At 42.3% G+C, this 144,179-nt stretch overlaps 1 protein-coding gene across 2 annotated transcripts; it reads right to left on the bottom strand.

The window, feature by feature from the left end:
- Positions 1-35,309: 35,309 nt before the first annotated feature.
- PRKD1 (protein kinase D1) lies at positions 35,310-139,033 on the bottom strand. 2 transcript variants are annotated; one of them, XM_081208107.1, is made up of 20 exons: positions 138,869-139,033; positions 137,015-137,200; positions 84,469-84,607; positions 70,664-70,795; positions 69,648-69,808; positions 66,151-66,174; positions 63,334-63,541; positions 61,356-61,433; positions 59,645-59,846; positions 58,910-59,033; positions 56,660-56,737; positions 54,070-54,349; positions 49,597-49,649; positions 48,557-48,629; positions 46,467-46,573; positions 44,799-44,960; positions 43,347-43,445; positions 40,331-40,598; positions 37,224-37,309; positions 35,310-36,371 (listed from the first exon to the last, which is right to left on the bottom strand). In XM_081208107.1, the coding sequence occupies exons 1-20, from the start codon at positions 138,884-138,886 to the stop codon at positions 36,153-36,155; spliced, it is 2,697 nt and encodes an 898-aa protein (XP_081064233.1). In that variant the 5' UTR covers positions 138,887-139,033; the 3' UTR covers positions 35,310-36,152. The 2 variants fall into 2 exon arrangements, with proteins under 2 accessions (XP_081064233.1, XP_081064234.1); XM_081208108.1 differs by lacking the exons at positions 84,469-84,607; positions 137,015-137,200; positions 138,869-139,033 and adding an exon at positions 69,974-70,150 and having other exon boundaries at positions 70,664-70,796.
- Positions 139,034-144,179: the final 5,146 nt, after the last annotated feature.

The following is a 144,179-nucleotide window of genomic DNA, read 5'->3' as shown; positions in this document are numbered from 1 at the left end:
ATTTGCAGGGTTGAAGACGTACAGGTAAATCCTGCTTTTTCAAAACACAGGGAAATAAGAGTCTATGTTTGTGTGGTTCTGTTTCCCCTAGGGATGCCAGTAGGCAAACCACAGCAAACCTAAAATTGCAGATTTAAGTACTTCATCAGTAGGAAGCCACTCCCCTTCACAACTATTTGCATGTTTGTAATGGATGCACAACTAACATAATATACAGAGCATGACCTTTACCTCAGACTGAAGTTTTAACAAGTTTAGAAGGTTCTGCCGAAGGAATGATGTGTAACATATTGAAATGTTTCTATACCTGCAGACTAGCTTCCATTTCCAGTAGAACTAATTCAAGACAAGATGGATTTTATTAAAAATGAATACACCACCCAAAAGGCTCATCTTCCACTTATACTTCTTCCACTTATACTTCCAGGTTAGATTACTGCAATTTGCCAAACTTGAGTCTCCCTTTGAATATAGTTCAGAAACTGCAGCTAGCGCAGAAGTCAGAACTAATTCAAGACAAGAATGATTAATTTATTTAAAATGAACACATCACCGAATAGGCTCAGGACAACTTCCACTTATACTTCTAGGTTAGATTACAGTGGTACCTCGGGTTACAGATGCTTCAGGTTACAGACTCCGCTAACCCAGAAATAGTACCTCGGGTTAAGAACGCTGCTTCAGGATGAGAACAGAAATCGCGCCGCTGCAGCTCGAGCAGGAGGCCCCATTGTCTAAAGTGGTACCTCAGGTTAAGAAGACTTTCAGGTTAAGAACGGACCTCCAGAACGAATTAAGTTCTTAACCCGAGGTACCACTGTACTGCAATGTGCCAAACTTGGGTCTGCCTTTGAAGGTAGTTCAGAAACTGCAGCTAGCACAGAATTCAGGAGCCAGATTGTTGTATGGAAGTAGGTTTGATCTTATAACACCGATCCTGTCCCAACTTGTTTCTGGGCACTCAGTTCAAAGTGCTAGTTTTCACCTATAAAGCTTGGGGATCCAATACCTTAGGGATTGCTTCTCTCCATGTGAACCTACTCAGACCCTGCATTCATCATCTGAGGTTGTTCTTCACGTGCCCCTTCCAAGGGAGGCATGGAAGGTGGCAACACTAGACCAGGCCTTTCTCAGTGGTGTTTCCCCAAGAGTGGAATGCTCTCCCCTGGGGAGATGCACCTTGTACCATCATTATCAGCCTTTAGGAGCCTGGTAAATATGTTATTTAGTCAGATATCCCACTCTTATTTGGTTTTCATCTTTTAGTTGGGTGGGGTAGGATGAGCACTTCTGGTCAATAATGCTTTTAATATTTTGATGTCTTTCAATTTGATATTGTACGCCTGGGATTTTAAATGTATGTCACTTTCAAGCAAACAAAAAATATAGTAAGTACCAAATAAGTGCAATTAACCCACAACAGCTATGATATTGGCTCCTACCGACTGTGAAACTGCATATGAGGCAATGTTTGTGTATGGGCCGGAATATTAAGAGAAAGGGTGGATATGAGGCAAATATGAGAATAAACCTAGTGAAGGGGTAAATATTAGATAAGTGTAGGAGGGTTGTGAAGAGCAGCTGTGGGACTCTATAACAGGCCTGGACTGGACTGGACAAAGATGGCAGAAGATACAGGAGAGGTAAATGACTATTCTGAATAGGAAGTGAGTTGCCATCTTGACCAACTTTTTCCATGGACAGTGGCTAGACAGAAATGCTTAAAAAACAAAAACAAAGTAAAGCTCTGTTCACTGTTTATGGACTCACCTATCTCTAGGCAACGCTTTTATATACATTCTGACCATTTTGTGGAGAAGTTGCTAATAATACAACATTTAAAAGCTTGGTAGGTTGAGAAATGGTTAGCTTTAAGTTCAGCTTTTCTTAAATTTAACTTGGAAATTTTGAATTTAGCTTAAAGGAGGAGGCATTATTTCTTCATCTTCAATCTGTTTTTCTACTTGTCACATAGCCTCCACCACATTTTCCTCAAACTCTTAAGAGATTTCTACAACCAGGAGTTTAAAGCAAGAGCATTAAGTGTATTGACTCAACCTGTGTCCCTGAATCCAGTTAGCATGCAGTGACAATATCCTAATGGCAGTTTGGAAGCCAGAACTCAGCAAGTCGCCAAGTGCTAAATGTGCCTAAAATGGAGCTCCCCTAAGTCAAAAGATAAGAGCTATTTACACCCAAGTGTGCATGTGTTCACATTTACAGTTATAGCCACATAAACACGGTAACAGATAGCCATGGGAAGACATCTGTTCTTTTTGTGGAAGGAAATTGCCACCCAAAAGAGGAAAGTTCAGAGGGAAAGGCTGGTGCAGCCATTTGTCTGTTAACAACATTAGTATAGCTGCAGTACAAAGGGCTTTTTTTCAGCCGGAACTTGCCGGAACTTAGTTCCAGCACCTCTCAGGTGGGCACCATTGCCATTCTAAGAGCATGAGGGAGATGTTCATTGTGAATTTTGGTACCTCTTTTTCTAGAAAAATATCACTGGTAGTATGAAAAATACACCTTACATTAGTTGAACTACATTTGTGTTCTGAGGCCTCACATATGCAGTCATTTTGAACCGCAGTATGCTGTAGAACAAGGATAGTCAATGTGGTGTCCTCCATATGTTGTTGGACCACAACGCGTATCAGCCCCAGCCAGCATGATAATGTTGGGGATGATGGGAGTTGGAGTCCAACAACATGTGCTGAACACTATGCTGGCTACTGTAGGAGTAAAGAATATGCAGCCATCAGGGGTGCCAACTTGAATAAAATATTGGAGGGGGCAAGTAAGCTCCACCCCGCAAAATCGATCACATGATGTGGTGCTCGCACTCCATTTGAATGGCAATGCCCTAAATTGATGGGTGGGCTGAAGAGACCTTGGTCCCTATGAGTTGGCTCCTATGGCAGCCATTTTGAACTGTAATTTTGTATTTGCCATGCTACTTGATAATCCCTGTGGGTGTTTGGCTTTGTGTTGGCAACCAAGAAAGAGGATGACTATCAGGGATAGATACAGCCCCCGAGGAATGTAGGAGAGTGGTAAGGAAGTGATGCTATACGCAGAACAAATCAGCACTGGTACTTTAATTTCCATTACAGTGGTACCTCGGGTTACATACGCTTCAGGTTACATACGCTTCAGTTACAGACTCCGCTAACCCAGAAATATTACCTCAGGTTAAGAACTTTGCTTCAGGATGAGAACAGAAATCACGGGGCAGTGGGGCGGCAGCAGCAGGAGGCCCCATTAGCTAAAGTGGTGCTTCAGGTTAAGAACAGTTTCAGGTTAAGAATGGACCTCCGGAACAAATTAAGTACTTAACCCGAGGTACAACTGTAGTGAAACTGGACACACAGCTTTGTCTTTTGTTATTGGGTCTACCAGCTCTTGCAGTATTACTAACTGGGCTTCAAATGGATAGATGTATGTGGAGAAAAATCTAACTTCCTAAATACCTACTGGGAACAAATATGTGCCTTGCAATGAGGTTAGCTTCATTTTTAAAACATTTTTTAAATGAAATTTTTGCATCGCCATTCTTCACGGCCAGGTGAATCAGTGGTGGGACTAGGCCATGTGAGGGTTCTAACCATGCCAATACTTTTTTACATTTGTTCTAATCCTATTGCTTTGGCCCTCCAATCCAGAAGCATGATGGGCCCTACACATGTATGTTTACTTTATATAAGACGGCCCAAACAAATCCTGCTTATACGGCATGAATTTTGTGTTCACTGGGGGCTCATCCACACTTCCGTTTGTCCTAGGCATGGGTTTGAGAGGTTTTTTGTTTGTCTTGTCACTTTCCCAAGCGAAACCTGCTGTTTACTGATAAATCAAAACAAACGTCAGTCAGGTTTTCTGCAGATTGTCATTCCTGGAAATCAAAGGACTTAAGAAAAAATCGTGGAATAAACGGAAGTGCAGATGAGCTCTAAGATTCACAAGAAAGCACTGTAAATCTTCAAATGCTAATTTGAAATTTCTTTTTGTGATTCTCCTTTATCAATCAGGTGTTGGTTAGGTGTTTAAAGGGCTCTCTCTCTCTCTCTCTCTCTGTGTGTGTGTGTGTGTGTGTGTGTGTGTGTGTGTGTAACTGGTGGCCAGTCTTTAAGTCTACCTCTGTTCCTTGACATTGGAAAATACGTTTCCATTAGATTTCCAAATTATGAAATAGAAACCAGCATTAAATATATTTGATAAGTTTCAGACTCTAAAAGACAAAAGTGCATTCTAGCACAACCTAAAAGGTCATCTAGGCCAGGTTTATGATAGGCAGCAGGGCGATCTCATCAAAGATCAATCAGCCTAATGTAGGCCACACTGTATCAAAGAGCACACATCAAAAATCCTTGCATGGCTTGAACACCAGAAACTGTAAACCTAAAAACATCAAGTATCTTAAGAATCTGATGCAAATTATATTTAATGCTCCTAAAGCTTTGCTGGGCTGCACAGGGGTTCCACAAGCACAGTGCAGGATTTGTAAAAGAGACTAATTATTTCGTGATATATGCACGGCAATAAATTTGCCTAATGATGTTCCTGATTCAAACGAGATAATTAAAATGTGTATCTATATGACCCCCAGCTTCTGTCAGTTTCCTAGAGCTGGTAAGCTGACAGAATTCCCTGTTTGTTTAGGCACAAGGAGTTAGTGTTCCGTAACAATAAAATAAGCATTTTGAGGGAGAAGTTTGGCTTTTAAATGTGAAGAAGCTGCAATGGTGGTGCAATTACACTCAATTTCATATAGTGCAGGGCCCTGCAGGAGTGCTGGCTGTTATTTGTGTGTGGGTTTTCTTCTCTCCCCCCAGCCCAATCCGTACAATGTGTTTTTTCCCCCTGGTGTGAAGCATAAACCCTTCTCTAGCATCATGTAAATCTAAGCTGCTTCTTTCAACACCGAGAAAATTAATTAGAAAGGAAAGGAAGCCAGCATGCTTATCATTTGATCAGGTCGTTGACACAAGTGGTTCGCGCTTTAAAAAAATGGAAAAAATGTCCAAGGCTTTTCATGTACACCTGCTCTGAAGGCCTCATCAATTTTATCTGAGTGGAGGTAGTAAGTTCCTCTAAGCTTGCCCACTAAAGAGGTGTCAATTGTGATGGAGGAAGGGGGGGTGGAGAAAGAAATGCTGCGAGGCCTTTATCTCTATCTGGCTGTTTGTTTTTGCCCTCACGTCTGTAATGAAACAAAGAGGATTTTAATCTTGTCAAACAAAAGCCTCTTGGTACCCAGAGGGATCTCATTTACTGTGCTCCAAGTCTTCTCGGTTCAGGTTGCAACATCTTCCTCTTTCGCTGATCCACTAGAATGCCTTTCTTACCTGGGGCTTAAAATTGCGAGGTGTGAAGCTCTTCTTTTGTTTTGACAGGTGCTCTTTGCTAAACATCCAGCTTGCATTGGTGGTGCTAATACACAGGGAGAGAAGGGGGGCGGGGGGGGGGAGAAACACAACTTTGGATATGCTAATGACCACAGTTAGCAAACCTCTGACTTTAATGAGTTTTTATTAGCTCGCTTCACTTTTAGTTCTTAGGGTAAAGTGGGGAAACAATTTGTGCTGATAGGAAGAGTGTGAAACTTGGGCTCCTTGTTAGGAGATGCATGAACATCTTCTATTTTCCCCACACACACACACACACACACACACACACACACACACGTACAACCAGATTATCTTAATGGGAAATAATGGTAGTGGAGAGATTGGAGCAACTCACAGATCTGAACCCCTTGCATAGTACAGCTTGACAATGGCAGTACTTTCTGCAGGAAATCTGTGACATGTTACCACAGTTTGAATTGGCTTAGCTCATCCAATTTATTTTTAATGGATCATTTGGTACTGGTATCGCTCTGTAATATCAGTGGAAACGGAAATGAATAGAGCAATCTGGTGAAGAGAGGGAGGCAAGAGGACTATAGTGGCAATAGATTTCTGGCCCAGTCTACTGCTCAATATACTGAAGCTTTTAGAGATTTAAGACATAATTTGGATTGGCATGTGGGCATAATAAACTTCTCTTTGAACCCTGCATTTTAAAACACCAATAAATCAAAAACTCAGTGAGTCAGAAATGACAAACCAGTGACTCAAGAACTCCCCACACACAGAAAGGAATTTATATACACTTATGTTTCCACATAAGTAAGTAAGTAACTCACACTATTTTAAGAAAGTAGAACTTGCTTCCAAGCAAACATGGCTAGCATTGGACTGCAAGTTTCCCCCCAGTTGTGCTTTTAGCCATTTATTTTCCTCTACCATTCATCCACTTGTACAATCCATTACTCCCTTCATTTGGCTATCTTATTTCCACCTTATTTGCTTGGGCATTCTTTCAGACCATCTCCTCTTAGGGATCTCTAGATATGCAAATAATAATAATAATAATAATATATATATATATATATATATATATATATATATATATATATATATATATCCTGCCCATCTGGCTGGGTTTCCCCAGTCACTCTGGGCAGCTCCCAATCAAATATTAAAAACACAATACAGCATTAAACATTAAAAACTTCCCTAAACAGGGCTGCCTTCAGATGTCTTTTAAAAGTAGGATAGTTGCTTATTTCCTTGACATATGATGGGAGGGTGTTCCATAGGGCAGGCTCCACCACTGAGAAGGCCCTCTGTCTGGTTCCCTGTAACCTCACTTCTCACAGTGAAGGAACCGCCAGAAGGCCCTCGGCGCTGGACCTCAGTGTCTGGGCTGAACAATGGGGATGGAGACGCTCCTTCAGGTATACAGGACCAAGAAAGCATGTCTTTCAATCCAGAGAAGATAAATTCCTCTGAGAGATGCCATGTAAATCATTGGGACTTAAGCTCTTTGAGGATCACAGCTTAACAGCCTGATTCAGAACAAATCTATTCAGGAGTAACCCTGCATAGTCCAGTGGGACTTACTGCCAAGTAAATTGTGGAAGTCTCAGTTCTGTTTATTTCTGATATACTAAAATGTATCCTGCAATATTCCTCATCTCATTAATAGCACTACTTCTGCCCCCATTAGATGAAAGTTTACATGATGCAATAGGGATCAACAGAAGCTCATTGTATGGCTCATGGTTTTGTTGGCTTCTGTTGCCATGCGTTCTCCCCCGCTGTAGGGGGCAGGCATACAGCACTGGGTCCAGTTTTGGAGTGGAGGGGGCTCAAAAATATGCCTTCTGGTGTGCAAATCACAGCTCTCCTCACAGGTGTTCACACATATAATGCTACTCTTCCTTCCTGTTTGGTCTATTCCTTTTGAATAGCTTATACCCCAGAATTATACCAATCATGTTATAGTTATAGTTATAGTTATAGTTATAGTTATAGTTATAGTTATAGTTATAGTTATAGTTATAGTTATAGTTGCTATAGTTATAGTTATAGTTATATAGTTATATACCACTGTATCATAAAAATTCATCACAGCAGTTTCCACAATACCTAAACATAAAACAAAACAATCGCATCATAAACAGTTAAAAACAAGTTAAAAACAGTTAAAAACAAGCAAAAGATATTTGAATGAATGGTGGTATATAAGTATAGATGAAGGGTGGTAAATAAATAAAAGGAAATTAAAAATAAATATCAATCATCCATTGTGGGTGTTGTACTGTTAATTGCCTGCTTGGGGCTGGGGGAATAGAAGAGTTTTTAGGCATTTAAAAGTTGGCACTGAAGGCATCTGCTGAATCTCTGTCAGCAGGGTGTTCCACAGCAGTGGTGTAGGGTGGGGGGGCCGGGGGGCCGGCCGCACCGGGCGCAACATCTGGGGGTTAGGGGGCGCAAATCCATGGGTTAGGGGGCGCAAATTACTTGCCTTGCCCCGGGTGCTGACAACCCACGCTACGCCACTGTTCCACAGGACTGGGCCGATGACACTAAAGGTGACTGGAGCATAACTAGCTTTTTAAGAAAAGGTTATGGAAATGGGTGTGGTTGCACAGCTACCTGGACAACCATTATGTCACAAAACTCTCTCCAATTTCCCCAGGTATAAAATGTAGCATGTGAAGCAGAGGTCCAGTGTTTGAAGTTTATTTTATACAGTTTATTTCATACAATTTGTACACCACTTGATTGTGTAAAAAAAAACCAGTAATAAAACAATAAAAACAGTTTGAAACAATTATTCAAAACAATCAACATAGTAAGCTGACATCTAAAACCATGTAGCCTTGATAGGTGGCCCACTGAATGCCAGGGGTGGGGAATTCCCCCCTCCCATGGGCCATATTCCTTCATTGGCAACTTTGGGGAGGCCACATTCCAGGGATGTGCTGGGCCAGAAGCAAAAATGGACAGAGGAATGGATGCAAATTTTACCTTGTTCAGTAGGTTGTATTCTTTCTTTTAGAAAGTGGTTTTGCAAAGAATAAACTGAGCTATGCCTATCAGCGCATAGACAAAATCGTCATACATTAAAATGCCTAATCAGTAAAAGATAGCTTATAGTTAGATTACTGGACTCACTCCCACAAAAGGCCGTGATGGCCCCCAACTTGGAGGGCTTTAAAAGAAAATTGGACAGATTCGTGGAAATAATGCTATCAATGGTTACTGGCCATGATAATAATAATAATAATAATAATAATAATAATAATAATAATAATTTATTATTTGTACCCCGCCCATCTGGCTGGGTTTCCCCAGCCACTCTGGGCGGCTTCCACAGAAACCAAAAAACACTAAAATATCATACATTAAAAGCTTCCCTGAATAGGGCCGCCTTAAGATGTCTTCTGAATGTCAGGTAGTTGTCCATCACCTTGACATCCGATGGGAGGGCATTCCACAGGGCGGGCGCCACCACCGAAAAGGCCCTCTGTCTGGTTCCCTGTAGCTTCGCTTCTCGCAATGAGGGAACTGCCAGAAGGCCCTCGGCGCTGGACCTCAGTGTCCGGGCAGAACGATGGGGGTGGAGACGCTCCTTCAGGTATACTGGGCCGAAGCCGTTTAGGGCTTTAAAGGTCAACACCAGCACTTTGAATTGTGCTCGGAAACATACTGGGAGCCAATGTGGGTCTTTCAAGACCGGTGTTATGTGGTCTCGGCGGCCGCCCCCAGTCACCAGTCTAGCTGCCGCATTCTGGATTAGCTGTAGTTTCCGAGTCACCTTCAAAGGTAGCCCCACGTAGAGCGCATTGCAGTAGTCCAAGCGGGAGATAACTAGAGCATGCACCACTCTGGCCAGACAGTCCGCGGGCAGGTAGGGTCTCAGCCTGCGTACCAGGTGGAGTTGGTAGACAGCTGCCCTGGATACAGAATTGACCTGCGCCTCCATGGACAGCTGTGAGTCCAAAATGACTCCCAGGCTACGCACCTGGTCCTTCAGGGGCACAGTTACCCTATTCAGGACCAGGGAGTCCTCCACACCAGCCCGCCCCCTGTCCCCCAAAAACAGTACTTCTGTCTTGTCAGGATTCAACTTCAATCCATTAGCCGCCATGATGACTATGCTCTGCCTCCACAGTCAGAGGCAGCAATGTTTTTGAAGCTTGCTCTTTCTTAATCCTCTTATTAGTTACTTCCAGTTTCCCTTTACTTCCTGCATCCCTGACAGAGACTGCTGGGAAGGGTCATAGCTCTGTGATAGAATACCTAGTTTGCATGTAGAAAGGCCCAATTCAATGCCTGGCATCTCCAGATAGGGCTTGAGGACACTCCTGAAACGCTGGAGAACCAGTGGTATGACTCAATATAAGTCAGCTTCCTGTGAATTGTGGCCTGGAAAGAATATCTAGAGTATTCTAGAACTTATATGAGCCAAACTGAAATATCACGTCCTGTGTGAAAGCAGTTTTGGGCAGCCCACAGACCTTCGCCATATTGGTATTTTTGGCCGATTGCTATCTTGAGGAAAGGAAGCTATTTAAAGAGAGAGAATGGCAGCCAGTATTTGCACTTAGAGATGACAAGCTGATTGTTGCAAGGATCATTTGCAAGGAGATGGGGGACATGACATAGGCATATAAAGTCATATGTTGGGTGGAGAAAGCAGTTCCTCCCCCTCTTTCATAATGCTAGAACCAGGGATCATTGAATGCTGAGAGATTCCTGACAGAGAACAGGAAGTACTTCTCCCAGCACATAGTTAAGCAATGGATCTGCTATCACAAGATGTGCTGATGGCCACCAACTCGGACAGCTTCAAAAGTGAATTAGACAAATTCACATACTGTCAATGACTACTAGTCAGTTCTTACAGTACTGGAGGCAGTAAAAAGGTAAAGGTAAAGGGACCCCTGACCGTTAGGTCCAGTCGTGGATGACTCTGGGGTTGCGGTGCTCATCTCACTCTATAGGCCGAGGGAGTTGGCGTTTGTCCGCAGACAGTTTCCGGGTCATGTGGCCAGCATGACTAAGCCACTTCTGGCGAACCAGAGCAGCGCACGGAAACACCGTTTACCTTCCCGCCGGAGTGGTACCTATTTATCTACTTGCACTTTGATATGCTTTTGAACTGCTAGGTTGGAGGGAGCAGGGACCGAGCAACGGGAGCTCACCCCGTTGCGGGGATTCGAACCGCCGACCTTCTGATTGGCAACTCCTAGGCTCTGTGGTTTAACCCACAGCGCCACCCGTAGTAGGTCTCTGTATTTCAGTTGCTGGGCATCTTGCGCTCATGTCCTTCTTGTGGGTATCTAGCTGGCCACTGTGAGAACAGAATGCTGGACTAGATAGGCTTTTGGACTGATCCAGCAGGTCTCTTTTATATTTTTATTACTGCTGCTAATAATTCTATGCCTATCGCTGTTCAGCGTACAAAATCTTTTACCATTTCTATATGATTTAGGATACTAGAGTTGATACATCACATATTTAAAGTTGAAGACCTAGACAGTAACACAAGTGGTCCATCTTGTCCAGCTCTTAAGAACCCTTTACTTGTCTCCCTCCTCATATGCAGTGGTCTATGTATACCCAGTATGAAACATATGAAAACCTGGGCCTGAATATGTCAAATTATCCACAGGAGGCTGTTTCCTGAATTTGAATGTCTTGCAAACAGTCGACTGAGGTTTCTGAAAAATCCAGTTTCTTTAGCTTTGTATCTGGTTACACTGGCACTGGATGAAAGATTCAGTTGTGTGGGTGAATGAACAATGGCAATCAACCAGAAGTTAGTTTGTTTTCTGACTCTGTGTGTGTGCTTGAGGAAGAGGGGATGCACCTGATTCACAAAATCATTTGATTTAATTATTTTATCTTTTAAAACTATGCATTCTGGGCTCAGGATAAGTTATCTAGTTAAACTGACATGTGCTAAATGCAGAGAAATTTAAAACTGGGTCAACAAATGAAAATACCTTGTTACATCTAAAAAATGTTCACGTTTGGTATTGAGTAGCATAACATAAGAAGAACCTGCTGGATTATGACAATGGCCCATATAATCCTATTCTCAAAGTGGCCAGATAGATGCCTCTAGGAAGCCTGAGTTCTCCTCCCACTTGTGATTTCTAGCAACTGGCATTCAGAGAAATACTGATTCTGGCAGTGGGGGGTAGAACATAGATATCATGGTTAGTTGCCACTGATGACCTTATCCCCCATGAATTTGCCTTATATTTTAAAAGCCATCCAAGATGTTGGTCCTCACTACCTCTTGTGGGTGTTCAGGAAGATGGTGGCAGGACAGCTTCAGGAATGCTTGAATAGAACTGGCTATCTAGACCCATTTCAGTCTAGCTTAAGATGTGGTTTTGGGATTGGGTGTCCTGAGTGATGACCTCTGTCCTTGACCTTTCATCAGCTTTTGATACTATTGACCCTGGTACCCCCTTCTTGGACTGCCTAAGGGATCTGGGCGTTGGGGGTGCTGCTTAGCACTCATTCCACTTGTATTTCCAAGGTCATTTCCAGATAATAGCATTGGGTGATTTCCGCTCACCCCCCTGGAAATTAGCTTGCAGAGTCCCACAGGGTTCACTCTTATGACCCATGCTGTTAAACATCTTTATGAAGCTATTGGAAGCAGTCATCAGGGGAGTTGGAGCAAAGTGTCTTCAATAGGCTTCTGATATCTATTTATATGTTTCATCAGTATCTCAGCACCAGAAATGGCCATGCAGGTCTTTAATCTGTGTCTGGAGGTGGTAATGGGTTAGATGTGGGCCAATAATTTGAAGCGGTATCCAAAGCAGATAGAGTTGCTGTAGATGGGTTGTTCCTGGGTCAGAGAGTTGGCAGAGCATCCTGTTCCTGATGGTGTTTGGGGGGAAGGGTCTCCTTGTCAGGCTCACATGGTCTTGGTGGCTAGGAATACCTATGCCAGGCATATATATATATATATATATATATATATATATATATATATATATATATATACACACACACACATACATATACATATCCCCGCATTCTCACGTACCAACCTGCCCATGCCTTAAGGTTAGGGATGATGCTCAACTGGTGGTCTTTGTGCAGGATGGTGTGTGTATTCCTGTGGGTTATGAAAGGGCCTTCTTGGTGGAGGCTCGATATCTGCTGAATGCTTTTCCCATGGAGGGGTGCCTAGAGGCATCCCTGTATTCTTTCAAGAAAGAGAAGGTGATGCACTTCTTCCAACAACCTTCCAGATGAGGGGGATTGCCATGGAATGAATTAATGAACTGTTCCTTTTATTATGAACTGTACTGAGATAATTGCTATTAAGTTTTAAAGGCTTTTGAGCTTTACAGCTGTGTTACACTGTTTTTTGTGTTGTATACCACCCCATGGCCTGCTAGCAAAGGATGGCATCTGCATTTCTACATAAACAACTAATAAATAAATAACCCTACTGATTGCTTCATACTGTTTTTGTGAACTTGTGACCGTTGTGTGTATTCTGTTGTGTTTGTGTTCCAGTTTTATAAACTGCTGTTGGGGATATGATTGAAAAGAGCTATAGGAAATGCCTATCACAAAACAAATACGTAAAAAGAGAAAAATTATAAACACCTGATGTTCAAAACCTTCTGAGCTTCAGTTGGCACTTTTAAAGCCAATTCGGAGAACGGAGGGGAAAAGCAGAAGTCACTTGTGGAAGCTGCTTCTTTCACTGCTTCTGAAATGAAACTGAGGACTTGCAATCTAAGGTCCTCCAGAAAGATGGCTGAGGGACCACAGGAAGCAGCATTAGTACCATTTTGCCAGGATATAGGATGGATGTACACAGGTGTCATGATTCACTGCAGAAAGTCCCTACTTACATGCTAGCTTCACTAGCTTAGATATTCCACCAGCCAGTTAAGGGAAGGTGGAAAGTATCAAGATAGGGTACAGCAGTGGCAGGTGTCAGAAGCCACTTTGGTAAAGGTAAAGGATGCCTAGACAGTTAAGTCCAGTCAAAGTTGACTATGGGGTTGTAGTGTTCATCTCACTTTCAGGTCGAGGAAGCCGGTGTTTCTCCACAGACAGCTTTCTGGGTCATGTGGCCAGCATGACTAAACAGCTTGTGGTGCAATGAAAAACCATGACAGAAGCCAGAGCGTGTGGAAATGCTGTTTACCTTCCCGCTGGAGCGGTACCTATATATCTACTTTCACTGGCGTGCTTTCAAACTGCTAGGTTGGCAGGAGCTGGGACAGAGCAAAGGGAGCTCACCCCATTGTGTGGATTCGAACCGCCAACCTTCCAATAGGCAAGCCCAAGAGGCTAAGTGGTTTAGACCAGTGTTTCCCAACCTTTTTTGGGCAAAGGCACACTTGTTTGATGAAAAAAATCTCGAGGCACACCACCATTACAGCCCCGTGACGTCAGCGCGCAGCGTCACGCCGGGAGGGACGCACGAAAGTGTAAGTTTCAATTTTTCCCCTCCCCCTTGCCGGGGAACCTCCAAGCTTTGGGGGTGGGGGGGGAGGAGGCAGCAAAGCAAGGCAGGAAGGAGAGCGCGGCTTGGCTGGGTGAGCTTTGGCAGGGGCAGGGAATGAGAGCCACGAGGCGGGCGCTCCGGACGGAGGCGCTGCCCGCCGAGCTCGCAGGCAGCCAGGCAGGCAGACTGCGAGAGCCCCGCGCTGGGCAGCCTCTCCTCGCCGTCGCCGCCCCGCCTCTCGCTGCCCGACTCGCCCGCCTCCCTCCAGGCAACATCTCGCGGCACACTAGTGTGCCGCGGAACAGTGGTTGGGAAACACTGGTTTAGACCACAGCGCCACCTGGTCCATCTAGCTTAGTTTGGCCTGCACCATACCTGGCAATGCTGCAGGTTGACCCTGACACCTTCTGCATGCAAAGCCTGTGGTCTAACACTGAGCTGCAACCCATCATGTCCCTGACACACGCACAGAAATGATACAACTCTATGTCAGCTTTGGTGTTGAGTCAATTAATTCCTTCCCATCAGAGCCAATGGGAAGGAGGAAGAAGGAGCCGCTCCTACCTCCCACCATGTCCAAAGCAAAATGACAGGGCACTTTATGTGGCAGCTACAGATCTGCCTACACAGAGAAACTTGGTGAGCTTGTTTCATTAGGCTGCAATCCTACACTTAACGTAATTGAGAGTGAGTCCCAGTGAACCTAACAGAAATGGCATTCGAGTAGACACGGGTGGAGCTGTGGTCTAAACCACAGAGCCTAGGGCTTGCTGATCAGAAGGTTGGTGGTTTGAATCCCTGCAATGGGGCGAGCTCCCATTGTTCAGTTCCAGCTCCTGCCCACATAGCAGTTTGAAAGCACGTCAAGTGCATGTAGATAAATAGGTACTGCACTGGCGGGAAGGTAACTGGCATTTCTGTGCACTGCTCTGTTTACCTTCCCACTGGAAGTAGCTTAGTCATGCTGGCCACATGACCCGGAAGCTGTCTGCGGACAAACGCCGGCTCCCTCGGCCTATAGAGTGAGATGAGCGCGCAACCCCAGAGTCGGTCATGACTGGACCTAATGGTCAGGGGTACCTTTACCTTTACCTTTAGACGCACATTGGGTTGTGCTGTGACAGATCTTACACAGATTGAGGTTTGTGAACCCCTGAAGTAATCTGAAGCTCACAGTCCCACTTGATAAAATACAGGAAAGATTCCTGAAGAAACTTTCATTTCTGCTTTTCAGCCTGTCTTTGTAAGGTTTTGTGTTCCCTTCATCTGATGGCTTTCCAAATAACACTAAGGAGGAGGTAGGGCAGCAATACAGATACATTACTTTCATTAAAGGAACTGGAACAGAGCAGATCTAAATTAGGAATCTGCAACTTATTTGACATTAAGCACTTACTGCAAGCCAGCCATAGCGCGCATATATATATATATATATATATATATATATATATATATATATATATATGCAGGTTTTGGTGTCTTCGGGTGTCTTCCCGTGTAAGAGTTGGGGTGTCTAGGCGACGTTTCGACGAGGTCTCACTCGTCATCTTCAGGCTGGTGCTTTCGGCTTCTTGTTACTAGAACAGAGCAGGATCTCAGTGTTTGAGTTCCTATAAATACTGTTGAGGGGGTGTGGTGTATAGCCTCCAACGTTCTGGGCAGAGAGGAAGTTCCCAGGTTAATGTGCCTTTTCTTCTTTTGTTCATTAATTACTTGAGGGATATCTTGAGTGATTACTTAAGTGATATTCTGAGTACCACTTAGGAGGGTCATTAGGTGTGGATTAGTTGCTAAAGCTTTCGTGTCTTGACCTCTTGAGCTTGTGAAGAGTTTTTCTGAGAAGATGGCTGTACTGCACTTAGTTGTGCTCTGGCTTGGCTTCGTGTATAGGGGCGAGCTGTGGTTTTGTGCCCTGTGCCAGCCAGATCTGTGTAGGGATTGCAGGGGGGTGCAGCATCCGGAGGTGCCACTATGGTTTGGCTACTGGATGGTGTCTGTAATTTATCTGTGGAGAGGGTCTGGGTTTGGGTCTGGTGTGGTTGATTGGAGATGGCGTTCTGTGTGCCTCTGGTTCTGGTGTCGGTTTTTGTGGGGAGGGCTAATTTCCAGATGTCTGGCAGGCGGGACGTGTCGTCACGCTTGTTCATGTTGTGAGGGTGTTTCTCTATCTCGATGGCTTCCATGATTATTCTCTTGTGGTGATGTTCCATGTTAAAGAGCAATTTGGAATCTGCAAAATTAATTTCGTGTCCTGTTTCTTTCATGTGTTGGTAAAGAGAGGAAGTTTTTTCTTCTTTTTTGACGGCATTCTTGTGTTCTGCGATGCGTGCATTTATTCGTCTGTTTGTTTGTCCAATGTACGTGGCTGGGCAGACTTTGCAGGGTATTTCATAGACCCCTTGGTTTTCTAACTGGATTTTATCTTTTGGGTTTCTGAGGATATTGGCTATTTTTTGGTTGGTGTAAAAGGCTGTTTTGATATTGTGTTTATGGAGGATTTTGCTAATTTTATCTGTAGTGCCCTTGATATAAGGAAGGAGGGCCATGCCATTGTTTTCTTCTGTGTCTTGGTTTTTGGGGGGTGTTTCTTTTTGGATTAGCTTCGTAACCCTGTTTTGCTGGTATCCGTTGGCGATTAACACATTTGAGAGATTCTGTAACTCAGTTGTCAAGTGGTCTTTGTCAGCCAGGCGTTTGGTTCTGGAGATGAGAGTCTTGGCTACGGAGTTTATTTGTGCAGGGTGGTGGTGTGATTGTGCATGTAAGTAGCGGTTGGTGTGTGTTTTTTTCCGGTAGATAGTGTGTCCTAGGGAGCCATCAGGTTTTTTGTAGATTAGGACGTCAAGGAAGGGAAGTTGGTTGTTGGCTTCTATTTCCATAGTGAATTGTATTTTGGGGTGTAGTGAATTGTATTTTGGGGTGTGGCACAGGGCACAAAACCACAGCTCGCCCCTATACACGAAGCCAAGCCAGAGCACAACTAAGTGCAGTACAGCCATCTTCTCAGAAAAACTCTTCACAAGCTCAAGAGGTCAAGACACGAAAGCTTTAGCAACTAATCCACACCTAATGACCCTCCTAAGTGGTACTCAGAATATCACTTAAGTAATCACTCAAGATATCCCTCAAGTAATTAATGAACAAAAGAAGAAAAGGCACATTAACCTGGGAACTTCCTCTCTGCCCAGAACGTTGGAGGCTATACACCACACCCCCTCAACAGTATTTATAGGAACTCAAACACTGAGATCCTGCTCTGTTCTAGTAACAAGAAGCCGAAAGCACCAGCCTGAAGATGACGAGTGAGACCTCGTCGAAACGTCGCCTAGACACCCCAACTCTTACACGGGAAGACACCCGAAGACACCAAAACCTGCATTCCTGTACCCGTGAAAATCTACGAAAGCATATATATATATATATATATATATATATATATATATATATACCGTATTTTTCGCTCTATAACACGCACCAGACCATAACACGCACGTAGTTTTTAGAGGAGAAAAACAAGGGAAAAAAATATTCTAAACGATATAGTGGATATATGATTTTTGTGGTTCATGCTGTGGCCACAGACATGTGATCTGACAGTGAGTTTGGAGTAGCCCAATGCAAAAATCCTGAGGATCCATGTGGATCCATGCTTTGTAACCACGGAGGAGGAAAGGAAGGGGAACCATGGATTCTCTGCTCACGACTGCTGCAGATCCCCCCCCCCGCCACCCGCAGGCATTCGCTCCATAACACGCACAGACATTTCCCCTTACTTTCTAGGAGGAAAAAAGTGAGTGTTATGGTGCAAAAAATACGGTATATATGAATATATATATGATTTACTTATTAATTTATTAGATGTCTAGCCCAGCGTTCATTGATCAGTAATCCCAGCTATGCATAATGAACATTTTGTGGATCAATCCGAAGCTATTGTTGATGGTTTGTTGCATTTTCCCCTGAAATCGACCCCTTGTTGAGGGCGGTCCGTTATTACGAGCAGTTTTTCAACTAATATTGACAAATTCCAGTGTATTTCGCATGTTAAACTAGTCCAATGCGGCTGGATTGTGACCCAGTTCTTCCAGCTGGGTCAGTCTATTTATGGAACTTTCCCCAAGAACCACTGAGTCATCATTTGGATTCAGGTCACATGATTCAGACAATGAGTTAAAGGCAACACAATCACTGAAAAAAGGTTATATACACTGGTTTTGTATATTTAAAGAAAATGGGTTGCATGAATTGGTCTAGAGAGAAGCGTCTAATTTCCCCTTGACATATTGATATTTGTTTGTGTAACATTTGTTGTATCATGTTAGTCACCTGCCTTTTGTTCTGTCGTTTGTGTGGCATTTCATTAAGAATACTTGGATCCTGGGAAGGCTGATGAGTTCTCCTCTCATTAGATGAGTCCTCCGCCAACAGGGGTGTTTTAGAGCCCCAATATAGCTAAATCTCATTGTCGAGAAGTCATGAGTCAGCTCCTCAAACTTAGAAGGCTTTAAAACCTAAGAAGCGTGGGAACCTTTTGTATGGCTTTCTGAGGCTTTGGTACATCTAAAGAATACCTAGACTGCACACAAATCATGCTCATAGTTTTAGGATCTCCCATCACTGAACTAGCTCAGTAACACTGTTCCAAAAAGCATCACCCCCATTGTGGGGGAAATCACTAACTCCAATCATATGGTTTGCTGAATTTGTTGTTAATGGGGGGTTCTTATCCCAAAATGAAATGTGGATACTTAATACCCTAGCAATACAATCCTGCTCCGCCCTTAAGATCTTCTGGGGAAGCTCTTCTTAGCATCCCACCTTTAAGAACTATACATTTTGTGGTAAAGCGGAAGAGGATATTCATCATAGTGGCATCTTGACTCTAGTAGTAGTAGTAGTAGTAGTAGTAGTAGTAGTAGTAGTAGCAGTACCTGCCCTTCAGCCCCAGGCCCCAGGATGGGTTACAACAATTTAATATTCAGCAATGAAAACAGTTACAACAAATTACAGTCAGAGGAATAGGGTGGGTCCTCAAAACACAGGTCTCAGGTGTCAAGAGGTGTGCGTTGAATCCAGTCTAGAGACTTGTGATCCACCTGGCACCTCTATTAATGGAAGTGGAAGGAAGACCATTGTTGCCCATTTCCCCTCCACCTGCACCCTCACAGAGCTACAGTTCTCATAGTTGCCTCTGAAGATGAATTGATTGCTAAACCACTCTGGGAATTGTACCTCTGGGGAGGAGAACAGGGTTCTCCTAACAACTCTCAGCACATTTAACACAATGCAGCTCTCGTCATTCTTTGGGAGAAGTCATGACTGTTTAAAGTGTTACGGTAAGTGCTTAAAATGCACAAGTGTGAATGTGCCGCAAGTGTGTTTAATACACATATGGTGGTAGTGGTGTGACAGAGTCCATGGTGGACCTTGGTGCCTCAAATTTCAGTGGCACGCTGTGTGATGCTAAAATCCAGTGCCCCCTCACCTCTCACCTTCTGTTGGATGTCATAATTGTGGCACCTGCTATGGTCACTCTCCGCTAGATCCGCCTTTGATAGAGTTTATCTTGAAATCTAATAATTTTATTCACTTAACAACTTTCTGGGTGTCACAGAAGGTTGACACCACTATAAGGCATAAGCTGGGATTTCTTTCAACTGAAAAAAAAATGAACTCCATTCGAACCTATGCAGAAGTATCACCTCTTGTGTTGCATAAAGCGGACAAAGATTCATTAATGACTTGTGACCCTTCAGGATGTCTGGAATTCAGTTCATTTCACACATAAGTTCATATGGATTCATATATCTTTATAAGACATTTCGACTGCGTTCATTTGGGTTTATTGCCCGGAAAGTGTTAAAAAGATTGCAAATTGAGAAACAGATAGACAACAGATTCAGTTTCCCAAGAAAGGAAGCTCTTTTCCCCTCCCCCAGAAGCTTTTTCACTTCAAAAGTTGCTACCAAAATGAGCCAAGTCTGCTTTTACCTGCTCATACAATCAGCAAGCCATAGCTTCCACAAGAGTGCAGTCAATTTTAGTGAGACACTCATAATGGAAGGCCTGCTTGCCTGAATACTAATTGACAGGATTGGGCCCATGGTGAACACCTGGGGCTGTCAATATATTCAGATAAACAGATGGCTGTGAAGAGTTTGTTTGTGGCTCTCAAAATTATTTTGTCAATGGTGCCATCTCCTGGTAGATAATTGCTAAGAATAGCTCCCCCACAAAAAAAAGGAAAAAAGAAGCTTTTGCCCCTGAAACCTTGCTAGATGTTTACTCAGTTTATGCTAAAATTACAAAAAGCATTAACATGAAGGGATAAAACTACTTTAATGTGGCTGGGTTGACATCCTTATTTTCTTCCACACAGTTTCAAAAGGCCCTGTGGTTTTTCCCCCCTTTGGTAATTACTTAAAGATCATTCAGAAGCACAGTTCAGAAGATCTTTGGATAATTAGCCGGTTTTCAGGGAAAGTATGTCTCAGCAAATGTGCTTATATTTTATTACATTTTAATAGCTTTAACTGAAAAAATCCATGCTTTTATATTCATAATAAATATTTTAGGTAAATTGTAGAGCAAGGGGAAAAGAGAAACAGCCCCAGAACCTATTTAGCTTTGGCGCATCGTATGATTGACCAATTTAATAGCAATTTCTCCAATCATTGTTATATCATATCTTTACTTACAGTGACTCAGATGTGATTAATTGAAACTCAGTATCATAATAGAGGTTAAATTCTATAACTGTGTTAAGTTCTTCCACTCTGCCTCCTTCCTCTCTCTAGTCTTTCCTTCACATATGTCTGAAGAAACCCCACGTCAAGCCTAACCTTCTCTATTTCACTCTTTACCATTACAAGGTCATCAAAAACACCCTCATACCAACCCAAACCAGTTATTTCAGCGCAATCGGTCTTTTAAAAGGGGCCTGAGGAAAGGCTGTGACTTGATGGACAGTTGCATGCCATAGGCACCCAAAAGATTATAAGCCGCCTGCCTAGACTTGCAGACTTCACTTGTCCCCTTCAGAACCTTCTGGAAAGCATGACATTGAAATTCTCTTTGAGCAGAGGGAGGGCTAACTATGGCCTGTTTAAACAAATTCAGCCTGTAGGGAATCATATTCCTCCAGTTGTAGAGCCAGGATTCATAGAAAAGGCATCTTAGCTCTTCTTTCCTAGAGACTGTTCCCAGGTGATGTTCCTCTCACTAAATTATGAGCGGAGCCAAATGCAGCAGCAGTGCAGCTACAATGGTTGGTGGCTCCTCTGCTCTGGCACTCAACCTTCTCCTCCTGCCTCTGCCACCAGCCCAGAGCTGCTTCTCCCACCCTCCTTCCCCTATGTGGCAGGAGGAGCCTCCAGACACAGAAGCCACACCATGCTCTTCTTGGCTTGACACTAGGCCTCCTCTGCCCCTGATTGTTTTTAATACTGGAGGGGCAGCCCCCCAAATATTTTAGGGGGGCTGAAGGGACCTTGGCCCCTTAGAGTTGGCATCTATGGTACCTAAGATTCCAGGAACAAGGTCACCTTTTCTGCTGCTACCACAATTACAACATCTGCCACCAGGTCAGATAAGCGAAAGGATTGCCCAATTCCTTACCACGTCATCAGAAATGCAACAGCGTTCCTGCATTTGGAACTGCACTCAGAAAACCTGAGATCTTTTTTTCAAAATTCTGTAGGGAAACAAATCAGTTTATCAAGCCCAAGAAGAGGTTTCACAGATATTTAACACTGGTTAGTAGAAATAATTAAATTGTGGGGCCCAGAATTCTCCTCAATAATGTAAACATCTTCAGAAGCCTTCTGTGTCAAGCACCAGGAAATGTTGGCAGTGCCCTCAGCTATCCTTGCTCCTCCTCTCCATTTGCAGTATAGTTTAGTAGATGAGGAGAGCAGAGAAAATGGCAGCTGGCACCAAACTATAACAAGCTGAGCTCTAGCATCCAGACAGGGTGGAGGAGTTAGGATCACAAGAACCCTGGCTTGGGGATTTCTAAACCGGAGGAGTTCAGTTCCTACATCTTTCATTTCCACAGCTTGCTGATATAACTCATAGGTACATATGGGCATAATCTATAAAATGAGAAACTGAGAGAAACCAATCTAAAGTTCAGTTTGATCCATTTCTGTATGATTTTGAACTTTTTTTAAAAAAAAATGGCTGCATGAAAATTTGTATACATTTTTCTGGACTTTTCTCCGAATACAGGCAGTTCTGCAAACACTTCGATATAATGCATTTTTGTCACCATGAAGATCTTTGTGCACACGTCCTCCTGACGTATTCTTTTTTGCACGACTCTTTTGGTTGGAGAACTGCCTCACAAACCCCTAGCAGTAGCTGCATTTCAGCACCTTTATTTGTTTGCAAAGTGTGAATTAAGCAGGTTCACGCTATGTGAGGGGGAGAACTTGCCCCATTCTTAATCACAGGAATACTTAAAACCAGGCATAGGCAAACTCGGCCCTCCAGATGTTTTGAGACTACAATTCCCATCATCCCTGACCACTGGTCCTGTTAGCTAGGGATGATGGGAGTTGTAGTCCCAAAACAGCTAGAGGGTCAAGTTTGCCTATGCCTGCTTTAAATAGATTTCATCCTTCTGAGGTTACCTTCTGTTTGGTAGGAGGTTCTTTGCACTGCTGAATATAGGATCCCCCAGGAAGCAAGTAGTGTGCTGAATAAAGTTTTGGACAAAATTCTTCCCTAATGACAGTGCCATCCGTGCAGACCCAGCAGTTTTTACAGTTTGCCATGTGGACTAATGGAGAGCATTCTAGGAAAGGTATGTAGAACCCTTTTCAACTCCACGAGGCCCACATTCTTCCTGAGGCCACATTCCAGCAGTGGGTGGGGCCAGAAGGAAAAGTGGGCGGAGCAATGGACAGGACTTACCTTTTTGCGGTAGGCTGCATTTCAGCCACACAAAAGTCAGAAGGTTCTATATCCACACACAGACACGTACCTCTTCATCTTCCATCCAGGCAAGAAAGACACATCCCAGTTTTTCGAGCTAGGTAAAAGCAACATAGGAGAGTGTTGGTGTGGGTTGTGTTATGGGAGAGAAGGAGGGGGCTGGGAAGAGTCCCAAAGGCTTTGGAGCACACTTTGAAGGGAAACATTTGGCCCCCGGGCCTGAGGTTCCCCACACCAGGCTAGGAACTGGCACAGCTGATGCAGTGCATTCTAGACTTAGTCCCATGCAGAAGCATCTACCCCCCACCCTCCCCGAAAGCTCTCTGGCTGTTGCTTCTAACTCAAGAGGCTGTGATTGCATCAAACTCCTCCAAATTAGACAATACCTAGGAATCAAGCACCTATTAATGAAAAGCCAAATGTCTATTTGCGCTTCTCTTTATGCCACAAATATGAATGCAGCATAAATAGCTATAAAGCAAAATCAGCATTTACAAGGCTTGCAAAACAAGGCTGGCAGATTACGCATTTCCATGAAGTACAGCTGAAACATGCTCTGCGGAGTCCATTTGTGCATACTGTTAAGTAGCTGTTAGCAGATTCATGTAAATATCGCAAACTGCCACAAGGTGGCAAGGTACACAAATACACCAAAGCAGAGAGAGAGAGAGAGAGAGAGAGAGAGAGAGAGAGAGAGAGAGAGAGAGAGAGATTGAGAGAGAGAGAGAGAGAGTCTTCTGAGAACAGGTAAATTCCACACATATATGTATGAGGCAGCTTGAGTTGTCTAACAATAACTGTACTCCAAGGTCTCTTTCTTGAACAGATTCGTCTTTTTTAGTTTTTGTTGACATCCATCTTTTCTTGGGAGACAATGTAAGAGTGTGCCTTTGGGGGTAAAGTCAACCATTGGAGAGTTATGTTGCCTGCTATGGTTGTAGAGACCAAATAGGAGAGACATGTATTATTGCAGGTGGGGCAGATGGAGGTGTCTGCTTGTGCTGCGGCAGATGCGCTGTGGCTTTTCTTCTCTCTGTGCTCCCCCAGTGGTCATTCCTCCTCTGGTCATTGCTATGGTAAGGGTAAAGGTAAACGACCCCTGGACGGTTAAGTCCAGTCAAAGGCAACTATGAGGTTGTGGCGCTCATCTCGCTTTCAGGCCAAGGGAGCAGGCATTTGTACACAGACAGCTTTCTGGGTCATGTGGCCAGCATGGCTAAACAGCTTCTGGTGCAACGGGACACTGTGACAGAAGCCAGAGCGCACGGAAATGCCATTTACCTTCCCGCCGCAGCAATACCTATTTATCTACTTGCACTGGCGTGCTTTCAAACTTCTAGGTTGGCAGGAGCTGGGACAGAGCAACGGGAGCTCACCCCATTGCATGGATTTGAACTGCCAACCTTCTGATCGGCAAGCCCAAGAGGCTCAGTGGTTTAGACCACAGCGCCACCCGCATCCCTTTTCATTGCTATGGATACATGACCTGACTGTCTCCAGGCACTTCAGTCGTCTGTCAGAGATTCCCATACAGTGGGATTAATGTGTTATCCTTCATGTCATGTTTGCAGACATCTTTCTAACACAGAGTTCAGTTACTCTATGAATATCATTTGTTGAATTTATGAATTGATATTTAAAATATTCTTTGGCTATATGGCTGCTGCTGCTATTATTTTTGTTTTTACCTACTGTGTTTAGAGCTACTGAAGCAAAATATTCAAACATTGTCCTTCTTTCAGCATGTAGGTACATCACAGGCATGATTCTTCATAAAGTAGATGAATGAATTATCAGATTAATTCAGAAATTCACCATCCATCCTTTATAAGTTCTTTCCAAATGATCATCTCAGCTATCAACATGTACAGCAGAAGCAATACAGTGGTACCTCTGATTGCAAATGGGATCCATTCCAGAGGCCCGTTCGCAACCTGAAAAGCCCGCAACCTGAAGCGCCATATCTGTGCAGGTGTGCGGCGCAATTTGGCACTTGTGCACATGCGCAAAGTGCAATTTAGCGCTTCTGTGCATGCGCGAGCAGCGAAACCTGGAAGTAACCCTTTCCAGTATTTCCGGGTTGCGCGGGACGCAACCTGAAAAGTCAAAACATGAAGCAAACGTAACATGAGGCATGACTGTATATATGTGAATGAAAGCAATCCATAGTAGAAAGGAAGGAAACAGGTGTGTCTAAAACTACAAGGCAAGAAAATATATATATATTAAAAAATCAGAAAAAAATAGTTGCATGGGTCTATTAAGAACATCATTGTAGGTGATGCCCAAGAGCCTCAACATGCCCACCATACTTTACTTTTCTCCCTTTGAGTGCCAGACCAATGTGCAATATCAGATGATCTGAAAGCCCCATGACTTTCCAGCATAGCCCACTATGAAGCATGGTAGGCTGCTGTTTGGGAAACATAGGTGCAAAGCCCCTTTGAGCATTTAGGATTAATTGTGTGGTTCCTTGTATCCAGGAATGAGGGGAAGGGAGGGAGCAGCACTGAATGATTTTCGGAGCAATAAGTGACAATCTTTTGAAGATGAATTTCTCCTTACAATTAGATTTGATTGATTGATAACTGACTGTAAAGGAGGAGAAAAAAATAGACTCCATTTGCACTTAAAGGATAAACTCCCTAATATTCACTTTCCAAAACAATACAAGAACTGAAGCACAGTTGTTAGTCAAAATTCACACTTTCCTGAATTTTGCAATGCAGTTCTCCAGCCAGGTTGTGTGTACAAAAATGAACATTCTGTGGTAAAATGTGCATAAAAATCCATATTTTGGTGAAAGTGACATGCAAAAGTGAATTGAATTAGGGGAGACTGCTTTGCAAAAATATGTGTATTAGGCAAAATTGCGCACACATATGAATATTAGGGAAAAATTGAAATGCTGATGAATTTTCAAGGAAATACCCCCCCCCCCCCGTTCTTTTTAAACAGCAAACCGATGTGGAAATGTGGAGGCCTGGACTTGATACTGAGAAAATGAACAATTGAGAGATGCTGAAACTGACAGATTGTCCCATTTCCACCGCCCCCACAGAAAGAGAGAGAGAATATTTAGTCAGCTTGTATGGGCTCCTTTTGTTTTCTTTTGATGGAAATATGCTGCCATGTCCAAATCCTTCTTCCATGTTCTGAATGCCCTTGTCCAAGAGCAGGTTTTGTTTCTCTGCTCAAGAAACAGCCACAGATTTAACACTCAGACTTATGGATCACAGTGCACTTTCTTCACGTGAGGAACTTTTTTCAGACTCAAGACTGTATTTCATTATGTGCTGCATGCTGGTGATGAGTTGAACCACATCTGGCTCCTGTTCCTGAGGGTCTTCACCCCTGATGTAGGCCTTTGGGATTCTGTTGTCAGATTGAGCAATTAGGTTTTATCGTCACTAGCATATCACATGTCACGTTCAGAGTATGACATAAATATATGAAGTTTGCTACTGGGGCAATGTCATATTAGCATATAAAGCCCTTAACAACTTGGGACCAGTTTTCCTATGAGATCATCTGACCCCCCATGTGCCCACACAACCTCTTCGATCGTCGGAACTGGTGCCACAAAATACCCATTCCAGATTTGTAAGAACTCAGTCATTCAGTCTTGCAGCACCTACACTTTGAAACTCCCTGCCTATTGAGATCAAACAGGTGCCCTCACTGTACAGTAAGTCCACAACTTACACAGGTGTTACAATCCTGGGATTGCACCCGAAGTGAAAATCACATATATTCAAAAGACATTGGGTGCAATGGCGGGTGGGATTGCCAAAGTCTTTTTTCCCAGACGCTTGCCCTCTTTCCACTTCCTTTTTAATTTCTTTTCATTGCCAAGTTCATAAGTTAAATGCATATAGGTTGTGGGCTTACTGTATTTTTTTCAGTGCCTGCTAAAAACATTCTTGTTTAGACAAGTCTACCCAGATCCTTAGACAGTTGAGGTAGTTTTAAACTGCTTTAGTATTTTAACCTTTGTCTGTTTTAAAGTATGGTTGTGAATTCTTCTCAATTTTTATGTTTTATCCTTTTGTAAACTAAGGTTGTTGGGTTTTTTTTGCTATTTTTACAATCAAGTGGTGTATAAGTTTAATAGAATTTTTTAAAAATAGGGTCTTATTACTGCAGTGCCTATCATAGCTATGAGGAGCAGGAGACATAATTTTTGGTTGACCAGATAGTGTGTTTGTTCCTTGTGGGATCCAGACCCCACTGTAATAAATCAGGAGAATTTGTACTAGTCGTAACCCACTGCCACCAGTGTGTTTTCTAACAAGTCAGAGTACATAAACCATTTCTTAATCAGCCTTCGAGGAAAACAAGAATGTTGAGAAAGTTTGGGTTATAGCCAACTAGGTCGTACTCAGAGTAGCAGACCTATTGAAATTGCTATACCTAAATTAGCCATGTGGGTCTTCTTTGAACAGGGCTAACACCAGATACTTCTCAAATGCCACTCAAAGGCTTTTTGTCCTGCTTGGAGAAGAAACCATTTAGAATCCCTCAGATATTGTCCAACAAATGTACGATGACTTACTGCAACCGTTGTTAAGCCACTTCATTCAAATAACTCAGCAAATTGCAAAGCAGTCCATGGATGATATTCTGTTGTGTATTTATACTTGCATAAAATTCTAAATTCTGGAATTATGGGGCAGGTTTTCCACATGATCTCATCAGTCATTTTATGACCCAGCTGCTGAGTGTGAAGGTATCTATCTGATGCTCTTCAAAGCTTTCCACTACGAATGTTCAGTATAATCTGCACTGATGGTACCAGTGTTGCCCTTACCTCCATTTCATTTCTTAATAAAGCAATGGTCTTTATAATAAAGTCCACAGTATTGGCGGTTAGGCATTGGTGGGGGTACTGCTCTATTGTTATGCAGATGAAGGGGGGAAGGAGCACCATCACCTTCCCCAAAACAAAAGGGTAGTCCGGCAGCGGCGTAGCGTGAGTTGTCATCACCCGGGACAACGCAAGTAATTTGTGCCCCCTAACCCGGGGCAAGGCACGTAATTTGCGCCCCCCCTAACCCCTAACCTGCGAGTTGCCGCTGGCGCTGCCGCCCAAACGACGCCACTTGCCCGGAGGAGGAGGGGGCAGAGAGGCGAGGAAAATGCAACGGCCCAGCAGCTGCAGCAGCAGCGGCGGAGGCGGGGCTGTGAGGAGGGGCTGCCTGGCGCGTCCTCCGCGGCGAGCGCTGAGAGCCGCTGCCTGCCGGGCGCCTTCAGCCCGGACGCGCGCACAGCTCGTCGGTTCCACGAGACATGCGGCTCTGCTACAGCCTGCGCCCGAGGCTCTTCGGCGACTCCGGAGGCAGCAAGGCGCCCCCCCCAGATGTTGCGCCCGGTGCGGCCTGCCCCCCTTGCACCCCCACACTACGCCACTGTAATCCGGTAAAGGATTCCGGGGGGCTTGGCCTTGTCCTAAGCCTATGGAGGTGTGGGCCCACGGCACGCCCCCACGCGGTGACCCCGGGGGGAGGTCCTAGTTGACGTGCCTCAGCAGGACTCCTCCCACTGGTGGTTAACCCTCACCGGCCTTCAAGCATGCAGGCTGAAGCTGGTTAGTTTTAGGACCAATGCCTAAGGCCAATACCACTCAATTCCTGTTATCAATAAAGTTGTGGCCTAATTTGACCCATTAACTCAAATTCTTGTGTCCTGTGTCTTTATTTCTTGGGGGGAGGTGGGAACTTGCCACGCAAAGCATTTCACACATCTGGTTATCTAGAAAACGGTAAGCAAGCAAGCAAACAAACAAACAAACAGCATAAGGTAAATCTGCAGGTAAGGGGTCATGTTAGGGTGAGACCATATTATTGTCTCTTCATTTCAGTAAACAAGTTGCAATGTTCTTTTTCTAGTGATTTTGGCAAGCATTCGGTTATCTTAAGAATTCATGAGAGTGTCTGCCTGATTGATTTGCAAACAGTTCTGATTTCACAGCATAAGCTTTTTTTGGACAGCAGTGGGGGGAAATGCAATTTATTCTGTTGATTAATAATGACACATTCTAGTATAAAAACCAACAAATATTTGTACAAGAAGTTCTCTAATATGTTTGGCATGCTCGGTAGCTTGAGTGAGGAGGCTTGAGGACGGGGGCGGGGTGGTGGTGGTGGCGAGAATTCACTGCTTGCACACTGGAACAAAAGCTGATTGCGATCATAGTTCAATGAGCCTCAAATAAAATATCTGCTAAAAAAAAGTGTAAAGCCATTATTCAGCTCTCTTTCTCATTTATATGTGAGAAATTATATGCTTTAAATCTATCTATGGTACTTCAGCAAATTAATTACTAGAACCCCTTAACAGTAACTGGGCTGGTAGTATTTGTAATTATTAAGCAGTGTTTGCCACATTTTGAGAAGAATTTGGTCAAACTGGAAATTATTGAAAGCAAGAGTGGATATTTTGAGTTCAGAGGGTGTGTAAGTTTTTATTTTTTTATTTTACTTTAAAGTATTTCTAGCTTGCCTTTCTGCCTGACAACAGACATCCAAGTAAATATATCACAATCATTCCTTTTTAAAGGTAATTACTTTTGAAGGCTTGTGGGATAGGGAGAAGATAGAAATATTGAAAAGGGTCCCTAGGCCTTTGACCAGGCCTGGAAAACCTGTGGTCCACCAGATGTTGAACTACAACTCCCATAATTCCTGATCATTGATCATGTTAGCTGGGGCTGATGGGAGATGCAGTCCAAGAACATCTGAAGGGGCACAGATTCTCTATCTTCATTTTATTATTAATATTTATGAATTTATATACCAATTATGGGCCCACATGGCTTCTAAGCAAGTTGCAAAACAAACAAAACACAGCAGCAAAGAAAGACCCACACAGAGTGCATTGCAATAGTTCAGCCACGAGGATACCAACGCATGTGATAGATTGGCCAAGTTATCCCTCTCCAGGAAACAGTGTAGTTGACACACCAGCCAAAGCTGATGATAGCTACTTTTCACCACAGACGTTGCCTGGGCCTTCATGGACAAAGGTGGCTCCTAGAGAACCCATAAACTACCTGCCCATTCATCCAGAGGGAGTGCAATCCTGTCTGGCAGACTCCCAATTCTGAGATCTGGGAACCACTTACCAACAGTGCCTTCCTTACCACTGCTGAAGCTCTTAGACTGCTGGTCTTTGAAGATTTAAGGATAACTAAAGGTACAAATAGACCCTGTCAGGGCCAGCTCAAGACATTTTACTGCCTGAGGCAAAGGACAATATAGCACACACAGAAGCCAATTGGACTGGTAGTTGAATCTTACTCCAATACTGGTGAAAGGACAATGTCTTCCACTGCACTTGAGGTTAGCAGGCCACATGACACTCCCTTCCTTAGTAGCTACCGCCTAAGGCAGCTGCTTCACTCTGTCTAATCATAGGGCCCACCCTGGTCTCTGTTCTCCAAGTGTGCTAACAACAGTGAGGACCAAGTAGCAACAATTTTCTATAGGATGTCCATCATCTGCTGCCAGATGTTAAGCCTTCTATCATGCTAAACCATGGTTACTCCTACAAAACATTGGGAACAGTGTAGTAAAAGCAAAGGACTGTAGAAAGCTGTTGTGAGTAGAGTCAAACCACCGACACATCTAACTCAATATTGTCTACAACAATGGGCTGGAGCTCTTCAGGATTTCAGACAGGCAATTTTATGGCCCTTGTGGCATGAGCTTCTATGCTGTATTTCTGCAGCAATGAATTTGGCTGAAGTGTGATTGTAACATCATTTATATCTTCGATAGTGCAATCCTGTGCATTCTGCACACTTTCTAAGAGTGCGTCAACTAAGAAGCAAGTCTTATTGGGCAGGATTCAGTTAATGAGGACTTCTGCAGGCTTCGCCCCTCTCCTTCTCCTCCTGCAGACCAAATTGGCTTGTGGGGGCATGGGGGAAACCCCTGGAACAGGGTGCAGGGAGAGAAGAGGGCAGATAGTTCAACCAGGCAACCAGAAATGCTTCTGCTGATAGATTGCTATGTTGGATTCCTCCCACTGATTACAGTGAGATTCGTGTATCCAGTGAGTATAGGATTATTACAGCATCAGGGGCTTGCACACACACTCTTTCAATGCCAGCTCCATGAGGGAAATGAAAGGTCATTTTGCCCGAGCCCATGAAAAAGAAGAGCTACAGATTGCAGTCAGTCAGGACGAGACAGAAGATGTGGTGCTAGACAGGGAGGGCGGGAGGGCAACTGTCAGGAAATGGAGCTGGAGGCAAGGTGACGGAATAGGGCAGGGGAAGCCTTGAGAATATAAGAAGACTTGGTGCCTGTGAAATGATCAAACAAGGAGCAAAGAGCAAGCTTAGGACACCAAACATTTGTTGGTCTTTAACCCCCTTAAAGTTTCAGGGGAAGACTAATAGTGGTAGTGGGAAGGGCCAGAGCTCAGAGACAGAGCATCTGTGCTGCAGGTTCAATCCATGGCATTTTCAGCTAGAGCTGGCAATATAAAACCCCATCTGATACCCTGAAGAACTACTGCCAGTTGGTGTAGACAGTGCTGAGGTAGACAGACCAACGGTCTTATCCAGTTTAAGGCAGCTTCCTAAATTCTTAAAGCCAGAAGCATAGGAAGAGAATTAGTTTAGATTTGAATCAGCCACCCAAATCTTGAGTTTCTAGCTTTATTTGTAGGTTATTTGGTTTCACCTTGCCTCCTTATGTCCCCATGAAGAGGCGGGGTATATAAATTCAAATCTATAAAAACAAACACATTACATTTTGGCACAGACCTCTCCTTTCTTCCTTTCCCCTCGCCAGAGCTCGTTCCCCTTGCACTTCCATGAGAGTAATTCAAAGCAGGCCTCAGAAATGTGATCCAGTTGGAGTTGGAAGGCAAACAACTCATTCAAATTGCCTCCTTTTGAAAGATTATACTAATTTGCAGCCTCCTTTGTATTGGTTTTAATCTCTAGGTATAACTCCCAACAATAAACAGGTTTTGTAAGTTTCAGAACACAATAAAAGTTAACATACTTTGCAGATTTTATGTATCCCATTCACGTCAGAGCAAATTTAACTTAATTATAATAATTGTGCAAAATTAGCCATACAAAAGCCACAGTTGTGTTGTTTCCTTGCATGAGCCTCCAATCTTGACAAGTTTTCAAAAACAAATCCCCCTGCAGACCATTATAAGGGGATGAATGATTCAGTTGGTGTTCAATGGTTAAAGCGTTTTTTAAACGAAAACAAATACAATAACAGTTAATGAGACAATTTGTGCTGCAGCGGAGAAAGAAGTTGGTTTTCACGTGGCTGTGTATGCTTTCTTTATCTGCCACATCATTTAGAAACTGTAAAGAATAGCCTCTTTGTTTTGAAAATATTTGCAAAGATATCGTCTATGAAGCATTCACTAGACCCGACTTTGCCCAACTGCTTTGTGCGATGTAAAATCAAGCTACCTTGCAGGTGCTTTGGAGATAACCACACAAAGTTGAAAGAGCAGTGATTTTGAGCAGTGGCTCTTCTTATAGCCTTCCCCACCTTTTTGGCCATTTTTGTGAAGCAAAACTCTTGAGTTGGAGGAATCATGTCATGGGTGTGCCAGCCCAACATGGACAATTGCCAGGGTTGGTCTGCAGACAATTCATTTTGTAGAGGATATTGGGTGGCTCCTGAACAATGTAGGATAAAGCATTAAAAAAAAATTGTTTGCCACATTGATATCCTAGCTTTTGCTCCAAGGAACTCAAAATGACACATAAAGTTCTCCTCTTCTTCATTTAATCCCAACAACAACCCTATGAGGTATGCTAGGCCGAGAGGCAATGATTGGCCCAATATCACCCCATGAGCTGACTGGCCAAGCGAGGTTTTGAATCCTGCTCTCCCAATCTCCTAATCCGACACTCCAACCACTCTTCCACCCACTTTGTGATGTGTCTGTGGGGGGGGGGGGGAATCCATTATCTTCCTTATCATAGGACCTAAGCCCGAACTGAAGTTCATAGAATCGTAGAGGGTCATCCAGCAGCTGCCCCCATTTTTAAGAATGGCTTTCTAGGGTGGTACAAGTGGCAGCAGGGGTGAGGAACATGTAACTTTCATTTCCTAAACTTCCTTCAGTTAACTTAATTTAGGATCCAGGCCTATGCATTTTAACCTATTTTTGAATGAGTCGAACTAAACAAGGTTGCTGCTTTTCACTAGGTGCTCATCAATCTACATTGGCATTGTACGGAGTTGGAATTCAACATCTTCCAGTCATTCCATCTGCATAAACATTGTAGCTTGCCAGATGGAATGATCTCCCATCTCTTTCCACCATGTGCTGTCATGAGGTTTCTCCCAATCCCCCGAGTCAGTTTTAGGGGGCATGTAGGGTGGGGTGGGGTGGAAGCTCCACTGTGCAAGTGGAAGCCATCGCTTGGGGTTTTCACTGACAGGGCCAGTTAGGTGAGTCCTGTCTGGAAGAATCACCTATATTGACCACTGTCACAATATGCATTCATAGGCACACCATCAATTGTACACGATCCATCAAGGACTCTCTCAAAAGGCATACATATGAATCACAACATGATTGCTCCTAAGGATTTCTAATGTAAAATAAATTGTTTCACTGATGTGCAAAGTACTTGAGCGTAACTGGGTGACTTCATGAAAATACAATTTTATTCCTATGTACTGTAAGGTTGCATCTCCTTTTGGTTACACCTAGCACTTCTTTGTAAATATTCCATTTGTCAATGGCCATCTGCCACTGATTCTTCTTCCCTTTACATGCAGATTTTCAAACCTGAAAGCAAATTAATTTAAAAAGGGTAGATGAATTTCTTCCCAAAAAAGTAGTTGCTAAAAATGACTGTTATTGGTCTCTGTAAGTTCACACATTAAGCTGAGACAAACCCAGGTATACAACTGAGTGTACAATCAGCTGAAGCCAATCCTGGCCCCTTGCCATGTAAGTTTGATGCAGGTATTTGCAAGCAAAAAAAACACCTATTTGTTGCAAAAAAACCACCTATTTGTTGCAGTCAACACATTTTAGGTGTAAGCTTAAAACTTACCAAGTGGGAATCAACTAAGTTTTACTCAGGGTAGCCGCACTGAAATCAATGGCTCTGACTTAAGTCACAGCAATAAATTTCAGTGGATCTACTCTATTTGAATACCACCTTTTAGATAAGACACCTAAAACTATTGTGGGTGAAACTGCCTTCAGCATATTGGTTTGACATTCTATAACTTAATGTACTCACTTATGTTCATAGTTTTAGGTACCGCTATGCTGAGGACTCATATTTCTTTTCCATTCCTGACCACTTACCCTTATCCAGTCCCATCTCTCTGTTTTGCCAGCATTTCCTGGATATCTCATCCATCAGCACATTGGAGACATAGGTTTTTCAACCCAACCCTGCTCCTTCCAGCACGTCTAAGCCAAACATTAACTCCCTCTCTTCCAGAGCATCACATGTAATTTTGCATATCACATTCAATACTCTCCTCTTGTGTCCCTGACATACGGCTGATTGTCATGCCGAGCCACCCATAACTGTGTCTACCCTTTTAAAACCTTTGCTGTATAAGGCACACCTGTCATTTAGACTCCAGCTACTTCCCCCTTGCTAGTTTTCCATCTGATCCTTCTCCTAATCACCTGTATGTTCACAGCAACTGTGTTCATATTATCTTTCTCTCCTTACTTATTAAGTCTTTGCAAGGATTCTCTGGCTGCTTTTCATATTTCATATTTCAGTCACCATCACTATCACCTGCTAATAGGGGTAAGGAAAGAGACAGCCCTCACCACACCTGTGCACAACATTATAGGATAAGCATGAAGTGCCAGGTAAACCCAGACCTCAATTTCTGTATGTACACTACCCTAGGATGAGGGTAGCTATGTCTTTAAATGGCTATAAATAGAGGGTGGCTGTCCTCATGTTCCGATTGTGGGCCTCCCCAAGCATCTCGTTGGAACAGAATGCTGGACTTTGAAGGCTTTTGGTCTGACCCAGAAGGCCTCTTCTTATTGTACTTTTCTTCTTCATTCCACTGAAGTTTCAGAGCTATATAGTGAACATTTCAATGGATTCAACAATGGCATGTGGTGCGGCAATAAAACTGCTAGCACACTTGCAATGGGGACCACGGGTTGAGATTCCTGCATTGCCCTTTTTGGCACCTGCTTAAAACATTTTTGTTTCAGCAAGCCTACTCGGAAATGTATTATAATCTCTTTTGCTTACTGTCGATTTTAATTATCTTTGAAACGATTTTAATTCTAACTGTTGTTTTTTATGCATAATGTGTTGGTTCTGCAAACCGCTTAGAGGTTTCATTACAATCATGTGTTATATAAATTTTGTGAAATAAAATAAATAAATATGCTGCCTTGAGCTCCTTGGAAGAAAGGTAGAATATGAAATTAAGGAAATAAACGAATAACTATTTTGGGGGAGTGAAACACCTTTACAATCACAGTAACATAATGCTTGGAAAAGGATTACTTATTCTTATTTGACAGAACCTCAAGCTTGACAAGTCTTTGGACTGGTAAAGTAATTTAATATTTTTTTTTTAAAAAAAAGTATTTTTCAGCAGAATTTTATTCAAAACATACACAAAGGCAACATATTGTCCAGCTTCTAAATGTATATGTTACAGCAGCATGCCATAAGAACAAGCAGGGGCTGCAATTTACATTACTAAGGCATTTAGGCTTAAAGAGAGGTTGCACCATGACTGGTTGGGGGCATCCATATAAATGTCCAAAATGCTAGGACATCTCATCTGCAAATTTACAATGCTGTGTGCTGCTTTTACATTAAAAAAAAATGCTTCCTTGCATCAGTATCTCAACATATTGTTCCACAGCAAAAAGCAAAAAGCAAAAAGCAAAAACCAGAAACAGAAATCCCCAACCCCATCGAAAACGTTAAAAGTTGTTCACAGAACAGCAGTAGTAATCTACTCTTCAAGAGTTTGCAAACAAGTACAATACTAATTTCATGATGCACACAAAACCAGCGATCCACCTGCAAATGCTTCATGGTACCCCACAAAGTTATGAGTAAGAGGAGACACTTGTCTGAGAAGGCACAGTGGAGACAGGTTTGAATGCTCCGAGTACAACAGGAATCATCCACAACAAGTTGAGTGTTTCTGGGAACTTTTTGTTAATATAACACAGTTGCTCACACAAAATGGGGGGGGGGGGTGCTTCTGTTGATTTGTCTTGGCAACTCCCATACATCAATGGTGGTAACAGAGTAACAGCTTTGTTCCCATCTGACAGAAAATAATGGCAGTTCTGCAAAGCAAATGTTAAACATGACCGTATGTATTTATTAGTTCCACAGTGTTTTGACAGATTACAAGGGCTGCAATTTAAAGGATGCTGACACGCTCACTGAGGGCTTTCATCTCTGCTTCTTCTGGCTCAGGGTTTTCATTGTGGTTAGCACTTGGGCTGATAAGGTGTGTTGGATACTGCAAGCCATTTTCTCCGGCATACTGTTCCCACCGTGAATCATCACTCTCATGGGTGATATAACGCTCGCCTATTTTAGATTCGAGCTCACGCAAGTCTAGCCAGGTTTGGTAATCCTGTAGGGAGAAAAACAACATGCTTAAATTAATATCTGAAAAGCAGTCTTACAGATAATACTATAGATGCCTGTTTCTCCATAATTCTGTTAAAATTTAAGTGATGCAGCACGTGTTACTTTCATAGCATCTTTTGTGAAAACGTTGGATATGAGAACACATCTATGTGTCTAGGTTCACTGGAAAGTATTTCTGAAAAGCTACGTTCCAGAACCAGGCCCAGAGTTTCATGGGGTTTTTTCCTCAAAATTTTGCATGTATATGTAAGTATGTTCACCACACCTTTCTGCCTTCAAGACAATGAAACGACAATAAATCAATATAGACAAAAATAATTCAACAGCGTGAGAACAAAAAGCAAGAGCAGCACCAAGCAACAACAGGAATTTTTAAAATAGTATTTATTTGGGTGACCAAGGCAAACTTAGCCAACTGTTTCCTCCTCTTATGCTTCAAGATTAGCAGAGGAAAACTCTGATGATTGAGCATGTGGTCAACCATTCAGCTATGACCCTGGCCAGCATAAAGATGCTGTATACTAATGATAGGAAACGTAGCCAGGGATGATGGGAGTTGTAGTCAGTCAGCATCTAGAGGGCTATTAGGCTCCAGATCCCTACTGTATGCAAAATACCTGTGGAGGGAAAACATTCTAATGTTACAGCCTGGCTCCCAGGGCCTCGCCTAGCAAAGTGGGCACACTTTCCCACAGTCTCCGGATGGGATTGTAATATTTAGCCTTCATCGAGGTAACTGTGCTGAAGTTTTGGAGTGGCTGTGGTAAACTTTTTGTCTGCGTTTGGTCTATCTTCACTACAAACATGGTGAAAGGCATGAAATTTACAGCATTACCTGTAGCCATGGGTGGCTTAACGTCTTGTCCACACTATAGCGCTTTCTCATTTTCACTTGCAGCAAATTATTTATGAGATCAATAGCTGGAGAAAAAACATAATTTCAGAAGACATCACTCTCAAATACCTCTTGAAATCGCATACGGTTCAGAGGCAGTGACAGAACTAATACATTGCGAGACAGAACTTATAAATCTGTTTATGACAGCCATGCAGGTTGATTTAGCTTGATTTTTTAAAATGAATAAATAAAAACAACTTTTTTCCAAGTTACTACCTCACACAACTATAATGTTCACAACTCCCAAACTTGCTAATCAAGCGTCCATCACTGAAAATAGTAAACACCTTTGTACTGAGTTAAAACATTAGTCAGTGTAGCCTAGCAATCATACATTTTGTTCTCTGCCTTATAACAAATAATATAGCCATGCATTTGGAGAGATGAAATTGAAGATATTGCGAGGAAATGCAAGGCAGCAATAAAGTGAATAGATCTCCATTCCAATTTTCGAAAGCTTTCTCTACAAGAATAATGCATTATTACTTCAAAAGCCCTAGATAACTTTGGACCTGGTTACCTGAAAGACTGTCTTATCCATTATGAATCTGTCTGTGTATTAAGATCTCTAGGAGAGGTTCTCCTTGCCAATATAATGTGACTGGCAGGGACATGGGAGAGTTCTTTTTAGCGGCTGCATTCATGCTCAGGAACTCTCTTATCAGAGAGGCTGAGTCAAACTGCAGAGACCTTCACTTCTGTTCTGTTCCTCTGCTGCAATATTCTCTAGTTTTTAGCTTACACCTGGCTGGGTTTAAATACACACTTTTGCAATTGTACATACTTGACCCTTACAATATTTCTCAGAGGCCCTTCTCTAAGGGCTCGATCATATAAAGTAAGGTGGGTAAGGGACAGGGCCATTTAAGTAACTGGACCCTGATTATGAAACAGCCGAGCAAGTTCGTTCACCTTTTCAGTCAGACCATTTAAACAGACCTGTTTAACGGTTTGGGCCTCTCAGATTACCGTAAATTTCGCTCCATAACACGCAGATTTTTCCTCCTAGAAAGTAAGGGGAAATGTCTGTGCGTGTTATGGAGCGAATGCCTACAGATGGCGGGGGAATCTGCTGCAGTCGTGAGCAGTCCGTGGCTCGCTTTGAAACAGCAAAGCGGGTGTAAGCGGCTCCTGTCAGCTAGCGGAGCCGGGAAGGAGGGAGAGAAGCAGAGCGGGAGTTGGCTGCTTTAAAACAACCCCGTGCTCTCTGTCCCTGCCTGCAGTTTTTTGCTGTCCGATTTTGGATTAGGCACTGTAGGGGCTGTGTGTGTGTGTGTGTGTGTGTGTGTGTGTGTGTGTGTGTGTGCTTGAGCTATCGTTCTCCTCCTCCTGCTTCCCCTTCACTCTCCCTCCGACGTTAGAATCGACACTCTGTGTGTCTGTGTGTGCGTGAGGGCTGCTTCTCCTCCTGCTTCCCCTTCACTCTCCCCACGTTAGAATCGACACTCTGTGTGTCTGTGTGTGCGTGAGGGCTGCTTCTCCTCCTGCTTCCCCTTCACTCTCCCCACGTTAGAATCCACACTCTGTGTGTCTGTGTGTGCGTGAGGGCTGCTTCTCCTCCTGCTTCCCCTTCACTCTCCCTCCGACGTTAGAATCCACACTCTGTGTGTCTGTGTGTGCGTGAGGGCTGCTTCTCCTCCTGCTTCCCCTTCACTCTCCCTCCGACGTTAGAATCCACACTCTGTGTGTCTGTGTGTGCGTGAGGGCTGCTTCTCCTCCTGCTTCCCCTTCACTCTCCCCACGTTAGAATCGACACTCTGTGTGTCTGTGTGTGCGTGAGGGCTGCTTCTCCTCCTGCTTCCCCTTCACTCTCCCCACGTTAGAATCCACACTCTGTGTGTCTCTCTGTGTGTGATTTGCTTCCCATTCACTCTTCCTGCGACTTTAGAATCCACTCTGTGTGTCTCTCTGTGTGTGAGGGCTCCTTTTCCTCTTGCTTTCCATTCACTCCCCCAGCGCCCCTGCGACTTTAGAATTGACACTCTGTGTGTCTGTGTGTGTGTGTGTGAGGGATCCTTCTCCTTCTCTTGCTTCCCATTCACTCCCCCAGCGCCTCTGCGACTTCCAGCGCCCTGCAACTTTAGGGCCAGTTCTCTCTCTCTCTCTCTCTCTCTCTCTGTGTGTGTGTGTGTGTTGACCTCACTGTGCTTGTTGGGGGAGAGTGTTGGTCGCACTTTTTCTTGATTTGTCTCAGAGTGGTTACTATCGTGGTTTCCTTGCTGGGGAGGAGGGAGAGATGCAGAGCCTGCTTGTTCTAAAGGAGCAAAGCCGGAGAGGAGCCTCTCCTGCATTATTAGCAGCACCCTTCTCCTCCCCCCCCACGTGTGCTCCTTGTCCCTTGAGTGCTTTCCTTCCCTCCCCACTTAAAACGTGGTTACAAAGCATGGACCCACATGGATCCTCAGGATTTTTGCATTGGGCTACCCCAAACTCACCGTCAGATCACATGTCTGTGGCCACAGCATGAACCACAAAAATCATACATCCACTGTTTTGTTTAGAATATTTTTTTCTTGTTTTCCTCCTCTAAAAACTACGTGCGTGTTATGGTCAGGTGCGTGTTATAGAGCGAAAAATACGGTAATTTTTAGTTTCAATTTTCTAATTTTCATGGTTTTTCTTGTTTCACAATGTATTTTATTGGTATTTGTTTATTTGTTTATTTATTTATTGCTTTAAGAGCTACCCAGAGAACTCCTGTTATTGAGCATCTATATAAACACAGTAAAGAAATGAGCAGATGAGTTTTAGAAAGTGATTTTATTGGGTGGTATTCAGTTTTAGTCATACTCAGAATGTCTTACTCAGACCTGACCCCTTGAGGTTAATGGACATGATTCACTAAGGTTCTTTTCTTTCAACTGGTCTACCTTGAGGAGGAATTAATTGAATATTTTTATTGTATTTATGATCATTTTTAAAAATGGTGGTTAGCTGCTTTGGGAAGCTAGAGTGAAAAGATGAAATCTATATTTTCTATAAAAAATAAGTAAATATTTTGATTCTTCTCAAATATGTATGTACTAGAATTTAAAAAAAAATACCTTCATGTGAGATTTCCTTCCAGGGGTTCGGTGGGTACATAAAAGCAGCATTCTGGATTTGATCATGAATGTCCTCATCTTCATTGAATGGAAACGTGCCACTAAGGCTGACATAGATAATAACCCCCACAGACCACATATCTAATGATCTATTGTACCCTTTGTTTCTCAGGACTTCGGGAGCGAGATAGGCTGGCGTACCCACAACTGAACGTCTGAATGATTTCTCTCCAATGATCCGTGCAAAACCAAAGTCGCAAAGTTTCACCTGTTTAGTATAAAGCCATTATAATAAAATTTGTATTTTTTGTTTTATTCCGATGTTTTTCAAAGAAACAATGTGCAAGTCAACACGGTGCTTGTGCTATCTATAAGTCAATTTAGCATGTGCTAAAGCTGTTTCTTCCCCACATAACTGAGCAAAGAATGTTTCAAGCAGACAACAGTCTTTCCAAAAGGCCTATCGTTATTATAAAGTAAAACCATATGTAGTCCATAGTGCCTAGCAGTGTATTCAAAAAAGACAGAACCAGTCCCTACAGTTTGGGGATACAATAGAGAAGGGGTAAGGAAAGTGTGTTAGCCAATGTATGGGCCTCAACATTCACCTTGTAACTGCATTAAAAAAAAATCCAATCTCTTTCTATGCCGCCCTGTGCTCCTTCAGTTTCAGTTTATGTTTTGGGTTCTGTGTCGCTTTGTGTAAACTGAAGCTGCGTTCTTCACTGCAAAACTAAAAGCAGCTATAACTTTTCACCACTTTGAGCCAACTGGATTACATTTACAAGCATGGGAACACCCCCCAAAATGTAGACAAATAGGTTCAGGGGGTTTTTATGGGGGGAAATGAAAGGGATTGACTTTCCTCCATAATCCATAGTAGTTTCACATTTCTGAAAGGCTTTCTCTTTCTTACTTACTTTAAACAATTAGAGGTTGAAACTTTTAACTTAAAAATAAATAAATCCCCCCACAACTTTGAGCTCTTCAGTGATCCACAGGCAATACTTTGGACAGCCTCAATACTTGCAAAGCACACAGACCAAGAGAAACTTACAGGAAAACATAAAGGAACAAGATATAGTGAAGTACAGAAACAGAGTGACAGAGGAACACAGGGCTTCGTGAGAGCCCTTATTTCACACAGTGGCAGTGTTATTGACACCATCTTTCAAACTGCTAGAGGGGGAGAGACCTCAAAATCACCCTCATTTGCTTTGTTATCTGGCTCAACACAAACCCATTACACACCCCTAGTAAATGCAGAGTCACGTAGGTGTACTAAATGTCCACAAACCCAAGAGTTATATCATGTTTCCCCAGCAAGATGAGCCCAGCTTCCTGCTGCATTTGAAATATCAATGACAGATGCAACGATGTGCAGTTGATTGTCTTTCCCCTTCCTCTGTGCTTCATGCAAACTGCCTGTTTATACAATGTTTTAAAGCACAGGATAATACCTCCGATTACTTGTATGTTTGTTGCTTGACTTTAAAAACAAAAACAGCCTTCAATATTTTTTCCCCCAACTTGAAAAACTGCTCCAGAGGAAGTGACCACATCATTATGTCAAAGGAAGCCATCCATTCGCAACTTTGATAGCAGGCTTTGGCTATACACAGTAAGAACATATTTTAGCTTTTTTGGGCAAATGCACTTCCACAGCAGGTTCATTGTTGAAATTACGCACATCTGGGTGCACTCAAAAACTTCTTGGCACTTGCAGATATAGTGTGTGTGTGGGGGGGGGGGAGATATCTCTGCTACTCTTCTTCACATTTTAAAAAACAACCAATTGGGATAGATTAGAGACTTGTGGGGGGACATGGGTGGTGCTGTGGGTTAAACCACAGAGCCTAGGACTTGCCAATCAGAAGGTCGGTGGTTCAGACGGGGTGAGCTCCCATTGCTCGGTCCCTGCTCCTGCCCACATAGCAGTTTGAAAGCACGTCAAAGTGCAAATAGATAAATAGGTACCGCTCGGGTGGGAAGGTAAATGGCATTTCTGTGCGCTGCTCTGGTTCGCCAGAAGTGGCTTAAGTCATGCTGGCCACATGACACGGAAGCTGTATGCTGGCTCCCTCAGCCAATAAAGTGAGATGAGCGCCGCAACCCCAGAGTTGGTCACGACTGGACCCAATAGTCAGGGGTCCCTTTACCTTTACCTTTAGAGACTTGGGGAGGCTGCTGAAAATAAGGACACACCTGTTTCCTACTTTCCTCTTGACTACAGCAGATTTGTGTACCAGTGTACCAAGTGGAAGCAAGTGGTATCTTCATGTGGTCTGGTCTGTGTATATACAGCTCAGACTGCAGGGTAGAGTCATTAATTTGCATATGCAGAGGTAAAAGGGACTTGTTAGGTATTAGGTGAGTGCTTGACTAAATCAAGCCATTTCACCTATTTATCAAACTGAAAAAGAACAAAGCACAAATCTCTTAGTAATAATAGTGTTGTGAGTTTGAGGGGGTTTTGCCTGGGTCCCTTCTAATTCCTGGTTCCAACAAGGATCCAACTGCTGCAATAGCCAGACAAGTTTCTTGGAAATGGTCCCTAAGCATGGGTTGCTAAGGTAACAAAGGAAGTGGCTCTGTGCCAGACAACAATGGGTGCCCCCCCTCCCTCAACTGTCTGATAATTAGAAAGAAAAATCCAGAGTTGAGGGGTGTGAGCTAGAAGCTAGCAGCAGGATGGGCAGCTGACAGACAGAGCCATGCCTGCTCTTGGCTGGAATCCAAGGCTATGGCTGTGGGAGAAGCAAGATTCTTTTGGGGTGTTAACGCTGTGAGTCCCTCCATTGTAGGCTCAGCTTGTACACATGTGTAAATAAACCATATTTCCTAAAGGCACCACTGTCTCTGCTGTCCCTCATTCCAAGGGAACCAAACCCCAGGTAAATATCTAGACCCCTGGAGTCTCTTACCACGTAGAGATTGGTGTGGCATTCAACAATCATTTGGCTTTATCTAAAGGAACTGTATGTTACCTGTACAATGTGAATTTATTTCTACTTGCCTGTGGGAAAGGATCAGCAGATGCCAGCAATACATTTTCAGGTTTGAGATCACAATGAACAATGTTTTTAAAATGAAGATGTCTCAAAGCAACCAGGATCTATAAAGAAACAAACCAGCCCTCTTGTAACATAGTTTGCACAATATTTACTTCTGTTTCAATGTTTTTCCCAGAGACGAGATGAAAAGTAGCAAGCGCAAGCAAGCTCATGCACAACAGCTTAATTCATGCGATTTTATGCTCTTATTCCAAGCTGTGTAAACAAACAGGAATATAAAGCACAAGGGACTTAATTTTAAAGGCATCCTCAAGTAGCAATACTTCCTACTATTATTACAAAGCATTCTTTTAGCCGCACGTACAGCTGTGCTCTTATTCGTTAGAGGAAGTTCTCCAACTTTAGTGATCAGCAGTTGGGGTACAGACAACTCCAGAAATTTAAAGGCTGGTACTATCTATTATAATGGGAGCAAAGTTTTGATCTGGAAAATGGGGGAGTGGGGAAAAAATTAGGAGGCATTCACAACCTCTCAGAGTCATCCCATGGTTGGGGGAGGAGAGAATGCTGCCTATAATGTGAGCTATAAGCTTAATTCTAAGAGGTCTTTGCCACTATCTAAATCAGAACTAGGGGCTGAATGCCATATATATATATATATATATATATATATATATATATATATATATATATCAATCACACCAAACCATACTAGCTTGCATATAGCTGCAAACCAGGTGAGAATATTTATGGATTATAAAGAACAAACTGAGGCAATGTAGCCATCAGTCATATCTGGCACTTATTGGGCACCCAAGTTCTGAGCACTAGCACAGCTTCTTTGAACCCATAGGAATGGTCTCCCAAATGTTTTGCTGGCTAACTTGGTTAAGCACCCCTGCCTGTGTCAGAGATGGAGAGGAGATGGGTCCATCAGAGACATGCAGGCTACATGCTAGCCCCAACATGCAAGAAGGATTTGGTGTAGACTTCCAAGTACCACACCTGAGAGATGCACTGTAGGTCATGATTTGTGGTTACCATCGTACATTAAGCTCAGAACAATACAGTCAAGCACGCGACAACTAGTCTTTATCAGAGAGAAGATACAGAGAAAGGCACAGCACCCAGTCAACTTGATAAAGCCATACTAGCAATGCAAAAGGAAGTTACCCTAATTAGACTTTACCCACTCTGGACAGCTCTCACTCTTTAAACCTTCACCCACATTGTGACCTGCTATCCATTTCAAGGGTATAAAATCATAGAGATGTAGTGTTGGAAGACCCCAGAAGGGTCATCTAGTCCAACCCCCTGCAGTGCAGGAATCTTTTGCCCAACATGGAGCTCAAACTCACAGCCCTGAGATTAAGAGTCTCATGCTGTGCTGTCTGAGCTATGATGTGAATATCATAGAAAAAGAAAACATTTGACACTGCTTAATGGGCCCTTACCTGCGTAATTAAAAACTTGGTGATTCGCTCTGGCAACCTCCCTTTTTCACTTGACAAGATCATCTCCAGCATGTCTCCATGGAGCTTCTCCATAACAACAAACACTCTTTCTGGTGTCTCGAACATGCATTCCAAATTTACAACCCCCAGGTGATGCAGATTCTATGAACAAAGAAAAACACTATTTGAATGAGCCCGATTTGTTTAGGTCCAATGACAAGGCTCAGGAAACATTAGGTAATGACATAGCCATTCATTTTTCAAGCCCTTTGGCACCAGTATAAAAGTATAAACAGCCAGAATTATGCCACCAATGATTTGCTATGCAAAGTTTAACAGGACAGCCCAAATGTGCTTAGAAACTATCAAAAATATGCTTTGTCATTGATAACGTTTTAAACTTCTATATGGAAATGAGACCTTGTCCAAATCGATTTCTTTCAGAGTATCAGAATTGAGCCATGTTATCCTCAGGTTGTTTCCAGTACTCTGCTCTTGGATCTTAAAAGCAATCCCATACCTTGCATATCAACCTTGCATCAACTTTGCATCATCAACAGTCCATGCCCACCAAGTGTGATCAGTCCTTGTTAAGTGATTTTGGGAGGTTTCTCTATTAGGTTTTTGTTTGGAAGACATCCCAACCTGCTGATATCCCCCCCCCCTTGTGTTATATATGGATTGGCGCTCAGAGAATGAGTTCCCTATTGGTATACAGTAAAAAGGGACGCGGGTGGCGCTGTGGGTTAAAGGACTTGCCGATCAGAAGGTCGGCGGTTCGAATCCCCGCGACGGGGTGAGCTCCCGTTGCTCGGTCCCTGCTCCTGCCAACCTAGCAGTTCAAAAGCACGTCAAAGTACTTCCCGGCGGGAAGGTAAACAGCATTTCTGTGCGCTGCTCTGGTTTGCCGGAAGCGACTTAGTCATGCTGGCCACATGACCCGGAAGCTGTACACCGGCTCACTCGGCCAATAAAGTGAGATGAGCGCTGCAACCCCAGAGTCGGTCACCACTGGACCTAATGGTCTGGGGTCCCTTTACCTTTATACAGTAAGTCCTCAACTTACGTGGGGGTTATGTTCCAGGGATAGAGCTTAAAGGCAAAATCGTGTATAGTCAAAATACAATGGGTTCAATGGTGGGTGGGAGGCCAAAGTCATTTCCCCCAGAATCTCACCCGCTTTCCACCCACTTTTGAATTTCTTAAAAGATTTTTGCCACATGTGTAAACCTGAACACACACAAGTTAAATGTGCATAAGTTGTAGGCTTACGGTATACGAAGCAAAACTTAGGAATGCAGCCCTAACTCAACTCATAGCACAAGAAATTGGGCTGACAATGCTTTATTTTTGTTACCACATGTGCAGAGACACACAACAGGATCTCGTAACAGCCACTGGGTAATTGTGCTAGATTATCTCAAAAGCAAATTTATTTCTGACTATGCAGATTAGCAAACTGCTGAAATTTTTGGTGCAAAGTTCCTATATTTAATGCAGATTAGACATTATTTCAGAAAGAGACATCACTTGAAAACTTTATCTGTAGTTCCAATGCTTAATGAGGTACATAGATTCCTACTGCTGAAACCTGTTCTCAAAGAGTTTTATTGCCCTGCTCTAAATTAAATACATACAGGATATAATTGGTAATTAAATAAAAGATACCTGTAAAATTGCAACCTCATTACGAAGTTGGCTTTCTTGCTTAGTTGGAAATCTCAGTTTGTCAATGATTTTAATTGCTACATCTCTTCCTGTTTTGCGATGTTTTCCTGTTTGATGAAAAATATGCCAATTAACATGATCAGCTCTGAGAAGCGTCACCTTTCCAGAACTCAAGTATTTTTTGTGTGTTTTATACAAAACCTAACTGTCAAGGTATCCTCTGAGACAAGAATGCTCTAAACCATTCAGACTTCTTTCTTTAATTTCATGAAATTGTTAAGACAGATTTCGAGGCAAAAAAGGACCAGTATATTTCCTTTTATAGGTAAAAATCAGGAAGGTCAATTTTAGAAGAAGAAAAATGTGCAAGGGGAAAGGGTGAAAAGCCCATTATCCCTCCCCTACCCCACCCTAGTCTTCTGCATTAGTATGCATCCTGAGTCCTGCCTTTAATAAAAAGGAATATGAAAAGCTTGTGTGACATTCACATCTAGTTTGGCCCATAAATTTGGTATGTAATCCAACACCACTAAATAAATAGGCATTGTTTATAGTACAAAGAAACCTGTATCCACAGGACTCCCATCATGTCATAGGAGGGAAAGGTCTGGAACATGGGTAGGCAACCTAAGGCCCGGAGGCCAGATCTGACCCAATCACCTTCTCAATCCGGCCTGCGGATGGTCCAGGAATCAGCATGTTTTTACATGAGTAGAATGTGTCCTTTTATTTAAAATGCATCTCTGGGTTATTTGTGGGGCCTGCCTGGTGTTTTTACATGAACAGAATGTGTCCTTTTATTTAAAATGCATCGCTTGGTTATTTGTGGGGCACAGGAATTTGTTCATTTCCCCCCAAAAAATATAGTCCGGCCCCCCACAAGATCTGAGGGATATTGGACCGGCCCCCTGCTGAAAAAGTTTGCTGACCCCTGGTCTGGAAGAATACAGGACACCTTTCCCAGCAATCCATCTGTGTACATAGTGTGTTTAATATTTCAACTTTCTATATTCCCAAAAAGAGGGGTGCTGAAATGTTGCCACATGACTTGGGAACTCAAAATATATTCTGGTTAAATTAATATAATTTAGTTTTACATGGCAAATGATGACATAAAATATTCACTTTTTACATTGTTGTGGAATTTCCAATAATTTTAAACTTGTCTTTTTTAAAAAAATGTGTATAAAATTGCATAAAATCATTAAAAATGATTGCCAAGTACTTGTAATTATATGGTGCATTAATATTATTTTTATTATTTATATATTATACATATTTTGTATTAAATTGTATGTTACAATTACACACACACATATATATAATTCACTAATGTTGTGTTGTAACTGTATTTGCTTCTTTCAGAGGTTGAGGAATTTTATCAGTGTGTTAAAAATTACTTTTCCATCAGTGCTGCTACTACTATCCTAACCAGTGGGAGTTGACCTACAATGGCTTCTAAACAAGAGAATAGGACTGGGGACGTGCAGGCATATGAGCAACCTAATTGGAACTGGCAGAGACTTGTTGCCAGTTCCTCACTGAAGAACTTAGTCGTGGCCCTGCTGTTTACATGGGCAATGCATTGGCAGGAGTGCCAGACTGGCTCTGCAGCCCTCTCGCCACCACCTTGGTCAACCTCTTGCAAAGCTAATAATAATAATAATAATAATAATAATAATAATAATAATAATAATAATAATTTATTTATACCCTGCCCATCTGGCTGAGTTTCCCCAGCACTCTGGGCGGCTTCCAATCAAGTGTTAAAAACAATACAGCATTAAATATTAAAAACTTCCCTAAACAGGGCTGCCTTCAGATGTCTTTTAAAGAGAAGATAGTTGCTTATTTCCTTCACATCTGAAGGGAGGGCGTTCCACAGGGCGGGCACCATCTTAATTACAATGATCTGGAAAACTTTAATGAAGATGCAGAGCTTGTGTAGAATTTCAGACACACCTGAGTAGTCATCCTAACCATATTCCATGGGTCTTACTCCCAGGTTAGTGGGAGTAGGATTGGAGCCTACTTTGTCCAATGATTTCAGGCAATCTTCTCCGAGTATGACAGTGGGATGCCAGTCTTACCTCCATAAACAATTCCAAACTGTCCTGATCCCAGCACCTCATCTGGAAATATTTGGTATACTGTACTGATATCCTGTTAGTACAAAGATGTTGCATGTTAAACATGATGAGTATGGAAATAAAGTCAATTCAGAAAACGATTGGACAGAAATGCTGCTGAATTCCATTCAAAATGCAGTTCGGTGGCAGAAGTCATGTTCTGGTAAGGCAACGCATCAGAACCTATCTGGAGTCTGGCTTCATTTTGGAATTATGTGCAATCACTTTGGTCCTTCCTGAAGTGTATAAATGGACCCTGAATGTTTGTGCAGACGCGCAGTACATTCAAAGTTACTAGGCATCAACAGAAGTGAAGGAGCTACCAAATACCCACCACATGTTCAGTAGCATTTAATAACTCTGCATAGTTTCTTCCCTACTCTGAAGAAACTTTGGGTTTGTGAGTCTGTGAGGTGTGGAGAGGCAACTCTTCTAAAGGGCTCTAAACTCCATCACATTCCAATGATGGAATGTAGTGTAGGCCCTAGGTTATTTGGAAGGTTCCCTGTATCAACTGAATTCCAAAAAGGAAGGTCGGATTTCAACAAGTCCAAGTAAATGGACTTGTGCAGTTAACATAAGAGCCCACTGGATCAGGCCAACCAGAGCATCTTGTTCTCGTAAAGGCCAACCAGAAGCCTGAAAGCAGGAGTGAAACACAACAGCACTCTCCCCACTTGTGATTGTGCAACTGGAATTCAGTGGAAAATATAATACAACCGTTTCATATGGTTCTAATCTCAGACCACTTACATTGGTGTAATCTTACTGTGGTGCTACAAAAGAGGGATATAAATTGACCCCCAAGATTTTGGCCTTTTTCTAAAAACTGGAAACCAAAAATCAAAGCTGCTGTGAAAATCATTTCTTCAATGGCTACTTTTTTTGTCCTTCTCTAAAGAAAATGCCCAATTAGACATCGTCTCAAAGTTTTCCAAACAGATCAATGACTTTGCAAGCTGAGTTCTATCACATCTGTCACAAACACTGAGAAAACTTACCACATTTTCTTGGACCTGGCAATTTGACACCGAGATACTGATGGATATATTTCCTAGAAAGAAAATGTATGGAATAATAATAATAATAATAATTTATTATTTGTACCCCGCCCATCTGGCTGGGTTTCCCCAGCCACTCTGGGCGGCTTCCACAGAAACCAAAAAACACTAAAATATCATACATTAAAAGCTTCCCTGAATAGGGCCGCCTTAAGATGTTTTCTGAATGTCAGGTAGTTGTCCATCACCTTGACATCCGATGGGAGGGCATTCCACAGGGCGGGCGCCACCACCGAAAAGGCCCTCTGCCTGGTTCCCTGTAGCTTCGCTTCTCGCAATGAGGGAACCGCCAGAAGGCCCTCGGCGCTGGACCTCAGTGTCCGGGCAGAACGATGGGGGTGGAGACGCTCCTTCAGGTACACTGGGCCGAAGCCGTTTAGGGCTTTAAAGGTCAACACCAACACTTTGAATTGTGCTCGGAAACGTACTGGGAGCCAATGTAGGTCTTTCAAGACCGGTGTTATGTGGTCTCGGCGGCCGCCCCCAGTCACCAGTCTAGCTGCCGCATTCTGGATTAGTTGTAGTTTCCGAGTCACCTTCAAAGGTAGCCCCACGTAGAGCGCATTGCAGTAGTCCAAGCGGGAGATAACTAGAGCATGCACCACTCTGGCCAGACAGTCAGCGGGCAGGTAGGGTCTCAGCCTGCGTACCAGGTGGAGTTGGTAGACAGCTGCCTTGGATACAGAATTGACCTGCGCCTCCATGGACAGCTGTGAGTCCAAAATGACTCCCAGGCTACGCACCTGGTCCTTCAGGGGCACAGTTACCCCATTCAGGACCAGGGAGTTCTCCACACCAGCCCGCCCCCTGTCCCCCAAAAACAGTACTTCTGTCTTGTCAGGATTCAACTTCAATCCATTAGCCGCCATCCATCCTCCAACCGCCTCCAGGCACTCACACAGGACCTTCACCGCCTTCACTGGTTCTGATTTGAAAGAAAGGTAGAGCTGGGTATCATCTGCATATTGATGGACACCCAGTCCAAACCCCCTGATGATCTCTCCCAGCGGCTTCATATAGATGTTAAAAAGCATGGGGGAGAGGACGGAACCCTGAGGCACCCCACAAGTGAGGGCCCAAGGGTCTGAACACTCATCCCCCACCACCACTTTCTGAACACGGCCCAGGAGAAAGGAGCGAAACCACTGTATAACAGTGCCCCCAGCTCCCAACCCCTCTAGACAGTCCAGAAGGATGTTATGGTCGATTGTATCAAAGGCCGCTGAGAGATCCAGCAGAACTAGGAAACAACTCTCACCTTTGTCCCTAGCTCGCCGGAGATCATCAACCAGTGCGACCAAGGCAGTTTCAGTCCCATGATGAGGCCTGAACCCTGATTGGAAGGGATCCAAATGGTCCGCATCCTCCAGGCGTGCCTGGAGTTGTTCAGCAACCACACGCTCAATCACCTTGCCCAAGAATGGAAGATTTGAGACTGGGCGATAGTTGGCCATACTGGCCGGGTCTAAAGATGGTTTTTTAAGAAGTGGTTTAATGACCGCCTCTTTCAGCGGATCTGGGAATGTTCCCTCACAGAGGGAAGCATTCACCACCCCGCAGAGCCCATCGCCCAGCCCTTCCCGGCTAGCTTTTATAAGCCAGGATGGGCAAGGATCAAGGAGACAGGTGGTTGGTTTCACTCGTCCAAGCAGCCTGTCCACATCCTCGGGGGTAACGGATTGAAATTGATTCCATGCAACTTGACCAGACAGGGCTCTAGCACTCTCCCGCCCCAGCCCTGCTCCCACGGTGGTGTCTAGCTCCTTCCGAATATGAGTGATTTTATCTGCAAAAAACTTTGCAAAATCGTTGCAGGAGATCTTGGGGTCTTTACAAGGCCCCGATGGTAAAGGTGGTTCCGTTAAATTGCGGACCACCTGAAAGAGTCTCCTGCTACTATTTTCTGCAGATGCAATAGAGGCGGCGAAGAAAGTCTTCTTTGCCGTCGCTATCGCCACTTGGTAGGCTCGACGTTGAGCTCTAACCTGTGTCCGGTCAGATTCGGAGTGAGTTTTCTGCCACCGACGCTCTAGCCGTCTCAGCGATTGTTTCATCGCCCTCAGCTCCGAAGAAAACCACGGGGCTGTCCGGGCTCCATGCAATCGGAGAGGGCGCTTCGGAGCCAGACAGTCGATAGCCCTGGTTAACTCCGCATTCCAGCGGGCCACCAGGGAATCAGCTGAAAGGCCATCAACACGGGATAAAGCATCCCCTACCACTCTCTGGAAACCATTTGGATCCATTAAGTGGCGGGGGCGGACCATCCGAATTGGTCCCACCTCCCTGCAGAGGGGAAGGGTCGCAGAGAAGTCCAGTTGCACCAGGAAGTGATCTGACCATGGCACTTCTTTGGTTTCATTTTTACTTAGTGTCAGATCACCCACGTCGCTAGAGGTGAATACCAGGTCTAAGGCATGTCCATGACTATGAGTTGGGCCCAACTTATTCAGGGACAGCCCCATGGAGGCCATGCTTTCCACGAAGTCCCGAGCGGCCCCTTGTAAGGTCGTGTCGGCGTGGATGTTAAAATCCCCTAGGACAACCAAACTAGGTGTCTCCAGGAGAACATCCGCCACGACCTGAAGCAGCTCGGACAGGGAATCCTTGGTGCAGCGGGGAGGTCGGTACACCAAAAGGAATCCTGTACTGCCCCTATTGCCCAACTTCCAGAACATGCACTCAGAAAACTGGGTCTTCCCAGTAGGACGCCTGGTGCAGACTAATGACTTCCTAAAAATCACTGCAACCCCCCCTCCCCGCCCACATGACCTGGGTTGCTGTGCGTAAGAGAAACCTGGTGGGCAAGCGGCAGCAAGGACAGGCCCATCTGTCTCATTCAACCAGGTCTCTGTCACACAAGCCAGGTCAAATCCTCCATCCACAATCAGGTCGTGGATGGCAGTGGTTTTATTCACTATTGACCTGGCATTACACAGCAACACCTTCAGGTTATGTGGGTTTCCCCTGTTGATTCCAGTATCCATCTGGTCAAGGCCAGACCCGGAGGCAGGGATAGTCTTCAAACAACGACTAAACCTGCCTCCTCGGTAATGACATGGTCTGGTCTTAGCGTAACTCCGCCTCCTGCCCATGATCACCGAGATCGGATGTCCCAGTGCTTCCCCCCCTGTGGAACTTGTCCCAGCCATCGTGTTGGCTGGGGCCTCACTCCCAGGCAGCCCTGATCCCACCCCTTAAAAACAAAACACAAACTATACAGAAGCAATAAAACAACAGAAAACAAAAACAGAACAATTACACTAAAATTAATCCCCAACCAAATATCCATTACACCCACCCACCCCCAGCAAGAGAAAAAAGGAAAAAAAGAAATACAAATTTAAATTGCCACCGACTGCTTGAGGACATTTTAAAACACATTGGAACAGGGAAGCAATTGCAGAACACTTCCCAGCTTCCCCAAAAGTTTGTTCCAAATAAGGGCCTGGGCCACGCCCCCTGGGCCAGTTGGAGAAGGCCCTGGAAGGGAGCAGGCCCTGCAGTCCTCACCCAGCCGATGGTCCGAGGCTTCCCTGCAGCAGGAGTCCCTTTATAGCCGGGAGAAAGGGCCTGGGCCACGCCCCCTGGGCCAGTTGGAGAAGGCCCTGGAAGGGAGCAGGCCCTGCAGTCCTCACCCAGCCGATGGTCCGAGGCTTCCCTGCAGCAGGAGTCCCTTTATAGCCGGGAGAAAGGGCCTGGGCCACGCCCCCTGGGCCAGTTGGAGAAGGCCCTGGAAGGGAGCAGGCCCTGCAGTCCTCACCCAGAAATTACTTCTGCTGTGAATGCACAGAATGATATGAATCCACTACTTAAGCGTGGTAGAGGAAAGCCCCACTGCCATAATACCGTGATCCTCACAGTATTATGGCAGTGGTGGGCTCAGGGATGAGGTGTGTTGGAGGAAGGTACCTCTTCTTCTAGAATGAGCCTCCCCTTCTGGATAATGATGTATGTGATATACAGTTATTATTAAATTGATGCTGTTATATAGCAGAGGTATAACATTCCCAAACCTAACCACACCATCCATTAGGAAATATTTTTGGTTCTGAAGTAATACTGCCTGATCTGTGATTCCACAGCAATATGTCCACAGCCTTTCACAGCTCCTGCAACGGTCTGGGGACTGAGGGATGGGATTCACCCCTACACTGATCTTGTGCAAAATTAATCTGTATAACCATCATGATATCCAGACATCAGAGTACGTGTTAAACCTCCTTGGAAACCACATGCTGGATAATAACAGCATAAGTGAAAGGTTGATGTCCCTAGCTGCTTACCTTAGAATAATGTATACACCAAAGTGTCCGAGTAAAATTGCACAACGTAATTATACTACAAACAAAGAGGGTCTAGTCCACATGGTTTCATCCAGTGGCTTATTTTAAAGTAGAAAATTAATTAGCTTACGGTGTAGACTTGGTCCTGAACCAGTGGGTGCCCCTTGGGGAATAACAGGCATGAGGGCATGCTGGATTGCCATCTCCCACATCCTTGCAACATCTAGGCCACAACCACTTGGGAGAACATGGTTATTAGCTGGAGGGCTTGGCAGGTTTTCCACATTTTCCCCGACGTAGTATACGACATTTGCTGTGGTTATTTCAAAGCAATGGGGGTTAGCTTCCTGTGGCATTAAATTGAAGTTTTTTGCAGGTTCCAGAGATAAAATCTCAGACAATGGAATTTCCTGTGAAAAATGATAATGGCGATTAATTTTGAAAACACTTTCTCATGAACAAAGACTACTTCAAACACCTACTTGATTACAGTTTCTGAGACTCATCGCCAGCTTTTGGGATTCATGCTTTTCTGATGGCTCCCTGGGCTGACAATTACAAGATGTTGACAGAGAAGGAGAAAGTGAAAGGAGGAAATCTGCTGACCCCACAGCTGCTTGACAGGGAAGGGAAGGGAAAGGTGTTTCAGGAGGCAGAGGTGGCAAGGAGTGATTTTGTGGGCAAAACTGCAACATTTTCAGAACATGGTCCAAGGCAGGATTGGAATCTGATCCAAGACAGACAAGAATCTGCAGGTTTTAAAACCCATAATTTATGTATTTGAGCCTGGCGTGGGTGAACTTTGTTAGTATTTTTAGTTTGCAAGTAACAGCAGTCCTGTCCCATCTCCACTTTTCTTCCTACCACTTTCACAAACCCCATGAATCCTGTGGATCCTGCTAGTACTTAGGCATTGATCAGATTCCTGGCACAAATATTAGAATGGATTTCCTGGCTGCTGGGATAACAGCTGAATAGAGAAGCTAAGGAGTCTCTTTTGTCATTTCCCTTAATAAACACCAATGAAATAAATCAGAGGTGGTTTAGGTTTAGAGCCTGAAACAGCTACACTCAGGGAAGTCCATTTTGACATTACAGTGGTACCTCTGGATGCAAACGGGATCTGTTCCAGAGTCCCGTTCGGATCCTGAAGCGAACGCAACCCACATCTGTGGGTCGCGATTTACTGCTTCCACACATGCGCATGACGTCATTTTGAGTCATGTTCCGTTACTTCCAGGTCGCTGCAGAGAGTAACCTGAAAATGCTCAACCTGAAGCTACTTCAACCCGAGGTATGACTGTACTATGATTCACAGTTAAATAATAACTATTAGCTTAACAATGTAGCTAAGTATTAGAGATGCCTAAGAAACTTTGGGGATCACGTAATGCTCGTTGAAAGAAAAGAAAAAGCTTTAAAATCCATTCTGGAAAATAATTCCCCTCTAAAAGGCTGAAACTCCCCAACCTGCTAAGGGGAATGGGGTGAGGACAGAAGTCCACTCTAATTGAGAACTCTTAGGAGAAGCTTAGTGAGCTGTGAGCCCCCATCCATGGTTTTCAGTCCTGTAGCCTCTCTTCTCTCTTTCTACAGTGGTACCTCAGGTTACAGACGCTTCAGGTTACAGACGCTTCAGGTTACAGACTCTGCTAACCCAGAAATAGTACCTCAGGTTAAGAACTTTGCTTCAGGATCAGAACAGAAATTGTGCGGTGGCAGTGGGAGGCCCCATTAGCTAAAGTGGTGCTTCAGGTTAAGAACAGTTTCAGGTGAGGAACGGACCTCCAGAATGAATTAAGTTCTTAACCAGAGGTACCACTGTATAGCTCTTTTCACTAGCCAGGGAAATGAGCTTTAAATAAAGTGTGTGTGTGTGTGTGTGTGTGTGTGTGTGTGCATGTGATGTGCTGGTAGGATGAAAAGTGGCTGGCTGGATGGGAGAGGTTAGTGGTTTATTTAGATCATTTCTATATAGCTCTATCTACACACATACACAAGCACACACAAACAAGCACGCACACATATATACCCTAAGCAGTGTTCAAGAAAATAAAGTTACAGGCAACTAAAATATTACAAAAATACACCGCTACATATAAAAATGTTACATAAATAGAAAACTGTAATAAATACAAACTGATATCAACATGCCTCCCCTCTCAGCCTCCTGGCTCTCCCCCAGGACTCCACCCATCCTCCTTGGGCCCAAATAAACTCACAGCTCACCCACCAAAAATCTGACAAAGAGGAGGGTTGCTTGAAACTGTTGACATCAATCTAGTCTCTCACTCTAGGCTTCTTTTTTAGGAGCAGGCTCAAGATGGATGCAGCTTCCTCAGGCTGCCCAGAAATCAGCTGCATTTTTCCAGGAACAGCAGGTTTGGTAAGTTTCCCAGGGGGTCCCAAGGATGGGAAAAGGACACCAGCCACAGATCTTTCTCTGGTGTCTCTGTGCACACTCCTCCTCCACCACCATCAGCTGCTGGTTCATGGTGGCACTGGTGAATTTGGATTGGTTTAGGCACAAGTCAAGCTATGTCCCGGTATGTCTGTATCTTTGGGAAACGATTCAGCTGATTTCCAATTCAATCAGATGTGCATGTGTGGGTGGGTGTATGGTGCTCATCCATCTCTTTGAAATATTAACAAACACAACATAAACTTTAATCATAGCTGCATTCTGGAATACACTATATAAAACCAGAACCCAATTTTACCTTGTAGTATTTGCTTTCAGTGTTATTTTGAAACAGTGTAATACATTTGCTGTCTAATCTCCAGTAGTGACGTTTCCTCTGTGTTGAAATAAAAACAATCAAAAATAATTTAAGAAAATTTGAAGAAAAAATGAAATAAAATTAAATGAGATAATGTAACTTGAAAGATTGTGAGGGATGACAAAGAGACACCAATTTCATTTTCAATACAGAGAAATACTCAATGGTATTGTTTTAAACTTATCCAAAAGTAATAGGTATTTTAAAAAAACCTTTTTTCCCCCCTTGTTGTTCCCTGAAGACTGCATTTTCTTCTACATAAGTTTCATCAAAGATGTATACTTGGCTTCCCCCAGAAATATCTACATACAGCATGCCGTCATGGGAGTTTCAGAATGTTACTAGTAGCAACAGTTAGCATTCTACATTAATTGACCATATACAGACTGAATCTAACAGGTGAGTGATCGTTAAGATTACCTAGATATGTCTTTACCAGGCAGTAATGGAAGTTATGCTATGTTGTAAAAGGTAAAGGACCCCTGACAGTTAAGTCCAGTTGCAGACGACTCTGGGGTTGCGGCACTCATCTCGCTTTACTGCTGAAGGAGCCAATGTTTGTCCACAGTTTTTCCAGGTCTTGTGACCAGCATGACTAAGCTGCTTCTAGCGAAACCAGAGCAGCACACGGAAATGCCATTTACCTTCCCGCCAGAGTGGTACCTATTTATCTACTTGCACTTTGACGTGCTTTCAAACTGCTAAGTTGGCAGGAGCAGGGACCGAGCAACGGGAGCTCACCCCGTCGTGGGAATTCAAACTGCCGACCTTCCAATTGGCAAGCCCTAGGCTCAGTGGTTTAGACCACAGTGCCACCCGCGTCCCATGCTATGTTGTAGCTGTAAAAAAATGAGCAATTACGTTTCAACTAGTTAAGGTTAAGTTGTGGGTAAGAAAACGTAATTGGAAGCCTCTGTTTAATTGGAAGCTGGATAATTTGTGTGAATCTCTCTCCCTCTGTTGTACACTGGCATACTTACAAAGCTGACTGAGAATAGAATAGCGAGAGCCTGCAAGCCCATTCAATATAGGACTTCCTTTCATTTATACCCATTCTGCTAAAAAGGTGATCAACCTGTGCATCACAGGTTAGACAGAATGATCAAGAGGGGAAAAAGGACTTTGTTGGAGTCTAAATGCTCCTTCCTCCTTCATGCATAATAGCTGGCCTGCACAGTGACAGCACCTTAGGGCTCCATCTGACTTTACTTGAGTTGTAAAGGCACCACTCTTGTCTGTGTCCCTCTCATGCAGCCCCAGGGCCTTGGAAGATATGGCCAATGTTTGCTGCCATGATGTGTCTTCTTCCTGTGCCAGCATAAACTGAGGCAATAATGTCATGGCAATAAGCCAAGGAGCATAGTCGACGGTCAGGACAATAGTGAGCCAGATGGACCAATTGTGTAAATCTGTATTATAAGGCAGTTTCCCATGTAATTAGGACATTGACCATAGTTATGAAAAAGATGCTTTTAAGTCTGTTTCCATGAGCAACATAACCCAAGGTATTTTAAGGTACAAAAATAGTTGCTTTGTCCAAGGTATAACACAAAACTGGACTGACCCTCCAGGTCCAACAGATATGAAGGAAACTGGCCAATATCATTCCTCCAAAGTCTTATCTCAAAGTGTCTCATGTTACAGCATTGCACCACTGCATTGCATTGTGCAGGGCTATAATTCTCAATGTGCCCTATGAAAGCTATGGATTTCCTTTTTATCTAACAACAACAACAAAAAAGATAGTCAGATGAAAGCTGTTTTCCACATCTTGATTTGGTTTCCTTCAAAGTGCTTCACATTCTACAGCATGCCAGGGATAAATCTGACCCTTCTGTTTGTTTTGAAGTCTAATCTAGCCCTGACAAAGGTAGCAAATCTTCCTTAAAACATACTTCAAGCTGTTCACATTCAAAGTTTCCACTCTGCAGTCTGAAACAGCAAGCATACATGACTGACTTTCTCTCTTTAAAAGACTCTTTTGCTCTTAAATAAAGTTGCTCAGGCATACCTCTGCTCAAGATTTTGTTCTGTGGCCTTGGTCTGCCTTTGGAGGGCCTCAAGGCATTTTGTACACGTGCAGTAATCCTTGACTGTCAAGGAGAATGAGGGAAGCACCACCAAAATCATTTGGGAGTCACAATTTATCAGTGATGTTCAGAGACTTCTTTTGCTTAACATCTTTCTTACCAGAGTGTCTTTGCTTGTGTAGTGAACCATCCACCCCTCTTTCATCACTGTGCTGCTTCTCCTTTTTGTATGTTTAATAGATTGCACTACTCTCATTAATGGAATATTGTTGCTTGTCGAAGGGCTTAAAAGAAACCACACACCAGTCAATAGATTTTAATAAACATGCAAAACAAATCTTTCTAAAGTGAGATACGTTAATTTGTTGTCCTCTATGGCTATGTCTCCAGGAGAACAAACAGAACAAGAGAAACAAAGAGTAAGGCTAGTACTGTTGGCCCATAAGAAAAATTCCATAAGAAAAAAGTCCTATCAGAGCAATACTTTTACTGGGCCAACCAAAATGACACGCAAATGAAGCATTAGGTAGCTCCTCCCACACTCCATGTATGCCATTCTGAGGGATTTTGGAGGAAGAGCAGCTGACATAAATATACTAAATAAACAATAAAAATTTATACATGGCTCTGGTTACAAACTGTAGCATTATTCTGGCACAACAAGGGCATTACACAGGGGTGCAAATGTGTGGGTTGGACTGTGGGCAGGATCTGCATTTTTCCACATCTATTCTTATACACTAATATTTGCAGGAGACACTAAATTTTTAGTGCCATGTTAAGTTTCACTAGAGGTGAAACCTATCACCTTACTCCTAGGGTGATATATTGACATTTATAGCTAGCAGAGGTAACAGTGGAAACAAGTTCAACTATGTGCTGTGCAAAAACTCACCTGATCATCCTATTACTCTCATCCTGGTCAGGATCAGCATCCTGCATTTCTCCATTGTCATTCTGGTTCATGATTGCCATCTCAGCATCATGACCCACAGATTCCTCCATTTCATCCAAGAGTCCACTGTTTCTTTCACTGTCATTGTCATCACTTCCCTCTTCCATGACAACATCAGACTCAGCACCCGGGCTAAGCAAATCTGGAATTATTTTGACCACATTATTGTGAAAGCCTTAAAAACAGATCCAGTGTTAACTCTGGCATGAAACTAAGCTCGTAGATATGAATACTGCTTCTAAAAGAGCATTTCCAGCAAACAACCAAGACTTTAATTCTAAAATAGCTTTGAGAAATCTACTGGGGGAGGGGAAATGTCTAGTGTATTCAGAATGGGATGGAGAAGTTTCTTTTAACTAACAGCTAAAGCTTTACAAAAATTCCCACAAAGCAAAGCAAATAGCACAGCGGAAAATGTTGAAAATGCAAAACTGTATCAATTACTGCATGTAATACTGGAATATGGGCTTCAAACACTTCTCCTCAACTTTCTTAAAAATAGCATTTTTCTAAGCATCAAGAGTGAATCTAGAACACTGCAGCTAAGTATGCCAGTGCATTTTCTTTTATGCTTTATCCAGAAATAACATCACACTGGTGGAATGGGGCCAGTTCTCTAGTTTCATTTCTATCTGCTGATACACGTTTTGTGCCAGGAGGAAATTGTTGAGTCTTTCCCCAATGATCCTTGCTTATTTATAATTCTACTAATCTTGCTTCCCACCTATGGAATGAACTTTTAATAAACATTTGTGTAATCCTTGGATGGATGACAATCCTCGGTGACAAACACTCTTCTGTCGTTTCCTGCAAGGCACTTCCCTAAGACAAGGATTTGGCAGGCATAACAACCTCCACCAAGGCAAGGAGAAATGCTTCTCTTTCTAACAGTGGCATATGAGAGCTTGCTTTCACAGAAATGACTGCCTACACACAGAGAAAGAGGACACAATCGGTTCTGGGGAACTTCTACTGGGGATAGAACACTAAATGAATCTAAATGTATGCAAGCAAAATGCCCATCTAGAGATGCTGGTGAAACTTGCTTATCCGAGGGCTCAGATATGAGCTTTTATGGGACGTGCAATACTTATCTCAAAGAAGAGGCAAGTTTTAGGATTCCTAAAGTTTTCTCTAGGTATAAAACTACATTTTCAAAGGGCCAGTGGGACCTTTTTTGTCATGGTGGAATGTTACCAGACACTGGAGAAGAGAGGGGGTAGGAAGAGACACCCCTTCTCCCCTCTTTGTAGTTGTCCAGAACACAGTCACACATTTATATAGAAGAAATATTGTATTCCTCTTCCTAGATTGTCTGACATGAGATTCAGGTATATGACCCTCCTTCTCTGCCTTTATAAAAGAAGCAACTACTTACATACATAGATAAAGTAGAAGACTCACATGTTCCAGACTTAACCTGCATTGGTTTTCCAGTCTTTATAACTCAGGAAGTCTAAAAAATATGCTCACTTTGTCACATTTTAAAGCATCATATTGACAACTCATTCTCAATATATTTTAGTGTACAAGTGTATAATGCAACCTATGACTTTTCTTTAAAAATAACCCCTCATCTACTTCTAAGTGTCTTCTCTCTATGCAATAGGCTTTTAGAACATGCATTGCTACAGGCTTCAATGCAACTTACCCCCATTAATGGCCACTTCCCCAAGGCAATTATTTGGCACTTTGGGTGCACAGCGTTTGTGACAATTGAACCTGCAATCTAATTAAAGATAAGATGCATAATTTCAGCCAATGATACTGCGACATCAACAGGTGTCGAGATTTGTACATTGCAGCATATAACAAAAGATAATTGTAAGATGGTCTCTTTTGGTTTGATCATAATTCCAAACTCTGCTTTGGTGCTAACGTAAACAAGCGTGGGGTAGACCTCAGGCTTACAAAACCTGCACTTGCAATTCCCCACTTCCCTTCCATTGCGTCCAATTCTGCTAAGTTTGGTTTGCATTTTCCCCGTGAACCAGGACTGTAAAACATGGTTTGATCCTAGGTTGCAGGGCAAATGCAAACCCTACTTTTCCGGCTGAATGATAGGACTTATTCACACAACACCAAATGTGGTTTGACATTGTATCTTACATGAGTCAGTATACAGAATGACATTTTTTTTCCTTTTTAAAAAAATATTATTATTAATAATAATTTTCAAGAAACAGGAAATGAGCATGACATTATCAAAACTATTGGTTTCCCCCCCTCCCACCCCTCCCCAGAATACAGCATACTTTCCCATAAATCTATATACGTAGTTGGAGGGTGTCAGTCATCAGGATGTTTATTTGAATACTTTTTTTAAAAAAACGATGCCATATTTTAACAAAAATGCCATTTAGCCACATCTATACCTCCAGAGGGGGGGGGGGAAATCTGCACAAAAAATCTGAACTCTGTGATCTGCATTTTTTTATTCATTTAATTGAAAGTATTTCTACATGATTCAACATTTAAATACCTCTGAGCAGTATCCAAAAATGCAAAAGAAAAGCAATAAAAAAGAGTATCATAAAAACAGAGTTACAACATAAATACCAGTACAACAGTATTACAAAAGCCACATAATAGCAGATATTATAAAATCATCCCATCTTAGGGGGTCTAGGAAAGCCATGGAAAAAGTATGTATTTAGTCCGGGTTACCTGGCTATGATAAGGGACAAGTAGTCAGTGGTTTTATTACTGAGCCTGCAGCTGCCTGCCCACTACTGAGATCTCAATAGGCATTGCACATTCAGTTTCAAGCATATTTTTGCAGATATAAAGGCCAAAAAATATGGAGGGTTTGTTTACAGCTTAAAGCTGAAATTTTGAGCTGAATTCTATGTCAAATTCCACATACTGTGCTTTTTCTGCACCCCTGCAGAATCACATTACTCACAGATTATATATAAACAGAAAAAGCAGAATGTTGTGTAAATAAGGTTCTCAGGAAGAGCATCTTTTCCTTAGGAGGTTTTGGTCCAGGAAGGTATACGGAAGCCTTGCATATTTCTGTATATTTTTGTCTTATCTTCAAGGGTCAATGAACCAAAGCCTTACTTTGGCAGCTGATTTGATTGCCAAAGGTCACGCCCACTAATGATGAGAGCGGTATTATCAAAGCTGTGTGCAATCTACCATTCTGCATGAATGCTCAAAACTTCATGTTTTCATTAAAAAAAATAATCTTGTTTTTTTACCTCCTGTGGCTATAGTCAATGTCAGATGAGTCTGTGGTCAATATATGGTGAAATTTCTAAAGTCATAATTGATGCAGTAGGGTTTCCAGAAGTTGTGGTCTAATGCTTCCATGTCCCACACAGCTCTTCTGAAGAGCACAGCAGGGAACTGGCAGAAATGGACTTTCTCATCCTTCCTTCCACCCTCAGCAGCCTCCCATCCTTGCCATAGGTCAGGGTCCTTGTTGCATGCAATGGCTTAGCATGGGGGAAGGGGATCCCCCAAGATTAGACAGAGGCAACTTCTGCATGCACTTATCTCTGGATCCAACCCCATAAGTAGCAGCAGCAAAACAAAAACACACATATGAACTTTTAAAAATACATAACTGGAATTCTTGGGAGCATATGACAGAGCTCCTCTGAGTTCTTAAATACACTTACCTTTGCATTGCAATCCCTGTCTAAAAAGTCCCTTGAGTAGCTTCTTACAATACTGACAGACCGTTGGCCGTGTATATGAATGGATCACAAACGTATGAGGCACTTTAACCTTGGAAAGCAAAATCTTGTCAAGTTGAATAGGTCGCCCAATGTATGACTGTGAATTGGATCTCTTCTCTCTCCCAAAAGACTCCGGAGGTGATTTTTGCTAGAATGTGCATATATGGAGGCAGATGTTTAAAAAGTCATTTTAGCAGACACTGTTTTTAACAAACATATACCTTGCACATTCAAATTTGGCTGTGTGTGTGTGCATATGTGCACATGTATGTTTTATCTATATCTTTATCTATCTAGCCATTGCATGGGCTTGTCACTGCTCTCTCCACTCCCACGCCTTCCATGGCAGCTTTCGTTGTGATAATCAAACTTCAGGGAAGTGTGGTACCGAGAAATGTCAGGGAAAGTCTTGGGCATTGCTGAAGGACTAGGTGCACAGTTGCTATTTTTTGCATTGCATTTCTTCCCCAGAACGGATTGACTCAGTATACTTTAAAATGAGATATGCTTTTTCCTCTTCAGACCTTAACACATGCAAATTTATGCATTAATTGAGTAAGTAATAAATCAATTAGAAACACAATTAGCTAAGTTTTTTTTTAAGCTGGGTGACAGCTACAAAATACCACCTTTGTCATTGGATGGAGTTTTGTGGACTCTCCTTCCTTGGAGGTTTTTAAGCAGAGGTTGGATGATCATCTGTCATGGATGCTTTAGTTGACATTCCTGCTTTGCAGGGGGTTGGACTAGATGACCCTTGGGGTTCCTTCCAACTCTACAGTTCTATATTTCTAACAATGTAGGGCAAGAGCTAAGGCTTTTCTCAGAAAATACAAATTTATTGTAAAAATGCCTGCTAAAAGTAAGATCTACTGCTCTGGACTCATACTTCTTTATCCAATGTGTTGGTGGTTAGTTAAAGAGAGATGTGAATATTTTTTTTTTTTCCGGGTAGCCAGCCAGATTCCTGACTCAGGAAGCCTGGACACTTACCAGGAAACAATTGCTTAACTAGATTACATTATGGAAACTACAGAAGCCAGCAACCCCTCCAGGCACTAAGCAAATCAGTACAATTATTTCTCAACAAGTATATTGCTTTTAGACTGGACAGCACTGTATTTCAAGCACCTTCTGCAAATCCTAAGAAGGTTTCACATGTGCAGATATTTAATTGGACAGCTGCCCAGCTGTTTCAGTAAAGCTGATTCAACCCAAGCCATAAAAATATTATTAGACAGGCTGTATTGTACTTATGTGATTAAAAATAAGCAAGGTATGTTGCCTTCGGTACAATTTAGGAGAAAATCAAATTTTAAAAGATTTTTCGGCTTTGTGTCCTTTTTTAACAACAAAATTAAAAAGTTAGCTAAAGAGATCTGTGTAGCCTAACAGAAGCTACAACGCATCTAAAGCAATGGCATCTGTTTCGACATGACAACAGCAAGGTCTTTGTGGATGAATTGAAATATTGATTGAAATAAGAGAGTGACAGCTGCTAAATAGCAACAATGGCTTGTCTGTTCTCTCTGTTACTTGGTTCATTTAGGACTTACAAACCTGGAATATGCCTGGAGAGACAATTTTATGATGTCTATTAAAATATTAATATTTTTAAAATACTACCTTTAAAAACTTGAGTCAGAGCTGTTTGAAGGACTGCCTACACACATACCATAAGATCAAGATAGAGCCACTTGTCCACTACTAAGACCAATGAAACTGGTAGGCACAAGAGGGAGTTCTCACTGGTGGCCCCACATCATAGGAATTCACTGCCACCTGACCTCTGTGAAGCTACCACCTATTTAGTTTTGCTAGCTTATTTGGGAGCGATGTTCTGTGCTGCTATTGAACTTCTTGGGTTGGTTGAAAATGCTGTTTTTGTTTTTGGTTATTTATTATCAGTGGTTTCATTAAAGTTGTGAGCTTTGCAGGAGCCTTTAATTGTATACTACTTTATTATTGTTGGAAATTATATTTATTTTATTTTAAGTAGCCGTTTGTGGGTTTTACTTATAAAAAACAGCCAACACACAGATACACACACACACGTCATACGAACATATAGCAGGAGCTCTCCAATGTCTTTTCTAACTGGAGATGTCATAGACTGAACATATGACTTATAAAGGCAAAGGAGGTAATTGTTTGCCCCTGCCCCAGCTTCAGAGCTGCTGTTTGAAAAAGAGCACCAACCACATGTGCATATCTATGTAGCATGTGGGTTTTCATGGACTCAGGCAGCTGAGTAGTGGTAACTTCAAGCCCTTTTGTGAACAGTTAAACTCCTGAGAAATAGCTGATCTCTGCCGAAAGCGGGTATTGAAGTGACTTCAAAACCTACAGAGTTCTTTTACTGGTGTGGTTTGAATTCAAGATGTGCCTGCAAAGGAATATCGTATTTTATCCTTTACAGCCAAGCTTGAGCCATTGCCAGTGTGTGTGGATGCTAATGAACTAGAATAGTCCAATGGTCAGACTTCTTGTGTTCCTTTGATTTCAGTGAGTCAACTCTGAGAACGGGTTAGTTGGAGATCACCCAAGACTGAACTACAAAAGAGCATCTGAACTTCTAATTTTGGGGTTGGAAATACATTTTAAGATCAAAATACATGAAAAGTATGACCACATTTCCAAATGAAAGAAATGTGGCACAGCACTACTTTCATTATGAAATTAATTCACTGCAAAATTTGAATTGCTAAGCATTTACCATTTAGCCATATTAGACAGGAGTATAAAAGAAGTACATACCTCAAAGCTAGGGCTTGTAGGAATCTAGATAAGGAAGACCACAGTCAAAACAAACAGAGAAAAACAAAACATAAAGCCATGTTATTTGGGAAGCAAATATAAAGTTCAATTGTTCAAATAATAACAAAAAAGTTTAACCAGTCTGCATTTATCTACCAACACTATTATTTGTTCAAACTTCTATTATATTTGTTTGCATATTTTAAATATGTTGCCTTTGGGGCTTCAAATAGGATTCAGAGGGTTAGACTATTTAGTAATGAAAACAACTTTCAAACATTGTCAAAAACAAAATGTATAGAACCTTTGGATTACAAAAAAAGATGGTTAATCCCACTGATTTTTGTATGTACTTCCAACAAATGGGACCTGCAACAAAATGTTGAAGTGTGTAATGCCCCTGTTCCAACTAGGAGCTATAGTTTTCCCACCCCCACTACTGATTTGTGTACTTCTGCAAACCTGCTGATACTTCCCTTCTTGTGTTTAGATGGTGGCATATCTAGGAGATATAGATAGGCATTTTTTATATGGTCGAAAGCTACAAATCTGTACAAAATTACATGGAAATAAGTCCCATTGAACTCAATAGAAATTACTTCTGAGCAGACATGCATAGGATTACACATTTATTTAACTTTAAGTAAATAATATCTAGTTTTATTGTTTTTGTCTAGATGAAGTTTGCCTCTAAACTTATCTTAGAAGACTGTGCTTGTCCTAAAATGAAATCTATCCTGAAGCTTTAAAAAATATTTGCAAATGGACTTGTCCAATATTATCCCAGAGTCACTCCTCTCTTTGCTATCATGGTTATCAGGTGCTACCATGATACACTGATAAAGGCAGGTTACCATTCTTGGGTGTCCATGCCTTTGTGGAATCAACTGAAAATTTTCAAATAATAGAACTTCAATTAATAATACTTGACTGGTATTCACAACACAGATAAAATGTTTTGAATATACATTTAAATGCACAATTTTAAAGCAAGAATCATTTTTCCCCGTTGTATTCTTGCCACGTATCACATGAGAAAGACATGTGAGAAAGTAATGTCTCACCCACACTTAAGATTTCCTGCATCAGAACAAAAGCACTTTGTATGAAGTGCCCCAAGAGCTATGCTGGCACAATCTCGCAAAATATGTCTTACAACGGGACTTTCTGAACTCTTCAAAGGTGCCAATGCAAATGTTTACACATTCTTATTTAGGTTATGGCCTTACTGCCACTTGAATTGCCAATAAATCTGTTATAAGTCCTGTAGTGAAATACAGCAATTTGTGTTGTGTAAATGTGTCAGCCCCTTTGACCAAGCCAAAGAGCTTGAGATTGTCTAGTGAAATTTCTTCTTCTTCAAACACTCATCCCAGTGATAAATCCCAACTATTGTTGGAAATGTCCAAGGAACATTGCAGGTACTTCCATGTGTTGAAGACAGTGAGCTTCTGATTTGTCACAGTAGTAAGTCATTTGGGACATGGAAGAAATATTTAAAGGCAGATTGTGACCCTTAAGAAGACAATGAAATCCTAGTAAGTGTCCTTAAGCCCCTGGGCTTGCCCTACAGCTCTTTAGTTCTCTGTGTATTAATTATTATAATTGTTCTTTATTATTCTTACATCTCACTTTCCACGTGCAGTGTGCTTTATAAGATTTTATCTTTATCTCCATATGGAGATAAAGTAAGTTCACTAATTTTCTCATCTACCCTAGTAGCCTATAGCCTACTTTTGATGACCAATGACTCTCCAAGGCATCAGAGAAAAGGGGGTATTTTACAATCCTGCTATCCAGAGTTGCCAGGGAATGAACCTAGAGCCTTCATGGTGTGACCAGATGCAAAGGGTGGACAGAGCTCCTACAGCTTTAATAGTTGTGTAGAAGAGAAAAAAATAAAAATTGCAGCCTGGGAAGTTTGTCATGCAACTATTAAAGCTTAGGAAAGCCTGTTCTCACTTGTATCTGGTCATCTGATGCCTTCTGCAGATAAAGCCTTTGCTCTACTGAGCTGTAGCGCTCTCCTTTCCACAGCAATTCCTGTCAGCAGGTTCCTCTCGCAGGTCTTGCTGTTAACTGATTGGGAAGAGTCAATAGTATAGCAAGGCCAACCCAATGAATGTGTGTGCCTGAATGGGGATTTGAACCCAGGTATAGCTCCAGTGGTGCTGGGAAAGATTGATGGCACTAGGAGAAGGGGACGACAGAGGACAAGATGGTTGGACAGTGTTCTCGAAGCTACCAACATGAGTTTGACCAAACTGCGGGAGGCAGTGGAAGACAGGAGTGCCTGGCGTGCTCTGGTCCATGGAGTCACGAAGAGTCAGAAACGACTAAAAGACTAAACAACAATAACAGCTCCAGTGCTAAGACCACTGAACCTTCATCGCTAAGACCACTAAAATTCACTGACAATTATTATGCGCCCCCAAAAAATATGAAAAGAATGCTGACAACACTCCTGTAGTGACCTTATTTATTGGGGCTGCGTTGCTACGTTACTTAATCATGCATGCAACTAAGTAGCAACATATCACATTAAGAGAACAGGAATTACACCGGAGGGTTTTTTAAACCTTATTATTCTTCAGACTTTGCTAAGACAGTGGGTGCTCATAATTCTTATTGGAGCTTTTTAGTGCTGGCATATTATAAACAGACTCTGTTCTAATGGATATTACAGCTCAAATATGGAATGTGACTCTATAAGAAAAAGAAAGCTCAAACAGTTTCAGTTGGTAAAATATGTATTTGGGGGGAGTGCACTGAGAAAAAATATGCATGGGAAAGATGCACATGCAAGAAAACATGTGGAATGTATAAGTAATTACTTTTTAAACCCCATGAGAGTTTATTTAGAGCAATGTTTGTATTTTGGATAAGGGAGGGGATCTTTTGTTATTTTTATTAATGTAATAGTTCAAACTATAATCTATATAGGTCTAGCATGATAAGTGCAAGTAATAGATGTTTTTAAAGCTGATTAAGAGTGAATCTAGCTTTCGTTTTCTGTGGCAGGCTAGCTGATTATGGCATGCAATATTTTGCACATTAACATTTATATTAAAATTTTACCAGGTGTGAGTGTCTGTCAGGCCGACATGTATGGTGCCAGTATATAAATCGGTGAATAAGGAAGCATATGCATGCACGAGAGCTTTGTGAACACAGTGGAACTTCCTTATGCACAAGGAATGTTTGATAAGAGCATCCATCTGTGTGGAATTCAATATCTGTCCAGTCAGCTTCTATATATGAGAAGAGGAGGGACCTCCATCTTGCCCTTCATATCATCAAGACAAAGTCTTGAGCCAGCCCTGTTGCAGTAGTCTAGCACATAAAAACTGGTGTGTGTTTTTCATGGTATATTACTGTGTGCAGATTTCTGGAAATATATATGCATGATTACTATGGAAAAGCAATGATCAAGTGTTCAAAAGTCATTCATTTATTATTATAGAACCTGCTATGTTTAATATTTATAAATTTTGTACCAGGAGAGTTTCATCTGTAGTAGTAGGTGAAAGTTCTGCAGACACTGTCCTGATATTACTAAGTCCTGTCAAGGAAACATTTGAAAGCCGTCTCTTCCGGACACAACTACAGTTGTTAGGGATCTTAAATGCACATCTCTTGTGGTAGTTTAGGCCACATCCTGAAAATTAAAAAAATAATAATGCTGATTTCAGATTATGTCAATCTAAAGCAACAGATGAAAACTAGTAATTTGGAAAGGATTTCTTAAATGCCTGCTTTTGAATAAGCAAGTTTATTCAACAGTGTGGAGTTTAGGTGGTATCTCAGTAAGTTGGGCACTAACCCTTGATTTCCTGAGCCAGCTCAGAGTGCTTCCTTAGGACGGCTCTGGCTTGCATTTGGATCAGGGATAAAAGGAGGTGTCATTGTGAACTCTTTTGATGGCAACCAGCAGACCGTTTTCTTGCATTTCCCTACATTTCAGTAGGTCTACTGAAAGCATGGTTTAGTTGGAGATGACCTGGTTATGGTACATGAAAGAGGAAAAGAACAATTGTGTCTACCAAATCATGCAGCATGTATGGGGACAGGCGGTAGATATGTTTAGGTGGGCACAAATACGCATGCACATTTGAATGTGCATGCCTAAGTCAAGCTTAATGATTTTCCTCCCACCTTAGCAGCACCCCCTGTTGTAGCCTCTTTATCCCATAAAAGCAGACGTCTCCAATAGAAGTGAATGAGATTGTAAATCTGAGCATGAACCTCAGTAGTAATTAGTACTATTTATTTATTTTCGCAAGATTTATATACCAGTTGATTGTAGTAAGACTTCAAAGTGGTTTATTACTGAATTAATCATAATAAAATAAGAGAGAGCATAAAGAATTTTCCAAGGAGGGGGGTTATGGTTGTATGGTCTAAACTTGATTGATTTCTTTGTTGCTGCCCAGAATTTTTTGAGCATTTATATCAGTTGCAACGTATTTGGAGACTTCTTTTGCAATTGCACAGAGGCCAATCTTTAACTTACCTTCACATTTGAGTCCCTGCCGTACAAGACCCCACAGCATTTCTCCGCAGTGGTCGCAAAACGCTGGTGCTCTGTATGAATGAACAAACAGAGCATGGGGTCGAATCTGAAAGTCTTCAAATGTTGCAGAAGCTGGTGAAAGAAAAGATTTCCCAAAAATTTAAAATGAAATGTGATGACGACGATTATGGAGGCCTAACTGTGCCTAATATTACTACGTTACAAAGCTACTCTTTTTCAGCAAGTGGTTTAGCTCAGATAAACTGATAATAGGTAAAGGTAAAGGGACCCCTAACCATTAGGTCCAGTCGTGGCCGACTCTAGGGTTGCGGCGCTCATCTCGCTTTATTGGCCGAGGGAGCCGGAATACAGGTTCGGGGTCATGTGGCCAACATGACTAAGCCGCTTCTGGCGAACCAGAGCAGCACACGGAAACGCTGTTTACTTTCCCGTCGGAGTGGTACCTATTTATCTAATTGCACTTTGATGTGCTTTCGAACTGCTAGGTTGGCAGGAGAAACTGATAATAGCAGGGAGTAAAAAAAAACATATTGGGAAAAGATTTCTGGATTTTCTTTGGTTTCAATCATGAGTTCTTCTATATAAAACCAAACAATTGTTACCAATGGAAGCCCCAGTTACAGCTTAGATTGAACTTCATTCATTTCTAATCCCAACCCTATGACATTACTAAAAGCCTTATCCAACCACTAGGAGAAATCCTACTTTGGCACAAAGGATCTATTGATACTTCAGGCTCAATCACTGAAGGCTGTATCATTCATAGGAAGAATTCATATTCAGGGAAAGATACTGACCAGCAGTCTTTCTGTGCCTTAAATTTCATCATGTACTGTGTTGCTCATGCAAATTGGATGTAAATCTGTATTTTTTTAATCCATAATTGCAGGGTTTGCCAACTTTTTTGGGTCCATTATCAAATTATATCATTGAGTAAGAGCCATGGGCACCACCTGTTCTGGCTACTTATCTCCCCCTCTCAAGAGGCAGAAAGAGAGAAACCGCACACACAGAGACAATTCATTTTTCTAAGAGATTTGGGTCAAAGTCACATGCAACATTCTCCTTCAGTTCCACAAACCTGACAGAAGAGAAAATGTCACCTTATGACTAAGGGGACAGTGGGGGGCGGACTCAAGAGGTTTTGTGGGTACCTGGGAAAGACTTGAAGGAGATCATTGCACTCACAAGCATGATGCTGGTGATCCTTTATTTACTGTCTGCAAAAACTTTCTGAGTCTCTGTGTGTGTGTAAATGTATAAATTGTATAAATGTGAAAAGTTATTCATCAGGAAATACTGTCAGATAGTCATAAGTGCTACACTTACAACTTACTTTATCACTGCGTCTTACTTGTCAAACAATAGAATGCCTGAGGCATTTTGGAACAAGAGTTTTAAGTTCTAAGACCTTTGTTTGACTTAAGTATAAAACAAAGGTTTGCAATTTCAAGAGGACAGTAAAAGTGAAATTCTGCAGCATATGTGGAACGTAAACTGTATCATTCCAGCTAAAGTTACATTTCCAAAAGTATGCAGTGCTATAAAGTACAGAAAAGCAGATCAACCACTGTGTTGCAGGGTTAAAAGTGCAGTTTAAAATAAAAATAATAAAAATTCAGCCTGGCAATAAGAAACTTCTATTCCACCGTCTCCAAAACAATTTTCACTGCAAACAAATATTTTTTTTAAAAAAATGGAGAAAGAAGAATGCTGTTGGATCTTCTGAACTAGCTAAATGGAGGAGGGATTTCTAGGCCATGGCTGATAAATTAACCTGGTGCTTTCCAAAGGATTTGAACTACAGACTACAGCTCCCATAAGATCCAGCAAGTTTGGCTATGCTGGCTGGGTGTGAGAGTAAGTGTACATCAGGTTGGCGAAGGCTGGGCTAAGCACAAGTTGTGACGTTGGTATATATGTAATAGTGCCTGGTCTCTAATGTTAAGGAACACTTTGCAGGCTAGCACACCCCCAGCAATCTGACACATGTACACTTCCTTCCTCTCCTCCCTTACATGAACTCCTCTCCCCCCCATCCCATTTAAATAGTTAAGATCATGATCATCACACATTTCTGACAACAGTAAATTCATTTTTCTTTAATCACTTATGTACTGGTTTATTTACTTCAACTTCTCTTCTGTACCTTCTTAAATGCTGGTAGTAATAACAGCTTAAGAGAACTACAAACAGAAAACTTAGTCAAATATATGTTATTTCCTGCTTGTTCATAATTAACAACACTTCTAAAAGATTATTCAGATTCTGGCAATGTACCCCAGAGGCAGGGATTTTCAAAACTGCACCACAGTCTCCTAGAATTCTCCTATTCTCTTTAGCTATTACCAGTTTAAAATGGAGCAAGGTCATTTTCCCCCTCTGCTGCGCTTCAAATTTCATTTGCACACTGCTGTATACATCAGTTAGATTTGATGTGCTTCTAAGTCAGCCAGTTTGTCCACACCAGCATGAGGAAAAGGTTTGGGATGCAAGTACCCTTTTAACTATTTGTGAAGTTGTCATCTGTGTATACACAGTCGTCTGCATGCACACCGCAGCTGTCTAAAGTGTACACACCTCAGTTTAACTACAAAGTGAACATGCCCTAAGTTTTCAATTCAGATGAAACTGAGGGGGAAAATGCAATTAAATATTTCTCACGAAACTACAGAATACAGTGGCTAATGTCATGTGCATATTGCTTCAAAAACCAGCAGTGGGAGCTTAGTGGGTATAGAGTAAATAGTATTGTGTACATAGCCTTCTTCTTTTGTGTTCAGACAGTGAAGACACCATTCTGTTTTATTAGGTCATGATGGAACAAAGGATAAAATGCTCTCTCTGTGCCACACAGGTGCCACACTACTGAGGGCTTGATGGGTCAAAATCAACATCTTGAATCATGTTCTGAAGTCAGAAGGAAGCAATGCATTTTGTTATATTTTAAAAGAATAAATTATATTAACATTCTCTCTCTCTGATACACAGCTCCCATTTGTTTTGATAGACAGGGTCCCTTTCAGAGCAGCTTGTGTTCAGATTCTTACACAAACTAAACAAAAAGAAGAATGCTTTAGTTAGTGTAACTCTTTCAAGCTACTCAAGCAACTGTGTTTCTTTTTTCTTTTATACTGGTTTATATCAAATAATGTTGCTCTGCTGAGTGAAGGCTATCTGATCCAGTAGAGGCTTCTGTTAGTCAAAAGGAGGGTGCGAAGTTGACCCTTACGTATCTTCCCCTTTTCCTGAAGTCTGCTGTGCTACCTACAATGCTGTTCCAGTGAGTTCCTCAAACCACGGGAGCAGATTAAAAAGATGGACGATGTAGCTGCAAAGGAAAGGGGGTTCAGCAAAAAGTACCACCACTCTTTCTTCTAATGGAAGTCCTGACAGATCAAGCAGCCTTTCATCAGTAAAGAACACCACTGGATAAAATGCTTGGAATTCATGGAAACCACTCTTATTCGACTACCTTAATGATCTCATTATTGAGTCGTCTTAAACCCTTTCCATTTGGAACTTATGGATTCTTGAATCTGTTTTTTTCAGTACTGACTTCTACAACAACCACTTCCTAGGCTGCAGTCTTCTGCTACAAGTCAGCTAGCAATGAAGTAATTGGCACCTCTCCTATTAAAACTGTAAACTTATCCAGCTAGTTTCTCTGCAGATTAATTATGAGGTCAGCACAGCTCACAACCCTTGACATAAAAACAGCGCTTGTGAACATTTATGGAATACGTGAAAACACAGCATACACACAGAAACTAAACTCAAAACATTTTTTTTAAAAAAAATCTAATAGACTTGTGAGAAGATTAAAGCTTTTACAAATCTCCTGTTCCATAATTTAACTCACTGGCCAGGGGTTATTATGAACCAGGGTTCAATAAGGCTTCAATACAGAACATATTTTGAGCCCCAAAGCACATGAAAAAACAATATGAGTGCCTTTTAGGTCATACATACACTTCTCCCAAAGCAAATAGAAAAAAGCCAGTACAAAAGTAGGATGGAGGCAGGAAGAGGCTTCCTGTCCTTAAATTGTATTTGTTAGGAAGGTTAGATCTCCAACAGCTTTCCTTCTAGAAATTCAGCACCACTGATGTTCATAAACCTAAGTTTCTGGAGTTTTTCTTCAAGGAAATAAATGATACCAACACAGTCTCTTTGAAGGGTACAGGAATCTGTACTCTGCAAATATACTTACACTGTGATTGCCATCTCACAATGGCTTCAAAAGGAGAGGTGGCAATGAGAGAAACTGCAGTGGAGATTTATCAGTTAAGTATTAGTTCATATAATGCATGCCACCACCTGATCTCTGAACCCAAGAATAGCCCAGAGGAATCACACAGAAGCCATTTACATAAGGGGGACCAGGCTTATTTAATTTGCCAATGCAAATTGTTCTTTGATAATTTAAAATGAACTTTTAAAATAGAAATGTAACAAGCTATGGGTGAAAGGCATCTGTAGATGATTTTGAATTAGAGGAATAGTCCAGTGGCTGAAGTCCTATACTGTACCTACATACTTGGAAGTAAACTTCATTGAATGCAATGGAATTACCTTCTGAGTAGGCATTGTAGAATTGTACTGTAAATAAAGCACATTTATTCCCCATTCATAACAATAGCAGAAATATCTTTCATTGACACTAGATGAACTTAAAACTGATTGCCTATGACTGAATCCTTCACTCTGTTTTACTATGTGCCCTACTATGTCCTTACATTCAAGTTACCTCAATTTATCCCAGTACAATGGTACCTCAGGTTACAGACGCTTCAGGTTACAGACTCCGCTAACCCAGAAATAGTACCTCGGATAAAGAACTTTGCTTCAGGATGAGAACAGAAATCACATGGCAGTGGTGCGGCAGCAGTGGGAGGCCCAATTAGCTAAAGTGGTACCTCAGGTTAAGAACAGTTTCAGGTTAAGAACGGACCTCCAGAACAAATTAAGTTCTTAACCCGAGGTACCACTGTACTAGTTTCACAAAGTAACTGCAAAACATTAACTATGTTCTCCCTTCTTCCTATATATCTCGCCTCTCAGCCTTGGATTAAAATATTTTCAAATGCAAACTTGCCAGATAAAATACACCCACCATGTTTATTCTTGTTTCTCTGTGGTTTGGTCAATTCCTAGTCTATTGTTCTGTTCCAAGAGGCATGAAAAAGGCAAACAGGAAGACATACTGACTCATATGTTCATGGGCTATACAATGATGTCATGAATTGCCAGCATGCTGCCCCCCATCCCCAGATGTTGACCCACAGCTCCTATCATCCCTAACTATTGGCCTTGCTGATTGGGAATGATGGGAACTGGAGCCCAACAACATCGGAAGGGCATCACGGTAATTCAAGTACTCTAGCAGCTCTTAGAAAACCCTTTAATAAGTTTTAATAAGATTGTGAGGTGAAAGCTGACAGGAGCTGGGGTGAAGCTGAAACAAAATATTGAAGAAAAAAATCAATGGCAGGGGAGTGGACTTGGGGTTGTGAGTGTAGGAGCACAGGACAGTAATTCAGAGACGCCAAAATGAAGTCCTAAAAGCAAATGTCATGAAGAGAGACACTGTACATAAGTGTTCATGCACTAATGGTGGTGTGTGGAACCTTTGGCCCTCCAGATGTTGCTGAACTACAACTCCCAGCAGCTCCAATAAGCCTGCTTAACAGCTGGTAATGTGGTGGGTGAAAGGTTCCCTGATCTATGCTAATTCTAGAGGCCTCTGAGCCAAGCTGGGCAGACTGAAGTGCTTTAGTCTTAAATGACACCACTGCTATAATGGACTTTCTGAGCAATTTGCTCTTTCCATGTATATTTAATTTAATAGCACTATGGTCACTGTTCCCAATTGGTTCATCTAACGCCAGGTCCTGGGTGCCATCCATTATTTAAGTCCAGAATTGCTGTCCCACTGGTTGGTTTCATGACCAATTTTTCTAGGGAACAATCATGCAGAGTATCTAGAAATTTTCCTTTTTTTTGTAGCCAGTCTGTGTCACCCCTTATTATTACAACATTTCCTCTTTGGAATGCTTCCTTGATTTCACTCTTCATCCCAATATTTCCCTGAGTGTTTTGACTAGGGGGGTGATAGCTCTGTTCCACTTTATGCCCAATACAATCACATTTACTTCAAAAGAGGAAACTTTCCAAAAATCTGGGGGTTGCTAAAAAGGAAGTTGGCAGGCAAAGTCAAAAGGATCACCTCTCTCCAAAAAGCTTGGGAGTTGTTAGAACTCAACAGATATATGTTAAGAAGTTTCAGTTGAATGAAACTCAAAGATGAAGCCAAAAGTTACTCTTCTATATTTATATGTGTGTGCATGCACACAAAACTATATTGCAGTAAAACTTCTAAGTGGCTAACAAGAAAGAAAAAATCAACTCATCTCATGATACTCCAAAAAGACACAATCATTTTTCTTTTAACTTATGATGCAAATTTTATATTTTTCCATAAAACAATCTCTTTTCAAAACAATTTTAACCTGAAAAAATGACATCATACAATTATCTACTAGTCTGACTTTACACTGATTCATAGAAGCTTGACAAAAATATGACTCACAGAACTATATGTATGGAATTATTTTCATTCAAAATGGCTGGTTTTTGTTCTCTTTAAAAAAAACCCCATGCATCTTGCAAAGAAAGGCAAAACTTCTCCCCTTTGAGTCAGAATGTGAATTTTATGCTTAATTTCACATTTCCTCCATCAATTGTAGTAATTACTGCTACATTCCTAGGAATGCACAGAAGAAGCATTTTTCTTTTAAAATAATAGTTTTACTTTTAGATACTATGAAACAGCATAAGGGAGCCCCACGTTGCTAACAGAGCTGTTGAAATGGGAGAGGGGTCTTCAAATATGAAACTACAAATATATCTACCAGCTTGATTCACAGAAGCAGTTGATAAGGAAATTTCTTGCTAACTCCAAAAGGCCACCGAATATTATTTTTCACTTCATGTTCTCATATCATAAATCAACTTTGCTCATTAGGTGACTACACCTTGAACAATTCCGTATTTCTACTTACTATCAAGGCATGTATTAGGGCAGTGTTCTTTCATATAATCCAATGTGGCATTCAGATATAGAAAAGAAATTAAATAAAACTCAATTACATTTGCTATCAATGGGTGAAAAAAACACTCATGAAATTCTGTGTGAAAGCTCAATAACATCTCACTAGCTTCCCTTCTAAAGGGGAAAAAAAACTGTATTAAAAATCCCATTTTCTCTCTGATTATACAAAAGCAATATGTAATGATTTCCATGTGCCTTCGAGGACAAAATTTGGACAATCTTATTGTTGTATCAGTCATGGTATAAAATTTAATATTTTAGGTAAAATCATACTATAATAGTTTTCATTTCTTTTGATGAAATTATGCTATGAATTTGGCTGGCAGGCACAGTGTCAACCTGGTTTTTTAATGTAAGTTTTAATCTATTAGTATTTCACATAAGAAACTTGTGAAAACTCTTCCAAGCATATTACTTTTTCATTACATAAGAACCCTGTAATTTTACATGCCAGAGAAGACAGATCACCTCAAAATGAATGCCTATTCAAATCTATAGAACATTATTTTAGATGCACTGTTCTTTTTCTGAACCAAAAAGACCTGAAATGTGTGAGGAAACAAATGACTTCCAATCCAGCTTCAGTAAAATGTATTTATTGTGCTTTTTCTTTCCTCCTAAAAAAAATGACTGTGGAACCTGACAAATTTAAGATGTACAACTTATACATAATAGATATTTGGAGGCAAATGCAAAAGGTAAAAATCTTTACATTAAGAAAGTGAACATTTAAAAGAAAAACAACTTTTCTTTCTCATTTTGATTTTGATTTTCTCTCTCTGCTGCATCATAAAATATTTGAGATTCGTTTACTTATGTACTGTTATCATCACATACGGCATGTTTCGGAGTTAGCAAAAGAAAAAGGGCCGATCCCTGCCCCAAGGAACTTACAATTTAAATTTCAGCAGAGGGAATAACAGAGAGAGGAGAGAAAGAGAGAGAAGGGAAACTAGACTAACACCAATAAATAAACACGTAGCCCAGGACTCTCAGAACTCTAATTGTAAGTGACTCCACCTGTAAAAAAGGTAAAGGGACCCCTGACCATTAGGTCCAGTCGTGACCGACTCTGGAGTTGCGGCGCTTATCTTGCTTTATTGGCCGAGGGAGCCAGCGTACAGCTTCTGTTGTTTTTTTCTTAATTTTTATTGGGTTTTCACATTTTATATTGACATCACAAACACACAAAGACAAAGACAAACATGTATAATTTCAAATCCTTACTTTCTTAACCACATTCTCTGACTTCCCCGCACCACCCCTTCATACATCCTAATTCCAATAGTTGGCTCAGCAAGTTCTTACTCTCATCTTCACAATATTATTGCAATCCTTTTTTAACTTAGTTCTTCTTAATTAACCAATTTTAACTTTTACATCAATTATAAACTTTACATCCTTTTCTAAGGTCGACCTAAGTTCCCTTCCACAAATTTCCCAATTTTAAGTATTAGTTACTGAACACACTACCTAAACTTAAAAATCATAAAATTATCCTCCTTTTGGATTCAAAAGCTCTCACCCCCCCCCCTTTCCCGGTTTCGATCCCCCAGAACAGAAGATATCCACAATATCAGTTCTTAGCCTGGATTTCTCACGTCCGAGGCCTTCAAATCTCCATCCATCCCTCTCCGCCGGTTTTGTTGATAGTCCTTTATGTTGGTCATCGGGTCTTGAAGGAGCTCTATCCCAATAAAATCCAAGTTTCTTCCAGCCAGTCCTCCATATTCCAAAACGGAGCCCCAATCATATTTCTTGCTTCTTTTAAGTCCAAATGTTCCAAGTGTCCCAAAGGCTTCCCCTTTCATCTTGAACAAATTTGCAATCCGTAATTCTTCCGATCCCCCCATAAAGGGATCACTCCCTACTTCATTCTTAATTTCAGTCCAAATTCCCATAATCCGAATCTTGTTTTCTTTGTAATCCACAATTTCCTTGTTTTCTTTATATTCCACAATTGTAGGTTTCTGGTTGGCCCTTTCCACCAGCAATATTTGCGCTCCTCCTTCTCTCTCCTCAAGTTCTGAAAATATCTCTTCTGATTCAGCTGCAGAATTATTTTTTGTCAAGTCCTTAACACAGTCAACAGGATTATTTACTTTAAGATTCAAGGTCGCAAGCTTTGTAGCCATAGCTGTGCTCTGATCTTGTAGCATTCCCACGAGAAGAAACATTTTTTCTAGCTCGGCCTGTAATTTTCCATCTGCAGCCATTGTAATGTCTCAGAATCCCCCCTAGAGGGATTCTGGTTACTTAGTAGTCCTTCTCCAACAGTCAGTAACTTTATTTATTTATTTCTTCTTTGTTTCCAACAACTTGAGATCAAATGTAACTCATCTAGTCCTCAAAGATAGTAGATAACAATTTTTTCTAGCTTTGAAAGCTCGTTTGACAGCTCCTTTGACAGCTGTCAAACTCCTTGTGTCTCCTCAGCAGGCTCGCTCGCCAGCGTACAGCTTCTGGGTCATGTGGCCAGCATGACTAAGCCACTTCTGGCGAACCAGAGCAGTGCACGGAAACGCCGTTTACCTTCCCACCGGAGCGGTACCTATTTATCTACTTGCACTTTTTGAGGTGCTGTCGAACTGCTAGGTGGGCAGGAGCAGGGACCGAGCAACGGGAGCTCACCCCGTTGTGGGGATTCAAACTGCCGACCTTCTGATCGGCAAGTCCTAGGCTCTGTGGTTTAACTCACAGCGCCACCCGCGTCCCAACGACTCCACCTATAGTATTTGGTAAATTTACAATGATCCATCTCCGTCATTGGAGGCTGACTGACTGTATGTTACCTGGCCCAAATGCGGTTGTTGCTAAGATATAAGGCCTTGAAAAACATTATACTTAGGTATCTATTGGAATGTTTCTATGCTTACGAGCAAGCCCAGACCTTGAAGTCAGCTAGCAGTTCCCTTCTCATTGTGCTACTACAACGAGTTTGAGTTATGTAGGGGATAAGGAGGCATTATTGGCATTTCACTAAGTCCCTACACAACTCACAACCATTGTGGTAAGACAACAGTAGGTAACATGTGAGATCACTTGAACTCCCCGGTATGTTCTTTTGATGTGTGAAGAGAATAGTGCCAGCTAGTTACATTTCCCACCCCTTGAAAAGGCTATACACAAAAAAGTTGAAAAAGGCTTTTCCATGTGAGGTAAAACCCTGGTTGTCCCAGGATTCCTCTCCCATCATGAAGGAGCCCTAAACATGCACATACATAGGGCCACTTCACATGGCTGCCAAATTTACAGCCAGCATACCCATCCATAGGCCTGGAGGGGTGCCAGCAGTGTATGGGGGTGTCTGAACACTCATCGCAAGTGGGAGGTTAAGGCCAACATTTGCTGACATTGCTGTCCAAGTAATACTTAATGACAGCTGTGACAGAGAGGGGAAATTTGTTCTGGACTGGAGAAGAACCAGGGAAGGAGTATGTATGATTAAAGAAGACGCTTTGTTGCATTTGTGCTAGTAAATAATTTTGTGTAGCCAAATACATAACACTAAGTTGGTTGAAGCTATAGTTTGTTGAACACACTACGAACTATCCCACAGACAAACAAACCATGTTTTGTTTCTCCAGCATTTAGGGTTGTTTCTCTCTCCCCCCATTGCTCTTGACTCATGCCTTCATAGTTTGGTGAAAGTCATATCTAAAACCAACCAAGGTTTATAAGCCAACAACAAACAATAGTTTTAGCTTGTGGTTAGTTGGCAAACCATAGTTATGCCAATATGTAATGTATAACCAACCATGGTTTAGTGTTATGTGTGAACCAGGTCAGTAAAAACCCTCTTATTACATCAGGATCCACTAATAATTAGAGTACAAAAAAGTCAATATTTTTGTCATTCTGACAAAATTTGGCATTCCTAAAGAATGATGAGCATAAAATCTAGTCTACTGTATAATGAACATACAATAAAGTCCAATAAAGTCCTTATACTTCCCTCTGCTGTTGGTAAGCAGTCCGCCTTTATCTTTTTACAGGATTGTGCAGGCACATTTAAATAATAATCATAATCATACAGCTCCTTTTGTAATTTCAGTAGAATGAAAAAATTCTGCGTGTCAGAGGAGAAATAACCATGTGCCAAATAGAAATCTTTATGTATTGTGGCAATATGGTAAAATAAACAGGACAGAAAGCATATTGCCAAAGGAACAAGCCATTTCTTGGAACAAAAAGGATAAATTTGCTATAACTGAACAAAAGGAAAGTTTGGATTTGATGTTTCCAAGCCATGTGCTTAAAGTTTGTGATCCTTTAGCAAATGCCTGGCAGTTGGCCTTCTTGTAACTCTAAGAGAATGTTATCTTATATATTGCAACTTGGTTTGAAAGATTAAAAAGTATGATTTTATTTCTGCAGGTCAACTCAATGGAATTTCCTATATCAATAAAGTTTAGATTCAATAAGATTTAGCGAACTTACAAATGCTAATGTCTGAAATCTCTCTTTATTTTCTTTCTTTATCTTCAACTCTTTACCTAAAAAAAGAGGGAAAAGCCCCATCTACAGTATACATCTAGAGCAGTATCATACCACTTTAAACAGTGGCAGCTTTCGCCAAATAATCCTATACACTGTAGTTTGTTAATAGTGCTGAGAGTTTTTATGAGATCCCTATTCCACTCACAAAGCCACAGTTCATAGAGTGGTTTAGCCATCAAACCCCCTTCTCAGTAATTGTAGCTCTGAGTTCCAAGGATGATTTGGGGGAAGCCAAGTCTCCTGCCAACCTAGCAGTTTGAAAGCACGTCAAAGTGCAAGTAGATAAATAGGTACTGCTCCGGCAGGAAGGTAAACGGCGTTTCCGTGCGCTGCTCTGGTTCGCCAGAAATGGCTTAGTCATGCTGGTCACATAACCCGGAAGCTGTACGCCGGCACCCTCGGCCAATAAAGCAAGATGAGCACCGCAACCCCAGAGTCGGTCACGACTGGACCTAATGGTCAGGGGTCCCTTTACCTTTACCTTTAAGTCTGTTTAAAGTGATATAATACCACATCAGAGGTGGATTGTGGGGCAGGGAACCTTGGGAGTGCCACAGGGGACGTTACAACTATTATTTAGAATGGAGTGTCGAAAAGCAGGGGCCGCCAAATCTTGCTGTCGCACAGAGTGCCACTCAAATTTGAGATCTGCGGGTCCGCCATGGACTACTTTAAATGTATAGCATGGATGGGCGCTAACTATATACCATACTTTTCTGTCTATAAGACGCTCCCATGTATAACCCCCCCCCTATTTTGGAGAACTCAATTTTAGGAAAATGATGGGAGAGGGCCCAAAGTTGATGAGCCTCTCTTCCCCCATGCAGCTGCGGGCAGGAAACACTCCCTAGATGGTTCCCCACATGCAGCGGCATCAGGGGGAGTTGTGCTCCCGCCAGCCATCCGGTTGGCGGAAGCGCAACCTCCTCTGATGCCGCCGTGCGGGGAAAACAATCCAGGGAGCGCCCACCGCACGCAGCGGCATCGGGGGAGGTTGCACTCCTGACAACGAGCTGGCTGGAGGTGTGCAACTTCTCCCCCCCACCCCACCCCCACAGCTGCAGTCAGGAAACACCTCCCAGATCACTCCCCACTCGCTGCAGCATTGCGGGAAGCCGCATTCCTGCCAACGAGCTGGCTAGCAGAGCGCCACTCCTCCCCCATCCCACTATCCTTGTATTGGATGGCCCCAGCTTTTTGACGTTGTTTTTGAGTCAAAAAACCTCGTCTAATACATGGAAAAGTACTTGGTTTTACTTATTACTTACTTTACAGTACTTATGGTGCATGCAGTACTTATGATGCATACAAATCAATGATACATTGCATGGGTTGGCAAACTAAGGCCCGGGGCAGGATCTGGCCCAATCGCCTTCTAAATCCGGCCTGCGGACAGTCCGGGAATCAGTGTGTTTTTACATGAGTAGAATGTGTGCTTTTATTTAAAATGCATCTCTGGGTTATTTGTGGGGCATAGGAATTCATTCATTCCACACACCCCCCCCCCAAAAAAAAATATAGTCCAGCCTCCCACAAGGTCTGCGGGACAGTGGACCTGCTGAAAAAGTTTGCTGACCCCTGCTACATTGTAAAGGCAATTTACAGGATAAATATTCATGTCTGCCTAACCCTTTTATCACTCCAACTTGACTGGTTGTTGTTTTCTAAAAGAAGTGAAGATTATTTTGATGATTATGATGACTAATAACATTTATCAATTGCTTTACTGATTAAAAATAACTCCAAGTGACTTACAATCACAGTAGAGATACTAAAATCAATTACAATAAACACAATCAATAAAAACCTTAACACCACATCATCTGCACAAATAAAGACACGTCATGCCAGAAAAAGCTGTGAATACTTAAAAACTCTTCAAACTAAGGGCCAAAAGGCCAGGTAAAAAGGAAGGCTTTTGCCTGGTGTTTAAAACAAGGTAACCTTGTTGGGTTCCTGGAAGTTGGAAACAGGATATTGGACTGGCTTGCTCCAGAGTTATTCTTTGTTCTTAAGTTCTAAAAAAATATATCTGACAAACTGCTGGTGGAGTCAGGAGACAGGCTTGGTGTCCAGAACTATTCCCAAATTAAGGGGAACTGTTACCGATTCCCACACTGAAGAAATTATAAAATACATAAAGTATAAAGCATAAAAATATTATATTTACCTGATAAGACAACTTCAACAAGATCACCTTCTTGGATATCAGTAGCTGACTTCACCAACTGGAGAATATTTTCAGTGGTAGGGTCATGGCGAAAAAGTAGAATTTTATCATACATTCCATAAAAGCCACATTCAGGAAACTGAAAATGAATAAAATTGAGAATTTGTTTCAGTGACAAGTAGTATGTAAGCATTCTTTGGTTAGTTTGAATCAGTACAATAAGGGGGAAACAATGTTGGCTGAGGTGCTAACTGAAGTTCCTGAGGAAGAAACCACAAATCATACCAGCAGCCCTTTTCTGCAAGAGTAGAGACAATATTGCTTATACATTCCATTTTAGATTTGCAAAGTGCGATTCTTATATGGTGATTCTGAAAACACAGTCTTTTCAAGATTAACATTTAAACTTTCTATAGAAATACAAGAATACATATTGGTTTACTTGTTTTTGATTTATTATAGGCAGTATCCAATTTACTCATTTCATCAGTGAATGTGTTTTTCTTGTACAACAGAACTTTCCCCACTCTTCTCCCTAAATCTGTTTTGGGGGTTACCTCAACCTCTGGAGCAGTTTTGGGGTGGGCGTGGGATACACACAAGGAGAGTAGAAGGGAGAATTCCCATTGCACAAAAGGAAATCCTTGTGTTTATTGGATATCACCCTACAGATCCATATAAGGTCTGTAAAAAGGGGAAGGTTTGTAACCAGCTTAAATGGTAGTAGGTTGCTTTAGTTTAAATCCCAAGTAGCACTTTCCTTTAGTTCACTTGAATAAGTTTCCTCAATGAGTAGAATAGGGAAACTAATAAATGTTTGCATTTTTTGCAGAAGTGGATGAAATTTGCAGGCATCAAAACACCTTTCGGAGTCCAAAATTTCAGACCGATGGGCATTTGCCTCAACCTCTCCCAGAAACTGCCTTGGGGACAACACAATTTTTTGCCCCATTCCTGCTCTAACCCTAATGTGGATGATACTTTACTGAATATGTGAAAGGGTACACTAGCATAGTGTTTTGTGCACTGTTATGCTGTATTTGTGTGATACTGCTTCACAACACAAGAAAGTACATAAGCAGACATTCCGGCTCCCGGACGATCGAAAACTGGGAGTGTTCCAGTTTTTGAACGTTCTTTTGGAAGCAGAACGTCTGGCGGGGCTTCCACGGCTTCTGATTGGTTGCAGGAAGATCCAGCAGCCAATCGGAAGCTGCACCTTGGAAGTCAAACGTTTTGGAAGTCAAACGGACTTCTGGAACGGATTCCGTTTGGCTTCCAATGTACGGCTGTAATGAGATTTTTCTTTTTTTAAAAAAAAAAGATATTTATTACAATTTTCAAAATATTACAAAATGAAAAAAGAAGAAAGAAAAATACAAAATAAAAAAACAGTTAAAAACAACTCAATCTTTCCATTACTTATTTTTCATTAGCTTGTTTCCCGGACCTCCTCACGTCTCCCTTTTTTGTATTCCAGTTCAATTTGTTAGTTCAGCAAATCCTTCCCCTCTTTATTTATCCTAATCTTTAATCTTAAAATATTGTAACTTTAAATTTTTACCTATTAGTAATCCATTTTTCATATTCCCTTATAGTGTTACAGCTAAAAGCCACTTAATTTCTATCCAGCATCATTCTAACATTCATTAATTTTACAATATTTCTGTAAATAGTCTTTAAACTTTTTCCAATCTTCTTCCACCGACTCTTCTCCCTGGTCTCGGATTCTGCCAGTCATTTCCGCCAATTCCATATAGTCCATCACCTTCATCTGCCATTCTTCCAGAGTGGGTAAATCTTGTGTCTTACAGTACTTTGCAATAAGTATTCTTGCTGCTGTTGTGGCATACATAAAAAAGTTCTATCCTTCTTTAACACCAATTGGCCGACTATGCCCAGGAGAAAGGCCTCTGGTTTCTTGGGGGTTGGACTCGATGGCCCTTGTGGTCTCTTCCAACCCTATGATACTATGATTCTATGATTCTTCAGGAAGGTATATTTAAATACCTTTTTCATTTCATTATAAATCATCTCCCAGAAAGCCTTAATCCTTGGGCACGTCCACCAAAGGTGAAAGAATGTACCTTCAGTTTCTTTACATTTCCAACATTTATTGTCGGGCAAGTGATAAATTTTTGCAAGCTTGACTGGGGTCATGTACCACCTGTATATCATTTTCATAATATTCTCTCTTAAGGCATTGCATGCCGTGAACTTCATACCTGTGGTCCATAACTGTTCCCAGTCAGCCATCAAAATGTTATGTCCAACATCTTGTGCCCATTTAATCATAGCAGATTTCACAGTTTCATCCTGAGTATTCCATTTCAACAGCAAGTTATACATCCTTGACAAAATCTTTGTTTTGGGTTCTAACAGTTCTGTTTCCAATTTTGATTTTTCCACCTGGAATCCAATTTTCTTGTCCAAATTGTATGCCTCCATTATTTGATAATAATGAAGCCAGTCTCGCACTTTGTTTTTTAATTTTTCAAAACTCTGCAATTTCAATTTGTCTCCCTCTTGTTCCAAAATTTCCCAATATTTCGGCCATTTGGCCTCCATATTGAGCTTTTTCTGAGCCTTCGCTTCCATCGGTGACAACCACCTTGGGGTTTTATTTTCAAATAAATCCTTATATCTTATTGTAATGAGATTTTTCACATACACATCAAAGACTTCAAATTAATAGACTTGCAATTTTGAACATGAACCCAGGATTGTGACTTATACACGCATGCAAGCAAAGCACAGATATATAAATAAAATTCAATAGCTACATTTGTAGTTCATACACATCACAAAAAAGGTACAGGGTAGTCAATCTCCGGCAGACAGAAAAAATAAATAGCCTAAAAGTTTTAAAATAAGAGCCAGAAGAACTTTTATGTGCCTTCTAAAATCTTGTTTCAAAATAACAACAAAAAGCAAGCAAGTCTGCCCAGCTCCAGTTTGCTTCTCAGTCTTTCTCACCATAATACCTGCCAAGATTGTAAATTGCTCCAACAAGCACTTAGGAAAAGCCGTTTCCCTAAAATAAACATTGCTGCTAATATAACGTCAGCTTTTCCAAACACTTCAGGTAAACAAGTTTACTCACTATTTGGAAAATACCCAACGAAAACACTGAGCAATCTAGCCACCAACAAGCTTTTCTTACCAAAAAAAAGAAAGAAAAAGGAGGGGAATAAGTATGAGTACCGGTATCTATGCTGAAGGAGACACAGAGGTGCACTATGATTCTCAGGTGTCCTTGCTCTTCAAAACTGAAACAGGGAACTGAAAACTTAGATTTTGCTACTTTCCTATCTATTACCTCAGCTAACCAGTGATGTTGCTCTCAGTATTTCTGCGCTTCTTTTTTGTTTTCTTACTTAAGTTTATGATCCTTTTTAAACAAGATTTGTCACCTCTCTTTTACCTCAGACTTTTGCTGCTATTGTTTTCTCACAGGAACCTCATTCACTTCATTCCTTAAGATGTTGTGGTGCTGAGTTGTTGCTTTAAAAAAAAAAAAAGGTTTCTGTTTTCCTTGCTTTCTCCTTCTTTTGCAGGCATTCGGGCAGGGTGTGTATGTCAATTCTTTACCCATTTCCTTTCACACACTTTAAACTCCTGCACTGGAAGTCTGATATCTTCTTTCGACTTGCAGTACTATTGTTAAGCTGATGGTGTTCCAGCTCTATCTTTCCCTCCCTCTAGTCTTACTGATATTTCCAACTGCCTTCATAGACTCCCACATCACATCATTGTCTCAACCAGAAGAGTGCTTATTGTCTTGCCCCCTAAGCTTTAAATTTCACATTTGCTTTTCCCTTCCTTACAAATCACCATTCTTCTTTATTCACTGCAAGAACTTGGATTCCGTCTCACTTTTCACTTCACAAAACTGCTCTTATCAATCATATCTACATATTTTAAAAACAAATCCTTTCTTATCTACTGATTGTATAAACACCCTTATTCAGAGGCTCATTCCATCCCACGATGATTGCCATGATATATTTTACTTAGCAATTTTCCTGCTTTTCAGTTTAAGGATACAATCCTGTACACACTTAACTGGAAGTGAGCACCTTTTAAACTTTATGAGACTGAAGTAGCAATCCCAACCATACCTACTCATAAGTCCCATTAAATTCAATACAGCTTACTCCCAGATTACTCACAAGTCTTAACAAACTACAGTGCCCATAATCCTCTGAGAGAAAGAATGTATCTTAAGGTATACAGTGGTACCTCGGGTTAAGAACTTAATTCGTTCCAGAGGTCTTTTCTTAACCTGAAACGGTTCTTAACCTCAGGTGTGCTTTTGCTAATGGGGCCTCCTGTTGCCACTGTGCCGCTGGTGCACAATTTCCGTTCATATCCTGGGGCAATGTTCTTAACCTGGAGCAACCACTTCCTGGTTAGCGGAGTTTGTAACCCGAAGTGTCTGTAACCTGAAGCATCCGTAACCCGAGGTACCACTGTAGTGTGTACATAGCCTCAGCTTTTCCTGGCTTCTTCTATTATCAATATTAAGATTAAACTACGCATTTTAAGTTCATTCTTGTTCCTGTCCCTTATCTTTTTTTATTTCTTCCTCTTGCTATTCATCAAATGCTAGTCGTCTTACCAAACCTCTGCTACCTTCTGCTATTTCTCATCTTTATGCTTTCACTCCCCTGTTCACATTTAGAAGGGCTTCTCTTTGTCCTCTTTTACAAAATGATTAAGGACTCCTCTCTTTTCTCTTACTGCTGCTGATCTGTTTTGATTCTCTTGTTTGGGCCTTTTTTGCCACTCATTTCGTTTGCCATTAGTTTCTCCCTCCCTCTCTCCATATGCTCTGCATATTTAAGGGAAGAAGACAATGTCAAATTGAAGGTGTTGGCAAGAAAGCTTCTGAAAACTATGCAAGCTAATAACTCTGCTGATCTGGCAAGATTGAACTCCAATCACAATTCCCCTGCCTCTTTCTCAATAGTGTTAGTAGTTCCAAATATTAACTTTGACTCCAGACCACACATACTTCCCTTTGCATACTAGAGTATCCTTCCATAATTTTAAGATTAAAAACTATGTTTTGACAGTAATTCTATGGCTTCTATGAAATTCTGGAGAACACTGTGCAACCCACAAAAATATCAGAAGCCTTAATTTCAGACCTGCTTCCCCTTCTACAAGGGCTTCCGCTGATGCGGTTCATTAGGTTAACACTGCCCTAAACACACACATACAGTCTTCTTCTGCACCCATGTTTTGATGGATTGTTACCTGCCCATGTAAACAAATTAGAGATGACATTGTTCCCTTAAGATACAGGTGGGTAACCTTCAATGCTCAATGCTTTCTGAAGCTGCCCCATTCTTCCAACCCATAAATTCATTTCATTTCATTAGTTTCCTCCTTGTTATTTGCCAGCTTTTAAAACTATTCTCTCCTCCCCCAACCTCTTTCTATGTAGTTACAGAACAACTGGAAGGGGCAATGTTTTATTTAATAAAAATAAACTGATTTTTTAAACACGTATTTTCCTCGTTGAACTGCTCAGGTAAAAACAGCTTTCCCCAGCTGTCTGAGAACAAATTAGGAGGCTTCTGGCCAAGAACAAAACAGCAGGTTTCTGTGCTCTGTGTGTGCATGTATAGCATACAAAAGTCAGAAAAGAACTCAGTGGGGCTTACTTCTGAGTAGATAGCAAATTGTAATTTGAAGTAGCCATGGTGAAATATGCAGCAGGGTGGTCTTCATTCCCTCTTAATTAATCCAGAACACTTTTGTCTCCACTCACCACCAACATACAACCCCCAACAGATTATCCTCAAATGTATGAGACCTTCAACAGAAACAAAATTGCCCACTCATGGTTTTAAAAAATAAATAAATGCAGCCCAAGAGGATCAGACAAAAAAGACTGGCTACTACAGAATCCTGTTTCCAGCAGTGGTCAGCTACATATTTCCCAGGAATCCCTCCTGAAGTGATATTTAGTGGCATGGCTGATGGGTAGACTTATCACCCATGCATTTGTCCAATTCCTCTTTAGGCCATCTAAACCCATAGACATTATCACATACTGTGGCACTGAATTTTTTAAAAATGCATTCTGTTAAATACTTGCTTTTCTTTGTCTCAAATCTACTTCCAATGAAGTTCATTTAGAAGAGCAGACTCAGAATAGCTGCCTGCAAAATAAAATTGGCACTCCCAATTCTATTAACAATGCAGAATTTGTTGTCTTAAGATTCTGAACACCTTTGAGTGTGATGAAGGTTCCTTTGTGCACATCGAGCCCATCAGGAACTGTTTAGAAATAAGCACATCTATTTTTGCCACTGTGGTCTGAAGGTGCAAGGCAAGGACATGTTTTCGTTCTCAGACTGTTTCTGTGCATTCTTTTCCACACAAAGGTCTTCTCTTCTCATTCATGGAGATTCCTATAGCATTTCGTAGGCCTCGTTTCTATGAAAGCTTCAGAGCGGTAAAATGCAAGCCAGACAAGTCACTGTGACAGCTGAGTTTCAATCATTGTTTGGTTGCCATGGCAGCCCAACCAGGCTTTTTAGCAGATTAAACACTTTATTTATTGGACAGAACACACAAATGCATATTGGCTTAAAACTTACAAGATATGCAAACACCCGCCCCCAAAGTGTGGCAAGTATATCAAATAAGATTTAAGACCTCAAGGTTTTGTTGAGTTTTTCCATTAAAAAAAAACTTTAGTAAGGGAAAGACAGGGAAATAAAACCAAAGTATCTCAGTGTGCATTAAACATGTTCAAAGTCTATGGAAAGCCGACTGTTTTAGAAGATATCTCTACAGGAGAGAGGAACAGTGGTATCTCAGGTTACAGATGCTTCAGGTTACAGGCTCCACTAACCCAGAAATAGTACCTCGGATTAAGAACTTTACCTCAGGATGAGAACAGAAATCACATGGCGGTGGCACAGAGGCAATGGGAGGCCCCATTAGCTAAAGTGGTACCTCAGGTTAAGAACAGTTTCAGGTTAAGAACGGACCTCCAGAACGAATTAAGTTCTTAACCCGAGGTACCACTGTAAAGCTAGAAAGATGGGCTAGAGGTACAATGGGGGGGGGGAGGAGAGAGAGGGAGAGAGGAGCCTTTAAAAAAAGTTTCCATTGGCATCCTACCTACACTTGGGAGTGGGAGTTCATCCTGATCAGGTGAGCAGGAGGGACTCCGAAATAATTCACACAACCAACTTTTTACAATGTGTGGAGTAAACAGGACTAGCCCCCACCCCCAACTATTTTGGCTTCTTTTACTAGTCTTGGGAATGCTCCAACATGGATGAGCTTCTCTTCTGAAATGCATTCTTCAACTAGAGAAAACTTTATTTCTTGCCTAATGAAATTTTCTATGTACTTCAGTTCTGCAGACTGTCCATACATTAGGACTTGGTATTTAAAAAACGCACACACAAAAAATCAGACTATATTCCAAAGCCCTTCAGACAGCAGCCCTGTGGTAAATATTTGGAATGATTACAAGCCTACACATTCTCATTCAGTTGAAACAATCATTCCCAGTTAAAGATCTAAAAGAATAGTACAGTGTCAGTATAAGGCACTTTTCTTCAGTTCAATATTGCCCTTAGAAAGGCACATTCATGCCACATTTTTCGCTGCCCTCCAATATTTCCTTGGCACTTCCAAATGCTTACATCTCTTCCTCATTTCCTACAAGGAACTACTGGAATAAATTTGTTGACATATTACATTCAGCTCCATGGTGGTCGAGAAAATAGCTGACCCCAGTCAGTCAGTCAGTCATCACTGACAAAAGTTTTTTGACAGTCAAATTCCAATTAGTCCTTTGTGACCAAAACTGCTTTGAAAATGTTGAAATAATCAGTATTAAAGTTTCCTTCAACTGAACTGACTTTATTTTAATGCTCTCTACTATCCCGGAGCCTCACTTTACCCTCACATTCTTTTGCACAAGTCTTTTGCAATGCCATCCTATGCTTGTTTTACTCAGATGTAAATTCTACCATGGTTAGTCATGTTTAATCTCCTGCAAATGTCTCTAAGATTGCAGCTGAAGAGTAAGAATTCTTCACTGATGGAAGTACCCACCCTCTGGGTTCCTCCATGACTCACAGATCTGGAGGCACCTTTTCATTGGATGGAGGCAAGTCCAGCTAGTGACTGACACAGAGACAGAACTGGGAACCTCATCTGAGAGCAAGGTACTTCTGTTTAACCTCTGGAATTTGGTGTTCTGGCGTAATCCATTCACACCCAAGTCAGAGCATTCAAGAACCATTCATCCCCATAGAGTCTGATTGGAAGGAGATATGGCTGGATGGACCCGATAATTATGCAGAGGTGCAGCAGACAGCCTCTGTGCAAGTGGGTGCTTTGGGCTCATGTGAGCCTTTAATTAACTTTCTTACAGTGTGCTACATGGTGTAGCCTTGGCAGTAGCTCTTGATGGCATTCCTTTTGTGTGTGCCTGCATCCCTATTTTTGTCCATGAAATGTTGGAAGTCTGCTGTTCCCACAAGGCAAAGCCAGTGCACTAGCATCTAGGAAGGAGCAAGCCACTATATGCTAACAGAGGAAGTGTGGAAGTGCTTTAGCACCATAGCAGGAGAGGACATCTACACCTCACTCTCTGTACACGGAGATAGCAAGGCTGCAGCTTTCAGTATCTGCATAAAAGTGATTAATAATTACTTCTTAACATATTTTGGACTGCTTAGATCATAATCTATATTGTATGTTCATTTCTGCATTCAACTTTTTACATTTTAAAACTAGCTTTCGTTGATGGATTTAAGACACCTAAAGCAGGTGAACTGAACTTGTTCTATTGTATTACAACTAGTTACTCACCTGGGATAAAAACTAATTTCTTTTCTTGTGTGCAGCTAGTGTGGCTAGCAAGGTCTTTTTGCCAAAATATATATCTTTTAGAACAGAAAATACCATTGTATAGCCCTAGTACATTCTCGTAATAGATGCCTTTCTTATCCTCAAGAACAAAGAAATATGTAACCCTCTTATGTTACCTTGAATTCTTTTTTAAACCAATGTATTTTCAGAAGCATGTGTTGTTTGTTAATGATTATGCCTGTTCAGTGAACTTCACAAACACTTCAGTGCTCTGTCTAGGGTTAATTTATTCACAATCCACATCAACATTCCACAGTGACCCATGGCGTTCTCTCTACAAACACACCAGTAGAATATTTTGGAATGAATGTATCAGGTAATTCATCTCTTTAAAGAATGTTTTACCTGCTACAAAAACTATGGAAACTGAATTGGTTAGGTAGAAGAAACAGAAACTGGGTCCACAACTAAAATTAGCCTCCCACCTTTTCTCTTTATTAAAATGCCTCATTAAACAAGGCAGTCATTAAACATGACCCAGAAATTGTTAACAATTTAATATGGGTGGACAAGAAAGCCAAGGGTGGGTTTTTGCCTCTTCAGAAGCAAAAACCCAAGGAGGAATATGAGACAAAGTTGTTTTGCCTATCATATTTAAATCTCTCTTAATGTTATGAAGATGTACAACTTTTTTAGCTTGTGCAATGGTTCTGTCTAAATAACTTTTATGTTAACTATCTTACACTTTTATGTTGGAACAGAAACATGTCTTAACATGAAACCTTTGTCTGCAGTCTGCTTTGTGATTCATTCAGTCAGTCATTCATTCAGTCATTCATTCACTCACACAGTGTACAGAGCTATACACAGAACTTGGTCCCACAGGAGGCAGTGAGGGCCACCAACCTAGATGGATTTAAAAGAAGATTAGACAAATTCATGCAAAAGGACGCTATCAATGGCTATTAGGCATGATGGCTATTGCTCTGCCTCTACAGTTGGAAGCAGCGGTACTTCTGAATCCGAGTTGCTGGAAACCACAAGACAGGAAAATGCTCCTGTGCTTGAATCCTGCATGCAGATTTCCCATAGGAATCTGGCCGGCCACTGTGAGAACAGAATGCTGGCCCAAATGGGCCATGGGCCTGATCCAGTAGGCTCTTACATTCTTAAAAACAACAACTGAATTTATTATTTTACTTTGGATGTAGATAAAGAAATAAATGATACAGAATGGACTCAATGAATAAATTTTATCCACAGGAAAAAAATAAATGATCCCAGAAGTTCATGAAGAATTTCTGATACCCAGCAATTCACAAATGTTAAAATCAAGGCCATGGTCCAAAAAAACTGCAACTAGTTGCATGGGGTAGAGACATTATTTATAATCCAGTTTAAATAATTCTATGTGTTTTGCCAGAATTGGTCCCAATGAGGTTTACTCAAAAAGGCTTTGAAGTTTTTCCTTTTTTAAAACAGCAACCCCAGCACACTGCATGGGACATCATTTATTAAACCAGATCGTAATATGGGATGAAAATCTGCTGTCCAGAGGAGGAAAGACTCAACAATCCCATTGGACATGCTAAATCCTTGGGTGCACCTAACTGATAAACAGATTTTGCCTTATGAACAAGTATAACAAGATATCGCTGGAAGGAAATTTTAAAAATTCAGTATTTACGAATTAGACACTTTGGCATGGATCCTAACATTTTGCTCCATAATCTAAAAGAGCTTCTGCTCACGGAAGAGAGTTGTATTAGTGAAAGTAAAGAGTTCAACTCCACTTCTGTGAATAGAGGAAAAAGTTAGGATCCAAGCTTTTACGAACACTTTAGAATAAGCCTCTGCAAACTGACTGACTTCAGGGAGATCTATGTACTATATACACACAACTATATACCATATTTTTCCATGTATAATACGCTCCCTATTTTTGGGGACGCCAAATTACGTAAACACCCCTCAGCACTACCACTGTATAAGACGAGCCCCAATTTTAAACCTAATATTTTGGTTTTTAAAAAACCTATTCTTATACACGGAAAAATACGGTACTTTAAGGTTTTTTTAAATCCGTCAATAATTTATACTTTCACAACACAGCAAACTAACTTCTTCACAATTGTGACAGGAGTGGTATATAATAAGGACATTTTGAAAAGTATTTTATATTTATTTCGACAATTTATATACTGCTTAATTACGATCGTTTATAAGCAGTTTTTTAAAAGCAACAAAGATAACTATCTGTAAAAATTTTCATGACTGGATAGGAAATGAGATTCAGTAGTGGTGCTGTTTTCAAGACTTGAGGGTCAGGCGATTTCAAATGAATACAGTGATGCCTGCCCAAATCTATACATGTTTATTAAGAATGAAAGATAGAATTTGATGTAGTACTAAGTGGGATATGTGCACAAGGAACAAAGTCTGCATGCACAATGAGACTTCCCTGCCTCCTCCCCCTGTGCTCCCCTAAACCTTTTCTGGAGTTTTCTCCAGCCCTGCAGAGCAGATTTTAGTAGACTTATTAGTTGAACCCCACCCTGAATAAATATTGATAGAAAGCACTGTAAAGATGACAACTCATATGGTACCCAAACCCCTCCCACTTTTCTATGGTATTATATCAAGGTTCCACAAGAAGCTGTTCATTCAGTAAGATGAAAAGTGTTGATTTGTCTTAACTTTGACTGTATGTTGCCATGACTGTCCTGCTATGGCAGCACATATAGCAACATTTTACTTTGCAATGTGGCCTGTCATATGGCAGGAAGTTCAGGGTTGGTAAAATTATCTACAGGACTTGAAATTTACAGGGTTTTCTAACTATTGATAAAACCTGTGTAACTACCCTTTTAAAGAGTTTAATTACTTAGATATCCTTCAAAAAGGCAATAAAATTTCACTCTTAGAGCGCTAAAAATAAAATGTTCTGCCAAGAATGAGAAAAGCTCTTTCTGAATAATATCAAACATGCAGAAATATGTAAACCTAACAAAGGGGGGGGGTTTCACCTTGTGAGAGCACTATAATTTTAGCCAACTAGTAGGTGTTACTTCTGAACAGAATAGCAGTTGATAAACTCATGCAATTCCATACTATAAATATAACAGCTTTAAAAAGTTGCCTTTAAGGAATATCGAACTGTCTTTAAAGTCTCCCCGTCAAAAATAATGCACATGAATACATGCAAGGAAGAGAAAGAAGAATCACATTTTCAAAACCACTGAATTTTCAAAGTCAAATTTGGTCAATGTCCAGATTTCTTTCCTTTGTGTTTTTATGCCTAAAAGTTCTAAGAAAATAGTTAAAATCTTTGTTTCAAAATGCCTCTCGCCTTGCATTCATATATGCACACAAACATACCCCAATCATTCTATAGGAAGCGTCTTCTTTGTTGAAAGCATGGTGCCAAGTCATTGTTTATCAAATGGTGCAGGAACTTAGAAAATAAGAGGCTTGAACTAGCAATTTCAGAGGCAAGACTAAAATATCTTGCTTTATTTAGAGTGTCCCATGCCACTTATTACGCTTGGCAAGGCAAATGCCCTCTTTTCATTCTATCCCTGGCTATTCACAGAAAACTGAACTCCAAGAATGCCACAAAGAACTGGGATGAAGTGGTCCTCTTAGAGCCTCTCCATAGCTCAGATATGAACTACTCTGGCAAAGAAGGATGATAGAATAAGACTTTTACTATGGGGGGAATTGCATTCAGACTCAATGCAGGCAAATGGAAACAGGAAGAGCCACTGGAGAGAAGGAAAGATGGAGTCAGGAATCTTGTATGGAATTAAGACCAGTCCCAACTACAGAAGAGGAAATGTACCCAACATTACACAGCTGTCAGTCGAAACATAATTGTGGTTCAGTGAATAAATAGTACTTTACAAATAAGTATAAACACATTAATCACCCAGGTTATTCCATAAACTCTTTGATGGAAAGTGGAAGTTTGTAGCCTTCAAATTTCAACAAGATGAAAAGATTCTGATGACTCTGGAGTCCCACCATCATGACCTCAACCCTGAGCAGCAGCCAGGATTAGTGTGTTGAGTAGGAAGCAGACAGATCAATATAACCATGGTGCAACTTATGGCAATGCTGATCCCAGCCCTAGCCCCAGCACTAAGCATGAACTGGAGTCCTGGAGGGAGGAATTCCAGAAACTGAACCAATTTATTTTGAAGAACCTGCCCACTGGGAGCCTCATGCTCCCTACTGCCTGCTTGCCTGCATAAGCAAGGAGCTGACAGAGGCAATGGAGTGCTAGACTTTAGGCCAGAAGACTATCCTTTTAAGGCTACATTCTTGAAGAAAACAACAGAGCTTGGAAGGGAGAGTCTGGTGCAAATGGAATGAAAGACCTCAACTGAGCTTGAGCTTTTTTCCCTTTCCTGTTTGGAGCTATCCAAGGTCCTGCAGCTTCATGCCAACCCTACCTGTCTCCCTAACCCACTTGTCTCACATACACTGCACCCTACATGGGTTCCTAATTAAAATTTGAACAGCACAATATGAAACTGTAGGGGGGGGGAAATAGGCGATAATCGCTAGTCTATACAAAAGTAGAATAAGCAGGCTTCTGTAGCACTGGAAAGTTTTCTCAACCAGGTCAGTATCAATAATGATGCAATCAGTCATCTTTTAAAGTTGGTTTCCAATTACATTCTCTCGTGGTTGAAGACAGCAAAGTCATAATTTAATCATTTGACAATCTCATAACTGTAAGCATTCCATTTGATTGACCACTTTGTTCACCCTGGGTTTTGTAAATGCTTTAACTTTAGTATGGGATGACCATCAAGCTCTCTTTTCACAATGGTGATAGATGGGTATAAATCATTTTGATGCAGGTCGGCCATATTTCTCCCCCTCTCTTGGCGTGGGGGCTGGATGTCAACCATGAAAGGGATTTCAATGCCACTGGCAATCACCTCGTTCCTTGAGGTTAATATTGGATTTTTTCCAGGTTGAAGTCTGGCAGATGAACTTTTGACTTTTCCAAGGCTGGGGTGAGTTCTAGAAATTGGCCTAATTCCTGTATTATAGGCATTTGTTTATTGGAGAAGCCTTGCTCAAAGGAGATCAAGTCCTGGTGTCCTACGTTGATTACGGCATTGGGCTCCTCTTCTTGGTCATGAGCTAAAAGTAATTTGAACTTAGCTGCAATACTTTTATGGGACGGCTCTGGTTTAAGAATGAAAAGTGAAATACCAGTGGGCAACAAAAGAGGTTTAAAGAGGCTCTCAAGTTAAATCTTTAAAAATATAGTATAAGCACTGATAACTGAGAAGCACTGGCCTGTGAGCACTCCAATTGGAGAACAGCCTTTACGAAAGGTGCCATGGACTTTGAAAAAGCACAAACTCAGGGCAAAAAAGAGGAATGAGCTAAGAGGAAGGCACATTGGGCAAACTCTCACCATGATCAACTCACACCTGGAAACCTATGTCCCCACTGTGGAAGGCCGTGTGGATCCAGAATTGGCCACCACGGTCACTTATGGACTCACTGTTAAGAACATGTTCATGGAAGATAATCTTACTCGGCTACGAGTGATCGCCAAAGAAAAAGTAGATTGCTATGTCAATACTCATCAAAGACAAAACAAAGTCATTGTAATAGGAAACTGACATTTCAGGTTTAGTGCTTTGATATTAAAATGCTATTAGATTTGTTTTATATACCTGAGCCCAAAGGTACTTTAAATAACATAAGACACAAATGCAAATAGATCAATAACTTGAATCCAAGGGAATACAGAGTCTGTAATGTACAGCTACCTATCAGAAGGTTTGTACAGTAATACGCAAAAGACCCGTTTCACTTATCACAGAAAAGTAGACTTGTGTTTTCTACAAAGTATACATCCAACTGATAACTGCAGTCTAGCTTGGCTCCTTGACAATCATACCTTAGATTTGTCAACAACATTCATTAAGTTATGTGTTTAGATATACCGTATTTTTCGCTCTATAGGACGCACTTTTTCCCTCCTAAAAAGCAAGGGAAAATGTGTGTGCGTCCTATGGAGCAAATGCAGGGGGGAGGCAGGCGGGGAAAGCCCCCAAGAGCCACACACAAGCTCTGTGCGGCTCTTGCGGGCTTTTCCCCAAGAGGGAGAAGAGACTGACTGGCCACATCAGTCCCTTCTCCCACCTTGTTGAAAAGCCCACAGGAGCCACGCACCCTTTAAAGAGTATGCGGCTTCTGCAGGCTTCTGCGGAAGGTGGGGGAATTCCCCCACCTCCCAGAAAAGCCAGCAGAAGCCGCGCAGCCCCTTTAAAGAGTGTGTGGCTTCTGCAGGAGGTGGGGGAATTCCCCCACCTCCCAGAAAAGCCAGCAGAAGCCGCGCAGCCCCTTTAAAGAGTGTGTGGCTTCTGCAGGAGGTGGGGGAATTCCCCCACCTCCCAGAAAAGCCAGCAGAAGCCGCGCAGCCCCTTTAAAGAGTGTGTGGCTTCTGCAGGAGGTGGGGGAATTACCCCACCTCCCAGGAAAGCCAGCAGAAGCCGCGCAGCCCCTTTAAAGAGTGTGTGGCTTTTGCGGGAGGTGGGGGAATTACCCCACCTCGTAGAAAAGCCCACAGGAGCCGTGCACCCTTTAAACAGTGTGCTGCTCTTGGGGGCTTTTCCCTGAGGAGGGACAGGGGACTGAGTGGCCGTATCAGTCCCTTCTCCCTCCTCGTAGAAAAGCCTGCAGGAGCCATGCGCTCCTTAAAGGGTGTGTGGCTCCTGTGGGCTTTGCGGGAGATGGGGGAATTCCCCCACCTCCCACAAAAGCAGGGAGGTCTGGGAGAAGCGCACAGGCTGTGCGCTTCTGTCCGCTTCTCCCCAAACTGTGGGCTTTTGCGGGAGGTGGGGGAATTCCCCCACCTCCCGCAAAAGCAGGGTAAGGTCTGTGAGAAGCGCACAGGCTACCTGCAGCCTGTCCGCTGCTCCCAGAGCTGGGGGGGGGATCATTTCCCCCCCTTGATTTCCCCCTCTGAAAACTAGGTGCACCCTATGGTCAGGTGCGCCCTATGGAGCGAAAAATACGGTATGTATAAAGTTCTAGCTGTGCGCCTAAAATGTAATATGTAAGGTGGCCTAATGTACAGGTAGTCCTGCATTTTGTTTGTGTGATTTGTGTTTCTTAATTGTTTGTCAAAGCCGTGTTTTCTTAACACTCACAGTAAACTGAACAATTCAGTATAACAGATAAATAAGACAACTCACAGTAAGCTGAGTAATTTAGTGTAACAGTTGAAGGTCTAACTGGCAAAGTGTCCACTGCTCTTAGTGCTAATGGGCTTTGCACAGCTCTGAATAAAAGTTCTGTGTTAAGCAAAAGTTTTCACATCAACAGTCATCAACACTGGTTAGCCACTTGCTGCGTTTCCCGCTTATTTGAACAATTTTCAGTGTACTACAATACAGTCAAGACACACATGAAAAACTGGCTACTACTGCTTTTGCATGTGCAAGGTGAAAGAGAGTTGTGTCGTGCCCAAATGCGAAAGCCAAGCCATATCATTCTGTAAATACAAAATTTTTAATTATTTCTGTTCTGAACTTAATCACCTTTTCGGGGGGGGGGGGATTCTGGCTGTAAAATGTAATAAACCACACTGTCTGTTTCTATATACAAAACTATATTCAGCTTACAATTTAGTAAATTTCCATGATAAATTTAGAATGGTAGGCAGTAAATGGAGTCAACTGGGAGCCATTTTCATTATGGAAGTAAATAACAAGGGTGACTAAAAATATGGGATGTCCATACTGAAACTTTAAAGTTGTTGGGAGCTCAAAGCCTTCATAGTTATGCTGGAACAATTTTTGCTAATCGTGTCAAACCTACAAGGCTATATTATGAAGGAACTGGGACCTATTTGAAATTACATGGTATCTAAAGCCTTTTACAGATATGTATATGCAAAGCATCATGAATGTTATGTATTGTATAAATTAAGATAGTGTAAAACTATCTAAATTGTATAGTTTATACATTGAAGAAAGCAGGAAAAGTGTAAATTATTTCCACCCCTGAAATTGATTCACATTCTTGCCACAAGAGAGAGAACCCGTGAACTTCAGCCTTAGGACTCAATACTTACCTGTAATCTAAAAGTTCATTTCTCACTATTCTCATACTTTGAACATTTATTCACATGCAAAATATCACAATGAGGAACAAAGAAATAGTATCAAATCTTGCCAAAATTTAGATGTGCTTTTTTCTTTCTTTCTTTTTCTTTCTACTTCTCAAAAGGTAACATTTTTAATCTGATACATTTACACAACTCTACATTCTAACTTTAGAACTTGGAGAGAGGAGGTAGCTCAATTTTGGGGAAGAAAATCTAGTTTAGTTTAAAACTCTCATGCAAATAATAAAAATAATTGAGAACACAGAAGACTTTATCTTTAACTAGCAATTATGTTAATAACAATTTGAACAAGAATCACATTGATGGTGCTGTCACACTTCTAAAATAGCTAATTTTTTATACATAAAAAACCAGGAAATAAGCCAATAAGCAGATTTTAAACTTTAAAAAGATGACAACTCAATAAGCCAAGAATTTCATTTTATATTTGCATAATATTAAGTTAAAACTATAGTTGTAAGGATTTTGAATTAAGAAAGTTAGACTCTTTTACATATGCATGCATGCACACATGAATTAGAGAAAGAATAACTCTGAATGCAAATGCAAATCCTAAGAATAGATTCAACGAAGGTTTGGGCGACATCCAACTATGTCATTCTCTGAGTAGATCCACTGAAATCTATGGACCAAAATCAGACAAGGAATACATTTTATCTTGGGAATATTGACCTTACAAATTGAGCACATGGGCCCCAAGACGGACCTTGTATCTGTGCACATTTTAAAAATTCTAATCTGTTTCCATAATCTTTGCTTCAATCTATAATTTGGGTTTTGAGCTGCTCTATATAAAAACAATCTCTCTGTTCCTCATTGAGAATCTAAAAGGGGCTATAAATTTCCCCCTTTGGGCCGTGGATTAAAATTCAGGTACAAGAGGCCCTGCAGGATGAAGCCTGCCAAATTGCAGACAAATATATCCAGGGACTTTTTGTGAGGCTAGTTAGAGTGATTCACTTTCCTCCAAAATCTCATATGTGAAAGAAGAAGGGTTTTGTTCTTTCTAACCTTCAACTAATTAGGAGGCGGCCAAACAGTGTGCATTCTTCCTTTTATGTATTTTTAACCATGCAGTTTCACACCAAAGTATTCAGGTAGCAATATTTCATATCCTCAAGTAACTTTCTTAAAGTGGGGTATCTGTCCCTTTCCCCACCTTTTGGAATAGCAAACTCCAACATTTTGTAAGGCATTTCTAGAACAATAACTGTTAATAAATCTTAAATAATATAAAATAAATTTAAGGTAAGCTATCAGAATTGAATATGCTTCCATCTTTCTTGAGAGACAATGGAAGAGTGACCCATCTGGGGGAAAGTAAACTGTTGGAGAGTTACAGCACCATTCATATATGATGATTCATTGTTACAATTTATTCACAGTGTTCCTTTCTCAGTGGGTTCTCCATGGGTTGAAGAAAGAGGAACCCTGGAACCAGTACATTTCATTTCCTGTTGAAATCCAAGCTTATTGGTTCCAAAGCTCCACTTGCTGGCTTCTGCCTAGCATATTTCTACAACATAATCCTTCCAAGTAAATGTCATTCTTATAAAAAGCAAGGTCTATGTCACCTTTAATTTCAACTATCAGGATGACAGCCATAAAAAATGCCTCAGGTCAGGTTTAAACTGTTTACTGTATCTGTCAAAACCATTCCTTGGTTTCATATTAAAGGATCTGTGTAACCAAGTGTTCTGGCTGCAGGCAAATGTGGGTTTTTTTGTAAGTGGACAAAGCATTTAAGATACGGAAATTGTTTCTGTATATGGAAGCAGCCTTTGGTGGAAGAGTTACAGATGAAGAATTAAGAACCGGCTATGACTACTGTAGCCTACATACTAGTTTCTTTTAAGAACTGGACAATTCCTAAATCAAAAAAAGGTATGTCTAGAAAGAAAATAATACTCTTCATTAAGAAAAGCAATTAATATTTATGTTTGGTTGGTCTATTTCTGTAAAACTTTACTTCCACTTTCTGATTTGCTAGGAGAAATACCGAGCCCATACCGGAACCTAATGTGTGATTAGATCTAGAATGCATCAACAAATTTAAAATGAACAAATCACTGATTCCAGATGGTAGCCATACAATAGTTCATAAAGAACTCAAATGCCAAATTGCCGATCTTCTAAGAAAAATATGTGACTGATCCCTAAGATTGGTCTCTGCATATAAGGGTTGGCAAGTGATCAATGAAACACTATGTTAGTTTGTTTTAAAAAAAAGAAAAAGAAAGAAAGAAATATGGGGACTGCAGGAAATTACAGGCCATATAGCTTAACATCTGTTCCAGGTAAACTGGAAGAATTAATGAAGAAAAATGTCAAGCATATAGAGAAGAGGTTTTGAGGCAGTGTCATGGGTGCTACTGCACATGTCAGACCCTCCAAGTGTCCCTATTTTCCAGGGACATCCCTGATTTAGAGAAGCCATCCAGGTTTCTGATTTGATCCCGGAATCTCCCGCTTTTCCTTAGGATGTCCCTATTTTCATTGGAGAAATGTTGGAGGGTATGGAGTAATTCAACCCCCAAGCCATCTGAAGGCAATCCTGTTTAATGTTTTATTATGTTTTAATATATGTTGGAAGCTGTGTGGGGTATAAATAGTAGAAGTATCATTATGGAATGGGACGTCCCTATTTTCATCAGAGAAATTTTGGAGTAGGTCCCACTGAACTTAATGGACTTCTGAATAGACCTCTATAGGACTGATCTTTCTGTCTAATCCACACTTCTTTCTATGTCTCTCTGCATTCAGATGTGGAGGTTTATTGCCTAAGTTTTACTGATGACAATTGCTGGCCCTTCTGTTCCAGTTTCTAAAGTTCATTTCACACTGCAGGACCTTGCTGCATTATGGAACTATGGCTTTTTGATCAATATACTGCCGTGCCATGCTAAATTTTAAATGGTGGGAAAGAACTGTAGGCCAGTATATCACCCCAAATTTCATCAGTGTGAAACTCCCACAATTATCCAAGTTAATGAAGTTGCAAATTGATGTTTTCTGGAAACAATTAAGACAGAAAAGAGTGCTAAACTACATTCCACTAGTTTTCCAGAAGTGGATTTTAAGTCATGTGGAAGATCAAGATAAAATGTAAAAAATGAACATGGGAACACCATAAAGATAGAATAAAGTAGCATCTGATTGCAGCCTTTCCCTCTCTCACACACTCTCATATGCAGGTATTTTAACAACACTCTCTCTCACACTCTCAATACAGGATTGCCTTCAGACGGTTCAAGGTCAGCAAGTGATGCACATTGGGACACACATATTTGTGGGATCTGAAATGGCAACGACAATAGATCGTGGTAGATAGCTTGATGGAAATGTCAACCCCGTGTGCATCAGCAGGGCAAAGGTGAATTCCACATTAGGAATCATGAGAAAATGGTTTGAATATAAATCTGCAAATATTCTAACACCATTATGCAAATCTATGGTTTGACCACATTTAGAATACTGGGGGCCTGCAAGTGAAGGGCAGGTAATTAACAAACAAACAAATCCTGTTCTAGTTGCTGAACTACAAAGAGGATATTGTAGCAATGGAAAGTGTTCAGAAAAGGGTAGCCAAAATGATAATGGATCTGGAACAATTCCCCTATGAAGAAAGATCACAACAACATTTGAGGCTTTCAGCTTAGAAAAATGGCATGTAAGCAGGGACATTACAGAGGTGTATAAAGTTATACATGGTGTAGGGAAAGTGGCTAAAGAATAGTTTTCCTGCATCTCTCATACATGAAATGAAGCTAAATGTTGGAAGATTCAGGGCGGACAAATAGAAGTACTTGTTCAAACAGTGCAAATGAAGGAATTTGCTCCCATAAGAGGTACTGATGGCCACCAACTTGGAGAGATTTAAAGAGAGGATTCGACAAATTCATGGAAGATAAGGCTATCCATGGCTACTAACCATGATGCCTATGTTCTGCTTCTGAATATCAGTTGGTGGGAATCTAAGAGGGTTGGCTTACAGGCTTCCGATAGCCAACTCAGTGGCCACTATGAGGACAGGATGCAGAACTAGATGGGCCTTTGACCTGATCCAGGAGAGCTCTTCTTTCATTCTCAATATGGTCATGTTTTCCCCACAGTCATTGTCAACGCTAACATGAGTTACAAATGTTAATGAGAAATAGAAGGAATTCAGCCATCTGGGTTGATCCTCCTGTAGAGCTGCCCAGATACCACACCTTGAATCCAACCACAGTGGTGGTGCCAGGAGTTGCACCTTCATCAGTTCTCGACAACCTCAGCTGCCTACAGACGAGGAATGACAAACTCAAGATTCCCCACCCCATCTCCAGTGAGGCCAGTTGGGTGGGGTGAAAGGGCAGGAGGGCCATTCAACCCAGCCTCAAGCTCAAAAGTGGCCTCCAATTTAGACACTTGCCGCTGGAGGGGGATTTTATAGGTTTTACAACCTGTCTTTATGCATAATGGAGCAAAACATGACATACTCTCTCAGCTTAAGAGCTGCAAATAGAAGAAAATGAGAGATGTGATTTGGTAAGACTTTTTCTATTAACTAATACTGATTTTGTCCTATTAAAGAGTTTTAAAACATTAATAAATATTCATTTTAAAAACACATCAGCGCTCATGGCACAAGATCAGATCGTGCTGACTACATTGCCCCAGATAAGTTGATTATATATAAAGAAACTACCGGTACTCATTTTTGATGCCTTCTTTTGTCTTTGTTGTCATTTTCTAATTTTATAATGGCTCGGGGCCTCAAAAGCACCTTATTTTTATTCAATGGAAACTAGACATTTCTTACAGGATCATTGACTGGATGTGAATTTTGTTTTAGGCCTAATTTTGATTCAATTTGAAGCATCTATTTGAGCAGTGGTGGGGAACTTCAAGGTGAGAGCAGCCCTTCAGGCCATTCTCATCTGTCCCTTGGGTCAGTCCCTAGACTACACCACTTACCAGCCCTGCTCCACAATCTCTGTGAGCACTTTTGCCTGGTTGGAGCTGTGATAGTGCCTCTTGCTTGACTGGATGGAACATGGAAAGAGAGCAAGTACGTCTGGCACCATCCACTACCAGCATGCAGCCCCTGAAATGTTGATGAGGATGGAGTGTGCTCCTTGAGCTGAAGTTCTCTAAAGCAGGCATGGGGAACCTGACACTTATTGATTCAAGGAACTCCTATGGTTATTATCTTCAGATGCAAAAGGAAACAAGAAAATTCAGGATATTTCCACCTTATCCCACTGCTGTTTTCACTAAGTCACAGATCACTGTGTTGGTTTATGGAACTCTGCCCACAAAATAACAACCCTGCTGTTGCTTCCCCAGATAAAAAAAGGGTGAATCAATAGCCTTGCTCCTACGAAGAGCTGTTGACTCTTCCACATTCATTCCACATTCTGACTCACTACTTCACTGTGCAAATCAAACAGAGGATGAATACAACTTATACAATGCACAGAAGAAAGCAAAATGCAGTTTTTTGTATTTGGTTAACTTGAAAATCCACACAATCCAAAAGGGTTGTTAGAAATGAGCAATTCTGTTTTCTTGAACCGTTTTAGATTTTCTGTCACCACTTGCATAAACTACTTCTGTTTGCATTATAGTAAAAAGCAAATAGCAACCACAAATTGATTGATCGTGGGCCTTTTTGTTAAAAGAATATTAATGAAATAATATTTCAAACAGACAAGTTGCTCCTCTGCTTATATAATTTTGAAATACAGTGGTGCCTCGCAAGACGAAATTAATTCGTTCCGCAATTCTCTTCGTCTTGCGGTTTTTTCGTCTTGCGATGCACGGTTTCCCATAGGAATGCATTGAAAATCAATTAATGCGTTCCTAGGGAAACCGACTTCAGACCAGGTCCGGGGACAGTCTGTCCCCGGACCTCTTCTGAAGGCTGGGGGGGGGACAAGGGCTTTTCTTCCCACCCCCAGCATTTTAAAAAACCCTGGGACAGCGGAGGACTTCTCCGCTGTGCGGGGCTATCTTAAAATGCTGGCGGGCGGCATTTTAAAATCGCTCCGGACAGCGGAGGACTTCTCCGCTGTCCGGGGCGATTTAAAAGCCCCTGGGAAGGCAGGCAGGGGGGACAAAGACTTTCGCCCCCTGCCCGCCTTCAGAAGGTGTTCCCGCCCCCCGCCCCACTTCGGAACAGCTTTCCGAAGTGGGGCGGATGGGGCAGGTGTCCACGCCCCCCCGCCCCACTTCGGAACAGCTTTCCGAAGTGGGGCAGCGGGGCCAGGTGTTCCCGCCCCCCCTCCCCACTTCGGAAGAGCTTTCCGAAGTGGGGCGGCGGGGCCAGGTGTTCCCGCCCCCCCTCCCCACTTCGGAAGAGCTTTCCGAAGTGGGGCGGCGGGGCCAGGTGTCCCCGCCCCCCCGCCCCACTTCGGAACAGCTTTCCGAAGTGGGGCGGCGGGGCCAGGTGTCCCCGCCCCCCCTCCCCACTTCGGAAGAGCTTTCCGAAGTGGGGCGGCGGGGCCAGGTGTCCCCGCCCCCCCTCCCCACTTCGGAAGAGCTTTCCAAAGTGGGGCGGCGGGGCCAGGTGTCCCCGCCCCCCCGCCCCACTTCGGAACAGCTTTCCGAAGTGGGGCGGCGGGGCCAGGTGTTCCCGCCCCCCCTCCCCACTTCGGAAGAGCTTTCCGAAGTGGGGCGGCGGGGCCAGGTGTTCCCGCCCCCCCTCCCCACTTCGGAAGAGCTTTCCGAAGTGGGGCGGCGGGGCCAGGTGTCCCCGCCCCCCCCCGCCCCACTTCGGAACAGCTTTCCGAAGTGGGGCGGCGGGGCCAGGTGTTCCCGCCCCCCCTCCCCACTTCGGAAGAGCTTTCCGAAGTGGGGCGGCGGGGCCAGGTGTCCCCGCCCCCCTCCCCACTTCGGAAGAGCTTTCCGAAGTGGGGCGGCGGGGCCAGGTGTCCCCGCCCCCCCGCCCCACTTCGGAACAGCTTTCCGAAGTGGGGCGGCGGGGCCAGGTGTTCCCGCCCCCCCTCCCCACTTCGGAAGAGCTTTCCGAAGTGGGGCGGCGGGGGCAGGTGTCCCCGCCCCCCCCGCCCCACTTCGGAACAGCTTTCCGAAGTGGGGCGGCGGGGGCAGGTGTCCCCGCCCTCACTCCCCACTTCGGAACAGCGTTTTAAAATGCTGGGGGTCGGGAGCGAAGCGCTGCCGACCCCCAGCATTTTAAAATCTCCCCGTGTCCCGGGGAGGTTTTAAAATGCTGGGGGTCGGCAGCGCTTCGCTCCCGACCCCCAGCATTTTAAAATCTTCCCAGGACACGGGGAGATTTTAAAATGCTGGGGGTCTGCAGCGCTTCGCTCCCGACCCCCAGCATTTTAAAATCTTCCCAGGACACGGGGAGATTTTAAAATGCTGGGGGTCTGCAGCGCTTCGCTCCCGACCCCCAGCATTTTAAAATCTTCCCAGGACACGGGGAGATTTTAAAATGCTGGGGGTCGGCAGCGAACGCTTCGCTCCCGCCCGCCAGCATTTTAAGATCGCCCGGGGCAGGCGGGGGGGAGGCAGGCGGGGGGGGAGCAAAGACTTTTGCCCCCCGCCGGCCTTCAGAAGAGGTCCTCTTCTGAAGGCCGGCTGTGGGCGAAAGTCTTTGCTCCTGACCGCCAGCATTTCCCTATGGGCTTTCGTCTTGCGATGCAAGCCCATAGGGAAATTCGTCTTGCGAAGCGCCTCCAAAACAGAAAACCCTTTCGTCTTGCGGGTTTTCCGTCTTGCGAGGCATTCGTCTTGCGTGGTACCACTGTACATTTTAAAGCTACAATCCTCTACACATGTATGAAGTCCCAGTTTTCAATAGGGCTTAGATATATGCAGAGAGGACAGGATTGTGGCCTTAATTAGCTAATTCAAGCTATCCAGAATTGCAAGCGCTAGTGGGTTTCTCATCCTGCACACATCATTCACTATACAAATCTTAAAATAGCAATTCTTCTGTGTTATGGGGCTGGCCGATGAATGCTGTAGTTAAAGCACATTGTCTGAGCATCTGGAAGACTAAAAATCTCCAAGACCTCATCCTTCCAAACATATCATTAGACAATAAGGGTAATCTTAAATTTGTTTAAAGTCATAGTAGTGAGCTGCATATAATCAGTCTGGGATACTTGTTTGTGTTAGCTAGCAAAACTTTTCAAGCTGTAAAATGTGAATTGCCATTGCTTTAAATCCAAATGCCTTTCTCTTTATTTAAAAATAAATGTTAACTGTTATCAGTAATATGTTAACATGTCTTAAGTTATGATCTCTGCTGTTTTAAGTTCACTGGCTATTCTGATCAAGAAGCCACAATGCCTATCAGCTGCCTTATAACCGTCATTATTGTGAAAAGGTCCCTCCACCACATATAGTGAGCAGAGGGAGTTAGCCCCACCCCCCAGGCAGAGGGCCTTCTCGGTGGTGGCGCCCACCCTGTGGAACACCCTCCCATCAAATGTCAAGGAAATAAACAACTATCTGACTTTTAGAAGACATGTGAAGGAAACCCTGTTTGGGGAAGTTTTTAATGTTTGGTGTTTTATATTGTTTTTAATCTGTTGGGAGCCGCCCAGAGTGGCTAGGGAAACACAGCCGGATAGGCAGGGTATAAAATTTTTTATTATTATTATTATTATTATTATTATTATTGTTATTGTTATTGTTATTGTTATTGTTATTATTATTATATTTAAAAGATTCATGGGATTTCACCTGGATGCTCCTTGGGATGCTACTTTTTTTGCTTGTTCCGTACTGTTCTGGTCTGGATTTTGTGGTTAATTTTGTGACAACTTTACATTTGGGGAGGACTGGGAAGGAATTTGACTTTAATGTCAGCACCCTGATGCACCCTTAGAGAAGGCTGCCTAACCACCTCACATTACTGGTTGGCTTGAGGGCCTTGCTTGGTCTGATGATCTTGGGATGCGCGAGCCCACCCTACTGCCAACTCAGCTAGCAAAGATGAAGTAAAGGACTGTTCTGCCAATACATCATTATAACGGGGCTTAAGTGATTTACAATGTGAGCTGAATGAAAAGAATGGCATATGTCTCTCAGGAAAACATTTAATCAATTGCTTGTTATTTACAAGCAAGATGTACAGACACCAATTTCCCATAAAAGAGTCTTAATCATCTAGCACTTTTGGGTTTCTTTCTTGCGTGAATATGTTTTGTTAATTTGCCCATAGATACAATGCCCATAATTGTTTATACTATTATTCCATTGTGGGGGAATCTCCACTTTCCCCCCTACAACCCTTGCCAACTTTGTAGCACAATTACTTCACCCATATCTGCTTCATACCACTTCTTAGCCCTTCTAAATTGCCACTGAAGTAATGTTACAGATTTCATAGATCACCCTTTTAGTTGCATGAGAGCTCTGAAATACTGCTTTCTCGACTTCAGTTAAGGAGATGGGAATGTGGCCTATTACTGTTTTCTTAAGTAGAGAAATGCTGCGTAAAGAAAAGCTGAAAATATTTGGGCCTGGTTTTCCTAATTTTTGTACGAAGCCCTGCAAAAGAGAAAAGAATGGATCATTTACCAGATTGTGTATTCTGCATATCTCATAACTTCCAAAACAGCATAGCCTACAGTATAAAACAGGGATTAGAGACAACCAGAATGGTGGCTGTTGACTTGCCAAATTTTCCCCCAGACTAATAATACAGTTTTGGGAAAATGGATTACCAATCTCATGAAGTTAATGCAAACTTGCAAGAATAATAGGCACTGATTTCCATGAAGAACATTTATGTGGACTGATCCAAAAGGCAACCATTATAAGCCATAAATTTTGAGAGGTTAAGAGTTGCATTAGCTGAAATGCTCTGTAATAATTTCTTCAGTTAGATGCATCTAATCCCCCATAATGCTTCTATATAGAATTGCCTGAGATATCCACAGGTTTACATCCATTGTGATAAAGGAATTCAAAACGATCTGCTATTTCTTCAGCATCTGAGGTATAGATATTAAAAGGGTTAGAAAAAAATAAAACAAAGACTGGATGATGTCTTCATTTTTACGGCTGCAAACCTTCCCGACAGCAAAGTTTAATTTATGTCAGGATTTTATATCCTTACCTAGTAGTTTAGTAAGATCTCTAAAATTATTGACTTGTAACAGAATAATTTGAAGGGTGTTATTTATTTACACTGAGGGAACAGCACCCTTATGACACTATTTCCTAATATAAAAGTACATACAATCACAAACAAGGGTACCCTCTAATTTTAACATTCAACCAGTTTCAAATGGAAGGAATGGTCAAGAGAGAGAGAAAATAGAGTTTTGTTTCTACTTTGTTTTTAAAGAAGACAAAATTTGTGGAAATTAGGATAGCAACATTTAACAATATGTACAGGGAAACCTGTTGCCTTTGGAAGAAATTCTTAAATACTGGATTGATGTACAAGAACTGGCAAAGGATACTACAGTTGCTGGTATTAAAACAAATGCTGTAAACTGTTGGCATGACAAGGGTAGGAGACTTCTGAAAACTCAACTGGTTTACTGTTTAAATGCTGTTACCCTTGTTCTGCCATTGCAACAGAGCATCAGCAAAGACCATTCTGTTTGTTAAGAGAGAAAGAGAGAAAGGTTAATGACATCAGGCGTAGGGTGAGTAAAGGCAGGGCTTGAAGAAACAATTCAGAGCTAGGCTCCCGATTGCTCTTTTGCACTAGAACAAGGCATGCTCCCAACCACTCACCAGCTAAGTGTGTTTTTCTCAAGGAGGCAGAAATGGTTTGTCGGACCACTTTTCTATCCCAGCAGCAGGGGTGCTGGGGCAGGTAGGTGTGTGTATGTGAAAGGAACAGACTTTATTCTGTTACTTATGCCAGCAGCAGCAGGGCAGGAGAGGAATGGGTGGTTCATATCTCTCCCCCAAACCCCTGATACTCCTCCAGAGTAAGCAACAGAATAACCCTGCATTTTAAAATGTGGGCTGCCACTTATTTCTCCCCTTTGCCCCACCTCCACCCTGCTGCTGCTCCTGAGGAAAGCAAGAGAAGAATATCAGCATTTTTCAAGTGAAGGCTTGCTTATACCAGCAGCAGGGAGAGAAGAGGGATCGGGAGGAGCTGAGAAGCCCCTCCCACCTGTCAGATTTGGCCTATGAGGCCAAGTTTGATAAAGATATGGGCTGCAAAGCCTAAAAGGTTCCCCACATCAGGGTTATGTCCTGATTTAAAATTCCCGATACTCGTTATTGTGAGCTCAAAGTAAATAAATATACAATGCAGTTACATGACTGAGCAAATCAGAAATGTTTCTTTTTACACATGTCTCTGGGAACCCATGTTTACAAGTACTTCCCATGTGACTTTGAACACGCTTGCAAAGGGGGAATTTTTTTACATGGGTCAACTGTGCACTGCAGGGAGGATGGGAAGCACTGTAAGGGGAAATAGGTGGGTCCAGTGAGGTCTAAGAGGAGTGGGGTTGGCAAAGGGTTGGGGGAGTAGTTGGGGTTGGTGAGTGAATCAAGCAGGGGCAGAGCCCCTAGTAATACACATACTTGCAATAGCTAATCTTCCAAATGCCAAATCAGACCTGAAAATTCAGTAGCCTAGTATTTCTATGCACATACATAAACATGACAAAAACCAAGGTGACAACTGAAGACAACAGAAACTCCAGGAACACAGTCTAATTGCTTGACTGTGAGAACTGGTAACAATATTCCTCAGAATCCATGATCGTATCAGCAAGCTCCAAAATTTGTAAACTGGAACCTGGCCCAACATGCCCTCTGAAGTATTGCACAAAAATACAAACACCACACCAGCTGCATAGCGCAAATCTATCAAATAATCCTCTATGGTAAAAGCCTTTGTCACAGGATGGAGGAGGGAATCAATAGGTGAAAAACAAATGAAGAACAAACAGTAGATCAGAGGAACTGATTAAACTGAAATAATATGCAGCAAGAATACTCGGGAATGGAGTAATGTGATATTACTACTCCTTTGTGCCAACTGGTCTGCTTTCTTCATATACACAATACATAAAATCTTTTTACTAGTCCTATAGACAAACAATGATTCAAATTTCAAAGGTCACTTTAAAATATTAACGAGCAAATCGCTTTCAACAGTGACAAATGTGTAAGATGCAAAATAAAAGGCTGATTCACCCTTCAGTGACCAAACCCGAAGTAAACTCATTCATTTTCTGAAACTTCATCAACTCCACAAAAAACCTTTGCAATGCTCCTTATGAAGTTCCTCTCCAGCTCTTTCTCTCCTTACCTCAACTTCAGGGGCATAAGGATGTGCATGAAAAGCACCTAAAAGCCCACAAACCAGAGACACATTTGGGGAAGTGATTATCAGATCTGCCACAATGGTTTTGGGGGCAAAACAGGCCAAAGTAGGTGCAGCCTACCCTCTGGGTCTAGAAGCCAACAGCTGCACACTGACCTCTACACACATGCATTTAGCTCAGACCACAATGATGTTTTCTTTTCTTTTCTTTTTTTGCAAGGGAGTGTCTAGTGCCAATTTTACCATCCAAAACACAGTATTTTCAAAAAAGACAATTTCCTGCCATGCTAGACTTGCCATCATTTTTCTCATTTTCTATCAGCACTCAAACTGACCGACCAACTGCAGGAATACAAAATAACCACTATAATGTACCCCCATTCAATTCTGCAGTTGTATGGCAACAGTATGGACATATTAAGAATAATCCAACTACTAGTAGCTCACCTTCTTAATCCCCCCCCAGTTCTTAATTGTAAATATCCATCTAATTGCAATGTATCCTAGCTACATCACATGTGTTACTCTACCCACTGAAATATTTCCCTTTCCAGTTTAATGACACCTTTTCTTGCAGCACCAATCATTAATTATGATACTGACATATTGTTGAACCAGCCTCCTCCCCACTGCCTTCCTATTACTCCTCAAAATACATGGTTGTTGTTTTCTTTAACGGAAGCAGAAGAAAAAATGGGTGCAATCAAAACTGATAATAACCCTAGTTCAAATTCCTTCCACATTTTCATTCAATCCATGAAACAAATAAAAACCAAGATTAGGTTGCAGAGTATGATGAGCAACAGCACACCCCTTCAGCTGCAGTTCTTTTTCACACACATCCATGCATACTAATATCTTCAGATGTGATGCTGGGAGTTGGAGGCAATTACTGCTGCGAGGCATTTGTAAGATGTCAGTCATATCAGAGCAAACACCATGACAGTCAAATCCAAAATGTACATTTCAGCAAATCAAATATTTAGTCACATGAACTGCAGATGTCAAAAAAGAAAAAAAGAAGTGGGGGGAGGGGCGGGGAGATGCACAGCAAGCCTCAATGTGGACTGTTTTCTGAACACTTTTATAGGACAAGCTAATCAGGTCAGCTTGAAATAAACACAGAAGAATGCTACTAGCATCACAAAATAAGTTCTCCTGTTAGTGAAACATGAGAATTAGAAAACTATGTATAGGTAGCCATAGGTTTAACCCAAACCATCTCCACCTGACAAATTAGCCTTATTGTATCTGTGATATACTGTGGGTGCTATAGTTCAATGTGGTCTATAAGTGCCTGTACATTATTTGATTTATCTGCTAAATTGGGGAAAAGGTGTTCAACTCATCTGTTTTACTCACTAGGAGGAGCTCTGTTGTGTCTGGATCAGCTTCAGTGTTCTCTGTCACTCAGGAAAGAGGTGGTCATATCACACTCTAATTCCCTAGACAACCTCCCTCATCTAAGGGATCACCCCACTTCTGCTGGCCCTGTGCCTAGAAAGCACGGGTCCAAGCAGTTTTCTGGAACTTCTACTTAGGAGCACCTCTGTACTAGGAATGACCCAAAATGCACCTCCTGCCTCTACACCAACTATAGCACCTAGATTGCAATGGATGAGAGTTTTTTTCTACAAAGTGTCTTGTAAACTGTTCACCTACTGGTCCTCCTAACCACCTTGTGGAGCAAGACACAACAGCATTCTGACCACTCAGAACAACTCCACGGGATAATTCTAGTCTACATAGATGCAGAAGATGGAGGGAAGCAATGCTTCATTGCTACTATCACTGCCATGTATACAGTAGGTCCTAACTCAGTACTCTAGGCCATGCTTAGTTAGACTCTTCTGCCAACAGCACTGTAGTCACACCACTGTCATGTCATTGCCTGCAGGTCCTCAGAAAACTGGACAACCACTTTGGCTCCATCAAGTGGCAGAAGACACCTGGGGTGATCATGTCAACTGCCCTAAATATGTAGAGTATGTAGAGATTCGTTGTGCTGTTTCACTCTGTTCATGCTCACATACTCATCTTCTCTACCACTTAAGCATTCCAAGACTGAACATTGATCCTGATAGCAGGAATTGAGGCTCAGCCATAGCCAGATGCTCATGTAACATGGGTGAGTGAAGCATCAGAAACAAAGTCCTTGGAAAGGAAGTTTGATAAATGTTTCTTTTCATCCAGACAAGCAAGCCAGGACCTGGGCTTTGTGGAAGATGAATTCCCCTACCCTCCCAAGTTCTGGTTTCAGTAAGGAGATAAAAGATGGCAATTAAGTCGGCCTGTTATTTCCCATGCCACACAATCACTAGGCAAGCTCTTGGTGGGATGGGGGTGGGGAGTGTGGGCATGTAAAAAAGAAGCCAAAATTAAAGCAGACAAGTGCTGGCACTTGATGTCAGAAGCATTTGGTCTCTGCTAGTTCTCATATACAATATGACACCTGACATAGTAGTAGTAGTAGTAGTAGTAGTAGTAGTAGTAGTAGAGGTAGTAATTTTATTATTTATGCCCTGCCCATCTGGCTGGGTTTCCCCAGACACTCTGGGTGACTTGCAGCATATATAAAAACATAGTAAAACATCAAACATTAATTGCATCTGATTGCATCAAACACACACAGCTTAAGCTAATTATTTATTAGGGTTACTAGTCTATTAGTACTCTAGCATTATATGTGTGTATATGCACACACACAACATTATATATATATATATATATATATGTAGGTTTTGGTGTCTTCGGGTGTCTTCCCGTGTAAGAGTTGGGGTGTCTAGGCGACGTTTCGACGAGGTCTCACTCGTCATCTTCAGGCTGGTGCTTTCGGCTTCTTGTTACTAGAACAGAGCAGGATCTCAGTGTTTGAGTTCCTATAAATACTGTTGAGGGGGTGTGGTGTATAGCCTCCAACGTTCTGGGCAGATAGGAAGTTCCTAGGTTAATGTGCCTTTTCTTCTTTTGTTCATTAATTACTTGAGGGATATCTTGAGTGATTACTTGAGTGATATTCTGAGTACCACTTAGGAGGGTCATTAGGTGTGGATTAGTTGCTAAAGCTTTCGTGTCTTGACCTCTTGACCTTGTGAAGAGTTTTTCTGAGAAGATGGTTGTACTGCACTTAGTTGTGCTCTGGCTTGGCTTCATGTATAGGGGCGAGCTGTGGTTTTGTGCCCTGTGCCAGCCAGATCTGTGTAGGGATTGCAGGGGGGTGCAGCATCCGGAGGTGCCACTATGGTTTGGCTACTGGATGGTGTCTGTAATTTATCTGTGGAGAGGGTCTGGGTTTGGGTCTGGTGTGGTTGATTGGAGATGGCGTTCTGTGTGCCTCTGGTTCTGGTGTCGGTTTTTGTGGGGAGGGCTAATTTCCAGATGTCTGGCAGGCGGGACGTGTCGTCACGCTTGTTCATGTTGTGAGGGTGTTTCTCTATCTCGATGGCTTCCATGATTATTCTCTTGTGGTGATGTTCCATGTTAAAGAGCAATTTGGAATCTGCAAAATTAATTTCGTGTCCTGTTTCTTTCATGTGTTGGTAAAGAGAGGAAGTTTTTTCTTCTTTTTTGACGGCATTCTTGTGTTCTGCGATACGTGCATTTATTCGTCTGTTTGTTTGTCCAATGTACGTGGCTGGGCAGACTTTGCAGGGTATTTCAGCCACGTACATTGGACAAACAAACAGACGAATAAATGCACGTATCGCAGAACACAAGAATGCCGTCAAAAAAGAAGAAAAAACTTCCTCTCTTTACCAACACATGAAAGAAACAGGACACGAAATTAATTTTGCAGATTCCAAATTGCTCTTTAACATGGAACATCACCACAAGAGAATAATCATGGAAGCCATCGAGATAGAGAAACACCCTCACAACATGAACAAGCGTGACGACACGTCCCGCCTGCCAGACATCTGGAAATTAGCCCTCCCCACAAAAACCGACACCAGAACCAGAGGCACACAGAACGCCATCTCCAATCAACCACACCAGACCCAAACCCAGACCCTCTCCACAGATAAATTACAGACACCATCCAGTAGCCAAACCATAGTGGCACCTCCGGATGCTGCACCCCCCTGCAATCCCTACACAGATCTGGCTGGCACAGGGCACAAAACCACAGCTCGCCCCTATACACGAAGCCAAGCCAGAGCACAACTAAGTGCAGTACAACCATCTTCTCAGAAAAACTCTTCACAAGGTCAAGAGGTCAAGACACGAAAGCTTTAGCAACTAATCCACACCTAATGACCCTCCTAAGTGGTACTCAGAATATCACTCAAGTAATCACTCAAGATATCCCTCAAGTAATTAATGAACAAAAGAAGAAAAGGCACATTAACCTAGGAACTTCCTATCTGCCCAGAACGTTGGAGGCTATACACCACACCCCCTCAACAGTATTTATAGGAACTCAAACACTGAGATCCTGCTCTGTTCTAGTAACAAGAAGCCGAAAGCACCAGCCTGAAGATGACGAGTGAGACCTCGTCGAAACGTCGCCTAGACACCCCAACTCTTACACGGGAAGACACCCGAAGACACCAAAACCTACATTCCTGTACCCGTGAAAATCTACGAAAGCATATATATATATATATATATATATATGACTGTGTGTGTGTGTGATCATATTCACTAGTAGATCTGTTTAATAAAACAATAACATTACAACTCCACTTAAGTTGAATAATTAATTTGAGAGTGTCTGTATGCCCCCCAAAATCTATAGGTATTTTGTTACTTAATCAAACTGTTGACACATTTTCACAAAACTTTACATATCATCAAGCTCTCAGCCCTGCAGATGAATCAATATACTCTCTTGGCCATGGCTCTGTGTTCCTACTCGCCGAAAATGCGCCACTGCTGTTTAGAATGTGTGATGAACCCCAGCCTTCTTTCCAAACCTGGGAGCTGCAGAATGATGATGCAACATCCCCAATTATTCAATGAAACATGCTGCCATCCTCAGCTCCACAGGTGGGAAGAGAGTATCCCAGGGCTGCATAGCCAAACAGACAAGCCTGCTGCTGCCATTCCCTTGCACCCACCCTCAAGTTTGGAACTAGACAAGAGCAGGGGTTTTTCTCCAATCTTGCACAGAAGCACACAGCCAGGGATGGGCAGGATCCCAATAATTGTTGGCCTGGCTACCAAGGTCAGTCAAGTCTTGGGGATCTTTGACAATGATCTACAGTGGGCATGGGAAACCTGTGGCCCTGCATAGGCTGTTGGGCTACAACTCCTATCATCCCTGAGCACTGACTATGCTGATGGAAATTACAGAGTCCAACAACATCTGGAGTGCTACAGGTTTCCCATGGTTGGCCTACAGGCTTAAGAGTTGACTAGTTTTGAAGTCTCTGGGATAGACAAACAAATAAATGACACTTTATTTTATTCAAATATCAAAAAGGCTTTTTATTTAAACTCAAGAGAAAGTAGCTTGCCAAGTTTACACCGCCTTCATAGGCCACTTAGCTTACAAAAAAACAAGAAAGGGATGCAAAGGTATCATTTGGTCTAAATTTAAACTTTCACAGGCTCTACAACTGTTTCAACAACACTTTAAAAAAGTAATTTTCAAGGAGAACTGTATGGGATCAGCCCACAAAACTTGCAAACCAGTGGCAAGCTGTATCCTTGAACTAGCACAACCCTCCTTGATCTTTTCAAAGTCAGCTGTAATTATAATCTAATATAATGAATCCTATTCACAGACTACAGCAGGTAACAGAAGGGCTTTTGAACTGCCACGTTAATTGCAATTGTTAATGATTAAAAGTTAATAGGTACAAAGGCAAAAACACAGAAGTTTCATTTCTAGTCGACCTGCCGCAGTGGTGTGTAATATGTACCCACAGTGCCATTTTTCCAACCACACACAATTTTACTGGCAAGCTGCCACTGTTTCAGCCCCTCACACCTATTTCCCCTGCAGCCGACACACAGAGAGAGTTCTCTGGATGGTGGTTGAGGACGCAGCATGTGTCTCTTCTGCTCTGAAGGGGAAGGGCTGTAGCTCAGTGGTAGAGCATCTGCAGAAGTTAAATCCCTGGCATCTCCAGACAGAAATGTGAGAGAATCCGGAGAGTCATTGCCTGTTAGTGTAGACAACATTGAGATAGGTGGACCAATGGTCTAATTCTGTGTAAGGCAGCTTCCTATGTTTCTATGAAGTCCCAGGACAGTTAGACTGGTAGTTAGAGCAGACTGCTCTGGGAGGGATGGAGGAAGTAAGCCTCAGGATGGTTTTCCCTTTGCCATGATATTCTTTTTGAGAGGCACAGGGTGCAGCCTTCCATTGACCTATGCTTCCCTGGCCAATGACAGAGAACAGAGTGCTTTCCATAAAGTCAGAACGAACATACTAAATCAGAACCCACTCAATTTATGGCATCAGCACATTTTTCCAGTTCCAAATTTTCCGGAAGACCTACATTACTAACGATATACGATATCTTTATTGTCATTGTCCCATGCAGACCAATGAAATTGAAAAACTACATTAAACTACATAAAAACTACATAAAACATTCAAAAACCCCTAAAAACTCTGAAACCCCGTTTTAAAATACACTATACTACAGAGACCCCTTATGCTGCGTTTAGAACCAGTTGCATAGAAACTGTTTCTCAGGCGGCTAGTCCTGGCCTTTATAACCCTATACCTTCTTCCAGAAGGCAGAAGCTGAAAGAGATCATTTCCGGGGTGCGTACTATCCTGCGCTATCTCTGCCGCTTTCTTATGGCACCTGGCAGCATAGATTTGATCTAAGGTGGGAAGAGTGCACCCAATTATTCTCTCTGCAGTCTTTACAACCCTGGATAGCATTGTTTTTTCCCTGGCCGTGCAGCTCCCAAACCACACACACAGACCATAAGTTAATACGCTCTCCACAGTGCAATGGTAAAATGCCATCAACAGGTCCTTTGAGAGATTGTTTTTCCGGAGGATTCTCAGAAAATATAACCTCTGCTGTGCTCTCTTCACCAGGTTTTTGCTGTTTTCTCCCCAGGTTAGGTCGTCTCTCAACTCCATTCCCAGAAATCGAAACACCGAGACCTGTTCCACGCACTTCCCCTCAATAATAAGTGGCTGAATATTCAATTTACATTTCCTAAAGTCCACAATGATCTCTTTTGTTTTCTTTAAGTTAAGGAGTAAGTTGTTTTTCCTGCACCACTCCCCCAACTGCTCAACTTCCTTCCTATAGGCCTCCTCCCCCTCTCCAGCCATGATTAAACCAACCACTGTTGTATCATCTGCGAACTTAATGATCTTATTACTGGGGTATTTGGGGGCACATACAGCTGTATAGAGCATATATAAAAGCGGGCTCAACATGAACTCCTGCAGCGTCCCCGTATTCGTGATGAGATCCGCAGAGACGTGGGAACCTTAATACTAGTCAGTTTATATCATTTTCCACTACAAGAAATGAGAACAGCAGAGTCCTAACCATGTCTATACAGAAATATGTTCTATTGAATCCAGTGGGTTTTATTCCCAGGTAAGTGGCTAAAGGATTGCAACCTAAATCATCAGGAAGATCAATGATACCTTCATAGGGAGGATAATCTCCAGGACAGTCCATCTAAGGATAATTGCACAAATGCAATAAGAAGGCACCCATGATGTGAAATTATGAAACAAGTCTTCTCCCAGTAACCAAGAGGCATTTCACATCTATGTCCAACATGCTCCCCACTGGGATTCCAACCCAGATCAACACCTCCAATGGAAGATGCACTGTCAAACGGGAAATTAAAAATAGTATTCACAACATGTGATTCTAATCATACAATAACTTCTCCTAGAGATGTTTGGGGAGGGGGGGTTGCAGTGATTTTGGCATAATTTTCCTTCCAGCCATTGCATACTTTATGTCATCCTCTTTATTGCTGAAGCAATTATGCTTCAACTGCTGCTGTTACATTTGGATGAGGTTTGACAGATGAAATGCTGTTAAAATTAGAGATTCCTCGTGCTCCCTTCATAACAATGCACCAAAGAATCTGTTAGCTAAAACTCTGATGCCTGCCTGCCCGCCCCCCCTCGCTCTTGCTTGCTCTCTCTCTCTCTCTCTCTCTCTCTCTCTCTCTCTCTCTCACACACACACACACACACACACACACAGTGATTACTAACTTCAGTAGGTGAGGAAACTGCTTAAAAACCAAACATATTGAATCCTGTAGAAACTAAAGACTAACTGGAGAGTTGCCCCACCCAACTGTCAAAGTTGACCTGCAGGGGTGGGGATCAACAACATCTGGCCTGTCAGGCCAAAATGGTTCCCTGCCTCTGACACAGGAACATTGGAAATTGCCTTATATCAAGTAAGACCATCAGTCCATCTGACCCTGACTGATCGTGACTCTTCAGGGTAAAAGGTGGAGTTTTCACCAGTCCTACCTAGAGACGGCAGGGGAAATCTGGAACCTTAGGCATGCAAAAGCATGTGCTTTACCACTGAGCTAAAGCTCTTCCCTACTGGAATGTGTAGTCCAAAAAAACATCTGGACACATACAGCAAGAAAATGGAATTGAACCAATAATCATTTATTAGATCACCACACTACATTTATGGATGAGGATTGTGCCAAAGGAGATAATGTACTCCAGTTACAATATGGTAGCTGCACTCATATGTGATGAAACTGCATGTTATTGTTTAGTCGTTTAGTCGTGTCAGACTCTTAATGACCCCATGGACCAGAGCATGCCAGGCACGCCTGTCTTTCACTGCATCCCGCAGCTTGGTCAAACTCATGTTCATGGCTTCGAGAACACTGTCCAACCAGCATGTCCTCTGTCATCCCCTTCTCCTTGTGCCCTCCATCTTTCCCAACATCAGGGTCTTTTCCAGGGAGTCTTCTCTTCTCATGAGGTGGCCAAAGTATTGGAGTCTCAGCTTCAGGATCTGTCCTTCCAGCGAGCACTCAGGGCTGATTTCCTTAAGAATGGATAGGTTGGATCTTCTTTCAGTCCATGGGACTCTCAAGAGTCTCCTCCAGCACCATAATTCAAAAGCATCAATTCTTCAGTGATCAGCCTTCTTTATGGTCCAGCTCTCACTTCCATACATCACTACTGGGAAAACCATAGCTTTAACTATACAGACCTTTGTTGGCAAGGCAAGGTGATGTCTCTGCTTTTTAAGATGCTATAATAATAATAATAATAATAATTTATTATTTGTACCCCGCCCATCTGGCTGGGCTTCCCCAGCCACTCTGGGCGGCTTCCATGAAAACCAAAAAAACACTAAAATATCATACATTAAAAACTTCCCTGAACAGGGCTGCCTTAAGATGTCTTCTGAATGTCAGGTAGTTGTTTATCGTTTTGACATCTGATGGGAGGGCGTTCCACAGGGCGGGCGCCACTACCGAGAAGGCCCTCTGCCTGGTTCCCTGTAGCTTTGCTTCTCGCAATGAGGGAACCGCCAGAAGGCCCTCGGCGCTGGACCTCAGCGCCCGGGCAGAACGATGGGGGTGGAGACGCTCCTTCAGGTATACTGGGCCGAGGCCGTTTAGGGCTTTAAAGGTCAACACCAGCACTTTGAATTGTGCTCGGAAACGTACTGGGAGCCAATGTAGGTCTTTCAAGACTGGTGTTATGTGGTCTCGGCGGCCGCCCCCAGTCACCAGTCTAGCTGCCGCATTCTGGATTAGCTGTAGTTTCCGAGTCACCTTCAAAGGTAGCCCCACGTAGAGCGCATTGCAGTAGTCCAAGCGGGAGATAACTAGAGCATGCACCACTCTGGCGAGACAGTCCGCGGGCAGGTAGGGTCTCAGCCTGCGTACCAGGTGGAGTTGGTAGACAGCTGCCCTGGATACAGAATTGACCTGCGCCTCCATGGACAGCTGTGAGTCCAAAATGACTCCCAGGCTACGCACCTGGTCGTTCAGGGGCACAGTTACCCCATTCAGGACCAGGGAGTCCTCCACACCAGCCCGCCCCCTGTCCCCCAAGAACAGTACTTCTGTCTTGTCAGGATTCAACCTCAATCCATTAGCCGCCATCCATCCTCCAACCGCCTCCAGGCACTCACACAGGACCTTCACCGCCTTCACTGGTTCTGATTTGAAAGAGAGGTAGAGCTGGGTATCATCTGCATATTGATGGACACCCAGTCCAAACCCCCTGATGATCTCTCCCAGCGGCTTCATATAGATGTTAAAAAGCATGGGGGAGAGGACGGAACCCTGAGGCACCCCACAAGTGAGGGCCCAATGGTCTGAACACTCATCCCCCACCACCACTTTCTGAACACGGCCCAGGAGGAAGGAGGTTTGTCTATCTAGGTTTGTCATTGCTTTCATTTGCTTTCATTTGCTATCTAGGTTTGTCATTGCTTTTCTCCCAAGAAGCAGGCGTCTTTTAATTTCGTGGCTGCTGTCACCATCTGCAGTGATCATGGAGCCCAAGAAAGTAAAATCTCTCACTGCCTCCATTTCTTCTCCTTCTAATGTTAATTAGTAATGCAGAAATGAGTAGTTTTTCCCCAAAGTGCATGTAGCTACATAAACAGTCAAAATACCACTCATTCTGTGTGGACAGATGTGTCTGCCTAGCCCTCCAAAATAACAGCAGCTTCATGCATGCATTTTTATCATGCAGCATTGGTTGCAAAAAAGGGGAAGAGGCTGTCTTCCATAGTCATTCTTATGTGGACCTTCTGCATCTCTGATGGACCAGAGAGAGAGAGAGAGAGAGAATGAACTAAAAAGATTGAAGTGCAGGGCTGGGAAAATTTTCTTAAAAAGCTGAGGAACTAATGTCACAGCACTGCACTAGTGCTTGTGGGTGCCATTTCACCTTTAAAGGCCTCCAGCGTCACCCCCAAAATGAGACCCCAGAAGCTAAGCTTTCATTTATTTATTTTTTTAAAAGCAAGTCTCTAGCCTACCTAGAATCAGTATTAGAAATAGATATGAAATCTAGGAGCTAAATGGCACCTTAAATCTAGGTTATGGGTGCAACAATGGAATGTCTAGGCCGTGCTTTTTTATAAGAATACAAAGCTGAAAATGAATGAACCACAGCTAAAATATTACGTTCATTTTTCACATGGTCTAGTCCTTCTCCTACCCACCCCCTTATATTCTTAAGAGGGTCTCTTCTCCAGTCTTCAGAGAGTAGCTGGAAATCGGGAGGTCCTCCTTTCCTTCAACTCTGCAGTTTGAATCTGAAATCTTAGGCACAGTACTGCACCCAGAGCTCAGAAACTGCTCTCGCTAATGAAATTCCCTGTCACAAAATGCGCCTAGAATGGGAGCTTTGAACACTGCCTAGATTGAAAGTTTTGAAACAAACAGTGCTGGTACCCTTCTAAGCAATTTCTGAAAAATGAGCCAACCTAGCTACTCCTTCCTGTCAGTGTTTTAGCCAATGAGTGAATTCAGTACTATGATTGATAAGTGAGTTAGTTGTTTGGACACCAGGCAATATGCATCCCTGATGCATCCCTACAGAGCTGTGTGTTTTCGCCATAGTTTGCCCTTCCTTTTTTCCTAACACCCAGGATGCATCTTTTCTGTGGTGGGTTCATCTGAGATCAGCTACTCCCTAGATCAGTGCTTCACAACTGGAACACATGCCCCCCCAAGGGGGGCATATGAAGATCTTGGGACAAGGGGCATGTTTCCAAAAATATGCACAAGTTAAAAATTAAACGTCATGATATTTCAAGCTATTTGAATGTTTAAAAAATGATTATCGGAGCCAGGATTTAAGTGCATGTGGAATTTTTACATTAGCTGAAAGGCGGCATTGGTTTAAAAAGGCAGAGAAACACTGCCCTAGACATTATTTTTTGCAAATACTACTACACAGTAAGTGTGGGTGGATGTTAAGAATCCCCTTCCCAAATGGCAACTGCAAAATGTGAAACTTTTGCAAAGCAGCTTCGCCACTTGCTATGTAAACCCTAAAGCCAGGAGCCCATTAAAATTCATTGTATGGTTAACTTACAGTACAATGGCGCACGTGTCTACTCAGATGCAAGCCTCTCTGTGTTTAATGGGGCTTGCTACAGTATGGCAGCCTATGCTTCAGTTTAGGGTTGGCATGCTTTTAACAGATGTTATCTCCACTATCAGGACAAGCAGAACACAGCTAACTTCCCATGGAAAGCATGATGTTGGGGATGGGGAGGGAAGCAGCAATGACTACGCTCTCTAACTCCCACTCAGCCATGAAGTTCACTGGGTGACCTTGGGCCAGTCAACATCTCTTAGCCTAACCTGCCTCACAGGGTTGTTGTGAGGATGAAATGGGGAGGAGGAGGACCATGTACACCACCTTAAGATCCTTGGAAGATAAAGGTGGTATATAAATGCAATAAATAAACTAAAATGAAATAAACTAGTTAATTACCAGCATTGTGACCGGAACTAATTTTGCCCAGTAAATTGCCAGTGTAAGGGTAGCAGATGGAGCTAACACATAAGCTTGTCTGAAAACAAATATTTTTTCTCTCTCATTGTATTATGACAATGCAATTAAAAGAGGCAGGAAAATGATTATCCAAAACCATGTGAAGTTGGAACTATGATTAAAAAAATGTGAAAATCTATTTTCCCTAATTTGGCAAACAAGCATAGTCTTGTTGCATGCAATGTTTCTCATTAATCTTTAACTTGAAGAAGTGGTTTTGTTATTTACAATGGGAGACTAAAACGCAACATTTCAAACAATTGTCTGCTAAGTATAACATTTGTATCCTGCTGTATAAATCGCTCTCTTTCTGGAAGAGATATTTTTCAAGTGCTGATAAAGTCACTGGATGACTTTTTAATCCTTTTCAACTACAAGGCCACTTGGATGATTTTCTACACTTGAGGTGATGAATGAGCAGAACCATATGAAGATACTCAAAGGCTTTTAAAAACTTCTTTCAGAGAATCCTCTATAAAAAAACAGAAGAATCGTTCTTAATCATTTCTATAGCATTTTAAAGCATATGAAGCACTTTCCGACTCTTACTCAGAGTCCTGTAGGGCGGTTTAACTTGAGAAACTTGCCCAAGCCTACCCACAACCTCACTTGGTTATCGGTTTACAACAAATTATGCACCTGTTATTCTTTCAATATATAATCTGCATACCACTCTGAAAGAAAAACATAACTTTAGGAAAATCTCATTTTCCAAATATTTCCAGTTGTTGGAAAATGAAAATGCTTTGTTCCAGATCCGAGGATGGTGACATGCCTGGAGTTGGGCAAGTACCACTGGGGACATATACTACAAAGGGGTCCTAGTCTGATGCAGTTTTACACATCCCAGTTTAAACTGAATGCAGTCCTTTATGCAGAAATGAAAGAAGCAGAAATGAAGGTCATGTGTTACTCTAGTTTGCTCAGTTCTGTCATCCCTGCAGTGGGGACTGCCTTAAATCAAGGACTGTTTGCACAAGGGATTTTGAAAGGTGGGTGGGACAACCTGTGTGTTAATCATGTGATATCATAGTGACATTATGTGATTGATGGGAGGATAGTTGTAGCATAAAAATTCTCTAACAACCTGAATTTCAGAATAGGGCCTATAATCATATAATACCATATAAGCTGAGAACATGATTGCATAAATACAATGCATAACAAATGTATCATTATGGGTTAGTGGGGAAACAGGGACCCCCCCCCCGATCCCTGGGTGCCATATTTCCCCCTCTAGATTCTTGGGTACTGGGGTTTAATCAAAGCTGGTATGCTGAACTGGTTTTCTGCCAGACAGAGGTGCAGAGAGAGAGAGAGATGATAGTTCTGCCATTAAGCCATCCACAAGAAGAAAAAAACCTACAGGTTTCCAGGGCAACGTGGGTGTGGTGTCACAGAGGAAAATTGTCACAGAAGGTGGGAATTGCTTGGCAAGGGGTTTTCTGGGAAGGGGGAAGGAGGTGCCAGAACTCCAGGCACAGGTCATGTGGGGCAGAACCATTTTGGCAGGCTGGGACAGCCTTGGACTCCAATGCTGTGCTGCTGTGGGGAGCAAGACCCTCTTGAGATATAATGCTGTGAACTCAATTCTTCCATCTAGACCCAAGTGTATATAGGTGTAAAATAAACCATATATCTTAAAACACTACAGTCTCTGATGTGCCCAAATTCCCAAAGGAAACATGACCCTGACTAAGCGCCTGTAACTACCTGGAATCTAGCTACCTACCTCCTGGCAGAGATTGCGGGGTGGCGCACAACCTCTGTAACAATATATTTTCATGATAAACAACTCAAAGAATATGTATTGGCAATTATCTTTGACCAGAGTCTTTATAAACATATACAGATGTGTAAAAAGCATTTCATACTGTGAAAGGTTTTTTGTTTAAAAAAAAGATCAAACAGAAGTTCTTCTTTATTTTAGCATATCAGGTCAATGCACTACAATTCTAACTCATCAAAGTTTGTGGTTCTCATGCTTCTTCAGTTGCAAACTTTAACTGTGGATGCTCAAGCAGAGTCTCAGAAAATTTGCATTCCACTCTTTGTCATTCTGCACACATGTAACATACAGCAGTAACATACCAAAAACTTTAGATATACCTCATCCTAAAAAAATATTCAAAACAAAGTCAACTTTATGCAAACTATTGTATCATTCTAAAAATTCAATCAATTCTCAAGTCACAAGGATACATTTAAAGTAGGAAAGGAGGCCTTGAGGTTAAGATTTTTGCCTTAAACTCAACTCTTCTCTTCTCTTCTCTTCTCTCTCTCTCTCTCTCTCTCTCACACACACACACACACATACACACAAAACCAAGGCATTTATGCCACAAGCAAAAAGTATGGGCATCACAATCCGGGTACACAGAGCAAATTGTTCCATATGGCTCAAACAAGTGTGCCAAATGTACCCTGCTGTCAGCATTTGAATTCCCAAGTGCCAGGAGACCAAAATAGAAGCAGCAGTCTGTCCACCAACACTTGAACACTGGGCACACATGCCAGAAACTTCCCAGGCCAGCAATGGTTTGTCCATGTGAATAACCAAAAGGTAGATATCTAATCATGAACTCATAGGTCTCCTGTGGCTTTCAAAAGTCACTTTTTAACATCTAAGTATGGCTTTATGGTACACAAACATCCTTAGTGTTATTTTTTCATATTTGTAGTTGCTCTTCAGTGGCATCTCTAGCATTATGGACTGAAGGTTGGAGACCCCCTGATCAAAGATTGAATAAAGAAGGGAGGCATACAATTAAAGACAATTGCATTGTGTTTATTTGTTTTGGTACTTCAGACTCAGGAAGCAGGAGGGAACCATGCAGAACAAGTCAGGTAATGACTCCAGCTGGGATGCAGTCAGATAATTCTCTCCTTCCCCCAACATGGCCATATGCGTATGTCAGAGATGACAGGCTGCTGGTCTCTCAGCCCAAGCTTAGCAGCTGTGTCTTTCTGCAAAGGTGCAACTTGTCTGTTGCACTGCCCAACAGCTGCACAGTCAGAAGGTTGGAATCCATCTGTCTCAGGAGACAAAATGGAAGAGGGCATCTTCGGGGGTCAAGTCAAATTGTTGAGTTACAGAGCCTGCTGTGGCTGTAAAGACCAATATTGCTGCTTTTCCACACACATGCGACATCAGGCTCAAAGTGGCTTACAACAAAGAAACAGGGATGCATTTCAAAGAAACGCTACAAAAATTTCACAACAACGTAACAAAACAATAACATTGCAACAATTTTATAACATAGCAAAACAATAACAAAATCATAGCATAGGAAAGCAATAGGATCGTGTGCTGTCCTTTTCAAAAACTTATGGGTTCAAGAACTTATGCTAATACAGTGGTGCCTCATAAGACGAAATTAATTCGTTCCGCAAGTTTTGCCGTCTAGCGAATTTTTCGTCTTGCGAAGCACGGTTTTAACGGTTTAACAAAGTCGCGAGACGTTTTCGTCTTGCGAAGCAAACCCATAGGGAAATTCGTCTTGCGAGGCAAATCGAAAATGGGAAAACCTTTCGTCTAGCGAGTTTTTTGTCTTGCGAGGCATTCGTCTTGCGAGGTACCACTGTACATCTTAATTTTTAAATGAGACATGCTGTGGCTTACTCAGTCTAAAGTCCATATTTCTTTCATATGGAAGTTATTGTTCCATCATTGCATACAGTGAGATAGTAGCTGCTTTTCATTGGAAGGAATTTTGTACATGATTAAAAGCACTTATTCCTGAACAAGTCAGGGGGAAAGATGCAAGCTTAAACACTAAAACCCAACCAACTTCAAAAGAAACAAGCTTACTGATCTTCCTCCAACAGTTTACATGGGGGTATATTTTATCCTCAGTATAACCCTGTTAGGTAGGCTGTGCTGAAACTTGCACAAAGTTACCCAGTGAGCTTCAGAATACAGTAGGATATAAAGCTGGATTTCTTACATCCAAAGCCACTGAAATCAGTGGAACTTACTTATAGGTAACTGATATTGTAATTAAGCTGTAAAACCATACTCTGGGATTAATCATGATACATTGAAAATAGGTGGGAAATTTAGCATAACTAATTGAAGTTTAGCAATTCTTTCCTAGATGCTTTCATCTTCTGTTCAGAATTTTTTAAAATAACAATTGTCAGAAGATCCTTGCAGTGCAAATCTAATCAGATTAACTTCATAATCACTTGTAGTTCAGATTTAAAATATATGTGTGAGCAAGTATGACACTTCCCTGTGGAAACAGCACACAACCATGTTTTATTCACAAAACGTTTACAGATTTACAAGTGATACAAGTTTATGTGACATCATTTTTCAGAATACCGAATACCTGGAATCACATTGTATCAACTATGCAGAATATGCACGGGCTTCCTATAGCATATCAAAATACAATTCCAACTACAAGGTTTAACCTAGACTGGACTAAGAAACTCGGAACCCTTCTAGAGAGGCAGTTTTATCATGTGATCTTCTATAGATTGTGTGCTTACTTTTTTCATACAAAAGTTAGCACATCATTAAAGATGCACTATCCCACTTCTAGATCATTCCAACCTTTCCCCATTAGAAGTTATTTCTTGAACTCTTATGCCAATCTACTTAGATGTCTTGTTAAGAGTGTCTGCATTGTATGTCACAAAAGCTACACTGAAGTACTGTATTTTATTATTATTACATGTGTATACTGCCCTTCATCCAAAGATCACAGAGCTGTTCACAACATAAAAATACAAAATGAGAACACAGAATATATAATAAAACAAATACAAATACAAACCAATAATCTCCTCACAAACACATTTAAAAGGCCATTGGACATTAATCAGCCCAAGGCCTGGTTAGAGAGAAGCGTTTTCGCATGGCTCCAAAAGATATGTAAGGAAGGCGCCAGGCAAGCCTCCCTGGGGAAAGCATTCCACAAACAGGGAGCCACTGCAGAAAAGACCCATTCCCATGTTGCCACCCTCTTGTGGAGGTGGCACACAAAGAAGGGCCTCAGCTGATGATTGCTGAATCTGGGTTGCTTCATATGGGGAGAAGTGGTTCTTGAGGGTCTGCAGTTCATGTGGGGAAAGGTGGCCTTTGGGGTACTGCAGGAGTAAAGGACACTGTATTTGAATCCTATTCTTATTCTTATTATTACACAGGATTGTATCCTTAGATTTAACACAACTTACAATTCTCTTCATTTTTATTTTTTAAAATATACCTAAGTATCCAAGGACAAAAACAAACATATTTTCTTCCTATGCAAGAACTTTGAATTGAGCAATTTAGAGTGGGAAAGTAGGGGGTGGGTGGGATGATTAACCCATTTCCAACTCACGACATGGTTTTAAAATTATGGGTAAACTCCTGTAACAATACACAATGCACAAATTAATCTGCCAACATTTGGGGGACTAGAAAATAGAAACCATATGCAAACCAGAAGCTTCTATTAAAATGCAACCGAGTATTTTCATTTAATGAAGAAAACAGAGAATGCATCACCTTGTCCAGATGGAAAAGGGAGACAGAGATGGATGTCACCCACATAATGATGAAAACCCACACCAAACCTCAAAATGACCTCATTCACTGGTTTCATCTAGATATTAAGCAACATGGTACAGATCAAGGGCTCTAAGAGGAGGAACAACAATATATCAGATTAACTTTCTAGAAACTCTCAGCAAAGTAGGTACTGAATTTCAAAGTACGGTACCCCTACCCTATTCCAGAAGGTACTGAATTTCAAAGTACAGTACTCCTACCCTATTCCAGAAGGACACCATAGTTTAGGATCAAAAACATGAAAGATTCAGGGAAATCAACAGGATTACATCAGCCCAGAGTCCCTGTGCTCAGCAGCGCTCAGAGACAACATATTATTTAATTCTAAATGTATGCCTTTTGCACAAGGCTCCATTTTATTAATCTCATGGTTCTAGCAAAACACAAAGCAGATCCCACAAGCCTTAAGCATGTCCTCCTCTGCTTCGTAGAACCAGTCAGTCACAAGATTTTGGATTTTTCCAAAATCACAAATTAAATACAAAATTTAGTGGCTGCATACTTTGGTTCCAAAGCAGGTAACGATTTCTATCCAGTGTTACAGCATCTTTGTCTTCAGCGGTTCTATAACTAGATAGTTCAGGCTGCTGACTAAGTGCTATTCAATTACCCTCATTATGCACAGAGGTCACCTGCCAATTCCCCAGGCTGAAATACAGCACCAGCCCACTTGAAAGACTCCTGCCTACCTTCACATCCCTTTTGTCCAGGGCAGCCTGGGACCTGACACACTTATCATCACAGCCATTGGCACCAAGCTCAATTTGTCCCCCAAGAACAAGCTTTTCATAAGCATCAAAAAGCATGCTAAGCACACCGCAGGTGTCAGAACAAGAGAATGTGCTGTTTACCTTGCCTTTTCACAACTCCTATCACTTTACCACCTAGAAGGCGAAAACTTAGCCCTTTCTTTTCATAATGCCAGTAACTCTGCATTCCAGAGAGGAGGACCAAAGAGGGGAGCAGGACCTAGAGAAGCAGAGTAAACACTGAAAACCAGTGTAGGACCAACTAGGGAAGAGTCATAGCTAAGTGGTACACCATCTGCTTTGCATGCAGGTTCAATCCCCAGCATCTCCAGATAGGACAGGGAGTGATTCCCTGTCCAATATCCTGGAGAATTAATACCAGTCAGTTTGGCCGAGCTAGGTGGACAGTATAAGGCAGCTTCCTATGTTGCTCTGTGGCTGAGTGATGGTGCAAGTGCTCTTTCTCCAGTAGTTTGTGCTCTGCAACCTCCCCAGGTGCTCACACGTCGTGAAAACTTCATAACAGCCTTGGCTGGGCTTTTCTGTAAGAGCAGGAAGCCATGGAGGCCATCTACCATGCTCCTGACTGTCATTTCATTGTAATTTTTTTAAGTGAACTTTTAAAGAAATTAGTGCGTACCGGGGGGGGGGGGGCAGGAGCTGGAATTGTCAAAGTCAAAGTAAAGACTTCTCTTAACTATGAAATCAGAGAGTGCACCAATCCCAGAAGTTTGCTATTAAGGCTCTTTAGCTTCCCATACTTCAATTAAAGGGAAGGCAACATGATGCAACTCTTCCCTTTTTTTAGATCAATACATACAGGCAGCTGGGAAGGTTGAAGAGCTCGGGATAAATGTTTCATGGAAAGGAACACACACAAACCACTTTGGCTACCTCACCATGGTAAGGTGAGCTGAACCCTATACACACACATCCCCCCAATAATCTAAAGCACCTTGTGAATATGGCAGGAGAACAGGAACCTCTTTCATGGAGGACGCTTTCAATAAATTGGGATGACAGGTTTTGGCACAGTGATACCAAAAATCCCACACCTTATATCCTGGATCCTGCTTGAGCCTTTTCAGGCAAAATCTTTCCAGTAGGAAAGAAAATGGGCAGCAAGTACACATAAGTTCCATATTTGTGCTGCTGCCATTTTCCCCTCCACAATCTAAAAAGTTTCAGTCTCCACCCTTCGGTTAACAGAATCATCTGTGTGTGGCTAGGAGGTGTCCCCTCCCAGCAAAATGTTAAAATCAAAACTCCAGAAAGCATGTGAAACTTGCATGACTGCTCCTTGGAACTGTGATTGCCTGGAACAAGAATATCTGTTTTCATCATACATCTATCTAACCAAACAGGAAATTATGTTTTTAGGGCATCGTAACGATTTCCAATAGCTATTCCACAACTTTCCATGACTAGAAGTGCTTTGGCACCTTAGAGATTTTCAGGCTGTCATTTTTTTTCACATAATAGATATGCAGTCGGCACTCATTTGTTATGCAGCATTGGCATATCTTTCCTTGCAGTAGTGTTTCTGTTGCTCGATTTCACATTTCCCCAGTGTTCAAATCCACAACAGCTTGCTGCTAGAAAAACGCAATTTAAACAGAAGGTAAAAAAAAAACACACAAACCAGTACACAGACATCTCTTTCCTCACCCCACCATCCTGCAATTTCACATCAACCTTTTACTCGATTTTCTTTCTTTCCCCCTTTTCTCATTGCAGAGTATGCTGAAACACTAACTCAGCTCTGCTTCAAAAGTTGCAAACTATATATAGCTAGCTACCCACACAGACACCCCATCTACTTACAGGCAGTGTAGAATATTGGACAGAGCGTTGGGCTTTGATGTGAGAAGTCCCTGTTCAAACACTCACTCGGCCATGAAGGTCACTTGATGGCCTTGAGCAAATCACCACCGCTCAGTTTTACCGAATTGCTACAAAGGGACTGAACTCTTTTTATCCTGCTCTGACCCCTAATAAAACAAACAAATAAATCTATGAAAAAGGAAGAGAGTGTGGCAATTTAGGTCATGGCTAACATAGGTAAGAGTAAAATAAGGTGGGACGTTGTCTGAGCATTGTATCTGACTGACATATCCCCCCCCCCACACATACACAGTGAGCTATACGAAATTGTACGATGCACTGGTCAAATCAGAGTATATAAGAACCTACTGTCCATTGCATATCCAACTTTCTGGTTTATTCAAGAAATTAAAAAGGTGCATGTTGTAGACATAAGAATTCACTAAACTCTGCAGTTTATTTTGTCTATAGACCAGATTTTCTTGTTCCTTTTGACATCATGACACACTATTGTTAGAAGGATATTAAAAAGAACAGCTGCACACATGAGAAATTAGAAATCCAGGACTTTTATTACTATTTGACAGCATCATGACCTACCTCCCCCCGCCCCCCAAAAAAAGAAGGTACAAAGGAAATTTAGCAGGAAGGAAGCTGAATTATATAGGAAACAAATGGCAGTTAGCACCAAGATAGCAAAAACTCAACAGTGACATGTGAGTGTGCTGGTTTTGGTGCTCCCCTGGACTCCCTGATTTCTAGTGAGCCAAACTTTCATAGCCAACAGACTCCATCAGCTGCTGCCTTCTCGGTCCCTTTTACACACCTGAATATATGGTGTTGAAATTGGCTCATGCCGTAAGACTGTCTCTGAAGGTTTCCTGCATGACTGCATGTCCTGAAGCAAACGCCATCATTTGCAAAGGGAAAGAGTCAAGCCTACCAACAAAATAGCCTGATGGCAGAACCATTCTGTTTTGCAATTTACAGTAAGGGAGAGTTGGCCCTAGATGAGAGACCACCTGGAAACCACATGTAAGGCACACACAGGTCTACTTGGTGGAAATGGTATAAATAATAATGAACATTCCACAAGTGTGCTGATTGTGAGCTCTGACTAGTCGTTTCCTCAGTCAAGTGTATGCCTCACATCTACAGATACACATCTCCCATTCAAACTTTGCAGCAGGGCTGGGGAACCTGTGGCCCGCCAGATATTTGCTGCACTACAACCCCCATCATCACTTACCATTGGCTATGCTTGCTGGGGCTGATGGGAGTTGGAGTTCAGCAGCCATGAAAGGACTGCAAGTTCCCTGCCCTGCTTTACAGTATTCACTAGAAGACAGCAAATTGACTCATGCATGGGGAGGGGATATCAAAGTTTTGACACTGGAGGGAATGGGGTTAAAACAGGGCAGAGCACAATTAAGAAGTGTTGGGAGGTGGTAATAAGAAAATGACATTGAAAGTGTGTGACAGCACTTTAAGGTCTGCAGTTCACTTGCGGAATGAGCAAGACTGCTAAAAAGTGTGTGAAGTATAAAAATTCCACAACGCTCATATTATCTATTTGCCTACGGAGAAGTAAAGCCCATATGAGTTCAAAGGGACTTTCACCTAGGTAAGCTGTAAACAGGATTGCAATTTAAGGCTGAACTGAACAGTGCTTACTTCTGAGCAGGCGGGCATAAAAATTAGTTATAAGGCTGCAATTCTATGTACAGTACATTTATTCTTTGGCGGGGGGTGGTGGTGGTTGGGGCTTGTTAGGAGTAAACTTGTTCAGGATTGGGTGCCTAGCACCCTTCCTTGCGGCCATCCTACCCTCCTCACCTTTCAGCCTGGGGCTATACCTTGCAGCCTTCCTCTCCCCATAACCAAAAGGCCGGGTAAGCTCCCGTTCGCAAGGTCAGAGCTAGCAACCCACGTGCCCCAGCGCCGGCTTGCGGGCGTCGAATTGCTGGCCTGAGCTCAGCCTACCAAGCGTGCCGACTTTGTTTTGTTTTCTGGCTTGCAAAGTGGAAACTTTCCTTCCCCAGCGGGTCCTGCGGGGCCGGGTTGTTATTATTTAGACAGCTGCAGGGGAGCCCCTGCCTCAAAACAGCCCCTCCCCGTCTTCTTTCCAAACTGCCCCCTTTTTCAAAACCTTGGGGAGGAGATCGAGTGGGGAGCTGTACCTCTGTTAACTGGGGGAGGGGGGCGGGAGGTTAAAAAAAACCGGCCGCCGCGTGTAGCAATCGCAACCTTGCAGAGACGCAACGAGCACAAGTTGCAACGAAAAGTATAAAGAGGGCAGGGGGGGGATGAGTTGAAGGATGAGTTGCAATGCAGTAACCCGCCCTGGGACCTTCGGGTCTATTAATTAATAGCAGACAAAGCGGTGGGACTATAGACACACGTGCATTTGAGACCACCATCGCCTTTCCAAAATAAATGGTAGGTCCCCGGGGTGTAGACTTCTCTGACATGAACGCTTTCTTGTCGCTTTACTCCGCCTCCCCCCAAAAAACCAAAACCCGTGTGGACAGCTGCCGGGGTAGGATCGGCAGGCATTCTGCACACGCTCAGAGGCACTCGATCCCAAGAATCCAAAGGCTTGGGGGGGGGGGAGGCGAGGGACGGAGGGAGAAAGGAAAGAAGCACACCCACCCAACAGGAGGCGCCTCACCTTTTGGTCGACGATGGAGCAAGCCATTTCCCGGACATGGGCCAGACTGAACTCCCCCGAGGAGTCTTGCAGCAAGAGCACCGGCTCCCGGCTGAGGCCGATCTGGAGGTGGAAGGAGATGCCGCCGCCGCTGCCCGGCTGCGAGGGGCTGGGCGGCCGGATGACCGGCGGGGCGCTCATCGACAACTTCCCGCAGCACGGAGGGAGGAAGAGGCAAAGAGGGGGAGAGAAAGAGGGAGAAAGTCAGGCGGAGTTTGCAAGAGCAGGCCGGCAAAAGTTGGTTTCTGCAAAGTCCTCTCCGCTTCCCGGCTGAAAATGGCGGGGGTGGGGAGGGGTGGCAGCGTGAGGCGAAGGAAAGATGCCGAGGAGGAGGAGGAGGAGAGCGGCCAGGCGTGGTGGGGATGGCGCCGCCTCAGCGGCAGCAGCAGCAGCTTCTCCCCCACCCTCCGACTCCCAAGCGCGGAGTCCCCGAGGCGGCAGCGGCCACTGGGCGGTCAAGCGCGCTCTGAGGGGGAGAAGAGGAAGGGCGGGAAAGCAGGCGCCAGAACCGCCGCCGCCGCCACCCGGCGGCTTCAGGAGCAGCAGCAGCTCCGGCGGCGCCCGGGTGGCGGGGCAGGAGACGGGGCAGCGGCCCAGCTCCAGGGGGGCGGCCCGGCCTGCCAGGTGGCCCGAGGCTTAGTCGGCCCGCCGTTCCCTGAGGAGCCCGCTCCGCCGTTTCTCTCTCTCTCGCCTCCCGCACCCCACCGCCGGCTGCTCTTGCCTGCGCTTCCCTTCCAAGCAAACGCGCGCAGCAGGAGCGGGCGCGTAACTTTAAGGGTCGCCCTTGCCTCGGCAGGCATCCAGCGCTGGTTAGCAGCCTTGCCCGTGGCCTAGCCGGATGTCACAGCCGGTTGCCAACTTCTGAGGGGTTTTTTTTGGGGGGGGAGGTTGTCCCTTAGCGGGACTCTTGTGACTTTTAAGGGCTCTGTGGAAAGTCAAATTGAGCAGATGAAGTTGATCCTGGTAGGAAGAAGAAAACTTCACCTGTGGTGCTTTGGTCTCTCTGGGTATCTGGTTGCTGTTAGAAGTTCAAGAGCCCTAGTGTGGAAAGAAGCTGACCACCCTATTTTTCCCCCTTTACTCTTCACCCAACTTCCTACATAGCTTTCTCATTCCATTTAATAATTAAAAAATAAAGTTTCTCCCTAACACCCAAGCCTTCTTCTGCTTCTTCCATACTCCTGAGATTCCACTTGCAATGTTCCCATGCAATAGTTCCTAGCAAACATTTGGAGAGAACATTTTGATTCTGGGTCATTTTCCTCAGAGTTCAGTGGGACATGTTTTCATGCAGCAGGGTGCCTACAGTTACGCTCCCGTCCTTTGCATGTTGATTGGAACTTGCTTCCACTTGCACTGGCAGTCAATCCATTCAATATTTATTCAGATGCAAGTCCCAATGGGGCTTAATCCAGAGAAAGTGTATTTAATATTGCAAGTTTAGTCATCCCACTGACCTGGGTGAACCCATTTCTTTACTACCTCTTTCTCTCTCACACACACACACACCTGGACTTAGTTCCTTATAACTTTCTCCCTGTGACCCTTCATGGCCTTCAGAGTGTGCCATCCCATCCCAAAGTCTAAAACCCTTCTTCAGCACCCCTGTGCCTTTCATTCCCAAGGCACTCAGGTCCATTGTTTATATACTTCTGCCTCAGCTCCTTTCCACCACCCAGCCATAAATAAGTATTTTCATTTTTTTTAAAAAAAACCCCTCAACTTTGCCTTCCTTCCACAATTCTTTGGACCCCTCTCAAGACTGAAGACTTTGCAGCCAGGCTCCCCTTGTCCCTTTAAATCAGCACTCTGTACCTTCAAAGCTGCCTTCATCCCAGCTGTAGCTGGTCCTTCCACCGCTGCTGCTGCTGCTGTTCCTGTTGTATTAGTGAGAGATAACAGCAAGGCTAGCTGGGAGAGCCTGAAGAAACTCTGTGAATCCCTCCTGCTTTTGTGACTGCTTCTGGGCTGGGTTATGATTTGCATGTAAGTAGGAGCTTAAACCTGTCAGCCAACTCTTCCTAGCTGTCTCCATCCAGCAGAGTAGCAGTGAGTGGTGCCATCCCCCTTCTCCAAGAGCCAGTCACATGCTGATAAAGAGAGGGAGGAAGCTGTCACCACACAGAGCTATGGATCTATTTAGCTGACTGCTGTGTCTCTCATTTGAGCTGCTGCTGCTGCTCCTCAGTGATTTATTTGTGAGTGAAGAATAATCAGGGGGAAAATCCCACCCACCACCTGTCATTTTTCTATTTACCAAACATGAAAAAACATCCTATCTAGTGAATGTCGTTTACTAAGCAGAAGCTCTTTTACATCTCTTGGAGGAAAGAAGAGTTTGCCTTCCCGTTATTAGAGAAACTGCAAAACACATCTCTGTACTCCCATCTTCAAAGAATAAGACTCGAAGGAGTATGGAAACCTTCCAATTCATTACCCCAAAGTAAAGCACTGCCACTTTAACAGTCATTGCCTCTAGGGAAAAAATCCTGGGAACTGTAGTTTTTTAAAGCTAATGAAAGTTGTTAGGCGATCCCTCCTGTTTCCTTAAGAAACTATAGTTCCCATTATTCTTTGTGGGAAGCCATGACAGTTAAAGTGATATACAAGTGCTTTAAATGTAGGGTGCGGATCCATCCATGGTCTTGTAGCACTTTAGAAACAAAACAAAAAAATTATAGCATAAGCTTTGGTGGGCTAAAGTCCACTTCCATTAGATGTGTTGCATGTCACCCTATGAGCACCCTAAATATCTGCCAACAAGAATTCATACAAAAGATGAAGTGGTCTCCAGTCTATGAAAACATATGATAAATTTGTCGGTCTTTAAGATGCCCACAAGATTTTAAGCACAAAAAGGTCTTAGAATGATGCTGTATCTCATGTTCCAGTCCAGTGCTACATTGTACAAGCAAAGGCACAGCAATTGTTTTGAGAAATGGGTCACAATGAATCTATTTCCTCCAAGAGTGCCTGCAGCTGATCTACCGCTAACCTCTCAAGTACCTTACCTTAAAAAGTCGGTATTTGTGACCAGTTGGTAGTTGTCAAATACCTCTGGGGTCAGGGGGACTTCTTCAGGAGTGGTTGCACTACTGCCTCCTTCAAGGCACCAGGCACCATCATGGGCTATCACTCCTTCAACCCACCTGGCCAGCCACCCTCAGGTAGCTTGAATTAACCATGATGGGCAGGGGTCAAGAGAGCATATGGTGGGCTGAACTAGTTCAAGAACCTTGTCCATAACCTGAGAGTTCAATTGAAACTGATCCCACAAGATCAGGCAAGATGTTGTGTTGGACACCTCACCAGGCCCTGTAATAATATGCAATTCTGTCCAATATGCACATTTTTGCAAAGCAATTTCCCCAAATGATCATTTTCAAAAACATATGCAGTTTATGCACACCACCCCAATATATGCATTTTTGTATGGATTATTTGGCCGTACAACTGCATTGCAAAATCTGATTACTGAGAATTTTCAAAGGATGGCTGGATATCAATTTGTTAGAACAAAGCAACTGTGATCTTTTGAGGCAGCAAATTCATTGTAAACTATGTACAAGAAAAGTCTGCTTGCTTGTGGTCACCCACATACACACGTTAAAATGAGTTTCCTGTACAAACCCCATTGAAATGAACAAGAACTGGGAAGGTCCTGTTCATTTAAGTATTCCTTATGCAGGAAAACTTCCTGGTGAACTGATTTGTTGGCTTCTGACATTAATGGTACCAAATTACAATGGCTGCCTCTGGAGCATAGCACTCCAGAGCTTGCTCAAGCGAGCTGGTTATAAAGTTAATTGATGATGAGGCAGTGATTAATTTGTGCCTGTGATTTGACTCCATCATCTTTGTTTGGGCAGCTGTTAATTAGACCCAAGCACAATAACTAACATATATTGGACCATCTATTCTGAGAAAGAGCCAAGGAGGTTTTGAGATTCACAGGTTTTTATTCGTTTGGGGAATAATGTTTTTTTTAATTGAATTTTTAACAATAAATAAAATATAAATTGTAGCTTTCAATATACTTCAAATTGTTCTCAGTTATCTGCAGATAGGTATGGAGACAAATTAATTCAACAGAGTTTATTGTTAAAAATTCAACAGAGGGAACTTCCGGGTTGGCGCGACCTGGAAATGGCGGATTCCCTCCGAGCTGCGGAGGGAATCGGCTCAACCGAGGACGGGTCTTTGCCGCGCCGGCGACGCGGGGACCCTTAAAAACCGCAGGCGCGGAAGCCTGCGGACTGAAGACTCGGCGGGTGCCTTAAGCGCCCCCCCCATCCATGAAGAGCCTTTTTAAAGGCTGCGGAGAGGATACGGAGGGTGGCGTGGCACTGAGAGTCGATCGCTACCTCGGTGGAGCGAAGCCGCGAGCCATGACCGGAGAGCGCTGACTTTCTTCCTTGAAATTTGGACTGAAAGAAAAACCCGTGAGTGAGACGGAATTGGATTCTAAAAATAACTATCCTGAATTGGAGACGACCGGGGGGTGTGCTAAAAGGAAGTCCGCACCCCCCCCCTGCAGACCATCTAAGCAACGACATAAGAGCTAAGCTGGAGAGTCTACCCTTGGAGGGGTGAGTTAAAAAGGACACTAACTTCCAAGATTTAGCTAAAGTAAATTTTGAGCTGGAGAGTGGAGCTTTGGAAGCCTTCTTTTTGTTTTAAACAACCCTCCTCCCGGGCCCGGGAGTGTCCTGTTTCTGTGCCTGTGTAAGAGCTGCGGAGTTTGACAGCTGTCAAAGCTGTCAAACGGGCAGTTTAGAGTGGAAAAGTTGCTATTTAAGATCCCTCTGGACTATGATGAGTTACAATTGAACTAAAATTGTTGGAAACAAAGTAACAATAATAAGTTAAAGGATTGTTGGAGAAAAGACTAATAAGTAACCAGATTCCCCCTAGGGGGAACCCTGTGAAACTACAATGGCTACAATGGCTGTGGATGGAAAGTTACTAGCGGAAATCGAAAGGATGTTTCAACTGGTGGGAATCCTACAAGAGCAGAGTTTGGCAATGAATAAACAACTTTTGACCTTGACTTCTGGAACAGGCAACTCTGCTGTTTGTATTGAGGACTTGAATGAGAAAGAATCCACAGCTGAATGGGAAATGATATCTAAAGAGGCCCAAGAGACTAAACAAGAAAAAGAGAAAGTAAAGCTGGGAAGTAACAACCAAAAGCCGACATCTGTGGAATACAGACAAGGAGATTATTGCAACACATTCACCACAAGTCTGCGAAAGATGCAGAAGATGAAGGAGGAGGCCCCGGGAGTTTATGGAATACAGGAATTTAAAACAAAGAAATATGATTGGGGCCTTCATTCTGACTTTGACTTTGAAGATGCAGGATTTGTGGAAATCTTCCAGCAGTTATTTTCAAATCTCCTTGTGGGAAGAGAATCGATGGTGAAAGAACTTTTTCCAGACTTGACGACCGACACAAAGGACTACCAACAAGACCGGCGGAGAGGGACTGAAAGAGACATGAAAGCCTCGGACGTGAGGAACCCAGGCTAAGAACTGTTATTTTGGATTTGTATTGGGAAGGGACAAAAACCGGGGATGGGAGGGAGGGAAGAAGAGAATCTTAAAAACACTCAAGACCTTTAGGTTTGTTTAATATGACTTTTAACTAAGACAAAATGAGAAATCGATGGAAGAGAACTTGAGTCCAACTTAGGAAAATCTATATTTCTTTATAAAAGAGGTAATAAGATGAATAAGATGGTTAAGAGGAGAAATACCAATTTGCTGACACAATTTTGGGAATTGGGATGCACGAGGGGGGTGGGGGGAAGTCAGGGAACAGGGTTAGGAAATTAAGATTTTCTGAATTTATACATGTTTTTGTCTTCTGTTATTTTTGTGTGTGTTTTGTCTTTATAAAAGTTGAAAAACCAATAAAAATTTTATAAAAAAACAACAACAAATTAATTCAACAGAGAGCCCCAAGCATCTTGGGCTAACATGCTATTCTCTTGACTCAGGCTACAAAATTGTATGAGTGTAAAAATGCCACAAGAAATGGTTTTTTAAATGTCTGCTGTAATAGGCAGGTAACCTAGCGAACCGTGCTAATTTCATTTCCATTTTATCTCAGTTTATTATGGTTTTATTGAAAAACAAAGCATTAAAAAAATTGGTGTTCTTATTCAGGGATGGGCTAACTCTGAGACATATGAAAAGCAGGATATGCATTTTACCAATAATTACCGTATTTTTCGCTCTATAAGACGCACCAGACCACAAGACGCACCTAGTTTTTGGAGGAGGAAAACAAGGAAAAAAATATTCTGAATCTCAGAAGCCAGAACAGCAAGAGGGATCACTGCACAGTGAAAGCAGCAATCCCTCTTGCTGTTCTGGCTTCTGGGATAGCTGGGCAGCCTGCATTCGCTCCATAAGACGCACACACACTTCCCCTTACTTTTTAGGAGGGAAAAAGTGAGTCTTATAGAGCAAAAAATACAGTAAAATAAAACTTCATCCTCCTTTGGTTTACTGTTTTTTTCCTCCCAAACCTCTGTGGGGTACCCACGTATTTCAACGTTACAAAGCAAGACTGCACAACATCTAGGGCAACCTCTAAAGTGGTATCATGATTATCTGGTTCTTTATATAATTTGTACAGCCTGTAATTCACAATCCATGCCCTTCCACACATGGCAGCTATTTGCAATGAGAAGAAAACTCCACTGGTGATGGTAGGAACCTGGCTCCCAATGCAGTTACTAGCTGTTGGATTGAGAGGTCCAGAATGGTTCTGCAGTGGGAGCAAAGGGTTAAAACCCTTCTTTTCCTGCATCATGCCACAGTCCTGATCAGAGTCCTTGTTAGGGGTCCTTCAGCAGCTATTTACTATTTATAAATCACATCTAGTTTGGTTTTTGAGACATGTTAGTCCTGATAGTTTTGCTGTGGCTGTGGAACAACACAGCCTCTCCAGATGACCTGTTTACTGTATATTCATCCTGATTTGCATGCACAAAACTCACAGGAAGGTTGGACTCTGTCCCCTTGGTGCTGAGCATTCATTCAGATTTGTTTGCATGGAGGTTGTATTACAATGAGCATTCATCCGGATTTGCTTCAGTGATGGTTATATGTCTTC

Source organism: Podarcis bocagei, assembly GCF_964188305.1.
Source record: "Podarcis bocagei genome assembly, chromosome: 1".
Lineage (NCBI taxonomy): Eukaryota > Metazoa > Chordata > Lepidosauria > Squamata > Lacertidae > Podarcis > Podarcis bocagei.
Note: the sequence above shows the minus strand (reverse complement) of the source record. Positions and strands in the feature narration are given on the sequence as shown.

Excerpts from the sequence above, each read along its gene's own strand:
- PRKD1 (XM_081208107.1), bottom strand. Across the intron at positions 70,796-84,468 it reads TGTTGAAGTTGTCTTATCAG|CTTCTGCAACATTTGAAGAC; the intron begins GTAAATATAATA and ends TTCTTTCACCAG. Across the intron at positions 61,434-63,333 it reads ACAGGGATTGCAATGCAAAG|ATTGCAGGTTCAATTGTCAC; the intron begins GTAAGTGTATTT and ends ATCTTTAATTAG.